General features: G+C 33.9%; 1 protein-coding gene and 1 pseudogene across 1 annotated transcript; both read right to left on the bottom strand.

The window, feature by feature from the left end:
• Positions 1–85,362: 85,362 nt before the first annotated feature.
• LOC149577507 (short-chain dehydrogenase TIC 32, chloroplastic-like) lies at positions 85,363–123,606 on the bottom strand. Its single transcript, XM_089796620.1, has 3 exons — positions 123,533–123,606; positions 85,580–85,920; positions 85,363–85,490 (listed from the first exon to the last, which is right to left on the bottom strand). The coding sequence occupies exons 1-3, from the start codon at positions 123,604–123,606 to the stop codon at positions 85,363–85,365; spliced, it is 543 nt and encodes a 180-aa protein (XP_089652746.1).
• Positions 123,607–139,171: 15,565 nt separating this feature from the next.
• Positions 139,172–143,266, bottom strand: LOC149577506 (AP-1 complex subunit mu-2-like; annotated as a pseudogene).
• Positions 143,267–144,179: the final 913 nt, after the last annotated feature.

Here is a 144,179-nt window from a genome sequence, read left to right as displayed (position 1 = left end):
ATCATAAATCATCAAATTAATAAGATATTTATCGTGTGCCGAGCTATGTTGTCTAAATTATCATAAACCCTAGTTATTTAAAATGACATCTAGTTCTTCTATTGATATTAGGAAGGAAGGAAAAGAGGTTTTAAATGCTCAATTAATAAGAAATGAGATCAAACCACCATCCTTCTGAGCTATTCTTGAGATAACATACAAGGGAGTTTTTTTGGTGCGTTATCTATGACACCACCACAAGTTTTGATGATATAGGATGTAAGATGTTGCTACATTTGTAAGGTTGGAAGTATTGGACACATGGAAATTCAAAGATTTGTATAGAAAACTATGTATTGATAGAGTTTTGAAGGAGGAAAAAAAAATTATAGAGAGAAAATGGCTAACCTATGCCTTAGATTTTCCAGATATATTCCAAATAGTGTGGATTAAGATAGTACTTAGCAGAATACATGATCACTCTATATGATTGGAAAATGGCCCTACCAAGATTAGAAAAAGGATCATTCAACAAGTAATAAGGTATCCAACCCTAGATAGACCCAAGACCATGCAAAGTGGTGCTAAGGAGGTAATTGGGAAGAATATAGGGGCTGTATGGAAAGAGGAATGACCATAGATACTATTGATGATCCCCTAATTGCAATTTTAGTGAGACTAGTTGCTCACAAGTTCTTTCGATCTAGCAAATTGAACATTGTATCTTGTATGGCAATATATTTGAGCTACAAGATAGTAAGAAGGACCACTCTTATGACCTTTCTGAGTTGCAACTTCAATAGCTATTAGAAAACTTGGTAGCCATAAAAAAGACAAAGAGTGCACAATGCAAATTTGGTTCATTACTTGTATGCATATTTTTCTATGTGTAGAACATGTTTCCTTCATTTGGAAAAGTTTCTTGGAAGACAAAAAGGTCTATTGTATTTCAAATTGGAGAATTCATAGAGAAACTTGGAGACAACTTTTAGTTAGTCACAACAAGTTACTTTGAAGACTTTAAGAAGTCTATGAAACAAAGATTGAGGATTCCAGTATCACTAGTGGAGAAGTATTTTAATGATGTTTTTTTTTAGTTGATGTTGATCACACATATGCATAAGAAGCCATTCCTAGGATCATATGGATCATGCCATTGCCTTATGAAATAAATTTTGATGAGGCATCTACAACCATCACAACTTTATTAGCAGAGGACATTGACAAGAGTGCCACATCTTTTGGCAATTATGATGAAGCCAAGTCAAGAATCACTATTGACTTGAAGACAACTTCTATGGTTATAAAGAAAAACAAGCTCATGAAGAAGCTAGACAAAAGATTTGGGGAAGGAGAAGAAGAAGATGATGATGAAAATGATGATGAGGATGCTGGAGAAAATCAACTAGCTCAAGCCCCACTTACAGTAACACAAGGTCAAGGAGAGGACCAAGAAGAAGAAGTAGAACATGATGAAGGTGTTGAGAAAGAAGAAGCCAATGAAGCACCTAAACCTATATAAAAGAAGAAGAGATAAGACAAGGAGCCAATGATTAGTAGAAAAAAGAAGGTTGTGAAGAAAACACAACAAAAGCCAATAGTACTTGTTACTAGGGCTAACACAATGGAAACTACAAATAAGACTCAAGAGGCTAACAAGCCCAAAGGCATAAGAACTATTGCTACTGTAGAGCCAAGTCAACAAGATAAACCAAAGAGAAGAAGATATGTAGCTCCAGTTGAGTTAGATGAGGAGAAGACCAAATCAAATGACAACAGTCAATTCCAAGTGGTAAGCCACAATCCCTCATCAGCCTTAGACAACTTGTGTGGCAAAATTAAAAATAATGTTGATTTATCAAGGCTCACACATGTTGAGTTTGATAAACTTGGAAAGGTAGAAATGAATAAGGTGGAAGAATTTGTATAGAAGATGATGTTCAAATTTAAGAACACTCCTATTGAGCTTTTCAACTCTTTATCCAAAAGTCTATATGATAGAGTTGAGAAAAGGTGGCAATATAGCTTAACAATTTAAAGAAATATAAGGGAGACCACTCTAGCTAAAGTAATGTCAGATTTGGATAAGTAATTAATGACTAAGGCCATAAATAAGTACAAGGGAAGATTTTATCCCAAATACAAGGCTTTCAACATTATATAGAATAATATTGAGGAGGTTTTCAAATGGAGAATCCAAATATGGAAAGTTATGTATGGGTTGGAAATAGAGAAGGCAACTGAAAAAACACCTACGGAGGTAGGTAAGGACAAAGATGATCAAAAGGTATATGTCAAGGATGGACATGAGGGAGGCATAGAAAAGGAAATAGATGAAATGGCTACAACTAAAGAAGAAGAGAAGCATCAAGATCAGAATGTACCTGAGGTACATATATCGAGTGCTAGTCCCCCTCATGTGGACCAAGAAAGTCAACAAGAAATAATAAAGATCAAGGATGTTTTTGATAACACAATGCAAAACATTAATCCTTTAATAGAGGATGATCTAAAAAAGATTCTATAGGATTCTACTTTAGCTACACAATTATGCACTAATCTTGTATTAGTCAACACAGTTGAGATTGACAAAGCATCAATAGGGGAGAAATAGAAAATTGACACATCTAGTGTAACCCCTACATCTACATAGATAAAAGGTACATAAGGAATATAGGGTGTCACCATTGGCACACATGTTTCAATGCCCATTGTGGTATATCAAGTGAATGACACTATGACATTAGATCTCAACACATTAGTGCCAAATGCTTCATTGCAAGTAGTTTTGACAGTTGAACAGGATTGGGCACAAGTCCATATAGGTCAAAAAGGTAGTCTTGTACCTATATCACAGGTACTAGGTGAAGAAAAAGAGAAGGAAGATAATAGGACAAAAGAGAAAAATTTGATTACAAAAATAGAGGAACAAATAAAAATTTAGACATTGGTTACCCAACCAGTCTCTACAACCCTTGTTCCTAATCAAACTCTTCATAGGCCAAGTGTAGATGATACGCCATAATAATCATCAAGACCTAGTCCTAATACATCTAAGGTTGGAGAAGGCACATATTATGTAGATGTTAGCCTAGATGAGGTGATTGAACTTCTAAAGTTTGATCTTACAAAAATCACCATAGAGGAAATGAGCATATTTCGAGATGCTCTAGAAAGGAAGAAGCACGAAGAGTTACTTAGAAGGGAGCATAAGAAAAGACATGTCCTACATGACATCAAAGACATATTTATTGATGTATTTAGGATCCCAAAACTTAATGAGGAAAAAACTATTATTGAGCAACTAGTGACTATTGTTGACAAGATAAGTGATGCAAACCTATATACAAATACCAAATTATTAGAATGGTCTAAGAAGAAATTCCAATCCAAGGTTAATGAAAATATTTCTAGTGACATTGTAGAAAGACAGGTTGAGCTTGCAACCAAAATGGAAGATGTGAAGAAGGTGTTAGAGAATATATTTTTGCTATACACAAAGATTTGTGATGTGACTTTGTTACACAAGAAGCACATATGGCTATTAACTAGCTACAGGGAGATCTAAAAACTACATGTAACATTCTTAAGCTATTTCTAGGTCAAAGCTAGACTCATTTTCAATGACCATTATCTACTCAAGGTTAGCTAGCCACATTACAAGCACATGATGCTAACATATGAGGTACCTTGATCAACATCCAATCCATGTTGACCCCATACATGGAAGTGTTACACAAGGAAATAGCCTTTGTAGAAAGTTTGATTAAGAAAGACTCTCAACTTTCTACTCATGAAGGCTCAGTAGACCTTGCTGCCAAGCTAGATGTTTGATTTCAATCTCTAGAGGTAGTGTGCAATAATTGGGATGCAACATTCAAGTTTATAATGGAGGTCCATAAATATTTTTGGATAAATACACTATTTGTGTACCACCCATGACATAAGTGTCAAAAAAAAGGGATATTGAAGTCTTATTGAAGAAAGGAGAATTATAGAAACAAAGAGAGTATCCAAAGGGGGACTCAATGTAGAAATAGAGGATGACAAAAATCCAAAATATCTACTCAATAGGAATATCAGATTCAGATATAGCATAGAACAATCAAATCAGGGGGATTTATGAAGTTTTGAGGTATGACTGATAAGTCATAAGTTTTACAAAATTTTGAAAATTTGAAAATTTGTATGCAAGTTGAGTACAGAATATAGATTATCTGTGTTTTTCTCATAAGTTAATGTTTTTGATAAGAAAAATAGGTTTTACAGGGATCCTAAAACCCAAAAGTTGTTATCTCATAAGTTAATGTTATATATGCAAGAAAAAGTGTTTTTTTCACTCATGTCAAAGGGGGAGATTTTCAATCTCATTTTGGTTTTGAAATATGAGTGACAATACACTTAACTCATTTCTTAACAATACTTATTGCATACCAAGAAATTAGTCTATGTCGAGCATAAGTTGTTAGATAATACATGTTGAGTGTAATATACAATATGTGTTGAGCACCAATATGTGTTGAGAAAATAGTTAGTGCCGAGTCACTCCAGTGAGGAGAAAGCTAATGCATGCCAAGTGATTTAGATGGCAAGTAAATAGTGGATGTCAAGTCATTTAGAGGCTAAGCTACAACATTAAAGATATAGTAGATGACAAGCATCAGAGGCTTCAAGTGTCGAGTAAATAGTTTTGGACATAGTTATTTGTATTGGCACAAACTCCTATGTAAACCATTTTTGGGTTGACTTGAGGATTTTTTTTACAATTCTAGATGATAAGGATGAAAGTATATTATGAACCCCTATGTAATACATGCAACCAATCAGATTAAGGGATGTTCTAAGTGGAGAAATGGGTGAGTCAAAGTCATTGATTCCTACCTAACCTTAGGTCACCTAAATCTTCTTAAGGAGGGAAAACCCTAACAGATTGTAAGTGTGAAGAGAGAGGTTTTCATGTGAAAACAGAGCATTCATGGTGACTAAGGAGATGTGAAAGGATTGTATTACAGAATCAATTAGAGAAAATAGAGGAAATTATAAAGAGAACATAAGTGATACATCTAATCAGGAGGATCAAGTATATGCCAGTAAAGAGAAGATCTGATATCTAGAAGACCAGTGCTAACTGAAGGATCAAGGCTAGGATATTCTAACAGGTAAATTAGTAAAATCTCTTAATAATGTAGCCCTAATAGATTTCAAGTTCTAGCAAACTTTTATGTAAATTTCTTAACTGGGTGCTTACTTTATTGTAAGTTCAAGTCCTTTAACCAGTCACACTTTTAGTGGGGTGTTGAAATCCTTTAATAGGGTGAGACCTAATAGTCTTTGTAAAACTTTAACAGGGTAGACCTTCTACAGGGTAGATCATAGTTTATGATCAAACTTATTGTAACCTTCATTGGATACACTTTACAACTATAGTAGTGAAGATTTGTGGGTCTCATCCCCAACCTAGTTTTACCTTCTCATTGGAGGGTTTCTGGGTAACCAAATATTTTGTTATATGTAATTTTCCTTCATGCTATGGATGAATATGTTTAGCTAGATATTGCAATTACATACAAATTTTGAGATGGATGTGTGGTGAATATATTTATGGTTAAAGTTTAGAAGGATTGGTTCACCCCCTACCCCCCTCCCCTCACCCCACTCAGAGTTTTCTTTCCCCATTATTATTTCCAACAATAGTATGACCTGTACAAAGATATAAGGTGCCTACTACAAGGGAACCTTTTGTAACCTTCTATTTTTTATCATTAAAAGTAACTATTGAACCCTCATCACTGAGTTGTCCTACTGAAGTTATATTTCTACACAACCTTGGAACATGTCATACCTCATGTAGTAGCAAATGATTCCCATTCTGCATCTTAATCTTAACTTTTCTCTTTCCAACAATTTGACAGGGTTCATTATTTCCCAAATGAACAAGCCCAATATCTCCTTAGACATAATCAATAAAATAACCTTTATGGGGTGTAGCATGAAATGAATCCCTAGAATCTAAAATCCAAGAATCATCAACACTTTCTAAAGAAAGAGGCAAAGAATCCTCTTCAGATTTGTTACTTATCACATTTGCCTCCTTGTTCATTAATGGTTTATTTCCTTCATTATTCTTTACAATCCAACAATATTTCTTCTTATGCCCCGGATTCTCACAATACTAGCAATCTCTTGGCTCTCTGGCTTGAGACCTCTCCCCCTTTGATTTTCCTCTTGATTTCTCATTATTTTTAGAATTATTTCCTCTCTCAGTCATTCCACCTCTACTTTGTACATTCAAAGAGCTTCCTGATGTGGATCCACCTAAGGTTTTTCTATGAGTTTCCTCACTCAAAATAACACCAATCACATCATCAAATTTTAGGGTATTAGATCCAAAAAATGAATTACTCACAGCTATTACCAAACCACTCCATCTTTTAGGAAAATAACACAAAATCAAGAGAGACCTAATTTCTTCATCAAAATTGAAATTCACAGAAGATAATGAACTAGTAATAATATTAAACTTGTTTAAATAATATACAACAATTCCACTTTCTATCATCTTCATATTAAATAAATGCTTCATGAGAAATACCTTGTTTGAAGTGGAGGGCTTTTCATTTAGTTTCTCTAGGGGTTGCATCAAATCTTCATCATCTTTTCTTTTGTAATGTTAAATGTCATTAATGGTGCCAAGCATAATAAAATACTTCCAAGTTCCCTTCAGTTTAAAATCTCCTAGTCCTCATCTATCATAGTTCCCTATTTCTTGGTGTTTCCTCCCAATGGCTTACATAAATCCTTCTGATAAAGATAGTCCTCCATTTGTATTTTTGATTAATGGAAGTTTTTCCCATTAAAATTCTCAACCTGCCATCTTACCCTCGTCTACCACCACTCCCACTCAACCATGAGATCTTCCTACAGATGATTGCTAAAAAAAAGATGACAGTCTAGCTAAAAAAAATGATGATAGTATGCCTCTAATACCACTTGTTAAGATTAACCTCAGAAAGAAAAAATAGTTACATGCAAATGTAACCAATATAAGAAAAAAAAATCACACAGAAGAGAACACAAGAAATAAAGATTTAATGTGGTTCACCCAATCCCTAAACTACATCCACCAACAATAAGTCCAATATTATCATTATCTAGTAATTAAAATCCACAATTCCTTACAACTCAATACCATCACAAGAAGATACAATACCACCATACATTATGAAAATCCCTAACCCTAAGCCATTTTATACAAGCTTTTGCCACTTACAAAATTAGGAATAGAATAAGTCGTCCAATAGAAAAATAGAAGTAGATGCCTTTTACAATAGTAGGGTCATTTTTGGATTTAGGGGTGTTGTTCCTTGATCTTGTCTTAGAGGCACTACCCCAAAACCCTTATAGAAATAATCTAGGGAGAAAATATGTCAAATAAATCTCTAAGACTAATTAGGCTCCACTTCAAAACAAACTATTTTTTTTGAGTTTCCATTCGACCGTTAGAAATTATTATTTTTCTCTTGTGATAATCGCAAATAAGTGAGCTCATTTTTTATTCAAGACATGGTTTTCTTCATTATTTACATTTCAAATGTCATGTGTCTCTCAATCTCCATAATTGGTATGACCTTTTGTTTGAAGAACGCTACTTTTGGAGGATTGTATCCTGGATAGGTTATAATGGGTGTTAGGATTGCAAAAACCTACTATACTAACACTAGATTCAATGGGTAGTACGAATTGGACATTATTAGTTTTCCATTTAGGTATGGTGGCATTAGCTAGGACCATCATAACCCCACCATTAAGATTGAAATGTTTGGTGAAGGTGACCACTTCTTCGAGGGCCTTTTCCAAGTATTAATATTTGTTGTAGGAAGTCTTCTAAGGAAGATGGTGGTGAGTTGATCCATATAATTTAAGTAGATTTGAATTACAACCTCCATTGGTATAATATAAAGAGTCTCCAATCTCTAGTATGTCATGTGAATATGATGGTTAAATTGGGAGATGGTTTCTATTGGGTCCCTTTTTATTGACAAGAATTGGTGATGCAAGAGTTGGGTTGCTAAATGTCTTGAATTGATCTAGGAATAAATTATCAAAAGTTTCCCAATTTTTAATGGATACTAATGATAAATCCATGTACCAATTGAATGCAACTTCCCCCAAAGTGTATGGGAAAAAATAGAGGAATACATCTTCATGTTGAGTTTTCTTTCTACTACATATTTCTTTAAAGACTTTGATGTGATTTTCTATTATTTGTGTCTCACCATAGATGAACATTGGGAAAACAAAATTGTAGATTCTTGGTAAGGTTGTGGAGTTTACCTTGCAAGTTGATAGGTGAATCATGTTTGTTTGCAAAGAAAGTTATGGGTGGAAGTGGTGGTAGCTAACTTTATTGTTTTAAGGTGCTTTGTGAGATTGTTGTGGTGAAAGTATTGGAAAATGAGGTGGAAGACAATGATGGAATTTATGGTAGTAACACGTGAAACTTTGGTATCCCTTTATTGTTGTGAGGCTTCTAGAAATGTTCAAGTTATAATAACTTATTCTTGTTGGGTAAGGACCTCAAATCTTACTGAAAGAGAGACATTAGGTCATGATCTTTCAATTTGCACACCACTAAGGTATCTCACTTTGGTATTTAGTGCACTATGATGTCTAGAGCACCTTATTGGTAGGTGCACCTTTGCACTAGTGCACCTTTGTGACCATGAAAATTCATAATTAGAAAATTTCAAATTCATGAGCTTTCAGACTTAGAAATTTGTAGATCGCCCTCCTTCTAGCATCACTTCTTTTGAATGGTCATATTAAATGATGCTAACAATAGAAATCATTACAATTTTTTCTCTTCAAAATTTGATCAAATTGGCCAACTTCAAGGATTTGGATGGTTTTAACCTGCTAGGTAGCTCAATTGATGATAAATGTGAATATTCATGAGGCCTTTGTTGGTACTTTAATCTATGAAACTTCTAAAAAAATGCAATCCACAAACCAATGCATTTTTGGTATTTTTAATTTTTTATGATGAATGCAAGTTCTAACAATGAAGCTACATGAATTCCTATTATAACCATGTATTAAAAAGAAAATAATAGAGTTATACTAACAAGAATTTAAAAGGAAACTTCTAAAAATGAAGTTCATAATGGACATAAGTCAAAGTAATTGATGCTTCTAAAAAACAAATCTTTGAAAGGATCAAGTAGAAACCAATGAAATTAGGAGTAGTGCAACCTCAACTCCACTGGTGCAAATGTCAAAGGGAACAATGGAAACCTTAGGATGTTTCACAACTCATCAAATCTTATAGCCAAGTGCACTTACACAAGACAGATTGCTATGCAAGAACTTGAAGGTGATCCTTTTTCCGATTAGTCACAATAGAAGAATTTGTTAGGAAATTATAAACATGAGAACTAATTGATCATGTAAGCATTAACATACAATAAATCCATTTCCTCCATTGCTATTTATGAACATAAAATTTGTATAAGAAATACACATTCCAATAAGAAATACTTCACACAGAATGAGAGTACCAATAGAATACTTTATTTCATAAAAAATGTCATCTTTGAATACATATTACATCTTTGTATTTATAGGAAACCCTATCATTAATGCAATTTTTGGATCTAGTGCTTTTCTTTCCAAAAATCAAGCTAAAATCACTAGTTTTAAGAAAATTATGTACAAACAGAATCCTAACTAGGTGCTAATTAGGTTTGCACTCTTTATTTTATTAATTACATGGAGCATGGACATTTACATGACTCAAAAATTTCTAAACAAGAAGATGATAAGAAGAGATAAGACTGTAGATGATTTGGTAGTCTTTGGTACTTCCCTAGATGCAAATTCAGGCTCCACTCTATGTCTCTATCAATTAAAATTCTACCAAAACCCATTTTCAATGCATGAAACACTTAAAAAATAGAACTGGTAACTAACTAGCAATACCACCACAACTGATCCAAAATTGTTAGCATGCATGCACACCTTTGCAAAATAGTGCACATTTGCACTAGTGCACCTACACACCTTCAAATGTCACATGACCAAAACTAAAAAAATATATCTAATTGTCAAATTTTCAACTTTGAACATATCAATTTTGTAACCATTCCACCAAAATGTTATCTAGATGTGTCACCTTGAACTTTTGAATTACAACAGTTGTTTCTAGAGTATCAAACAAGCCTAAAGATTCATACTTTCACCTCATGTCTTTGTGATACTTGCTAACCTCTTGCTTGATTCCTACAAAATATTCTAGTTTTAAATATAACTATATGAGTGCTCCTTCAATTTTTAAAATGTGCCTAACATCATCTTTTGAAGATGTAGTTTCAAAAAAAATCCAGACCTATTGTACTACTACTTCACTCTAACATAGTCAAGTTCTAGAGTCGTTTTCAAAATTCTCCAAATTAAGTACACTATAATACTTATCAGCATCCAAAATTTGATCAAGGGCATGTTGACTACCCCCACCCGCCCCCACCCCCCATTGTTTCCAATGTTGAGAAATCTCATGAAAAATCTAGGGTGGTAGCCATGTCTACATTCTTGACTTATTCATTTATTGTCATGCATGCATAAGAGGGATACATAAAATCTTGGTCAAGCATATTTTCCTTATATCCCTATGTCTTCAAATATTTTATATTGTATGACATATTCTTAAGAGAATTCAAGTCACAATCATGGGACTGCCTTTCATTGGCCTGTCACTCTAGTTTAACACTTAACCATTAGATAATTTGTGAGGGTTTGATACAATCTAGATAACCATTAGTGCAGCTTCATAGCTATTAATTCTAGCATCCAATCTAAGGTTATGAGGTTGTGAAGGGTTATAGGGCATCTACAATTATTTTCCTCTATTGTTGGATCTCAGTATATCCACATTTGGCATGTCCTTGCTTTTTGGAAATAAATTTTTTTAACCAAAGTGAAGATATGACCTTGTAACACCTATCGTTGTGGCCCCCCTCCTCCTTGGTTTTAAGAAATAAAGATCATATAAGTTCTAGATTGTCAATCAAAAGAGGATCAATACTTATTGCATCCCTACATTTTGAAAATTTTTGAAGTTTAATGAAAGCAAGGAAGAAATAAGCTACTACATGGACAAGGTGGGACTAGATTTAGTTTATGGGCCACAAAAGGGAATTGCTAGAGCAAGTGACAGATTGGCATGTTCTAGTTAGTTGAGGGTTTTGACTATACATGAGGTGGATGCTAAGTTGGAGTAGTTGGCTAGAGATTTTTTGGTAAATGTAGTTATAGTTAGGATTATTTTGGATCGTCAATCAAACAAGGATTGATGATCATTACTTTCCTAGATTCTGAAGATGCATAAAATTTAACTAAAGTAGGGAAGTGAGGTGATGAATCATGTCATGGTGGACAATGCACATTTGAGCTTCTTCATCCATCATCACAAGGGTCAGAAGGTAGTTTAATGTTAATCATTTCAAAGGAGTATCTTGTTGAATGAGGGAAGATAAATTGGATTGATGCACTCCGTTGAAATGAGCTTCATAGTTTTAAGTTGCTACAATGTGAAAGATTACCTAGTAGTCCATTTTAGTGTTCTTGCATCATCAAGCATAGTTAAGGCTTACTTGAGGTTTAAGCTACAAGGTTGTGAAATGCCTCATTTTCATTGTTACATGCAATTAATATCAACCCATTGTCAAGGCTGTGAGGTTGCATAAAAATAAAGAAAAGTGAAGAAAGAGGGCTATCACTTCATCACAAATGATCAAGGTTGACCCAGAGTTAATGATGCAAAATAATGATTATGAGGAAATAGTCAGAGTAATTGATTGTTAGAGATTCACGGGGTTAAAGTATTAGTGAAATATTTAGGCTATGAGGTTGTGATGGCATGAAACAATTTAGTTAAGCAGCTAGCGCATCATCATGTGGGTTCACCTGCAGTTAGGTTTTTTGGTTGCAAAGTTGTGAAGAGGGGTGACATTCATCCAAGATAGCAATCGCAATGTCACATGGTTAAGAAAGATGCTTGTCTAGTGGTTTAGATGGAATGACAAGGGTAATAATGGATGGCTTCACATCATCGCATGGTTAAAGGGTTGTTAACTCTAAATAGAAATGATGGTGCGAAGTGGTCAATTTTATGATGTCACAGGATCACAACAGTTAGAAGGATAAAGTGTTTTTTAGGCTGTGAAGTAATGATAAAGGTAGAATATGAAGCAATTGTAGTTTTTCAGAGCCAAGATGTTAATGAGGGGAATGAGTTAAGAAACTATGAGGGTTACAACATTGCAGGTCAACATAATAGAAGAGCAAGATGATTCAATGAAATAATGCCAAGTGGCAAGGTTGACTATTAAAATGATGACACAACTAACTTGGCATGGTCATGAACATGAAATTGAGTATCTCTTTAATGGTGAATAGCCCTTCTGATCACTTGCAACCACTCTTTAGTGTTCCCCATGCCTAGGAAATATAGTTTACATCCTTCTATCACCTAGTTATCCATCTACTCGTTCAAGGGAAATTATGACTATCATTTATGTCTATTCAAGGCTTGATTTGAACACAAGATCTAGTTTTCTACATGGATACATGCATCTAATCATGTTTCCTTTATGATTATTAGTTATTTCCCTTTTATAGTTTGAACTTAGTGGTTGAGTTTAGAGTTTCAATGAAAACATCAAAGTTATGCTTGAAGTCTATAAAAGGAAGTTGTAAATATGTTTTTAGGATTCTTCCCTTTTTTGTTATGTCTACTTGTAGTAACCTTATGCTCTACAACTTTATTCCTTCCTTTCCATTAATGAAATAGCTCTCTTCTTTACCTCTTATTGTCATTCATTATTTTTGCATGTATCTTGCCTTGTTTTGAATGTTTCTTTCTAGTTTTAAGGTTTGTATGTTTCACTCAAACTGTTGATGATTGTTGTATTGTGAAGATGTCTTTTCATTCAACACTTGATTAGTTCTAAAATTACATGCAAATTCTTTGAAATTAGATTAGAGTTAAGACTTATGTATTTGGGCCTTTCACTGATGTGTTGTGCATCCCTAAGAAAAGTTTTAACCATTTTAATTCGGTGCATCAACCCCCTTTCCCTTTGAGCAATTTAATTTCATGCACCCCTTCTCCCTTCTCTCTCAAAGTGGTATTTTAGGTGCATCTAGATTGTAAGGAATTTGGCTTTCTCTAGAAATTCAACCTCAAAGTGCAAGTCCCACACTTGGAGGTCATTTCCATGTTATAGGAGGTTTCCTTTAAGCCAAAACTTTAGGCAAGGATGTAAACTTTCTTGTCAACAATTTTTGGCAATGGGATAAATTCAAGTTCATAAGTCCCTTGGTTAGCTAGTTTGAAGATCCATTCACTGAGAAGTTGGGTATTTTTCTAAGTGTCATCAGCCTTTGGAGGCATTTATTAACACTATGGAGACTTTATGCATCTTTTGGTTTCAACAGACCAAGTGCTAGTATGATTTTTAATTTTTATGTTTCCTCAATATTTCTCTAAAGTGGTTTTCCTAAATTTTATCATGGACCCCCTTCATAGAGATGCATCCCATGTCCCTCCATATCATGAAGAGACCATTCCTCATCCCTCAAATCCCCTATATCAGCAATAGCCTGATTAATTACTGCTCAACTCAAAAAAAATTAAACTTTAGGATCATTGAATTAATGCGGGATCTAGGTTTGCAGAAGTTTTTTAACTATGTGGAAAATCCATACCCAAATATAGATTGTAAGATACCCAAATATTACTATATACCCAGATACCATGGTGCAAATAGTAGGAGGGAGAATTAAGACAGAAGAAGTTTCTACAAGGGCTTCCATTAGGAAAATTTTCCAACCTTTTAGAGAGCTTCTCTCCTATTCTACAGAATAACACACAAGATCCTCCAAGGAGGAAATTTTTTCACTTTTTGCATAGTGGCTCTCCCAAATCACAAGAGCCTATGACTCCTTAGCTTGATGTTGAGTTGCCACCAAAGGTGGAGGAGAAGGAGAAAAATAAAAATGAGGTTGTTCCTATTCATGAGGAATAAAGTTTGATTTTTGAGTCTAAGATGGAGCCTGAAGGCCTACTACAAAAGGAAGAAAAGCTAGACGATGTTCTATAGTAGGAGGTTCCCCATGATATGATAGCAGAAGAAGAATTTCCTTTTCTACCCCAAGTTCAAGAGGTATTAGTTGCTTCTTTAGAGGGAGAAACCTTGTTGTAGTAGATAGAAGAACAATGAGTATAGATTGAGGTAGAGCTCTCAAGGAAGTTTGAGACCGAGTGTGCAAGGAGACTAGAGGCCCAACAACAAGAGCAAGAATAAATTCTTGCAAGGGAGTTGGCTACACAAAAAGAAAGGTGTGAGAAATAACTACAAGTGATGAGACTATTGTTTGCTACAATAGAGACACCAAAGAAGGCACATCCATCTCTTTCTTGCACATCACAAGAGCTTGCACAATAATAGGAGGTGAAAACTATCATTTGTAAGGATTCACATGGGGTTTGAGGAGGAATATGTATTGCAATTGCAACATGAAGAAACACGCACACTACCAGCCATACCATCAAAGCTAGCCCATACTAGCCAAGAGGATTCAAAAGTTTTAGAGGAAAAAAAAGTGGCTAAGGATGATTCATTTGACCTTGTGCCAAAAAGAGGATGCCTTATTAGGAACCCAGCTCTGCAATAAATCAGCAAGTTGCCCGGGTCATGCTTACTCTAGAGCATGAGGAAGGTTTTCACAAAGAAGAGAAAGCATGTTTTGCTCAAATTGACAATGTCCTAGTGCTGGAAATATTTATTATTTTTGTCATTGGGGATAATATATTCCATTTAGTAGCATGTTTGTCATCCTTGTTTCCATTTTTAGATGTCCTCATGCATGGAACTAGAAATCAGCTAGTGAGGAAGGGCAACTACTTCAAAAAACTAGTCAATGGGGTTTGTGTAAATTCTCATCTTTATAAATTCATGTACATAGTAGATTATGTGTTTTCTTCTTCTCAAGAAATGCATAAGCACTAGCTATTTCTCTATGAAATAGCAGGTTTTGAATTTTTGCTAATTTTAGAGGTTGTAGTTTTCTAGTTATTTGTAAAGTAGGTCTAATTTTTTGTGACTCTATAGCCCAATGGACTACTTAACACCATTGTTCCATGTTTAGTAGGCAAGCATCCCCTCTGAGTCACCAAAAATTTCCCCTCCTTTTCCAGTGTTGACCAATCTCATGAAAAACCTAGGGTGGTATCCATGTCTACACTTTTGACTTATCCATTTATTGACATGGACACATAAGAAGGATAAATAAAATCTTGGTCAAACATAGTTTCCATATATCCCTAAGTCTTCAAATATTTTATATTTCATGACATGTCCTTAAGAGATTTCAAGTCAAAATCATATGACTTTCTTTTATTGCACTGTCACTCTAGTTTAACACTTAACCATTAGATTAGTTGCAAGGGCATGATACAGTCTAGATAATTGACAATATGACTTCATAGCTATTAACACTAGCATCCAATTTTAGGTTAAAAGGTTGCAAAGGGTTATAGGGCATCTACAGTCATTTTTCTCTACCATCAGATTTTAGTAGATATCCATCTAGTGTACCCCTACTTTTTGGAAATGCATAAAGTTTAACCAAAGCAAGGATACAACTTTGTAACACTTGTCCCTATGGGCCCTCCCTTCTTCTTGGTTTTAAGTAGTGATGATCTTGAAAGTTCCAAATCATCAATCAAAATAGGATTGACACTTTTTGCATCCCTTCATTTTGAAAGTGTTTGAAGTTTATTGAAAGCAATAAAGAAACAACCTATTGAGTGGACAAGGTTGGACTAGATCCAATTTGTTGGCCATAAAAGGGAACTATCAGATCAAGTGACATATTGGCATGTTTCAATTGGTTAAGGGTGATGACTATAAATGAGGTGGATGTTGAGTTAGAGTAGTGGTCTTGAGGTTTTTTTGTGAATGTGGTAATAGCTAGGATTATTCAAGATCATCGATCAAAAAAGGATCAACTATCATCACTTTTTAGGATTATGAAGATGCACAAAGATTAACCAAAGTGGGGAAGCAAGGTGATGATGCATGTCATGGTTAGCTAGAAACATTTGAGCCTCTTCATCACATCATCATAAGGGTGAGAAGGAAATTTAATGTTAATCATTTTAAAGGAGTATCTTATTGAATGATGGAAGATAAATTGGATCGATGCACTCCATTGAAATGAGCTTCAAAGTTTTAAGTTGCAACAATGCAAAATCTTACCTAGTAGTCCATTTTAGTGTTCTTGCATCATCATGCACAATTAAGGCTTACCTGAGGTTTAGGTTGCAAGGTTGTAAAATGCCTTGTTTGCACTGTTGCATGTAGTTAATGTCAACCCATTGTCAAGGTTGTGAGGCTACAAACAAACAAACAAAGGTCAAGCTAGAAGGTTGTTGCTTCATCATAGATGATCAAGGTTGACCTAGAGTTAATGTTGTAAAACAATGATAATGAGGAAATAGTTAGGTTATGTTTTTTTTTGTAGCTTCATGGGGTTAAAATATGAATTAAAGATTTAGGATGTGAGGTTGTGATGGCATGAAACAATTCAATTAAATGGCTAGTGCAACATCATATCGATTCACCTACAATCAGGATTTCTAGTTGTGAAATTAGAAAGAGACGTAGTAGTCATCCAAGGTAGTAGTCACAAAGTCATCTAGCTAAGAAAATTTTTTGTTTGATAGTTCTAATTTAATGACAAAGGTAACAATGGATGGCTTCACATCATCACATCGTTAAAGGGTTGTTAAGTCCAAACCATGGCGAAGGTGTGAAGTGGTCAATTTTATGATATCATAGGGTCACAACAGTCAAAAGGCTAAAGTGTTTTTAGGTTGTAAAGAAATGATAAAGGTAGGATATGAAGCTATCATAATTTCATAGAGCCAAGCAGTTAATGAGGGGAATTATTCGCAAAGCACAAGGTTCACAACGTCACAAGTCAACATAATAAAATAATATGATGATTTGGTGATATGCTTCAATGATATAAGGCCAAACAACAAGGTTGACTATTCAAATGATGACACAACTAACTTGGCATGATCGTAAACACATAATTGAGAAACTCTTTAATGGAGAACCTTCTTTTTCATCGCTTGTAACTATTCTTTAGTGTTCCCCATGCCTAGTAAATGTAGTTTTCATCCTTATGCCACCTGGTTATCCATCTACTAAATGAAGGAAAGTTATGGCTGCTATTTCTAACTCTTCAAGGCTTTATTTGCATGCAAGGTCTAATTTTTTGCATGGAGATGTGCATCTCACTAGATTTCCTTTTTGATTCTCAGTTATTTCCCTTCTCCAACTTGAACTCACTGGTTGAGTTTAGATTTTCAATGTAAACATCAGAGTTATGCCTAAACTCTATAAAAGGTAGTTCTAAATATGTATTGAGGGTTCTTTCCTATTCTGTTATGTCTACTTGTAGTAGCCTTATGCTCTACAATAGTATTCCTTTCTTTCCATTAATGAAATAGCTTTCTTCTTTACCTCTTCTTTCCATTGATTATTCATGCAAGTATCTTTCCTTGTTATGAAAGTTTCTTTCTATTTTTAATGTTTGTATGTTGTGTTCAAATTTTTTATGATTGTTGTATTGTGAAGATGTCTTCCTATTTAGCATTTGACTAGTTCTAGACTTGAATGTGAATTATTTGAAAGTAGACTAGAGTTTAGGCTCATGTATTTGGGCCTTTCACTAATGTGTTGTGTATCCCTAAGTATAGTTGTAACTATTCCAATTAAGTGCACCAACCTCCTTTCCCTTTCAGCAATATACTTTCATGCGTTCCTTCTCCCTTTTCTCTCAAAGCAGTAGTGTATGTGCATCCTCATTGTAAGAAAGTTAGCCATCTCTAGATATTCAACCTCAAAGCACAAGTCCCATGCTTGGAGGTTGTTTCCATGTTACACAAGGTTTCCTTTAGGTCAAAACTTTAGGTGAGGGTGCAAAATTTTGTGTCAACAGTTTTTGGCACTCTCGGTGTGATAGATTCAAATTCATAAGTCAACTGGCTAGTTTTAAGATCCATTCACTAAGAACTTGTGTGTTTTTCTCAGTATCATCAGCCTTTGGAGGCAATTATCTAACACCATGGTGACTCTATGCATCTTTTTGTTTCAATAGACCAAGTGTTGGTATGATTTTTATTTTTTATGTTTCCTTGGTATTTCTATGAAATTGTTTTCCTAAATGCTTTATCATGAATCCCTTTCATAGAGATGCCTCCCATCTCCCTCCACATCATGAAGAAACTATTCCTCAATAATATCATCCCCTATATCAGCCACAACCTGATTACTTAGTCCTCAACTCAAATCTTTTTGAGCTTTAGGATCATTTAAATAATGTGGGATCCAAGTTTTCTAAGTTTTCTAAGTTTTTTAACAATGTGGAAAATCCATACCTAGATATAGATTATGGGAACTTTTCTATGTTAAGCTCCTTGTGAATTCCTAGCTTAAGGAGTTGAATGATGACATGAAAATTTGGGAGAATGATCCTGGTGTTTGCACCATGGTATTTGAAGCATTTGATATTTTGAACAAGGCCCAAGGAGCTCTCCTCCATTTGTAGCACAAGTAGGAGGAAGAATTAAGACAAAAGAAGTTTATGCACAAGCCTCCAACAAGAAAATTTGTCCACTTTTTATAGAGAAACTCTTTATTCTATGTAATAACACATAAGATCCTCCAAGGACTCACATTTTGTAGAGCAGATCTCCCATATCATAAGAGCCTAAGGATCCTTAGCCTAATGTTGAGTTGCAACCAAGGTTGGAGGAGAAGGAGACAAATAACAATGAGGTTGTTCATGTTCTTGAGGAACAATGTTTGGCTTTTGAGTCTAAGATAGAGCCTAAAGGCCTACTACAAAAGGAAGAAAATCCATACATTGTGTTGCAGTAGGAGGTTCCCCATGATATGATAGAGGAAGAAGCATTTCCTTTTCTACCCCAAGTTCAAGAGGTATCAGCTACTTCTCATGAACCATTGTACACTTCAAAGGGAGAAACCTTGTTGCAATAGCTAGAAGCACACCAAGTAAAACTTGAGGTAGAGCTCTCAAGGAAGTTTGAGGCAAAGTGTGTAAGGAGGTTTGAGGCCCAGCAACAAGAGAATTAAGCAATTCTTGCAAGGGAGTTGGCTACAAAAAAAGAAAGGTGTGACAAAGAACTAAAAGTGATGGGATTGTTGCCTACTACAATAGAGACACCAAAGAAGGCACATCCATCTCTTTCTTCCACATCACAAGAGCCTACATAATAGCATTAAGTGTAGCCTCTTGTTTTCAAGGATTCACATGGGCTTGAGGAGGAATACATGTTGTAGCCACAACATGAAGAAACACACACACTACTAGCCATAATATCAGAGCTAGCCCTTTCTAGCCAAAAGGATTAAAAGGTTGTAGAGCACAACCAAGTGGCCAAGTATGATTCCTTTGACCCTATGCTAGCAAGAGGATGTTCTATCAAGCATCTAACTCTACAAAAAATCAACAAGTTTCCCTTAGTCATGCTCATTTCAGAGCATGAGGAAGATTTTCAAAAAGAAGAGCAATCATGTTTTGCTCAAATTGACAATGTCCCAATGCTGGGAAACTTCATTCTTTTCAGCACTAGGGAAAAGATATTCCATGTAGCAGCATGTTTGTCATTCTTGTTGCCATTTTTAGTTGTCCCCATGCATGGAACAAGAAATTAGATGGTGAGGAAGGGTAGCTAATTCAACAAACCATTCAATGTGTTTGTATAACTTATCATCTCTTTAAATTCATGTACATAATAGATTAGGTTATTTTTTCTTCTTAGGAAGTGCACCAACATAGGCTATTTCTATATGAAATAGTGGGTTTTGAATTTTTGCTAGTTAGAGAGGTTGTAGTTTTCTAGTTATTTGCAAAGCAAGTCTTATTTTTTCTAACTCTATAGCCCAATGGATTTCTTAAGACCATTAGTCCATGCTTAGAGTGAAACCATCCCCTTTGAGTCACCAGAAATGTTGGCCATTTTCATGCCCCTATTTTTTCCAATATTGACTAATCTCATGAAAGACTCAGGGTGGTAGCCATGTCTACTTTATTGAATTATTCATTTATTGTCATGCATGCATAAGAGGAATAAATAAAATCTTGGTCAAACATATTTACCTCATATCCCTAAGTCTTCAAATATTTTATATTTTATGACATATCCTTAAGAGATTTTAGGTCATGATCATGAGATTGCCTTTCATCACCATGTCAATCTAGTTTAACAATGAACCATCAAATGAGTTGTGAGGGTATGGCACAGTCTAGATAACCATCAATATGGCTTTGTAGTTATTAATGCTAGCATCTAGTATGAGGTTGTGGGGTTGCAAAGAGTTAGAGGGAATTTGTAGTGATTTTCCTCTATTTTTAAATTTTAATAGATACCCATCTGGTGTATCCCCTCTTTCTGGAAATCCACAAAATTTAACCAAAGTGACAATACAACCTTATGACACCTATCCCTATGCCCCCCCTCCTCCTTGCTTTTACATATTGAAGTATGTGTAATTTCCCTATTGTTGATCAAAAGAGGATCAACACTTATCACATTCCCTCATTTTGAAAGTGTCTAAAGTTTATTGAAAGCGGGGAAGCAAAAGTTTCCATATCGACAAGGTGGGATTGGACCTAGTTTGTCAGTTACAAAAGGGGATTGTTAGAGCAAGTGATAGATTGGCATGCTTCTATTGGTTGAGGGTTCTAACTATAAATGAGGTGGATGTTGAGTTGGAGTAGTAGTCCTCAATTTTTTTTGTGAATGCAGTAATAGCAACGATTATTTAGGATTGACAATCAAATGAGGATCAATGATCATCATTTCCCTAGATTCTAAAGATTTAAAAGGTTCAACCAAAGTGGGGAAGTGAGGTGATGATGCATGTCATAGTGGGCTAGGCACATTTTATCCTCTTCATCCCATTGTCCCAAGGGTCAGAAAGAAGTTTAATGTTAATCGTTTTGAAGGAGTGTCTTTTCAAATGAGGGTAGATAAATTGGATCGATGCACTTCATCAAAATGAGCTACAAAGTTTTAAATTATGATAGTGTTAAAGCTTACCTAGCAGTCTATTTGGGTGTTCTCACATCATCACACATAGTCAAGGCTTACCTAAGGTTTAGGCTATGAGGTTGTGAAATGCTTTGTTTGCATTGTTGCATGCTATTAATGTCAATCCATGGTCAAGGTTGTGAGGCTATGAACAAACAAAGAAAGGTCAAGCAAGAGGATTGTCACTTCATTGTAGATGATCAAGCTTGACCAAGAGTTAATGTTGTGAAAAAACAATAATTAGGAAAAAGTCAAGTTAGGTGATTGTCTACGAGGTTGTGATGCCATGAAATAGTTCATTTAATTAGCTAACAAAATATCATGTAGATTCACTTGTAGGTAGGATTTCTAGTTGCAAAGCTATGAAGAGAGGTAATAGTCATCCAAGGTAGCAGTCAAAATGTCACATGGTTAAGAAAGATGCTTTTCTAGCAATTTTGATGGAGCAACAAAGGTAACAATGGATGGCTTTACATCATTGTATGATTAAATGGTTGTTAAGTTCAAACCACAAAAATGGTGTAAAGTGGTCAATTTTATGATGTCATAGTGTCACAACAGTTAGAAGGCTAAAGTGTTTTTAGGCTATGAAGCAGTAATAAAGGCAAGATATGAAGCAGTCATGGTTTCATAGAGAAAATTAGTTAATGAGAGGAATGAGTTGCAAATTTGTGAGGGTTGTAACATTGCATGTCAACATAATATAAGAATGGGATGATTTGGTGATATACTTCAATGATATAAGGCCAAGTGGCAAGGTTGACTATTCAAATGATGACATAGTTGACTTGGCATGGTCATAAACAAGGAATTAAACAACCCATTAATGGTGAATAGGCATTTTGATTTCCTGCAACCACTCTTTGGTGTTTCCCATGCCTAGTAAATGCAGTTTTCATCCTTATGCCACTTGGTTATCCATCTACTCAATAAAGGGCATGTTGGACTAACCACCAACCTTCCCCTTTGAGATTCATGACATGGCTTAATTGAATCTTGTGTTCTATAATTTTATTGGTTGTATCGGGCATTAACATGTCAATCTTTTGGTGCAACGACATCTCTAGCTTGTAACAAGTGGTATCAGAGCTTGGTCACATGTTCAAATCTCCTTAGGTAACACTAATGGAGGAATTTTTGGACTAACTATCAGCCTTCCACTTTTGGATTCATGACATGGCTTAATTGCCTCATGTTTTTAATAATTCTAGTGGTTGTAAAGAGCATTACCAGGTCAATCTTTTGGTGCAATGGAAACTCGAGCTTGTAACAGGTAAGTTATCATCACTGTTTCTATCTCTTCAGGGCTCAATTTGCATGCAAGATCTTATTTTACGCATGGAGGCATGTAGCTAATCAAATTTCCTTTCTAATTCTTAGTTATTTCCCTTTTGAAACTTGAACTCAGTGGTTGAATTTAAAGTTTTAATGTAAACATCAAAGTTATGTCTGAACTCTATAAAAGGCAATTGCAAATATGTTTTGAGGTTTCTTCCTGTAGGACTAGAAAATGGGCTAATGTCTAACATATTATGATCAAATCACAAACTCTATAACAATACATTGATACCCACTAGTCTACCATAAAAGCCAAATAAACAAAGAAAGCAACAAGAAAGAAACACAATGTTAAAACTCCCTCTTTCATTTGTAGCTCCCATGTTCTTCTTTCTTCTCCATGTGATGTAACTCCAAATTTCCTATAATGCACACAATTATGAAGCAAAAGCCTATAATAGTGATGATGCTATGAGAATACTAGAAGATGTGATTTAAGTGTGAGAGCAAGAGTGAAAATCAAGAAGCTAGGTACTCAAGGACTAAAGAATTAGGACTAGAAATGAAAGGAAGAAGGCTCATTTTATAATCAACATAGAAGATGAGAGCATTGGAATTTTCACCTTGGATATGTGACTTGGCAAGAGATTCCTTTGAGAATCCATGATGCATATGACACAAGATTCCAACTGTAGGATTCTATGACTCTTGGAAGTCAAACATGGCTAAATATTGTTGAGAATCTATGTCTCGTCATATGACACCTCAAACCCACTTAAAGCCAAGAATCTATGACAAGGAACCCAAATATGTGCATGTGTAAGGAATAAAAATATATCTATTATGACATATCTTATCCAAGTGTTGATGGAGAATCCATGAGGTGTTATACCCAAGTGTCATGATGATGTCAATATTGTGTAGAATATTTGGATTAAAAATCCATTATTCCACACAAATAGAAATTAGTTAAAATGGAATTAATGGTGGAAAATGTGACTTAGGAAATTGTGAATTTCCATGGTTTGTGAATAATGAATCAATCAATTAATAAAATTGATTAATTGAGGAGGATAATTAGGAAGAATAATTAGTAAGAATGATATAGGATTAAATTATGGGTTATTTAATCCTATAGAAAAAATTAATAGATGATTGGCCAATTCAATTAAATAAGTGTGACATCCTTTGATGAAAATGTGATGATGATGATGTGGATTGACTAGGATGATGAAAAGTAGACCAAAGCCATGGTCAAATTTATTGATTTATTAACATGCCAAGGACACATGACATGAATTAAAAACATGTAACACATAACCAATATCATAAATGCTACAAGATCGAGATTGATTGGTATGGTTGATCATAATAACATTGATGGACACTATCAATATTATTAAAGTGGTTTGATTATGTCATGATCTGACACTGAGGGATACAAAAATGTCCATGATCAAATCATAAGAATGACGGTTTGACCTAGCACTGAGAGCCATGACAGTACTAAGGTCAAATTGATAAGATTGATAGATTGATAGGTTTCTAAGGAAATGAAAGCCACAAAAATACCTAGGATTGGACAAATGATGATAGATTTTGGGTTTTTGACATGTTCTAAGTTTATTAGGACTAATTTTGGGTGATTCTGAGTTGATTTGATATGATTTCAAGTCAATTTGAAATGGTTTGGAAATTACATGCAATTGATGTGAAAGAGGATACTAATATAATCAATTTGGCCAAAAGATTAGAGTTAGTGGAATGAGAAAATGGGAGAAATTAGCATGAAAGTGTGATGAAATCATAGATCAAACCATTTTTTAACATCTACGTTTTGCTCCTCTTTGATACAATGTGATTTAGAGTGTTGTGTCAAAGAACAATTGATGAGAAAGCCACAACATGCCCTAGTAGGGATGATATAAATGGTTTCCCACTCAATTAATTGACTAAGATAAAAATATGATAAGTCAATTTTTTGACAACAAGAAGACAAAACCATAGCAATTGACAGATCACAAATCGGAGCTAAAATATGAAAGTTATGAGGTCTAGAGTGCAGAACGGGGTCAATCAGGAGCCCAAGAGTAATTGCATGGTTACCACTCAAGAAAGTGAAAAAATTATAGCTCATTTTGTTTGAAATAAAAATAAAAATCCAATACAATTGACAAATTTTAAATCAGAGTTGAAACGCAAAATTTATGGGCTCTAGAGTGCAACATAGGGTCTACAGGAGCAGTTCTAGGCATCTTACTACCCCAAGTGCATTCAAAATGCACCCAAGTGCACCCAATGCATAGTTTTTAACCCCAAGTTCACTTTGATAGTATTGAGTGTGGCCATGGTGCACTTGAGAAGCCCAAGTGTGCTCAAAAAGTGCAGAATGTGCCCTAGAAGGCTCTGGGGGCCAAAATTAGCCTAACAGGGGTCAATCAAGAGCCCAAGAGTAATTTCATTGGTTAAGACTCAATATAGTGAAAAAATAGTGAACATGATATCTCATATTTTTCAAAATGGTGATAAAAATCCAAAACAACTGATAAATTGCAAATTGGAGTTGAAACACAAAAGTTATGGCCTCCAGAGTGCAACATAGGGGCTCCAAGATCAGTTCTGGGCATCCTACTACCCCAAGTCCGCCCAAAATGCACCCAAGTGTGCCCATTGCACACTTGGTAAGCCTAAGTGCACTATAAAAGTACCAAGTGTGCCATGGGCACACTTGGGAAGCCCAACTATGCTCTAAAAGTGCAGACTAAGCCCTAGAAGGCTCTAGAGGCCAAAATCAGCCTGATTGGACTCAAAATGACCTAAAACTTTGTGTGCATGCACAAAATGATGTAAATATTTTATAACATGAGTGAAATAAGTCATACATGGTTATATTTTGTCAAACAAGGTTTAGAATAATGTTGGACTAGGTGGGAAGCCACAGAAGGTTGACAAGATAGTGTAGGATGATGTAGGAATGCAAGATGAAGATGATTTGGTGCATTAGAATACATAATCATGGTGTGAGATGAAGAGCTAAATGATAGAAGACTAAGGAGACAAGATGAGGACAATTAGAATGAGGTGAAAACTTTTTCTTTTAGAAAGTGCACTATATATGTCAAATGGAGCTTTATTTTGATATGGCAAATGGAATGCAATGCATCATGGCATAAAGGGCCAGAGTGCTAATGTAGTCCTTTTTGCGTAAACAAGCACGATGCAAATAGAAAATGACCTTTTCCTTTCTAAGGAATATGTACATTCTCCAAACTCTCAAAGGTACATTTCAATAGACAAAAAATGAAAAGGATGACCATGAACCATCCCACCCACTCTCATAGTTCATTTTATATCATCAAGTGGCATAGGAACATGATCAAAGAAAAAAAAAGAAAAAATAAATCACTCACTAAAAAACGTGAGCCAACAATTATTCTTGTCCATTATTACTTGCCTTTTAGTGTTTTCAGTCTTTAGATAGTGTTTGATCATGTGATAGTTTTTTTTTGTTGATTCAATTGATAGGTTGATAGTGACAAGTTGGATTAATTGTTGGTTCATATTGCTTAGATAGGAGTGATTTTCATCGAAGTGTTGTGCTTTGAGTTTCAGTCTACAAATTGCAAGTGTTTATGCAAAAGGATTGATAATCCATAGTGACTATTTACAAGGTTTATTACACATTTTTGGTGGGTTTTATGATTTTTAGCATTTTTAGGGGTATTTGATGTTTTTGTGATACTTGTTTCTTTAGGAAATTTTATGATTTTTAGTGATTACTTCAAGATCTTATGTGGATTTTTGGGATTTTTTTTAGGATTGTATTTGAATTTTTAGGATTTTTTCAAGATTGTATTTGAATTTTTAGGATTTTTTTCAGGATTGTATTTGAATTTTTAGGATTTTTTAAGGATCATATAAGCATGCAAAAGTGTTAGCTCCAATTCGATATGCAATAATTCCAATGGATAAGAAGTGCATAGGGACATGCCCCCAATTCAAGTCCAAACTCATGCATTGTGTAGGTGATTTTCCCTTGGACAAGATGCAGACTATGTACAAAGGCAAGCAAAAAAGTATGTACAAATTGGTGATGTTATGGTAAGATAACAATGGACATTAACTAGTTCATGAACCATGCTAAGGGACTAGTGATGTCTTGAAATATTAAGGATATGATCAGGGAACAACAAAGGGGGAAAAATGAAATGGAATCCTGACAGATGGAGGAGCAACAACTACTTATACATGGCACTTGTTTACCAAGTTCTCACCATGGTACTTGCCTAAAGTGCCTGTTTTCCAAGTTTTCACTTTTGGACAAAAACTTTCTCTTGACTCAAATTGTCATGCCAAGATGCCTGTTTACTAGGTTTTCTTCAAGGTATCCATTTTTTCATGACTTTTTACACTTTCTTTTCTTTTCTTTTTTCATGACTTTTTTCCATTTTTTTGATATTTTTAAGGACTTTTAGATGGAATCACAATGTTGTTGATGAATGCTAAGAAGAAATATGTTGTTGGTGTTGTTAGCTAATAATCTTTGAATCCACAATTGACCATAACTACGTAGGATTCATTTCGAGTATGTAGCTAAAATCAAACCACTAGAAAGGCCTATACCATCATGTACTATATGTAAGATAGTGTTTGCATCTTGAAAATCAACATATCTAAGGATAAATGGGTCAAAGGATCTATTATGTGGGAAGTTATTTTTTTCTCTTTTTGCCTTGCAACTAGAAGGTGGAGTTGGCTCCCCAAAATATGCCAATGTATTCACTTTAGGAGAAATTTCTTCTTTATTATCACCAATTTTAATGCCTTCATAGATTTTGAAGTCTATTTCAAGAGCATCATCATTGTCAAAATGATCAAAAATTGGTGGTCCACATTGGTTCCAATCCAATAGTTCAGGACAACTTGAGAGGATGGCATCATCAGTGTTGAATGGACTTTGGTTGAAGGTAGATATATGGGTAATTGATTTAGTGGTATCATTGGGGTTATGCTCAGAAGTGAGAGGACTATTGGTTTCAGGTTGGGTATTCTCAAATGCCTTTTCATCATTCAAAACATCCATAGTCTTACACATAGGCATCATAGCAATCAAAGGACCTATTCATAATGGTTTAAATCCAAGCCCCAAACTAGGAGGTCATCATTTTGTAGTGATAGGTTCAATTATTCCTTGTTTCTGAGATCCAAGACCACTATGTCCATCATAGCCTTATTTCTGCATGATAATAAACATGTCCATACTTTCTAGGAGATATCAAAGTGGGTCTTTGTTCTTCTTTTTCTTTCTCAATACATATGAATGTATTCTTATTGGTAGAAGTGGCATTCTTTGTACTGATCTTAGAAGGTTGTGCTTGTAGTTTGTGTGATTTACCACAATATTAGGGAGAAACTAGTGACTCCCTAATGTGGAATACTTGAGACATAAAGTGCTCTCCACACCCATTGTCTTCAATCTTCATCTTTTCCTTGGCCTTACTATGGAGTGTATCTATGTCCACATATTTAGAGGAATATGTGGATTGTGCTTCATTTTTTGCTAGGATTTGTTATGTAGTAGCATCTCTTAGATTATCATAAAACAGGAAAGGGTCTAGATCGCCAGGGATGGTAACCTCCACATTGTTATAGGAAAAAATCATACATTGATGATATGTAGAGGGTACTAATTTCATAGCATGAAGCCAAGGGCATCCTAGTATCATGTTGCAATTCATTTCTATATCTAGAACATGGAATATTGTATTCTCACTAGTTGGACCAACTCTGACAGGTAACATGATGATGCCCTTGGAGAAGCATTCACCATCATCATAGGCCTTTATTATGATTCTATGAGACAGATCTACATTATTTTTAGAGTAACCCAGACCCTTGATAACTTTAAGGGTATAGATGTTCAGTCTTGCTCCACCATCTATCAAGACACGTTTGACTTTGGTTTTATGGATGAAGACTTCAAGGTCAAGGGGTTCATTGTGGGTGGGTCTATCTTTAGGAATATCTTGAGGGGAGAAGGTGATATGTTGCAATGTAGATAGGTTCCCAACCATGGCTTAGAACTAGGAAACATCAATGTTATCTAGGACTACTAACTCTTTAAGGGCTTGATTGAAGATCTTCTAATGTTGTAGAGACATACGAAGTAGGTCTAAGATGGATATTTTCATTGGGGTCTTGCTGAGTTGTGTAGTGATAGCACAATGAGGGTCTTTAATCTTTAAGGTGAATGTGGATATGTGGTAATTAGACTCATTGAAACAATAGATGTTGTAGTCATATCTAGTGTATGTGTAATTCACATTACCTTGTGAGTTAGAGTTTGAATTGAAGGGTTTCTCTTTGTCATGATTACCCAAAGGATCTTTAAAGATAGTGTGATCAAATTTGGATGCTAGTAGTGATGGATCGAGTATTATTACACCATCATCAATAAGGTCTTGTATTGCATGATTTGGTTGGAAATAGGATGAGGTCTTATGTCCTTTGGTGTGGTGGTAATCATAGAATTTTTGGTCATCCCACCAAGAAGCTTTAGTTAGTGGCTCGTCTTTGATTTGAGGTAACTATAGGAAGTTATTACTGAGTAATTGTAGAAGTGTAGTTTCAAGAGGTATTCCCAATGGTGTGAATTTTCTATCTTTTTTTCTAGAATGTCTTTGGGGTAAATCCTATGTGGAAGTCTCAGTCTTCTATTGTGGAGCTGATGTTTCATTGGGAGGTTGAAAATTCATAAGGTTCACACCTTTCAAAGTCAATTGAGGTTGTGCTATGCTAATTTTTTGTACATTAACAATACCATCATTAGTCATGTTCTTATTTTTGGAGAAAAAAATTGTCTTGTCATTAGATGAGTTGGTGTTTGTGTTTTCCTTGTTCGTCTTGAGGATTCCCTTACAGATAAGAGTTTCTTCAATACTAGCCCATTGTTTCATTAGTTTAGAAATGGTGCTTGGACTTTTGATTTTGAGTTCATACATTAAGTCAGGGACTAGGTTTTCAATGCACAAGTTAACTTGTTCTTCAAGAATGTCCAGTGAGCATTGATTGACTAAGCTTCTCCATCATAGTAAGAATGTGATAAATGGTTTTCCCACTTTCTATTTAGTTGAGCACAAATTGGAGAGTGTCACCTCATTTGTTATGTTAAAGACAAAATGGGAGATAAATTTGTCTACCATCTCTGACCAAGATTTGATAGTACTAGGAAGTTTGGAATACTATTCAAGTGCAGGCCCACCTGGAGAATGAGGGAACAATTTCATGAGGTAGGTGGGCTCATCACTAAGTTTGGTACTTGAGGCACAAAATTCTATGATGTGATTAATAGGGTTTCCTTTTCCTCAGTACTTTTCAAATCTTGGAGCCTCAAAGTGTTTTGGTAATGGAGACATATACAAAATTTTATTGAATGGATTAGATGTAAGTCCCTTTTTATATATAGAGCCTATTTCTTTTGGACTCCCAATGCCTCAAATTTTTTGGAAATTTGTTTGAATTTTTGTAATAGCTCTTCATTAGGGTTTTTTGTGATAGTATTTCCTTCAAGTATTTTGTGTCTATGAGTAGACCATTTGTTATGGCAAGAACTATGTCTACTCAGTTTTGACTTTTCTATATCTGATAAGTCTGGTGATGTGTAACTAGATGGTGGGGGTATGTTAGTACCTCGAAGAAAAAAGGGTCATTTTTGTGATACTTATTGGGGTACTTGTTGTGGTATTTGATGTTGACACTTATTGTGGTATCGACTATGATTGATGTACCATGTCTTGTTGTTGTGCCATTTGTTGTGGTTATTATTGGGATACCTCTATTGGTTGCACATGAGACCATGTATGTGATTTTTTTTGTAGAGGTATCTATTGGGGTTTTTGTGGCACATGTTTTTGTTGTAATAAGTGTTGTTGGTACACAATTTGTTGCTTGAGGTTTCATTCGTATTCCAAATTTTTTTTGAGTTTCTCTTTTTGTTTAGTAAACAAGGCTTGTTGTTGTTGGAATTTTTGTTGATACATTATGTGTAAGTCAAGTGGGTTTATGTTGGAGTGCATGTTAGGGATGTTGGATGCTTGCACCACTTGAGGTTTTTTTTTTTGTGCTTGATGTTGCTATTGATATGTCACATGTGTGTTAATTGGGTTTATACTTGGTTGAGAATTAAAAAAATTAAGTCCTTATACCACTCTAGGTTGATTTTGTCATTGGGATTGATTGTGTCCTTGAGAATTGATCATCATGTGTAGGTCGTTGTTTTGGCAACTTTGTGTGTTAGGGATTTCTCCTTGGGACATCATATTAACTTGATAATGAGATGTGTTCCTTTTGGGAATAGGTGTAATGTTAATAAGTCTTTTCCTTTGTATGTCCATAGTGATTGTTGCAATTGATGTTTTGTATGTTGTACTCATGAGAGGCTCCATAACGTTTGTCATCATATCATTTGGAAGAGTTAGGAGCAAAGGTGTGCTTTATTGGTTTTCGTCCAAAGGAGGTATGTTTGGCATCCCTAGTGTACAAGTCCCTTTAGGTGCATCTTTTCATTGCATCATGCAATTAAGATCAAGTCTTAATGTCCTCTTAGGATATTTAGGAAGAGTCACTTTTCCCTTCATTGGTGGTGGTTCATCAAACAAGGGATTAATGTTGATGTGCTCAAATGTACCTTGGAGGATTTTGATGGTTGATTCTTGATGAGACCTTATAGGTTCCATTATTGCATTTGAAAACTCTAAACATTGTTTTCCCTTGTCTAAGTCCAAATTGATTATGGGTTGTATGTTTTCAATTGTTGTGTTGGTTTGATTTTTGGACTTAGGCCCCTCCAAGTTTGGGTTGAATTTGACAATTTCTTAGGTTGCCAAAAGTTTGAAGTTTGTGTGAATTTTTTTGTCTTGACATACCCTAGACATTTCTTCATTAGTGATGCCATAATTAGTGTCAGAGTCATCACTTAGGTGTACAATACCTTGTTGTGTGTTTGATGTATTAGAGTTGAAGGTACTTGTGTTGGGTTTTCTGAATTCAAAGGAGTGTGTTTGTTCATCTTCAGGTGTGGTGGGTACACTTCCACCTCCAGGTGGTATCGGCATGAATATAGGTTCAAAGTTAGGACTCCATTGAACCATCCCATGCATAGGGGAAGTGTTTGAAGGAAACCTCATAATAGGTGTGTTGTTTAAGGTTTGTTGTGTCATCTCTTGATTATGGTGATCTTGCGAATACATGTTTAAGAGGTCCACAAGTAATGGTTGTCATACCTCAAACTGGTCTTTGTCAAATGTTGGTTGGGTTTTATTACTCTTTTTTTGTCTTAGACAAGGCTTTAGTTGTGTTGGTACCTTAGAAAAAAATGGTTGATAAATTTCTTCGGGTCTCTAAGTTGATTGTGTCCTAGTGAGTATTGGCATGAAACCTTAGGATGTAGATGCAATAAAGGAAAACCTAAATGGACTCCCTACCTCCCAAGTGTGCACCTAAACTACCAATTACACTTAGATAGTACAAAGTGAACCCTTGGTGCACTTGGGTTCCTAAAGGTAAGTAGTTGGTAAGTAGGAGGTATGCAATTGGTAAATAGAGATGTTAGGGTCCCTAAAATGAAAAATGTGAATGATTTGAGTGTTTTAGAGTGTTTTGCAAGGTCTAGGGATGCAATGCAAGGTGTGGAAGTGAAGATTAGGGTTTTGGAACATAAAATGATATCCCTAATTACCAAGTACACTCTAAAACTACCAACTACACACTAAAACTACCAACTGTGCACTTGAAGTGTGCAGTTGGTAAAGCAGGGGTGCAATTGGTAAAAATGGGGCAAACTTTGATAATTAGGATGTGGGTATGCATGATATGAGTGTTTTTTTGATTTTCAAGTGTTTAGGGATGTTATGTAGCCTAAGGAGATGCAAAATGAGCTAGTGTATTGACATGCAAGGTGCAAATTTCCTATGGATGCTATGCAAATGTAAATGCAAAATGACATTTTGAAGGTATGCAAAATGAAGATTAGGGTATGTAAAATGAAGGTTAGGGTATGAAAAATGAAGGTTAGAGTTGGACCTTGATTTGGTAATGATTCTAGAGGTTGATGTATGCAAGTTGGACTATGCAAGGGGTGGTGTTCTAGGGTTGATAATGACGTTTGGGATATGCAAAATGAGGATAAATGATCAAAAAGACAAGTGGGTTGATAGACTAGTTGATTGGGTTTGATAGTGAAACTGATGATAGGATTTTAATCAATGCAAGATGAGGGGAATATGCCACTAGGGTAAGTCAAAATGACATTTAGGGAAACTAGGAATATGACAAAGCAATGGCAAGGGTATATGCAAAGTTTTTGAACTTAGGTGGAATCTTTACAAGGTATTAACCTAATAGTTTAACATTATGACAATAGACTTTGGATCTTGACAAAAAAAAGACAAAAAGTGATAAGATCACAATGATAAAGTCAAATCTACCTTGACATAGATAGCATTTGACCAAAGAAAATGATAAAAGAAAATGATAAAATGACCATGGTCAAGATCCATTATCCATTGACACAATATAATATTGTAGGGTTCATACTTTTGTTCAGATTTTGGACTAAGTTCAAAGGTTTTGGGTTCAAAATGATGTTTTAGTCACTCAAAATGGTGGTTATTCTGATTAGGTATGCAATATGGACATGTAATAAGATGCAAAATGAGGTTTTGGATACAAGATGTCATTTTGGGTCACATGCAAGATGAGGTCCTATAGAGGCTTCTAAATGTAGTTTTAGGGTCCCAAAATGTAGTTTGGAGGCCCAAAAAGCTCATACAGGTGACCAAATGTGCTCTGATAGCACCAAGTGAGCTCCAATAGTACCAACTACATAGCTTGGGCATAGTTGGGAGACTGGGTTGAAGGGTTGCTAATTCTGAGTTATGTGGTTGCCAATTTGATATGCTAGAAAACTAGGATGCAAGGAACGATGTTATGACTAGATAGGAGATGCAAAATGGAGGTTATGACCTAAGGAATGATTTTTGAAGTGAAGACAATGAAGGTTAGGATATGTAGAATGGAAATCAGGGCATGCTGAGACAAGGAGGCCTCTCCAGGTACCTAAGGACACTGTTGAAGCCTTAAAATGTTGTATGGCAGCCCAAACTAGGTCCTTAGAACACCAAGTACACCTAGATAGTACCAACTAAACATATGGTGTAGTTGGGGCTAGTTTGGACACTGTTGGTAGTTTCAAGGTGCAGTTGGTAAACTAGGCTAAAACTAAGGCAATTTTAAGTGCTAGGGTTTCTAGATTGATGTCACAGTGAGCTCAACAATAGAGGAAAATTTTAAGACTAGAATGGAGGTTCAGGATGATGTTTAGGACACTTGGAATGATGGTTAAAGTGTGCAAGATGAAGGTTTGGTATGCAAATATGCAAGATGGAAGATGCAATGTGCAGATTTTGAGGTTGAAATGCAAAGACTAAGGGAGGAAAACTAAACCTTAATGAATGCAATGTTGCCTTACTTTTCACCCTATAACCATTTTGCAAAAGTGAAGAATGTTCTCTCTTAGTTAAGCCTAGGTATTTATGTGTCTAGTTTTAAGTTCCCTTAGGTGAAAAGAGTCTTCATTAGGTTTTCATCTTTCCCTTCCTCCACATTTCACAGTCGAGTGGTTTTCCTTTATGTTGTGAGTCTTATGGGTAGCTTAGCACCTAATCTGATGGAGATTTTTGAAACATGCTAAAATAATTCACAAACTAAGATTGTTTATGGCTTGTCATATTTTCAATGAAAAGAGGAAGTTTGCAAAAAATTGAGCATCACCTTCTCCTTAGCAAGTTTTCAACCCATGAAGGCAATTTATCGCAAAGGATAGCAAATGATGCTCATAGGCTTATGTAAGAAGATAATGAGATATCTTATGGAAGATCCCTATTTTTACTACAATATACCACCTTGGGAAATATTCATGATCCATCACAATGCCCAGAATCACCTTAAGCAGAAAACTCAAAACTGACTTCTCCTCAACGAGTTTTCAACCCATGAAATGTGTTTTCCACCAAAAGTAATTGTAAAGGAAAAGCAACAAAGAGGTGGGTCCCTCTTGACTTTCACAATCCTTTTAAACATCTCTAAACCCAAAGAAGATATTAACTCAAAAGAAAAAATTTAAAGGAAAGCTTGGGCCAAGAAATGAAAATTGTCTTCTCCTCAGTAGGTTTCCAACCCATGAGGACAATTTTTCACATTCGAAAGAAAATCAACTTTGTAAATGGATTGGACTCACAAATTATACACTAGACATCTTAAAATGATAATGGGGACAATCTAACTATTGCAAGAAAGGTGTACTAGGCAAAATTTGATTAGGAAAATTTTTCCTTATGCGGTACTTTGTTCATAATTTTTCTGAGACTTAATGGGAAAAAGGAAAGTAACTATGAAAGAATGGAAAGTTACCATTGGGCCAATGAAAATAGTGAAAAGACACCAAAATACCTGTTAGAGCTCCCACATTTACTATTTCAATAGATTCATCCTTTAATTCATTCGTGTTTCATAGATCGTGAAGATTAACAGATGGATTGAGACTCCTATATAGATAGAACATAAAAGTTATTCAAACTACCACTTTTTCTTTAACAGTAATTCTATTAAAATTGCACAACTTTGTCAAATAATTTGCATTTCCAAATTCAATACCCTGTTCTTCTCCTAGATTCAAAATTTCAATTCATTTCATTCTTAGATAGAATGGCAACCAGGTTTGTGGGTTTTGATGGGTTGAATGGAATCAAAGTCCATATTGAAAAATTTCATGGATACTTCACTCCATTTTTATGATATGCAATATTTCCAAAAGAGGCTGAAATTGGAGTCAATTCATCCCAACACTAAGAAGCTTTGAGGATGTGGACTAGTGGAATTGATTGGTTTCCCAATGATAGTTCAAGCTCCAGAATTGATTTATGAATGCATAAATCACTACAATCCAGATAACAGACAAATTGTGTTACTATATAATATAGTATTCATCTCCATTAATAGGAAAACCATGGTGAATTGTCTTTGAGTTCCAAAATGGGAGGAGTTTTTAGATTTGACAATAAGAGGAGCAGTCTCTAAGTTCTTTACAAAGAAGATGGTCTAGAGGAAGGATATTATGTAGTCCTGGTTTAAAAAGTTGCAGAGTGCCAAGAGTAAGGTCCCCAAAAATTTATTTGGTACTAATCTCAAACCTAAGATTGTAGATATTCTAGTTCTTCTACATAGATTGAAAGGTGAGGTAGAAGCTCTAAACTTCATTGAGCAATATTTCTTTCCGGTACAAGTTATTTGTTCAAATACACAATATATTGATTGGGCTCATGAGGTAAGTGAAAATATTTCCAATGCTCTCAATGTCACAAAGTTCTACAACACTTGCTATATGTCTTCCTTCCTAATTTTCATGCTAGAATCTCTATAGTTATGCCCGGGCCTCCCAAAAATAAATTTTTTTCCTAATGATGTGAAGTGTTATGAGTTTTATCCATGTTTGTAATTGAAAAATAGTTATGTAGAGTATGTCAACGTTGATGATGCATTCACTATGAGAATTTGTAGGAAGCTCTAGGGATGCCCAGAGAGGAGATTCAACTTGGAAGCAATGGTGACTATTACCCAGTTTGAGAGTTATTTTATCCAGTTCTCATCATTCTCGTATTTGCACCTTGTAACTTTCAATGGATTCCCCTTTAAGCTTCCTAGGTATCCAAGTGACAAGATCATGCTAATATAGATCATGAGGCAGGTGATCCAGGTGAACATGCTAAACGGGAACTTGAAAAAGAAAGGATATGAGTTCCCTATGAAAGTAGGAGCTTTCAATTGTGAGTCCTAATCTGATGCAAATAATATACTTAAAGTGTTCGAGATGAAGTACAAATTGGAGATGCATGAGGTCTTTAGACCTATGTTTGATCTAAATGGATATGCTAGGGAGATATTATAGATTGGAAGTGTAATCAAACACATTACCACTATTGAGGATTATTGGGTAGATTATAGAGATGAATTCAAAAGTTGAGATTGTGCTTTCGCCAAGGTCATAGTGGAACAAATAAAATCATACAATATAAATTTTTATGTTGAAGGATTGGAGGATGATGGGAAACATATGTATAGTAATACATATTTGACTAAGTTAAGAAACACCCCTATTAGTTTAGAGCCTTATAAGGATGTTGAGGAGGACTTAGATATCATGCTGGCTCGAATCATCAAGTGAACTAGGAAGTGGGTCAAATAGATAGTAAAAAAGAGTCAAATCAAGGACACAACCACTCAAGCTTCTCTAGCAACTCCAACTCCTTCTTCCTCTCATAGTGGTACACCAAGAGTAACACAAGCTATCACTCAAGGACCAGCTCAACCGATGGGTGGAGGTGACCAACATCCAAACAAGAACATTTTGTTGACCAAGACTTGTCAAGGTGCCCCCCCTCCAATGGTTGGTACTCAATTAGAGGCTGAGAAGAAGACAAAGGAGCCAAAAGATAGTGTTGTTACCCTGGTTCCCTCTCCTCATGTCATTCTAGTTTCCTCACTTCATCATAGCCCAGTTTCACAAGTGCTACACTTCTACAACCAAGTAGCTCCCTAGTGCAAATAGTGGATTTAGGAGATGGAAAGAGTAGTAGCAGTGAATCTACTAAATTTGATGAGGCAACTAAGAAAACCTTAGAGGTGGAGAAAGGCCAGAGTTCTTCCAAGCTCATTTCTCAGGCCCCAAAGAATCCTTCTCTTCAACTATGATGATAATTACTCCAATTAAGAAGAAGATGTTTAGCATAGACTCACTTGGAATGGCTTCTAAGGTGATAGGTACTAATTCCCTAATGGAGGATACTCTGGAAAGAAAGAGAAAAAGGAAAGATGAAAGTGCCCTCACCAAGGATACTATATCCCTTGCTATTCATTTTGGATCTACATTAACCAAAGTGAAGAAGCAGAAAACCTTGTCAATACTTGGGTAAGATCTAGAAATAGGGCATTTAACAATGGAGATAACCAAGCCTAACAAGGAAGGAAGAATTGAAGATATGACTACTGATGATTTCACTCTACACTCGATGGATCTTGGAGAGGCCAAACATGACACCAAGGTTGGCTTATGGAAGTTGACTAATGAAGTAATTGAATGACAATTGGAAAACCTCAAGTTGTCAAAAGTTAGGATAAAGGCTGAAATAGAAGAGCTAAATAGATTTATTAGACAATTGGTCACCCCATTGGAAACTATCTCTGGAGTGTCAGTAATAAAAAATCCTATTGCTACCAAAGTTCAAGCCCTTATCTCTCAACTTTAGGAAGATAGGCATTTTGGCCAAATTGTTAAAGATTAGACTGGGAAGCTCAAATCAAAGGGAGTCTCTATTATAGGGAAAATTGGTAATGTTATCTTAAGATTAGAAACAAAGAAGGATAACATCTTGGAAAATAGAATTGCTTTGGCTAGAGAGAGTGAAGAGTGATGATTGTATCTCTCTTTGAAAATGATTATTCAAATGAAGGCAAAGAAAGTTGTTGAGCAAAGATCTTGGAAAAGAGTGACGAACCTTTTCTCAAAGGGCTTTAGAGCATGCAGTTCAAATCAGAAATGATCTTGTTAGTAGAGAAAGGACTCAAGGAGATAGAGGGTAAAGTGAAGAATTTCCAAGACATAGGTTTTGAACTCATGAGGGGAATACATACATATTCATAGACTAGTGGCCAAGGGAAAGAACTCATTGGAATAACTGTCATGTAGGAGAATTTCTCCAAATTCATAGATAGTCTGATAGATATATCATCTAGCAATCAAAATAGAGTTTTAGAACTCTAGAAGCTTAGTAGATGTATACATGTGGCCATAGAGGAATTTCTAGATCAATTGAATGTTGTGAAGGAGTTGGCTAGGGAGCATTCTAAGTGGCTCTTGAGATACACTAACATACACATGCCTAGGCATGAAGAGATGATCCCAATCATAGTTGTTGCTAAGGACTATAGAACAAAAATGTAAAAGGGAAGGAAGGTAAAGTGATTCATATTCTACACCCTTTCATTTTCTTATGTAATCATTGTAATATGACAAACTAGTTTCTTGCCATTTTTCATTCTTTTGAGGAGATGAACAGATTGAACTTATATTGTAACATGGTTATCTCAAAATCCTATATGTATGAAATTGAAAGATTAATAAAAGGTAAAAAAAAATTGGGTGTGAAGTACTTGATGTTGCAGAGTTGATTGAATGGTATTTTGTATCAACTATTTTCTATTCCATTTCTATCAATTGTTAATTATATGATTTCTCTTTTATCTAAACTAAAGCAAGGGAAGAATGAAGTTTCATTCCCCTGTTTCATTTTAGTGAATGGATGTGATAAGTAGTATCATTGCAAGTTCAAAGAGGAAACTCTTAGATTTTTTTCCCTTTCAATTAACCATTCCTTCCCATTAGCTTAGATTCTAGCTGAATCAGTTTAGTAGTAGTTATTATCCTATTTTAAGTCATTAAGCTACGTGAGTCCATAAGATCTGTGGGCTTAGGAACTTAATTAATTCTTTAGAAATCATTTTTCACTTGAGTTAGATCCTATTTAGGCCTGACTCAATTTACCTCTTCTATTCTCGGGTCAAGAACACAACCCCATATTAGTTTTAGGAATAAAACATAATTCATTGCAAATCCACCATAGGGAGCTATACCTATTAATTCAGAGAAAAGCTAGTCTTTTCAAAAGTGGTTTTTCAACTGTTTGGAATCAAATATTATTCATAATTTGGGCTTTTAAGAGTCAGAATAGAAAAAGAACAAAAAATTTTACAAACAAATTTTTGGCGACTCTACTGGGGACATGAATAGTCACTTGACTAATAAGCCTATATCATGAGGGAAGATGGTACTACCTCATGAGAACATTTTTCTAGTGCTCCAAGCCAACCTTGGTTTCCAAGATGACCAAGAGGACATAATTTCATCTCTTAATACATTTTTTTGGAGAAATAGGTGGAACGCTAAACATTACAGGAACACTATCCAAGTATTGGAAGAGGAAGAATCAAGAGCCAAAGCTTTAGAATAGGCTATTTAGAGGAGAGACATCCAAAGGGAAGAAAGATAATTGAGATGTGAAACTAAAAGATAAAACTAACCTAGCACCCTAGAACAAACAAGGTTCCTCAGAAGTTCCAAAGAACAGGGTGGGCAAGACCCTATTTTTGATAAACTTGCAAAACTTGGTTTTCCCATCCTAGAAATTCCAAAATGGAAAGGTAAAAAGAAGAGTCAAAGTAGACCACCTTCCCCTATTAGGAATCAAAGAACTTCACATACTACTTGCCAATTATTGGCCCTACATAGAATCACTACTCCCCTAGTTGTCAATTTTGTACCATACTTTGCCTAAACAATTATGGCTAGTCCATGGGCTATGGTATTAGGACAATTAGCACTAACAAATTATCACCCACTCCCAACTAGTTCAAGGAAGAATTTCCCTAAAGTTTTAGGAGATGGGAAGGTTACCATAGATGAACATATTAAGGCCTTCTTTTCAACTACTCACATCTTAGGAGTTGCACATGAGGATGTTGCCGTAAGATTATTTGTGGAAACCTTGATAGAAAATGTAGTAGACTAGTTATATCATCTGGATGATGGCTTGATCACTAATTAGGATACAATGAGAATGACCTTTGAAACAAGATTTAAATTTGTAGAGGATGAACATGTCTTGTTAACATAGTTGACATCTATTAAAAAGCAACCCACTATGAGTATGAGGGATTTTTTTGCTACTTTCAATAAGATTACTAGTAGAACTCCAACTGCTAATAGGCCCACTACCACTAATCTGAAAACCTTCTTCATAAGTGTGATGCCCCCAGATATCAATTATGAATTGAGAAGGGAAAATCCCATAGATCTAGTAGATGCACAAAAGAAGGAAATTGAATTTGAAGATGATTTGATTTATGCAAGAAAATGGAAGTGAGAACTTCAAACTAAAGGAAGTTCCAGTAATACCACATCATCTGATGAAATGATCTAGAAACTATCAAATGAGTTGGTAGTTGTAAAAAGGAAATTATCTGGCTTCAATCATTCTTACTAGCAAAATTATCAAAATTTTCTAGGAAGGAACAATAATGAAAAATTCTCACAATCCGCAGGCTTACAACCTAGGTTGGCAATTGAAGTGGGACCAAAGAAAAGAAATATGTGTGTGTTTCATTTGAATCTAGATCATGATAGTGAGAGCTATCTAGAAATTGCTCATATGATGCATTTGTTATCCACCCATCAGTTGAATGTTGCAACTCCTTGTTCTAAGTCAAATTCATACTCAAATGGTGACTTTGGAAAATTATTTTTGGAGTATGAGTCAGATTTTGAACCAAAAGGTGAATGCTATGCAACTATAAATGGAATTTCATACATAGTTTTGACTCGAGGTCAAAGGAAAAAGAATCAATCTTCAAGTCATGCTCATAGGAATGATCTCAACCCTTTAGGGAATAATATTCATGTTGATCAAGGAGTATCCATGTCTCAAATAGGTAAGGATAAAATTCCATTTGATTTCATTCAATTCTGTGAAGAATCAAAAATCCAAATTTCCCCCATAGATTATTTGAAGTCTCATCCCTCTGAGTTGAAAAGAGTGGTAGATCATTGTAAAGGGAATAATTTAGATTTAAATCACAATGTGACTATTGAAGAAGGGAATGAAACCTTGATGTTTAACCTATTCGATCAATATGATTCTACTATTTTAGCAACCTCTCCCAAGAAAAAACCTAATCCGTTCTATATTTCAGTGTATATCAATGGATGCAAATTGAGCTATTGCATTATAGATTCAAGTGCATCAGATAATGTTATGCCTTATTCTATAGCTAAAGCCTTGGGTCTTAGTCTCACTAAAGTCCATGGAAGATGTTACTCCATGGATGCCAAAAAAGTTCCCTTGCTTGGATAAATTAAAGACACTCAAGTACCCTTGGCTTCACACCCTAAAAAGAAACTATTACTGACTATCCTAGTGGCAGATATTCTAGCGAGTTATGGGCTTCTTCTGAGTAGGAGTTTTTGCTGAGACTTAGGAGGAGAAATAAAAATAGACTAGCCTTTTGTAGTCATACCCATAGGAAATAAGAAAGTTAAACTGGAACCTAAAGAAAAAGAAAAATTCACTATGCTAAAGTCGGATGATATTAAAGCTTAGATTTTCTACTAGGAGCTAGAATTTGGTAATTACATGTTATTTATTGAAGAGACCCTAGGTGAAAAAGGAAATGAAAATTTAAAGAAAGGAATTCCCAATGAGGAATAATATTTAACAAGCATATGGACACTAAAATTTGATGGAAGTTGTTCCTCTTTAGGATCTAGCACAGGTGTAGTGTTAATACCCCCGGTGGGAGAACCTAAACCCATGGCCTTCAAATTGGAGTTTGGAAATACAAATAAAATTGTAGAGTATGAGGCCTTGCTACAAGGGATGATGACAATGAAAGAAAAAGGGGTAAATATTTTGAAAGCTCAAGGTGATGCATAGCTCATTGTGAGATAATTTAAAGGGCAATACTCTGTGAAGAATAACAAGTTGAAGAATTATAGAAACAGATTTTGGGATGAAATAGAAGGTCTTGATGCCTTTTCTATTGAATCAATACTAAGAGAGATGAACAAAAAAGCTAATTCCTTAGTGGTTTCTACTTCTCTTCTATTACCTCATCCAAAATTCAAAGACAAGAAGTACTAGATCAAAATTGTATATCAAGCCTCTATTCTAGATAATGTAGAATATTGGCAAGTTTTCAAAGATGACAAGAGCTTGCAACTATTATTAGAAAATAACAAGTCTACTTCCAGACATCAGTCTAATGAAGGTAATCATGAAGATTCTAATCACGAGCCAAAAGAAAATTAAACAGGTGAATTCCAGTTACGAGGTAATATTATTCCCCCATACTTTGTGTCTTTAGAAAAAATGTTTAATAGACATGAAACCTACATAAAGAAAAAGAGGGCAGAAAAGGGGCCTACTACCAATGAGTATGAAGGAATAAATATTGGTCATGTCCATAATCCTAAAATGATCAATATTGGTAAGTGTTGTTCACCAGAGGAAAAAGAAGTTGCTAAACAATTTTTTATACAATACTAGGATGTGTTCGCCTAGAGTTATGAAGACTTGAAAAGCTATAGAGATGGGAAAGTGAAACATCAAATTCCCCTAAAACCTAACATAGTTCCCTTTCAATCGAAATAGAGGAATTATAAACCTAAAGTAGTTGTTTCCATATTCTAGGAAGTAGATAAGATGTTGAAAGCAAGGATTATTTATCCTATTCATCATTCCACCTAGGTAGCTAATATAGTTCTAGTAAGGAAGAAGAATGGAAAATTAAGAATTTATGTTGATTTCCAAAATTTGAATCAAGCATATTTGAAAGACATTTTTTCTCTTCCCAATATGGATTACCTATTGCAAATGGTAGCTAGAGCTGAAATGATGTCCATGCTCAATAGTTTCTCAGGGTATAATCAAATAGAGGTAGAAGAGAAGGATCAACACAAAATAGTTTTCACTACTCCATGGGGTACGTTCACATATCACATAATGCCCTTTGGACTCATTAATGTTGGCACTACATATCAAAGGTGTATGAGTAAAATGTTTGCTGATTTAAAGGGCCATATCATAGTTATATATTTGGATGACCTCATTGTGTTTTCAAAGAAGAGAAAAGATCACATAGAAGATTTGAAGAAGGTATTGCAAAGGTGTCAAGAACATGGAATATCACTTAATCCAAAAAAATCCATTTTCTATGTGACAAAGGGAAAGCTCCTTGGTCCATAGTTTCTCAAGAGGGCATTAGAATTAATCTTGAATGAGTCAAAGCCATTCAAAGATTGAGTCAGCCATCAAATAAAATAGGAGTTAAATCATTCTTCAGGCAAGTGAATTTCCTCAGAAGGTTTGTACTAGATTTTGTGGAGAGCACTAAGTGTATTGTGGATATGATGAAAGGGAATTCAAATTTTAAATGGTATGAGGTAGGAAAATAGGCCTTTTAGAATATTAAAACTGCTATTGCTAATGCTCCAGTATTATGCCACCCAAATTATATGCGAGATTTCATCATTTACTATTATGCCTCTAAGCACACTTTATTGAAAATATTCGTGCAAGATAATGATGAATGGATACAAGCCCCAATAAATTTCATGAGCATACCCCTAAAAAATCATGAGTTAAAGTACTCACAAATTGAGAAACATGCTTTTGTAGTAGTCAAAACACTTAGGAATTTTTGGTTTTATATCTTGCATTCACATTCTGTGGTTTATGCCCCGAATGTGGCAGTGAAAAGTGTGTTAACATAGTAGGATGTAGGGTGTAATGTCAAAGGAATGTGGATAGAAAAGACACAAGAGTATGATATAGAAATTAAACCTACCAAGCTATTAAGGGGTAATGCCTTGTGCAAGATGATTGCGAAAAACAAGATTGTTGAAGAATCAGAAGAATTGGGAGAAAAACAACTAGTTTTGGTTGTAGGTTTGCATGAACCTTGGTTTGAGAATATTACTTATCTGCTAACATATGAAGAATTTCTAGAGGACCTAACTACAAGGAAAAGGAGAGATCTTAAATTGAAAGTAGTTAAGTATGTAATTTGGGATGGAAAATTATTTTAAAAAGCCATACATGGCACTTTCTTTAGATGTGAAGACAAACAATAGCAAGAAAAGATGTTGAAAACATTTTATGATGAAGCCTATGGAGGACATTTCTCATCCTCAGCCACAACTTTCAAAGTATTAAGATAGTGTTATTACTAGCCTAGAATGTTCAAGGATGCCTATTCTTGGGTAGAAAAATGTAAAATGTTTGTTGGGTTTCCTCAATTAGCCATGCTATTGTTAATGCATGTCATCATCGAGGGGCCTTTTCAACAATTGGGTCTTGATTTCATTGGTCCAACTAACCCAACATCTAGTGCTGGTAACTAGTACGTGATAACTGTGAATGATTATTTCACTAAGTGGGTGGAAACCAAAGCAACTAAGAAAACTACTTCCAAAGTAGTATGTGAATTCATTAAGGAAAACATATTGGTTAGGTTTGGTGTTCCCATCAAATTGGTGATGGACAACGCAACCTATTTCTCTTCAATTAATATTACCAATTTTTGTTTTGAGCATGGAATCATAGTCAGTCATTCGTTTGATTATTTCCCACAGGGGAATGGTCAAGCCAAGTCTAGTAACAAGAATTTGATGAATATTGTCAAGAAATTGGTGTCAGATAATTAAAATATTTGGCACAAGAAAATTCATGAGGCACTGTGGGTAGATAGGGTAACACCTAAGAGGGTAATTCATATATCTCCTTTTGAATTAGTCTATGGAATTGAGGCTAATCTTCCATTACTTTTGGAATTGGCTATGAATAAACATAGAATAGTAATTGAAGATGATATCTATAAAGATGGCTTAGAAAAGAGGATTTTGTACTTGACCAATCTTGAAGAAGAGAGAGAAGAGATCATGGATCACATTACACAACATCAAATGCAAGTGAAGAATATGCTTGATAGAAGGAAAGATCACAGAAATTCATAGTAATAGACAGTGTGTTATTGTTAGATAAGAGAAGAGCCCCAAAAGTTATGCATAAAAAGTTTGATACCTTGTGGAAAGGTCCATTCATAATTCATCAGGCATTTGAGAATGACTCTTTCAAATTGGCTTATCAAGATGGTGAAGTGCTACCTCTAACCCATAATGGTCAAGATCTAAAGTTTTATCAAATTTCAAACTAAGAATAGGTAACCCCAGTATTGTATTATAGTTAAGTTTAGTTCCTTTTCATGTTTTCCTAGTTAGTTTTCATTTTTGCCTTTGCTTCCTTATTTTTCCCTGCTTGTGTTTTGTTGTGTTAACACCTTTTATTTTTGCAAAACCAAAGATTTTGAGTTCCTTGCTTGGGTATAGTCTACCCAAGTCCCCAATTAGAGCCAGTTGTTGCCTCACTTTTCAACTTGTAACCATTTTGCAAAAGTGAAGAATTTTGTGTCTTAGTTAAGACTAGGTATGTTTGTTTCTAGTTTTAAGTTCCCTTAGGTGAAAAGAGTCTTCATCAGGTTTTCATCTTTCCCTTCCCCCACATTTCATAGTTAGGTAGTTTTCCTTTATTTTGTGTGTCTTATAGGTAGCTTAGCACCTAATCTAATGGATATTCTTGCAACATGCTAAAATTATTCACAAACTCAACTTTTTTGTGGCTTGACATATTTTCAATGAAAAGAGGAAGTTTGCAAAAAATTGAGCATCACCTTCTCTTTGGTAGGTTTTTAACCCATGAAGGTGATTTCTCGCAAAGGATAGCAAATGATGCTCACAGACTTATCTAAGAAGATAATGAGATATCTTATGGAAGATCCCTATTTTCACTGCAATATACCACCTTGGGAAATACTCATGATCTATCACAATGCTCAAAATCACCTTAAGTAGAAAAATCAAAACTAACTTCTCCTTGATGGGTTTTCAACAAATAAAGTTTGTTTTTCGCCAAAGGTAATTGTAAAGGAAAAGCAACAAAGAGGTGGGTCCCTCTTGACTTTTGCAGTCCTTTTAAACTTCTCTGAACCTAAAGAAGATATAAACTCAAAAGATAAAGTTTAAAGGAAAGCATGGGTGGATAAATGAAAATTGTCTTCTCCTCGATGGGAGAGGACGATTTTCTGCATTCAAAAGAAAATCAACTTTGTAAGTGGATTTGACTCAAAAATTATACACCAGACATCTTAAAATGATAATGGAGATAATCTAGCTATTGTGGGAAAGGTGTACTGGGTAGAATTTGATTAGGCAAATTTTTCCTTATGGGGTACTCTGTTCATAATTTTCTAAGACTTAATGGGAAATGGGAAAGTAAGTATGAAAGAAAGGAAAGTTATCGTTGGGCCAATAGAAATAGTGAAAAGACACTAAAAAACACATTAGAGCTCCCACATTTACTATTTCAATAGATTCATCCTTTAATTCATTCATGTGGCATGAATTGTAAAGATTAACTGATGGATTGAGACTCTTACATAGATAGAACATAACAATTATTCAAACTACCACTTTTTCTTGAACTGTTATTCTATTAAAATTGCACAAATTTTTCAAATAATTTGCATTTGCAAATTCAATACCCTGTTCTTCTCCTAGATTCAAAATTTCAATTTGTTTCATTCTTGAATAGAATGGCAACCAAGTTTGTAGGTTTTGATGGGCTGAGTGGAATCAAGTCCACATTTTAGAATTTCATGGATACTTCACTCCATTTTTATGATATGCAAGATTTCCAAAAGAGGTTGAAATCAAAGCCGATTCATCCCATACCTAAGAAGCTCCAAGGATATCGACTAGTGGAAGCAGTTGGTTCCCTAGTGGTAGTTCAAGCTCCAAAATTGATTTATGAATGCATAAATCACTACAATTTGGATACTAGAAAAATTAAATTACTAAATAATATAGTATTGATCTCCATTAATAGCCAAACCATGGTGAATTGTCTCTGAGTTCTAGAATGGGAGGAGTTTTTAGACTTGATAGTAGGAGGAGTAGTCTCTAAGTTCTTCGCAAAGATGTTTTGAGGGAAGGAGATTGTGTAGTCTTGGTTTCAAAAGCCACTGAGCACCAAGAGTAAGGTCCCCAAAACTTTATTTGGTACTAATCTCAAACCTGAGATTGTAGATATTCTAGTTCTTTTACACAGACTAAAAGGTGAGGTAGAAGCTCTAAACTTCATTGAGCAATATTTCTTTCTGGTACAAGTTATTTGTTTAGATACATAATATATTGATTGGGCTCATGAGGTAAGTAAAAATCTTTCCAATGCTCTTAGCACCGTGAAGTTCTACAACACTTTCTATATGTCTTCCTTCCTAATTTACATGCTAGCATCTCTACAGTTATGGCCTGGCCTCCCAAGAATAGAAAACTTTCTTGATGATGTGAAGTGTTATGAGTTTTATCCATGTTTTCAATTGCAAAATAGTTATGTGGAGTATGTCAAAGTTAAAGACCTATTCACAATGAGAATTTGTAGAGAGCTCCAGGGATGCCTAGAGAGGAGATTTATCCTAGAAGCAATGGTGGCTATTAGCCAGTTCAAAAGTTATTTTATCTGGTTCTCATCTTTCTCGTATTTGTGCCTTGCAAATTTCAACAGATTCCCCTTGAAGCTACCCAGGTATCCGAGTGACATAATCACGTTGATAGAGATTGTAAGGTAGGCAATCCAAGTGAACGTACTAAGCAAGAGCTTCAAAATGAAAGGATATGAGTTGCCTATGAAAGTAGGAGTTTTAGTTGTGAGTCTCGGCCTAATGCAAAGCATATGCTTAAAGTGTTCAAGATGAAGTACAAATTGGAGATGTATGAGGTCTTGAGACCTATGTTTGATCCAAATAGATATGCTAGGGAGCTATTATAGATTGGAAGTGTCATCAAACACATTACCACTATTGAGAATTATTAGGTAGATTTTAGATATGAATTTGAAAGTTGAGATCACACTTTTGCTAGGCTCACAGTGGAATGAATAAAAACATACAATATTAATCTTGATGTTGAGGATTGGAGGATGATGGGAAACATATGTATAGTAATACATATTTGACTAAGTTAAGAAACACCCCTATTAGTTTAGAGCCTTATGAGGATGCTAAGGAGTGCTTAGATATCATGATGGCCCAAATCATCAAAAGAACTGGGAATTGGGTCAAATGGACAACAAAAAAGAGTTGAAACAAGGGCACAATCACTCAAGCTTCTCCATCAACTCCAACTCCTTCTTCCTCTCATAGTGGTACACCAAGAGTAACACTAGCTATCAGTCAAGGACTAGCTCAACCGGTGGGTGGAGGCAACCAATCCCCATACAAGAACATTCTATTGACCAAGACTTGTCAAGATGACCCCCCTCTAGTGGTTGGTACTCAATCAAAGGCTGAGAAGAAGACAAAGGAGCCAAAAGATAGTGATGTTACCCTAGTTCCCTCTCCTCATATTTCCCCACTTCCTTCTCCTCATGTCACTCTAGTTTCCTCACCTCATCATAGCCTAGTTCCACAAGTAAGTGCTACACTTCTACAACCAAGTAGCTCCCCAATGTAGATAGTGGATTTAGGAGATGGAAAGAGTAGTAGTAGTGAATCTACTAAATCTAATGAGGCAACTAAGAAAACCTCAGATTTGGAGAAAGGCTAGAGCTCTTCCAAGCTCATTTCTCAAGCCCCAAATAATTCCTTCTCTTAAACTATGATGGCAATTACTCCAGTTAAGAAGATGTTTAGCATAGACTCACTTAGAATGGCTTGTAAGGTGATAGGTATTGATTCTTGGTTGGAGGATAATCTGGAGAGAAAGAGAAAAAGGAAAGATGAAAGTGCCCCCACCAAGGATACTATATCTCTTGTTTTTCATTTTGGATCTGCATTAACCAAAGTGAAGATGCAGAAAACCTTGTCAATACTTGGGCAAGATCCAGAAATAAAGCATTTAACAATGGAGATAGCCAAGCCCAACAAGGAAGGAAGAATTGAAGATATGACTACTGATGATTTCACTCTATACTCAATGGATATTGGAGAGGCTAGACATGACACCAAGGTTTACTTATGGAAGTTGACCAATGAAGTAATTGAAAGACAATTGGAAAACCTTAGGTTTTCAAAAGTTAAGATGAAGGCTGAAATAGAAGAGCTAAATAGATTTATTAGAAAATTGGTCACTCCATTGGCAACTATCTCTGGAGTGTCAATAACAAAAAATCCTACTGCTTCTGAAGTTCAAGCCCTTATCTCTCAACTTCAGGAAGATAGGCATTTTGGCCAAATTGATAAAGACTAGACTGGGAAGCTCAAATTAGAGGGAGTCTCTATTATAGGGAAAATTGGTAATGTTATCTTAAGATTAGAAACAAAGAAGGATAACATCTTGGCAAATAGTGATACTTTGGTTGGAGAGAGAGTGAAGAGTGATGATTGTATCTCTCTTTTGAAAATTATTATTCAAATGAAGGCAAAGGAAGTTGTTAAAGCAAAGATCTTGCCAAAGGGTGATGGACCTTTATTCGAATGGCTTTAGAGCATATAGTTCAAATTAGAAATGATCTTTGTTAGCAGAGAAATGACTTAAGGAGATAGAGGGTAAGGTGAAGAAAGTCCAAGATAGAGGTTTTGAACTCATGAGGGGACTGCATATAGATTCATAGACTAGCAGCCAAGGAAAAGAACTCATTGGAATAGCTGTCATGCAGGAGAATTTCTCCAAATTCATAGATAGTCTAATAGATATATCCTCTAGCAATCAAAATAGGGTTGCAAAACTCTAGAAGCTTAGCAGATGTATACATGTGGCCACAGAGGAATTGTTAGTTCAATTGAATTTTGTGGAGTTGGCTAGGGAGCATTCTATGTGGCTCTTGAGATACACTAACATACATGTGCCTAGGCATGAAGATCTGATCCCAATCATAGTTGTTGCTAAGGCTTATAGAACAAAAAAGGAAAAGGGAAAGAAGGTGAAGTGATTCATATTCTACCCCCTTTCATTTTCTTATCTAATAATTGTAATATGACAAATTGGTTTCTTTCCATTTGTCATTCTTTTGAGGAAATGAACCAATTGAACTTATATTGTAACGGTTATCTCAAAATCCTATATGAATGAAATTGAAAGATTAATAAAAGGTCGGCAAATTTTTGGTGTGAAGTACTTGATGTTTCAGAGTCAATTGAATGGTATTTTGTATCAACTATTTTCTATTCCATTTATGTTAATTGTTAGTTATATGATTTCTCTTTTATCTGAATTGAAGCAAGGAAAGAATGGAATTTCATTACCCTATTTTGAAGCAGTGAATGGATGTGATAAGTAGTGTCATTGCATGTTCAAAGAGGAATCTCTTTTTTCCTTTCAATTTACCATTCCTTCCATGTAGCTTAGATTCTAGCTAAATCAATTTACTAGTAGTTATTATCCTATTTTAAGCCATTAAGCTACGTGAGTCCATAAGATGTGTGCATTCAAGAACTTAATTAATTCTTTAGAAATCATTTTTTGCCTGAGTCAAATCCTATTTAGGCCTAACTTGGTTTACCTCTTCCATTCTTGGGTCAAGAACACACCCCCATATTAGTTTTAGGAATAAAACATAATTCATTCCAAATCCACCATAGGGAGTTGTACCTATTAATTCAGAGAAAAGCTCATCTTTTTAGAAGTGGCTTTTCAACTGTTTAGAATAAGATAGTGTTCATAATTTGGGCATTTAAGAGTCAAAATAAAAAAAACAACAAATTTGTTTACCAACATGCAATATGAATGGTAAGGGATACTAAGTGAGGACTAAAAGATGCAAGGTGAAGCCTATATGATGCATGTATGAGGCTCAAACTAAGGTAAATGCAAGTGGGTTCTATGCAAGCATGAAATCTATGTTATGCCAAGCACGTTTAGGATCACAAACGGCCATGTTTTCCAGGTGTTGAATGTATTAGACCAAAGTTTACAAAGTTTTGACAAATGGTTGAACATTTTAACAATGTGTAATGTTTTGACAAGGTTCAAATAGTATCCAAGGTGTAAATTTGAAAGTTGGCTTTTATCTTGATTAATGTTTTACACACACACAAGACACATTAAGACAAGAATAGATGTTGTTAAAAGTGAATAGTCACACCACAACCTAGGCTTTAGGATTGTATCCACTAAATTCCTACTTGAATCAAAGTTTAGCTACACTTATCAAGAGTGGACAACTTAGGACCTTGGCACCACATGCTCCCCTTACTATGCACTCACTTCTCGGGGCTACCAAGATCTTCTTCCCAAGGGGCATGACCTCCCAAGGGACTATTGTCTCTACTAAGGACCACAAGAATGTAAGATGTCTTCAAAGGAATGGGTGACCCCTTGAGCCAATGGATAGAAAGGATTTTTGCCACTAAAACAAGGTTTTTAGTAAGGGCATTTCATTCAGCAAGTGAATGATAAACTTCTACAAAAGGTCTCCTAGCCCCAAGAACCAGGGTTTGACACACTACAAGGGTACTAGAGGAGAGCTATCATATAGTAATACCATTGACATGAATTTCACCATAATTGAGTTTTATATAGTGGCTAGTATGTTGACCTGGCTTTGGCTCATTATTGCTCTGAAGTCATCCCCTGGCATACCCAATATCGGATATCTTGGTCCAAGGCAGGCTTCACTATAGAAGATACACAGATTTCTCTTACACCCAAGATCCATGAATGGTGAGGGGAGAGGATATGTCCATGGAACTCATAGGGATTTGAACACTATAGACATGCCAAATAGAAAAGAAAATTTTCATTTTAAGCACCAAACAAAGTGTTATTTACTCTAATAAATCCACACACATGATTTTGACAAACACATAAGGTCTTCACCAACATCCTAAAAACAAGCATTAGTAGTTTTTAAGGATCATGTATTCATCCAATGATCACCACATGCTGCAAATAGACCATTAGTAACACAAAAACATCTATCCTAGGTCCTAGAAGAAAACATAAACCCTAGATGCATATTCTAATTGAAACATGTGCTTTTTGTGAACCAAGAGCAGACTACACCCCAGGAGGCTAGAATGACCCAAAATGGCCCCAAGTGTGCTTAGATAGTGCCAGCTAAACCCATGGTGCACTTGGAGTCTAGAAGGGAAAATTTGGTAGTTTCTGGGTGCAGTTGGGAGGTCAGTGGCAAGTTGTGGGGGAATGGTGCCTAAACAAGACCCAGAAACTAAAAAATTTGAAACCTATACTCCCAAGTACACCTAGATAGTGAAAACTATACCCATGGTGTAGTTGGGGCCCAGAAGGGTGCAATTGCTAAGTTCTAAGTGTAGTTGGTAAGTTTGGAATAGTAGATGGGGGTTATGGTGTCTTCTAAGCCACTAAAACTACCTCTTAGTGGTTCCAAGTGCACCCTGATATAGAAGAGTGCACCCTAGGATAACAAGCTAATAGTATGCATAAAATAGAAGTATATAACCATGTTATTGGACCCCCTAATTAATCTAGGTGTGATAAAGAAGTGTAGATAGTTGTTATACCCTTCCAAGTGAGCTCCTTCCTTGCACCTATAAGCACAAAACAAGAAAACCCAAGTTAGTTAAGTGTGTTTCAAGTCGGGTTCACCAATTGTAGGACCAGAAAATGGGCTAATGTCTAACATACTATGAGTAAATCAAAAACTCAATAACAATACATTGACGCCCTCTAGTCTACCATGAAAGCCAAATAAACAAAGAAAGTAACACAATGTTAAAACTTCCTCTTTCATTTGTAGCTCCCATGTCCTTCTTTCTTCTCCATGTGATGTAGCTCCAAATTGCCTATAATGAACACAATTATGAAGCCAAAGCTTATGATAGTTATGATGCTATGAGAATACTTGAAGATTTTATTTAAGTGTGAGAGCATGAGTGAAAAACAAGCTAGGGACTAAAGGACTTAAGAAAGAATTAGGACCAGAAATGATAGGAAGAATGCTCATTTTATAATCAACACGAAAGATGAGAGCATTGGAATTGCAACCTTGGATATGCAACTTGACAAGAGATTCCTTTGAGAATCCATGATGCATATGACATAAGATGTCAAGTGTAGGATTCTATGACTCTTGGAAGACAAACATGGCTAAATATGGTTGAGAATCTATGATGCATCACATGACACCTCAAACCCACTTAAATCCAAGAATCTATGACAAGGAACCCAAATATGGCCATGTGTAAGGAATAAGAATATATCTATTATGACATATCTTAGCCAAGTGTTAATGGATAATCCATGAGGTGTTATATCCAAGTGTCATGATGATGTCAATACTGTGCAGAATATTTGGATTAAAAATCCATTATTCCACACAAATAGAAATTAGTAAAAATAGAATTAATGGTGGAAAATGTGACTTAGGAAATATTGAATTTCCATGGTTTGTGAATAATGAATCAATTAATTAAGGAGTATAATTAGGAAGAATAATTAGTAAGAATGACATAGGATTAAATTATGGGTTATTTAATCCTATAGAGAAAATTAATAGATGATTGGCCAATTTGATTAAATAAGTGCGATAGTATCCTTTGATGAAAATGTGATGATGATGATGATGTAGATTGACTAGGATGATGACAAGTAGACCAAATCCATGGTCAAATTGATTGATTTATTAACATGCCAAGCACACATGACATGAATTAAGAACATGTAACACTTAACCGATATCATAAATGCTATAGGATCGAGATTGATTGGTATGGTTGATCATAATAAAATCAATGGACACTATTAATGTGATTAAAATAGTTTGATTATTTCATGATATAACACTGAGGGATACAAAAATGTCCATGATTGAATGACAAGAATGATGGTTTGACCTAGCACCGAGAGCCATGACAGTACTAAGGTTAGATTGATAAGATTGATAGGTTTCCAAGGAAATAAAAGCCACAAAAATACCAAGATTTGGACAAATGATGATAGATTTGGGATTTTTGACATGTTCTAAGTTGATTAGGACTGATTTTGGGTGATTTTGAGTTGATTTGGGGTGATTCTGAGTTGATTTAGGGTGATTATGAGTTGATTTGAAATGACATGAAATTGATGTGAAAGAGGATAAAAATGATGGAATATGATCAATTTGGCCAAAAGATCAAAGTTAGTGGAATGAGAAAATGGGACAAATTAGTATGAAGGTGCAATGGAATTGTAGATGTGAACCATTTTTGAGCATCTACACTTCCTTGTTCTATTATGTCTACTTGGAGTAGCCTTATGCTCTACAACTGTATTCCTTACTTTCCATTAATGAAATAGATCTCTTCTTTACCTCATCTTGTCATTCATTATTTGTGCATGTATCTTGCCTTATTCTAAATGATTCTATCTAGTTTTAAGGTTTTTATGTTGCGTTCAAATTGTTGATGATTGATATATTGTGAAGATGCCTTTTTGTTCAGCACTTGATCAATTTTAAACCTACATCTAAATTTTTTGAAAGTAGATTAGAGTTAAGACTTGTGTATTTGGGCCTTTCACTAATGTGTTTTCTATCCCTGAGTAGAGTTGTAACCATTTCAATTAGGTACATCACCCCCTTTCCCTTTCAAAAATTTACTTTCATGCATTATGTCTCCCTTTTCTCTCAAAGTGGTAGTGTAGGTGCATCCAGATTGTATGGAAGTCATACTTCCCTGGAGAGTCGACCTCATAGAGAAAGTGCCACACTTGGAGGTCATTTCCATGTTACACGAGGTTTCCTTTAGGTCAAAACTTTAGGCAAGGGTGAAAACTTTCATGTCAACAATTTTTGGAACACCCGCTGGGACAAATTCAGATTCATATGTCCATTGGTTAGCCAGTTTGAAGATCCATTCACTAATAAGTTGGGTTTTTTTCTTAGTGCCATCAGTCTTTGGAGGTGTATATCTAACACCATGGTAGTTCTATGCATCTTTTTGTTTCAACAAACCAAGTGCTAGTATGATTTTTAGTTTTTATGCTTCCTCAGTATTTGTATGAAGTTGTTTTCCTAAATGCTTTATCATGGATTCCCCTTATAGAGATGCCTCCCATTTCCCTCCATATCATGAATAGACTATTCCTCAGCCCTCACATCCCCTATATCAGCCACAACTTTATTATTCAATCCTCAAATCGAATCTTTTTAAGCTTCAAGTTTGTTCAAATAATGTGGGATCTGGGTTTGCTAATTTTTTCAAGTTTTTTAACTATGTAGAAAATCCATACCTAGAAACAAATTATGGGAACTTTTCCTATGTTAAGCTCCTTATGACTTCCTGGCTTAAGGAGTTGAATGATGACATGAGAATATGGGATAGTTAACCTAGTGTTTGTACCATGGTCTCTAAGGTATTCAATATTTTGAACGAGGCCCAAGGAGTTCTACTCCATTTGTAGCACAAGAAGGAGGAATTAAAAAAGAAGAAGTTTATGTAGGGACCTCCAACAAGAAATTTTTCCCACTTTTTGTAGAGAAAATCTCCTGTTCTATATAGTAACACACAAGAGCCTCCAAGAATGAAATTCCTTCACTTTTTGCTGGGTGTCTCTCCCATATCACAAGAGCCTACAACTCCTCTAATGGACGTTGAGTTTCCACCAAGGGTGGAGGAAAAGGAGACAAATAACAATGAGATTGTTCCTATTCTTGAGGAACAAAGTTTGGATTTTGAGTCTAAGATGAAGCCTAGAGGCCTATTGCAAAAGGAAGAAAATTTAGACTGTGTTGGAATAGGATGTTCCTCATGAAATGATAGAGGAATAATCATTTCCCTTTTTTCCTCAAGTTCAAGAGGTATCAGTTGTTGCTCATGAATTGTTATACACTTTAGAGGGAGAAACCTTGTTGTAGTAACTAGAAGTACAACAAGTACAACTTGAGGCAGAGATCTCAAGGAAGTTTGAGGTAGAGTGTGTAAGGATGCTAGAGGCCCAACAAAAAGAGCATGAAGCAATTCTTGGAAGGGAGTCAGCTGCACAAAAAAAAGGTGTGATAAAGAACTACAAGTGATGAGACTATTGTCTGCTACAATAGAGACACCAAAGAAAACACATCTATCTCTTTCTCTCACATCATAGGAGCCTCTACAACAACAAGAGGTGCATCTTCTCATAGGAAAGGATTCACATGATATTCAGGAGGAATACATGTTGCAGCCGCAACATGAAGAAACATACACACTACTAGCAATGCCATCAGAGATAGCCCCTGCTAGCCAAGAGGATTCAAAGGTTGTAGAGGACCACCAAGTGACCAAGGATGATTACTTTGACCCTATGCTAGCAAGAGGATGTCCTATTAGTTACCTAGCTCTACAAAAAATTAACAAGTTTCCCTCAGTCATGCTCATTCTAGAGCATGAGTAAGGTTTTCACAAAGAAGAGAAAGCATTTTTTGCTCAAATTGACAATGTCCCAATGCCAAAAAACTTCAATTTTTTCAGCATTGTGGAAAAGATATTCAATGTAGCTGCATGCTTTTCATGCTTGCTACCATTTTTAGTTGTCCTCATGCATGGAACAAGAAATCATCTGGTGAGGAAGGGAAACTACTTCAACAAAGTAGTCAATGGATTTTTTTAACTTCTCATCTTAGTAAATTCATGACATAGTAGATTAGGTTGTTTTTGCTTCTCAAGAAGTGCACAAGCACAAGCTATTTCTCTATGAAATAGTGAGTTTCAAATTTTTTCTAGTTCTAAAGGTTGTATTTTTTTGGTTATTTGTAGAGAAGGTCTCATTTTTTGTTACTCTATAGCCCAATGGATTTCTTAAGGGCATTGGTCCATGCTTAGCAAGAAAGCATCCTGTTTGAGTTGCTAGAAATGTTGACCATTTTTTCTTTCCCCCCATTTTTCCAATGTTGACCAATCTCATGAAAGATCCAAGGTGGTAGCCATGTCTACATTCTTGACTTGTTCATTTATTGTCATGCTTGCATAAGAGGGATACAAAAAATCTTGGTCAAATGTTTTTTTCTTATATCCCTAAGTCTTCAAATCTTTTATATTGTATGTCATATCTTTAAGAGATTTCAAGTTGAGATCATGCAATTTCCTATCATCTCCATGTTGCTCCAATTTAACACTTAATCATTAGATAAGTTGTGAGGATGTGACATGGTTTGGATAACCATTAGTGTGACTTTATAGTTGTTAACGCTAGCATCTAGTCTCAATTTGTGAGGTTGTGAAGGGTTATAGGGAATTTTTAGTGATTTTCCTCCACCATTAGATTTTAGCAGATCAACATCTTGCATATCCCCACTTTCTAGAAATGTACAAAGTTAAACCAAAGTAGGCATATGACCTTGTGACAACTGTCCCTACAAGATCCTCCTCCTCTTGGTTTTAAGTAGTGAAGATCATGCAAGTTCTAGATCATCAATCAAAAGAGGATTGATGCTTATCACATCCATGAATTTTGAAAGTTTTTGAAGTTTAATGAAAGCAAGGAAGCAAAAAGCTACTACATGGACAAGGTGACACTAGATTCAATTTGTGGGCTGCAAAAGGGAACTGTCAGAGAAAGTGACAGATTGGAGTGTTTTTGTTGGTTGAGGGTGTTGACTATAAACAAGGTGGATGTTGAATTGGAGTAGTGGGCCCAAGGTTTTTTTTGTTGAATGCATTAATAGGTAGGATTATTTAGGATCATTGATCAAATGGGGATCGATGATCATTGTTTCCCCAAATTTTGAAGATGTACAAGGTTTAACCAAAGTAGGGAAGCAAGGTGATGATGCGTGTCATGGTGGGCCAAGAACATTTGAGCCTCTTCATCACATCATCACAATGGTTAGAAGGTAGTTTAATGTTAATCATTTTGAAGGAGTATCTTGTTGAATGATGGTAGATAAATTAGATCAATACACTCCATCAAAATGAGCATTAGAGTTTTAAGTTGTGACAATTTGAAAGTTTACCCAATAGTCTATTTTAGTATTCTTGCATCATCATGCACAGTTAAGGCTTACCTGAGGTTTAGACTATGAGGTTGCAAAATGCCTTGTTCAAACTCTCACATGTAGTTAATGTCAATCCATGGTCAAGGCTACAAGGCTATGAACAAATAAAGAAATCTCAAGCCAAAGGGTTCTCACTTCATTGTAGATGATCAAGGTTGACCCAGAGTTAATGTTGTAAAATAATGATAATGAGTAAATAGTTAGGTTAGGTGATTTTCATAGCTTTGCAGGGTTAAAGTATAAGTTAAAGATTCAGGCTACAAGGTTTTAATGACATAAAATAGTTTAGTTAAGAGTCTAGTGCAACATTGCATGGATTCACTTACAGTTAGGATTTCTAGTTGTGAATCTGCGAAGAGGGGTGGAAGTCATCCATTGTAGCATTCCCAATATTGCATGGTTAAGAAAGATGTTTTTCTAGTAGTTTCAATGGAGCATCAAAGGTAACAATGGATGGCTTCACATCATGGCACGATTAAAGGGTTGTTAAGTCCAAACCATAATGATGGTACAAAGTGGTCAATTTTATGATGTCATAGGGTCACAACAGTCAGAAGAATAAAGTGCTTTTAGGACGTGAAGTAGCAATAAATGAAGGATATGAAGCAGTCATGGTTTCTCAAAGCCAAGTAGTTAATGAGGGGAATGAGTTGTGAAGCCACGAGGGTCGCAACATCGCAAGTCAACATAATAGAAGAACAAGATGATTTGGCGATATGCTTCAATGATATAAAGCCAACTTGTAAGGTTGACTATTCAAATGATGACATAGCTAACTTCGCATGGCTATGAACATAGAATTGAGAAACTCTTTAATGGAAACATGCCTTTTGATCGATTGCAACCACTCTTTAGTGTTCCCCATGCCTGGTAAATGCACTTTTCATCCTTTTGTCACCTAGTTATCCATCTACTTAATCAAGGGTAGTTATGGATTGTGTTTCTATCTCTTCAAGGCTCAATTTGCATGAAAGATTTGATTTTATGCATGGAGACATGCATTTGATCAGATTTCCTATCTAATTCTCAGTTATTGCCCTTCTGCAACTTGAACTCAATGGTTGAGTTTAGAATTTCAATGTAAACATTAGAGTCATGCCTAAACTCTATAAAAGGTAGTTGTAAATATATTTTGAGGGTGCTTCCCTATTCTATTATGTCTACTCGCAGTAGCCTTATGCTCTAAAATTATATTCCTTCCTTTTCATTAATGGAATAGCTCTCTTCTTTACCTCTTCTTGTCATTCATTATCCATGCATGTATCTTGCCTTGTTTTGAATGTTTCTTTCCAGTTTTAAGATTTATATGTTGTGCTAAAACAATTGATGATTGTTGTATTGTGAAGATGTCTTTTCGTTTAGTACTTGATCAGTTCTAAACCTGCATGTGAATTCTTTGAAAGTAGATTAGAGTTAAGACTTGTGTATTTTGGCCTTTCACTGATGTGTTTTGTATCCCTAAGTAGATTTGTAACCATTTCAATTAGGTGCATTACCCCCCTTTCCCTTTGAACAATTTACTTCCATGCACACCTTCTCCCTTTTCTCTTAAAGTGGTAGTGTAGGTGTATTGTGATTGCAAGGAAGCTTAGCTTCTCTAGAGATTCAACCTCAAAGAGAAATTCCTACACTTGGAGGTCATTTCCATGTTACATGAGGTTTCCTTTAGGTTAAAACTTTAGGCAAGGGTGAAAACTTTCATGTCAAGAGGGCCCTTTTCTTCACATCTTGAATATAGTCATATAACATGATCACTACCCTTTTGCCTACCGCTATTTTCTCTATCTAATAATCTACATTGTCTAACTCTTCTACTGAATATATATCTAACAACATCATGTATATGTGGCCTTTAATTATCTATAATGCTTCTAGGTCTTTGGTCTAGGTGGCCACTTTTCATCAATTAACACAAAATCATGGTCTACTATAGTAAGAAACCTATCAACATTCTTCTATATACCTAGCAAGGAGTCCATATTAGATTTAATAATATGTAGATTTAATAATATGCACACCCCTATCTTTAAAATATTGACTCCACCTCTTATATGCATCCAAAAATGAGTCATCTTGTCCTCTAGCTAGAGTTCATTTGTCAAGGGAATATGATAGGGTAATCTCAAGATGGTCAGGGTCCAATGGACCAACTACCTCCTTCACATTCTCTCATAATAGATCATTCTTCTTTCTAAACTCCAAAATCTCTTCCTCAATCTCATCCAAGTGTCAAAACACTTGTTTAACTCTTGTGGTAGTCAAAACATTAGCCATGTCCTGAGTGGCATTTATAATTACTACTTCTTTCATCTTGTAGTCCTTGGGAGAAACATCCTTGACATCTATGTGGGGAGGAGGAATAGCTATATGTGTTATCAAATCATGGCTTTGATTCCTCATGATGAAGGCCAATTTCTTAAGATCACCCTAAATGGGTGTTGGTGTCTTCACTACCTTCATCAATGCCTCCAATTCTTTTGCCTTTGTATGTTCTACATATTATTTTTGTAAATTCAATACTTGTCACTTTAATCATGCTAGATTAGTCATCATGAGAGTGTTGGAAATATTCAAAAAGGCTAATTTATTAAAAGGGGATGGGTGAATCAGTAACTTTTAGAACTTTTATCATCAACTATCCAATTAATCCTCCATGTCAATTCTGATCTAACTACATGCATAAGAAACTAAAAACATGAAAGTATACATAACATTTTGACACAATATTTGGTAACCCAGAAACCTTCCAAATAGAAAGTAAAACTAGGTTGGGGATGATACCCACAAACTTTAGTACTATAGTATAAATTTGGTCGATTAAGGCTCACATTGATCACTTATGATGATCTGCCTTGTTAGGAGCAATAAAGACTACTATGTCCACCTTGTTAATGGATTTACAAACATACAATGAAGTATGTACTCGGTAAAGAGATTTGCATAAGGCTATTAGGTCTACCTTGTTAAAGAATTTTATTGATCCACCTATTAGGATGAAATAGTAACTGATCTCTGATCTGCAACTTTATTTGCTAAATGAGATTCCTTTATGTACAAATCACTTTGTTGTGATAGATATATCTCTGCTGCCCCTTTTACTGTTGTATCCTTTGTAATTTTCTCTTTCTTCTCTTCTCTGATTACCTTTAATTACATTGCATTTTTCACACACTTGGATATGATACAATAAATTAAATATATATACCAATACAATTACAATTACAAAGTTGGTCACAATGCCAAATTTACACAAATATTACAAAGTCAGCTCAAATGTAGACACTCAGGTTTAGAAAAATGACTTGGTGAGGTTCTAATACTCGGCATCCACTGTCAATGTTTGACATCATCATGCACTTATTATACATAGGAGTCCAATCCATATTGATCACTTCCAAGTAGTCTTGAACTTGGTTTGCACTAGTGAATCAATGAATATTGTGCAACTCGACATATAAACTAAATCACTTGATTCACACTTGGCTTGGTCAATGCTTCCATTATGAACTCAATATAAATTGAATTACTTGGTTAACATAGAGTAGCTTGGTTAGCACTAGACTCACATCATATCAATTGCAAACTTGTTAAGCACTGTACATCTCAATTTGCATTGGTAAACTTAGCATACACTGAGATGCTCAGTTTACACTGTTGATCTTCACACTAATTGAAACTACTTGGCATGTACTAAAATTTGTCCAAAGGACTCAGTAGCAATTGTAGAACTTGGTGATGAATAAAATGCATGGTTAACACTATTAACTATACAATAAGCTTGACAAATACTTACAATCTGAATAAGTGTATGTCACTAATAACAAACTTGACTGATATGTCAACAAGGAGACATATAGTGGTCTAATGATAAGGCCATTTTTTAAAGTAGTATTTTGCCCCTATCACTCCTTTGTGGGATCCTCTTAGTTCTTGATGGTTCAACTGACAAAGTGGTTGTTGTCATCCTTGGAGAAGAGGTCTCTAGTCCTTGTGTAGTTGGTATTTGGTCCCTCTCTCTAGTGATGTGTCCTTCCTTTGAAACCTCATTAGTGTGGCATTGTTGGAAGTCATCCCCACCAAATATTTGACTATTAGATCCAATGGTTAGTGGTGGTAATGTGGCGGTTTTATTCTCTAATGATGGAGGAGGAGGAGGAGGTGATGATATTTTTCCTAGTATTAGAGGTGGTATTCCCACTAGTACTCGTTATGGGAGTTGAGGCAATTGAGTCCAATCCTCATCCAATGAGCCTCTTATTAGAGTTTCCCTTATCACTTTCAAACTAAATGAGTTCCAATTTCTATCAAATAAAACTCTAAGAGGTCAAAGACATTAGATCCATCTCCTTCTATAGACTTTATCCATCCCTCTTGTTCCTAGTCCATAGATTTTTCAAGTTGGATTGGTTGTTCCAAAATGGAGAGAGGTACCTAGGTCACCCTTCTCCATCTTTCCTCTTATGTGGCCCTAGAAATCCAAGTTTTCCTATTGAGAAGGAGATATTCAATCTCTTCCCCTTGCTCCTCCTCTTCTCCTCAAGGTATCATCTCTAGGATTTGGGAATATGGAGTGTTCTTCTTCTTCTTTAGCTTACTCCTCTTCTCTCCTATCAGTTTCATTTTGGTCCTAGCTCTCTTAGGTACTGACGAAGAGGCCTCTATTTTTGTTGGGTTTTCTCTGGGTAGAACATGAGCTTCCTCTTCCTAGGTTTGTGCTTCTTCACTCTAACCTTCTTCTAGTTATGTTTACTCCTCTTACACAACTGTCTTCCTTTCTTCCCCTTGTCTTTATCATTATTGAAGTATGCTTCTTCTCACTCATGCCTATACATATTTTTTGGTTGTATTGGAGACTTCTCTTGGTAGGTTGAAACTATGATTTTAGTTCCTTTACCTTTCTTGGGCCTCATCATAGCTTGTAATTTGAGTGCATTAGGAGCCAAATCCAAGTGTAAAGGCTTCCTCACCCAATCTTGACATTCATTATGAACCTCTTAAAGATTTTGCACCTATTGTATAGTGGTTCAAGCACATTAGATCTATCTTTATTCAATATCTTCCAAGGAATATTTAGATTGAGGTCTTTTTATATGAGTTGTAGAGTTATCCTATAATAGTTCCTAATTCAAACATCGTAGTCATCTACATAGTTCATCTAGTGATCTTCAATAGTAGCATTATGTATGAACTACTTTCGTACTAGATGTTGGACCATCCTAATGTTTTCTAAGTAGGGTCACAACACTGAATAGTCATCTAAGGGATACTAATCCCATTCAATCTCATATGTGGCTATATCCCTCTTTTACTTGACCTCGGAAGCTCTAGTGGTGATAGGACACACCCATGTCTTTGTTACCATGAATGTCAATGATATTCCTATGGGGTAGTATTCTAGCATTGTTGGAGTAGTGGAGAGAAAATAAGCATGATTGTCTTTTGCATTCATGACTATGTTTGTGAGTGATGTCAACATACTAAGAAGATTGACAAAGTAGTAGATAGAGAATGAGGTCATATAGATCTACTATTGATGATAAGATTAAGTATAGTTGAGAATATGTTCTATAGTATGTCTTGATGATGTAGACAAGTGTACATATAGAAATTTGAATACATGTAAAAGTTATTTGTGGTTTACAAAAGATAGTGTACAAACTGAGTACCTAGGAAGTGGTTTCTAGTGTTCAGATTATATCTCCTAACAAGGATAGAATCTTGATGAGTGTAGTTAAATGATATCATAAGATAGCCTAATGATGATCTCAACAAGTACATGAAGTCCAAGGTTGTACATGTGAGAATTTTTGAAGATTGTGGGCCGACAATATTTTGAAATAATGAAAAGATGTATTGAATTGTATTATCTTATTGAAGTCCTATTATAATTGTAATTGGAAAATCCTCAAGGTCAACTCAATGAACTATTTTGAGGACATGGTATAAAGAAAGGTTATTTTCCTTGTGATTTGATGCATGAGATGTAAGTGAATTGTATTATATTTGGGAAGATTGGTAAATATGAGTAAGTAGTCAAAGGTATCATTATTATGTGAAGTTGGAGATCTAGTATTGAGATTTGAGAAGTATTTGGTGTGGTATTAGAATATTAAGAGGACAAATCCTAAGTTCAAGTTGCATTTCTATTATTCTAAAAGGAATAATATAAAGGCTAGTTGGACACTAAGTTTGGTGGTCTTTCCCTTGAAGCTATTTGGATAATGGGTCCATCTACCTTTTACAACTCCTAACAATGTTGGAATCTCCTCACAGGGATAAAAAGTCTCCTAATAGGGACTAATATGTATTGAATGTATTTCATTAGCTCCTAACAAGGTCCATCCTTTTACACAAAACTTTAATATTAGTACATCATTTTGTGAGTACCATCCCCATCGAGGTTTTCCCTATGATCAAGGTTTCCCTAGTTAACATATCTAGTGTTATTGTCTATGTGCTTTTTCTTATGGTTATTGCTATTGGTCACATGTTTAAGGTTTAATAATGTTGATAAAAGTTGTTTTAATGTGATAACTGATTCACCCCTCCCCTCTCATTTATCTTGGTGTACTTTACTTTCTAACACTCTTCTTATGCTTCTTTCTCATGCCATCATAGGTAGAGGCCAATTTCCTAGCTATCTCTAATAGCATAAACCTATCCAATGGATAGCAAGGAAGATTCTTTGGACATAGGAGGGTAACTATTATTGAGATATATGTAAATGTGTTGAACTAGATGAAGTAAGAAGCCACTTGTGCTACTTGGGAAATAACTTCCATAGATAATCTCTTTGCATAGTCCCCTTCAATGAACCAGATTATAGCCAAGACAAAACCATCATTCACCAATCATTCTTCTAGGATTTTGAATGGGAGCTTCTTCCCTACCAACTGGGGATACACTATGTAGGACCAAGTATTAGCATCTTGAATTCTTCCCTTCTTCACTAACCTTGGGTAATTTATCAGCCTGGCTACTAGAACTGAGGGTTAGACTTCACTAAAATGAGTTTTCTATCCAAGTTGTTGCTAATGATTTCTTCCCAATCAATTGACCATCCTCTCCTCTTTATGGTTTTTTTGAAATGAACCACCCATGTTTCTAGTTGAATGGCTATGAGAAACCCTATGAATCTATTAAAGAGGACTATGTTGTATCCAATGCCATCTATCATATACCCTTGAGCCATGTCAACCTTTCTATCTCTTCTATTAACATGTGATCAAAAAAGAAGGTACTTCTCTTGCACAATTTATTTCACTTCCTATTCTTGCTCGATGTACCACCTATCTACTATGTCATAGGTTATTTTCTTGAATTGATCTACATGCAATAAGTGAACAACCTTCTCAATTTTTTTGGGGTGTATGTCTTTGACCATCTCCCTTGTGATGTTTCTCACAACCTTCTCTTCTGGCACATAATGGTGAGCTAAGGTCATGAACAGTTCCAAGGATTGTATAGATAGTGGATGGGAAGCTACATTCACTAATCCTCTTAAGATTAATGATGAAATCATCTCTAATATCTCCATTAGTTTTTTACATAGCACCATGAATGTGTTCCAATCTATGTGTCCCATCTCTATATCCTGAACCTCTAAATGTTTTTCTATGAATCGTGATTTTTTTAGTGCACCTTGAAACTTCAATGTGACTAATTTTGGTGTGATCTTTACTACCATAGAGGAAAATGAAGATTATATTTTTACCTGCACAAGAGACACATGTCATTATATCAATGTTGGAAGAATGAAATCAAAAGTTACTAACTAGCACAACTGGACAAGAAAAAAATGATGAAAGCTAAAAAAATAACTAACTTGACACAAGGCCTAAAAAGTACACATGTGCACCTTGCACAAGTGTGAATGGTGCACACCATGACCCTATAGTGTCTTAAAGTGCACATATGTGTAGTAGTGCATGTGTGTAGGTGCACTTGCTATTTTTTTGGGGTGAATAAGGGGCTTAAGATATTTTAGGCATGGTATCACACCATGCACACCTTGTGTAGGTGTACATGTGTGCATGTGCACCCTAAATTTACCTTGGGGTCTTGGAAGAAGTGCACATTGACAAGTGCAAAGGTATGGCATAGGGAGATGCAAAATGTAGAATGAGCATAATGTGGGGGGGATCCCATATTTACAGGAGTGTTGCGCACCTCTGAGGGTGCACAAGTATGCATTTGTGCCCCTTGGGTGATTTATGTTGAGCACACTAAGTGTACCCCCTATAGCATGTGCACACCTATTTTTGACTTAGTAAAATTGGATTTCCTAGCTCTCCCACTTCATTCAATGTTGATCAAATGGGCATCCTAGACTGATCAAGACCCATAGGGGGACCCACCCATCAAGGGGCTCAACTAGAGGCCCCTTTCTGGAGAGTGGAATCCTTTGCCCTAAAAGAAAAAGGAGTCCCTAATTTTTGACTTGAAAATGGGGCATGTGTTGTAAAGCCACAAAAAATCATAATTTAAAAGCTTCTAATAGTGCATTACAAGGAACATGTCCAATCTTTTCATAATTCATAGGAAATCATTTGTTTTGTTGATCCATGTGAATTGATCAAATATAGGTTTGATGTGCAATAAATTATTTCCATTGATAAAAGCAAAGAAGTAATCTATTATTGTCTATCAGGGGCAGATACTGCCTTGTTTTTCAAAAGAAGAAGTGATAGCATTAAGCTTACCACCCATAATAGAGAGTTAATCAACTATATTTTGCATAAGTCTCATCAATTCAATCCAGAGCCTCTACTTCTCTATAGTAGATAAGGGATCATAAACATTGAGAATTATGAAGGATGACTCAAAGGGTTCCATTTATAGAAGTTTCCAATTATAACATTGAGCTTTGCATTTTTATCTTCCAACTCTTACACAAGGGAATAACTCGAGCTTCCTAGAGCTCTTGTTTTTTAAACTAGCCAAATGAATTTTCTAGTAAGGTGTCTAAAGAATTTTCTTTTTAAATGATTTTTTTCTTAAATAAATATAATTTTTCTAGTTATTCAAATTTATTTTAATCATTATAAAAAATTCAAAAAATGATATTTTAGAATATACAAAATATTATAGAAATGTAGAGTTTATATTTTAGGGTCTTCATATTTCTGGTTTCAAATCAATAATAAGCAACGTAATTATGTAATTTTTGTAATAATATAATTTTTTAATAATAATTTGAATTATTAAGAAAGAGCCTACAATGCAACAGTAACTTGTAAACCTCTCATGTGGGAGGTTTTGGGTTCAAGTCAACTTGAACTTCACACATTAAAAACATTAATTAAAAAATAATAACAATAACTAATTCAAGATTTCAAAAGTATATATAATTTGAAAATTACTTATATTTGTAATTATTAAAGAAGTACTATTTCATTTTTTGTCTTTATCTCATGTCTTCCAAAATGTTTCACATTTATAGAAACATTCATGTGCATATCCACTACAAACATACCACCTAAATTTGTTTATAATTTGTTTAATTGAAGTAAAGTTGGTTTTTTTATTGCATAGACTTTTTGGATTTAATGTTAGCTTACTTTTGAGTTGTAAAATATATTATAATTTGATAGATTTAAGGTAACTAAGAACAAAATCTTTCAATGTTCGAACTTGTTGAGCTGTCATTTTATGATTATATTGTTTGTCCTCTTAATTTTAAGATTCATATATAGCTTAGATTCATAAAATACTTAATTAAAATAAAATAGTATTATAATACAAATTGTACTTAAGATTTTTTAAATAAATAAAAATATTATCCAAATGATTATTTTTAGTGGTAGTGAGATCTTATGTTTTCATGGTGGTGGAATCTTATGTTTTTGGATGGTGGTGTTGGGGCAATTTTTTTTTGCATTGCAATGAGAGCTTTTGTTCTCTTCCTCATGCTAAATCTTTTTTCTAGCATTGAGTTATTCTTAGGGCTTCTACTCCTCCTCAGATATTTTTTTGTTGTGTTTGTTTCTATATAGGTTGATGATTCTAATGTGGGTAAGAAATTTTAGTCTATAAATTTTTTGCATCATTATGGAAAATAACTACTAATTGTAAGATTTACTTTAAGAGTTAGGGTTTTTTTTTTTGTATTTTGTTTTCAACCTTCTCTCTCGTATTTGTATGATTGAAATTTTGACATTATCTTATGACCAAAATTTGTCTCAAATATGGATTATGAAGAATGTCATTTTCATTGTATGAAGAGGACTAAATAGTGAGAGAGAAATATGAGGAGGAGGAGGAGGAGGGTAAGGAGAAGGAAAATAAGGAGAAGGAGAAGAAACAATGAGAGGTGAAAGAGAAGGAGAAGACAAAGAACGATGAAAAGGGTGACACAAAGTGGAAGAAGAAAAAGAATCCAAATAAGAAGGAGAGGAAGAGGAGAAGATGAAGAAAATGAATTTGAAACCTTAGACAAAGAAAAAGCAATATCAATAAGAACTTCTTCAGCAATATTCAAATAAGAAAAAAATAAATTTAAATAGTATGAAAAGATTTGGAAGTATTTGGAAAAAAATCAATTCCAAGAATAAAATTATCATTGTAAGTTAAACTTTAGGGTTTAGGATTACAATTGAATGCAGGAAACTTTTGTAATAGGGCTCAATTAGAATTCAATTTGAAGTTTCTTGGATATAACTTAGATTAAAGATAATGTTAGGGGTATGGTTCAATTAGTGTTAGAATAAATTATAAAATTATGGTTAAGAGTTATGGGTGTTATATTAAGCTTAAAATTTTCAAAAAAAATAGATTTTGTCTACAATCCTATCTATAGCTATAATTATCACCTTAAGAGACTTATGAGGAAAGTCTCAATTATTCAAGATATATTTACTATTGACATAACCATTGCACCTCTTTTTTTCAAAGTACTAGTGTTACAATTAAAATGTGGTCCCAACATTTTATGAGTAATTAAATATATTCTAACGAACTTTAGATTCTTAGGCTGATACTTAAATATTTACTTATCTCCTATTTATTCAATATTTATCTAGTTTTGGAAATGAATATGATTAGAAAAATTCACTTCCAATTGTTGTTATATGAAAGGGGACATTATTGTCCTTTTTTAGGATTATTTGTCCTCAAGAAATCACATGTTAGGATGTTGTAAAATTTGTTCTCCTTCATAGGCTTCATCCTCATCTAATAAATCTTTCATTTATAAGATATCCTCAAACCATCTTATTTCTCAAATTCCTCTGTCTAATTAGTAGTACCTTCATGCATTAATTATAACTTTCCTTCTTCATCTAACAATGGTAGCTCTAGAGAGGTGACAGTATGTTGATCCAATGCCTTCTTCAAGAAAAATGGAAAATGTTATGACTTTTACTTCTTTCAAGAAGCTACAACTTATATGCAACCTCATCAATCATCTTGGGAATTTTGTAAGGCCCATAAAAAAATTTCTTCAATTTTTTTGCACCACTACTCTTTAATGACAACTACATGCATATGTCTAGGAGAAAGAAAATCAAGTCCTAAACTTGAAATGCTCTCTCAATTCTTTGTTTGTTTTCATACTTTTTTGTTGATTCTATGGATGTTGGATGGTAATTTTTAGTGTCCTAAGAATATCCTAATATATCCAAATTGCATCCTTTGCATGAGATGCCTTATTATCATCAAATGCTAAATCCATTAATGATAATGAATCATATCCATAGAGTTCTCTAAAAGGTAATGTGTCAATGGACATGTGATATGTGGTATTGTAAAAATGCTCATCAAATTGAAGTCATGTAATCCAAGCTTGTTATTTTGTTAGAAATATAATTTCTATAATAGACATCAACTCACTTATTAACAATTCTAATTCATCCATCTGTTTAAGGGTGGTAGTTGGTGCTTGTTATAATTTATGTACTTTTCAATTGGAATAACTTCTACCAAAGTATACTAACAAATTTTATGTCTTGATTACTGACTATGGTCTTCCAAGCTTGTTTTGTTTGAAACATAATTTCTATAATAGACATCAACCCACTTATTAACAATTTGTATTCATCTATATGTTTAAAGGTGGTAGTTGGTACTTGTTATCAATTATGTACATGTCAGTCAGACTAACTTCTACCAAAATATAGTAAAAAAATTTATGTATCGATCACTAACTATGGTATTAGGAAGATAATTCAACCTAAATACTTCTCTTAAAAAAAATAATAAACCACTAGATGTGTTGAATAATCTATAGCAAAGATGAAGAAATATTTTTACTTTGTCAACCTATACACCACAAAGATATAATATTTCCCATAAAATTGTGGAAGACCCATGATAAAATTTGTTAATATCCTTTCTTACTATTTCTCAGGTGCCAAAAGTGGTTGTAGAAGGCCTACAGGGAAAGCATGTTCTAACTTTCTAAATTGGAAAGTCAAATACTCTCTATATTATTGTAGCACATAATTTTCACTCCTTTCTAGTTCGATCTCTCACAAATCTAGTGATAGGTTTTCAAGAAACCTAGGTGCCCTTCTAAAGCTACATTGTGTAGTGTTCTCAAAACCTTGGCCTTCAACTTGGAATTTGGTACAATATAGATTATCTTCTTGTAGTAAATTATACTATTCATTATTGAATATGCATTATCTTATGCTTTTCCATCAACCAAATCATAGCAATGTATTCATTAGATATTCTGACAATAATTAATATTTTGAATTGACTAAAATCTCAATGAGGGAGTGTGGTGCTAGTCTTATGGATAAAGAATAAAAAATATTATTCTTTCCCTTTATATACTCAACATTGAATTCATAAATCTAAATCTTGCATACACACTTATGTTACTACTCATTTAGGTCATTTTTCCTCCAGAAACTACTTCAGGCTATTGTGATACGTCCAAGCCACAAGGATCCCATTAGGTATTTTTCTAAAATTTTCTTATTTATACATAATTAATAGCATCCCCTTATCATGTGTGGAATATAATCTCTTTGAGTTTCTCAATTTTCCTCTTTCAAATGCAGTTGAACATTAATTCTACATCAACATTGCAACTATTGTAGTATCTCTCTTATTTTCATTTTTTATGTCATCTTGAGGGATGTTTCCTTGATGTTGATTCCTTATGAGTAATCTTGTTGGGACCCATGAGCTATCCATGCAATTGGGGTGATTTGACGTATGTTGTTATATTACCAATTTGGTTATGCTTTATGTCTCTCTTATGAGACTTACAATGTGTTTGATGGTTTCACTAAGGCATATGACAATGGATACCTAGATTTATATGGTATCATGATGGTATCCTTTAAGTACCCATGAGATATGAAAAATGTCTCCAATATGTGGTACATGTGACTACTACACCATATTCTAGTTCTTACAATAGTGTCAACTTATATGTTAGATTATGTTGTTAGTAGTATTTTTATCATATATATATGATGATGTCTTATGATATTATCTATTGTACCTTTAATTTGAGACTTCTTTTTTCTTTTTTCATGATGATAGTTATGTGGTTTTATGATTTTTTGTGTCATTTATGTTGTTTAATATTTTGGATATTTAATTCCCTTGATATATGCTTAGAATAATCAAGAAAATAGTTGTATTTAGGTGTAGATTATGAGTTATGTCTAAAGGATATTCATTTGGATTTGGAATTGTTGTTCCTTTATATTGTGGATATTTTTCATTCACTTTAAGTTAATGTGTGATCAAATAGACTTATAATATGTATTTAAATATTTTAATTCAATCAATATTATATGATTATATGGTGTGTATGAAGTATTACACCACTACTTTGCATTTTTGCTATTGGTATGAAGTGGGAATGGAGCTTTAGTCACTTTCTTGTGAGATATATATAGTTTATTTTTCTTCTTCAACTATGATTATGTGTTTTATATGCTTCATCTATTTATATATTGAACATTTGCACTTGATTTTTTCTTATTTATTGAATAAGTACTAGGTATGATCATCCCGAGTTGCAAAAATTGAGTGTGCAGTTATATCCTTGGCACTGGCACTAGGAGATAGTGACTTTGACATTTCATACTAAACCAATTTCATCCTTGTATGGGTGAGGTAGATACTTAATTATTTATATTTTACCATCCCTTGGGTACATGTTGGTAAATATAGATTTCATAGTAAATTATGTAATTAGATCAATGGGTGAGTCTATGCATTTAGGATTTCATAATTATTTCAATGTTTATTAAATGAAAATGTTGATTTAATTGTTGCATCATCTTAAAATGGAAGCAATCATCATTTAATACCTTTTATCTCCATCCCTTTAGTGACCTTATGGCATGTGGATGGATTTGTTCCTAATCAACTCTTTTTCCTATTCTGTCTCACATCTTCCATTTTTGCGAATTCATTATCTAAGACCTCAAGGTTAGCTCCTTACATGCCAACCCTAGTATAGGTTGACCCAGATTGACATATTCTAGACTAGGTCAACCTTTTCTTGGGGGATTTTGAATCTTGAGGCTAGTTTTGTCTCAAGGTTATGAATTAGAAAACTAGATGACTATGTCAGCTTGTTTTTTTTTTCTCTCAAAAATTGGTATAAAAGGAATCCTTGGTGCCTCATTTTCACATCAACTAGAAATAAATTAATCACAAGAAATTCTCGATAATTCAAGCAAGTAGATTTTCACCAAGCATTCAAGGCATCCAAATATTCAAGGATCCTTTGTGAGCTTTTCCTCTTCAAGATTGAACTTTTTTTTACCATAAAGGAAGGAGATCTACGTTGAGGAATTCATCATCTTCTTAATGTATATGCATTTACATCTATAGATTCTTGATGTGGTTTTGATGGATCCATTGCATTTTTGAAGATATCCTACATCCTTTATTTCAAATTCAATATTGGCAACACACAAGCATTGTAAATACTTATTGATAAAGGTTTCTTCAAGCAAGGTGAATACTTACATTTGTCTTTATTTCCTTACATGTTTTACATTTGAATTTCAAGGAAAATTCCTCAATCTAGGGCCAAATCAAGGCAATCCCTCATAAAACCAAAAAGAAACAAGTCTTATGGTGTGTAATAGCACAATAGTTGAATTATGACCATAGATTTGGAAACTACTAAAAACATTTCCAAAGAAGTTGGATCAACTTTGCCATTGTATATCAAAAACATGTCCATTTTCCCAAAAAGTATCTAGAAATTTTACCACCAAGTCAACATCTTCCTAGAGGTCTAAGAAAAATAAAATTTAATGGGTTTTCTATTGTGATCTCAAATCCACAATCAGAAGTTCTATCATAGGTTGAAACTTACAATCTTTAGAGAAAAAAGGTATAGTATCTTGCAGATTTCTAGGTGATTATTTTATCATTCATTTAACATTTAAGTCTAGACTTATTTCCATATCTTCATTGGGTTGATTGTATATATTTAGCACCTAGATCTATCTTACACTCCTCATCTAAACAATTATTTCAATCTCACATTCACTTTTATACAACTTTGATCAAATATACATTGCATGAAAGAAAAATTTCTTGCTTACTTTCTTGTTATAATTTGGGTTCAAAATAGACATCCCTTTATCCTTTTGCATTTTTCAAATAATTTATATAGTTAAATTCATTATCCCCCATTTCACTTCCTAAGAAAATAATTCTAATACAGCCAATATGTCTATATCTTCTATTACATCGTCTAATCATATCATTAGTAGCTTGGTTCAAACTATCACCACTTTGCAACAACAAGCGGTTCAATTCACTCAATATAAGTACATCATCCCTATATGTGACATTTCTTATTCTCTTTCCTTAGGAATTCTTCATTTTGTTATCTTGTAACATGTTGAGATACCTCCTCTTGATACTTATAATGGTAAGGACAAACCTCTAATTCATGTTAGGGCTTTCCAAACTATATGTAGTAATTTTGTTCATGACTATAGGCTTATAGATAATTTTTTGACATGTACTCTTAGGGTCAAATATTTTCAATAGTATTTCTCGTTACCCCTTTATTATATTCATTCTTTTAAAATACTTGCCTACACTTTCATTCAAAAATTTCAAAATATTGGTCCTCAAATTTCTTTGACTAATTTGGTCCGTTATAAAAAAAATGTTAAAGAAAAAATTAGTGAACTCATTGTTAGATTCAAACATTTGTATGCTCAAATATATTATCATTTTTCCAATCATGATATTCAATGCATTTTTATTTCTAATTTTCAAAATTATATTAGAGACACTATTCTCGTTACTGAATATACTTTCTTTTCATGTCTTTATGCAGTGCTTCACCATTATCAATTTCAAGTGAGCCATCTTGAGAGAACCACTCCAATATATTTTGTTATTATAATAAGAGTAGAACTATCACTCATCAAAACAAGTCTCTATGTGTACCATCTACATTAAAATCAATAAACACATTTGATGATCAAGTGACTACTATATCTAAATTTACAACCTTTTCTTATGATGATGAAATTTTTTATTAATTATATCTTTCATAAACTTCCTTCTATCTATCCTATTCAAAGTAGAAAACCAATGACTAAGTCATTTGATTAAAATGGTTTTTGTCAATACCGTCATCAACCTGGTCATGATACTCAAAAGTGTTGTTCTTTGAAGAATGATATTCAAGATCTTATTGATTCTAATACTTTATTTTTGATGCTAAGGTTAATATTACCATTATATTTGTAGCACCTCCTAATCAAAATTTGAAAATTTACACTAATCCTTTTCCTTAACATTCAATAAATGTCATTAATCAACCTTATTCTTATTTCACTAATATCAATTATGGTGATAAGGTAGAAGAAGCTAATTATGTTGAGTCTCAACCTCAAGCTTCATTTTTACCTTCACCTGAACCTAAAACTTCACTTCATATCCCCTATGATCATTATAGTATGTTTAAAGAATCTAATGTTTCTCTTTACATTAGTACTAGGTTTTCTCATACCCCTTCATATGATGTTTTGATTAATCCTTCTTCCTCTGTGAATGTTATCACTGAAGAGAATCTTTTTCATAAAGGGTTGTATAAGGAAATATATGACACATATGATATTTGTATTAAAACTTTTAATGGTTTTATTTATTTCTCTCAAGGTTTTATCAATCTTCATGTGACTCTTTCTGGTAAGGTTTTGCATACTACATTTGTTTACATTCCTACTTTCAATCAACTTTAAGTTAAGCTTGGTATTTTATGTTTCTTGTTTATGCAAGATGTAGGTTATCCTATTCATAAGTGTATCAAAATATCCCCATCATGGAGAATTTATCACCATTAATCATTCACTTTATAAACCCACACATCCTTGAGATTGTATTGAGATAAATTTATATTGGCCATCTCTCCTTCAAAAACCACCTACCCATCTCAATCATATTTATTTATCTTATAGAAATATAAGGCAGAAAATATTTTGGAGCTTGGCCTTCCTAAGGTTGATCCTCCTACAGTTATCTTGCCTACCTAACATAGGTATGGTAGTGAAAATAACCAAGGGAGCACTCACCAACCACCTTGCTAAAGTTACACATGGAAGCCAACACAAATATGGATATGTTGAGTTGTCATTTTGTACAATATTGAATGGAAGGGATCCTTTTGAACCCATCTCTTGAAAAGATGATTGAGGACCAACTCCAAGGTTTTGGGTGGGTTTTTCAAATGACTGGGTAACTCAATTGAAGATAAATGTGTATGTGCATGAGGAGGTCTTTGTTGGTTCAAACCAATCTTACAGAACCTGTTGATTTCTAAGAAATAACCACAAAAGAGATATTATTTTATATTTTATATTTTATAATGAATGCAATTTATCAATGCAACTATATGAATTCTCATTTTAACCAAGTGTTTGAAAAGTAAATGCGAAGAAAGAGTAACCAGATATTAAAGAAAATAACTGAAAGGGAAATTCCTAATGGACATAAGCCAAAGCAACAACACGTCTATGAATTAAATTATCAAAAGGATTAGACCAATGAAATTAGAAGTAGCTCTTCCTCAACTCTACTGATACAATCATAGATGGGAACTTCAATAATAATTGAAAAAATTCACATTTCATCAAATCACAAGGCCATGGAGAGTGCACTTACACAAGACAAGACACTATGTAAGAACAAAGATGATCCTTTCTCTAATTCGTCACAATAGCAAAATTTCTTAACCCAAGGAAAACTCTCTAACTAAAAGATCACACAATCATAGAAACACAATAAAACTACTAGCTCGATTATAATTCATGAGCATGCATTCACAAAAATAACACACTTTGAAAAGATTTACTATACTCAAAATGAGAGCACAAATAGTAAATATTATTGCATCAAAATAATGGCCTAGAGTATATATTATATCCATGTATTTATAAGAAATCATCTCCTGCATTTGTGTTAGGAGTGAGAGCTCTTCTAATGCAAACTCATGCTAAAAACTAATAAAACAAATCTAATTATATACAAATTGACTCTCTAAATGGTGCTAAGTAGGTCTCCACCCTTGTTTATAGCTATTAATGGGTGCATGAGCCTTTACATGACACAAAATGAATGAAATAATAAGAAGAAAAGAAGAAGGAAGATGTGAGATGATCTAGAAGTCTCTGGAAGCTCTAAAAATGAAAGCTTGGCCTTCTTTAGATGTTTCTAGGAGTTGAACTATCATCAAAATGTGTTTCCAGTGAATGGAATGCTCTCACATAGAAACTAGTAGTTAACTGTTAGCACACCACTTCTTCGAAATTGTCAGCACACCTTTGTAAAAAGAACACCTTGGTGACAGGTTCTAAAAAACCAAAAAATCTTCTAAGTGTCAACATTGAATTTCTAGCATCTCAATTTTCTTCTCCTCTATCACAAATCGATGTCTGGATGCTTATTCTTGAATATCTCTATCATCTCTACTACTTGACTTTCTTTCGTTAAATCTAAAGCATCATACTTATTCTTTACTATCTATCAGTAATTATTGATCTCTATTCTCAATCTTGCCAAATATTCAAGCTTGGTGTCCATTTCCAAAAATGCTTCTTCATTTTTGAATGCTTGTCTTATGTCATCTTCTAACAAACCTTCTTCAAATGTTCCTCTAAATTGTTGGACTACTGATTACACCACAAAAATCTTGATCTTAGGCTCATCCTCAAAAATCTCAAGGAAAGTGGCATTATAGTACTTTTTTGCTTCCAAAAATTGCTCTTGATCTTTGTCTTTTTATCTATTGGATTTCCTCATGCAATCCCTCCATTAATTTATTACTTGTGGATATCTTTGTTAATCTCAAATTTTTTTTGACAAGGCAGTGAAAAAACACTTAGTCATAATCTAGCAGAATTACAGTGCAAACTGAGTACATAGTGTATGCTGAGTGATTAGAGCAAGCTAAGCAATCAGTGTGAGTCGAGTGATCAAAGCATGTTGAGCATGAGTTATATGCAAATACATGCTAAGAAATATGGATATTTAGTGCTGAGTCACTCAAGTACCGAGCAGACTATACATGTTGAGTGATTCAAGTGCCAAGTAAATAGAGAGTGTCAAGCTATTCAGAAGTCGAGCTACAACATTAGGAGCACATTGAAGGTTAAGCATTAGAGTCTTTGGATGCTGAGTGAATAGTTTTTGGCATAGTTATTTGTAATGGCACAAACTTCTATGTAAACCATTTTTGGGTTAACATAGTCATATTTTACAATTATGAAAGATAAGTATGGAGGTATATTGTAAACCCTATGCAATACATGCAACCAATCATAAAAAGGGAAGCTTAAGGCAGCAATATGGATCAACCATAGCTATTGATTCTTACCTAATCCATTCCCACCAATGATTATTTAATGAGGAAAAACCTAAAGATTTTGTGTTTTTCTAAGGAGACAAATGCTAAGAGAAGAGAGAGCATTCATGGTGGTTGAGATGGCTATGACAAAGCTATACATTAAGAATCAATTTGAGAAGAATAGAGTATAGAAGTGGAAGGATAGAGGAGACATATCTGATCAGGAGGATTAAGGTTTAATTAGTAAAGAGAAGATTTGACATCAAGAAGAAAGCTTCTAACCAAAGGATCATGGTACTAAATCATTGTAACAAGTGATACAGAGAAAATCTCTTAACCGAGTAGTCCTAATAGGCTTTTGTAAATCTCTTAAACATGTTCTTTTTTTATTGTAAGTTTAAATCCACTAACAAGGTGAGACCTAACAACCTTTTTAACCCTTTAATAGGGTAGACCTTTCATAGGGTATATCATATATTACGATCAAACACATTGTAGCCATAATAGGTCACACTTTACAATTGTAGTAGTGAAGATTTATGGGTGTCATCCCCACCCCATTTTTACCTTCTCATTGGAGGGTTTCTAGGTAACCAATTAATTTTGCTATGTGTTATTTACTTTATGCTATAGATGTGATGCATGTTATGTTATTTCAATTTACATGTTGAGTTACGAGTTGGATGTTGGTTATATGTTTTAAGAGACAAAAGTTTGAAGTGTTGATTCACCCCCTCCCCCAAAACTTACTTTCCCATTGTTATTTCCAATAATATTTTCAATCCAATCATCAAGATTATCAAGCTCCTCTATAGCTTATACCTCTATTATCATATGGTACCTCTGACCCTTTATTGATCTAAGTGCTTGTAAATCTTTGGTCCAGGTATTTACTTCATCCATTAGCCTAAACTCCTAGTTCACAATAGAAACCAATTTTTCGGTATTTGACTGGATTTGGTGCAATAGGTTCAAATTAGCATGTATTATTCGTAATCCTTTTTCCTCAAAAGTGTCATGCCATTGTTGACATGCTTCCAAAAATGATTTTATCTATGGGCCCATCTATTTTCTGCACAATGTAGCTCCAAGAGTGACCTCTAGATTTTTCAGATTGATGGGTCCCACTACTTCAGTCAAGTAGCCTCTTAGTAGCTCGTTATGCTTCTACAGTGTTATCAACTTTGATTCATCTTGATCCATATGTCAAAACACCTCCTTCAAGATTGTAGTGATCAATACCTTGGTTGTATCCACCATGGGCTTTCCCAACATGACCTCCTTGATTTGGTAATCTTTTGAAGTGAGTTCTTCAGTGTCAACATGAGGAGGAAGAATGGAGATATGAGCAAGAATGTCTTGATCTTGATTCTTCATTATGAATACAAGTGTTCTAGAATCACCTTTAGGTGGCTTGGGCCTCTTTATTGCTTTGATCAATTCCTTCATTCCCTCCTCTTTTGTCATCTCTAATTGCTCTTCTATTGAAACATGAATTCCCTCTTCATCCATGATGGTGTGGTCCCCATTGGTGACATGTACTTGGCTGAAGAGGTTGGTCCTAAAGTAGGATCCTTTCCCTTATTACTCCTCTCTAGAGTCCTCTCATGTTGAGGAGGATCTTCAAAAGGAACTTATGTTCTTTGTTGGGATAAGGATATAGCCTCTATATCTAGGGGATTTGGTTGATTTTCTTCTATCTTCCCCTCTTCAGATACTTCATCGGCATAAATCTATTGGTATTATCTCTCATTAGTCTCTTGATTCTCTCATTCTACTCGAGCTACTAACCTTTTATCTAAAATGGTGGTTGTATCCTATGGTGGTGGTGATGGAATTCCCAGAGGTTCTTGAGGTAGAGGAGGCAATTGATTCTAATCCTCTCCTAATGACTTGCTTGTGGGAGTATCTCTTATTTGTTCACCTACCATCTCACTACCCACTGGCATAAAATCAAAATTTGGGAGGTTGAAGACATCTTTCCCTTCACCCTCCATCTCTACTATCCACTTCCATTGTTCATCTTCTAAAGTTTCTACTTGGATAGGCTCTCTTAGAGTGGATGGAGGTGTCTTTGTAGAGTTGCTTCTCTCTCTTCCTCTACACATTTTTCCAATCAAGTTCTCTAGATCAAGGGGACGAACTTGATTTGTTCCCCTTCTTCCTCATCCTCTTCTTTTGGGATGATCTCTAAAACCTATGGGGAGAAAGCATTCTTCTTTTTAAATCTTCTCCTCTGAGCACCCATTACAATTGTTTCTATTCTAATTCTCTTTGGATCTAAAAGGGAGGCTTCTTCCTTTAAATTTCTTAATGGTGGGACCCCTCATTGCTTGTGTTGTTCCTCCTCTTGTTGTTAAGGTTTTTCTTTATCATCTTGGGGCTCAGCTTGCTCTTGATCTGGTTGTGCTTGCTCTGGAGTTGTTTGGGTTATAGTTGCTTGTTTCCTTTCCCTAGGGGCTACCATTTCCTACTTCTTTCCCTTATCTACCTTAAATTATTCAATCTCTTGCTCATGTTGATGTACCATTTTTTGCCTTACTAGGGATTGAGTAGGGCAGATTCATACAGTAATCTTAGCACCTTTACCTTTCTGAAGCCTAGCTATGGCTTGTACAGGTGTGGCCCAAGGAGCCAGATCCATCCAAAATGACTTTTAGATCCATTCCCTTGTGAGCTCTAATATATGTCTAGCCTGGTGGTCTATTTCATTACTCTCCTCTCACCCTATTTCAGCATTCATGATAGGCCTGTCATATATTTTATCCATGTTATACAAAGGATCCATGACTTTTGTGGCATCTTTTTTCTACAGCCTTTAGAGGAATCTTCATTTTCAAAACATTTTTTTCTAGATATAGACTCATCCTACAATAATCCATTATGTGAACATCATATTAATCTATCCCATTCATCTAGCAATCTTCCAGAGCTTCTTCATGGACAAATTGTTTTCCCACAAGATGTTGGACCGTCCCAATGTTGTCAAAATATGGGAAAGGAGAGTCATACTCTTCCAAGGGATACTGATATTATTATCAATAAAGGTTATAAATATCTTTCTTTTTGTTTACCTCAAATGTGCGAATTTTAATTGGCCAAACCCATGTCTTCTTATCTTGTTTCATCACTCTATCATAAGCATAAGTGAGTTGGGCATCAAACATCTTGAGAAATTGATGAAATCTCCAAGACCTAACAATGATACTATTGGATTGGGATACACTAATACTAAGAAAGGAGAATCATCTAAAAGTGGTGAGAAAAGTAATAAAAAATGGTAAGAACTATGAACCTACTTGTCATAATAAAAATGTTTGCAGGAGCAAAACTGTCAACCAGAACCCCAAGTAGAATTATAGAGGATACTGCTACAACTATAATAAACAAGGACATCAAGAAAATGAATGCAAGACCAAGACCATGAGAACTCAAATATTTTAAGGATACAAGTACAATTGTCAAAATTATGGACACAAATCATATGAACAGAGATCTAGGGCCAAGTGGACACCAAACAAGAAGACAAAGGTACATCAAAATGAAAATTCCCATAATTGGGATTAAAACACAAGGTACAATTGTCACTATTGTCAAGAATATGGACATGTTCCTAAGAATTACATTAGAACACATTTCAAAGGCAACTAAAATAGATGGTTGAGTGAGACTACATGCTTTAGTTATCTCAAGATTGGTCATGTCAATAGAAAGTGTCCAACTAGGTCACTAGTGCTGAGTAATGAAACCAATAAAGGCAAAGAAAAGGTCAATATTGAGAAGGTAAAGGTGTAGATGAACAAGACATGGAAGAAGAAGGAAGAATGTAGTACATCAAGCTCAGATGAGGTCACTTCATCTAATGGATGAGGTGATCACATCACCCTCAACTAGGAAATAAAAGATATGTGTGGGACTAATATTTGAAAAGTTATATTATACATCATTTCCAAGAATCTAAGATCTAAAAAGATCATATATGCATGAATTAAGATGCAATGTAGTGATTAGAACCTTGAGGAAATCTATAGTTTTGTTATTTTCTATGTTGATGTCGAGCATAGAAGATTTCACTATTCTTGCCAAGCATGGAGAGTAATAGTAGTAACCGAGTTAAGGAGACATGGTAGTAAGCGTCAAGCTCATTATGTTGACTAAGTGTATTGAAAGTCCTATGATAGTCGAGCTTACAGTTGTGTAAGCACTAAGCATTTAATGTTGAATATGAAAGGTTATGTAGTCAATTTTTGACTCATTTTCACTTACCAATGTTTATGGAGCACACAAAGAGGATGAAGGAGAATTACAAAATAAGATTCTAGTGTTTGCAAATTGAATTCAACTGCTACTCAACATTGTTCATAAGATTTGAAAGGTATTTAGGTATTGTCAAATTATATTGTTTAATTTCTCACAAACCCTAGGTAATCAAAATGGAAACTAACTCTTTTGCAACTATTATAAAAGAGGGGGAAAAGGTTTTCAATTATCAATTGATAAGTAATGATGTTAGGCAACCCATATTTTGTGCTATTCCCAAAATTGCATACAAGAGAGATTTGGCTAGTGTGCTATCAATGATACCACCAAAGGTACTCATGGTCCAACATGTCAGATGTTGTTATACTAGAAAGATTAGAGAGGTAGGAGATATGAAAATAAGATATGCCTACAGTAAACTTTGTGATAATGGAGTCTTGAGGGAAGAAAATAAAATTGTTGAATGGAAAGGGTTAACATGTGCCCTAGATTTTCCTTAAATGTTCAAGACTGAAGGGATTTAAATTATTCTGAGCTGCATAAATGAAAATTATATTTTTTTGGAAGGTGGACCAATTAAGATCACAATGAGGATTATAAACTAAGTATTAGGGTACTCTACCCTTGATAGGCCTAAGAGTATGTGAAGTGATGCAAAGGAAACAATTGAAAAGAATACAGGTGTCATGTGGAATAAGAAAGGGATGTCTATTAATATTGTGTCAGATCCCCTAGTTTCCTTTGTAGTGAGAGTGATAGATCACAATTTCTTTTAGTCTAGTTGATTGGATAGTGTTTCATCCATTGCTATGGATTTGGGTTATAAGATAGTAAAGAGAGACCATCCCTATGACCTTTCTGAGTTACAACAATAGAAACTATCAAAAAACTTGGAGACCATTAGGAAAGCTAAAATTTCATCATGAAAATTTGGTTCTTTACTTTTTTGCATATTATTTTATATGAAAAACACATTTCTCACCTTTGGTCAAGTTGCTTGGAAAACCAACAATTCAATTGCACAATAGATTTCAAAATTTATTGAGCGGCTTGGAGATAACTTTAAGTCAATGATGACTAGTTCTTTTGAGGATTTTAAGAGATCCATGAAGTAGAGAGTGAGGATTAATGTATCCTTAGTGGAACAACATTATGATGATGTATTTTTCCTAGTGGATACAGACCACACATATGTGCAAGCAGTAATACCTAGGGTCAAATGGATGAAACTGTTAAGTTTCAGGATTTGCACCCTTTACTGAATGGGAAAATATTCAGTAACCCTTACTTAACATGGGATTCACTTCACTATGTGGGACTGGATAGTGAGATGAAACCTTCGGATTCTAGGCCGGCTCCTATTGAATCTCTCAGTGATAACCTCTTGAAACTTACAGAAAACTTGAGGGAAAAGGGGAAGAAGTTACTGAAAACCAAAAAAAACTAAACCTTAAGTTTTAAAATAAGGAAGTGATACACCAAAGAGGGGTATGGAAATGTAACCCACATGTAACAGAGAGGATAATATAGCTTTATGAAACACAAATGAAGCACAACTTCCTGTAAAGGCTTGCACAAATGGTTTATAATAAGGTTTTCCACTGGAACTACAAAAAGGGAGGCAAACTAATACCTTCCTTTGACTAATTTCACCCAAAACACATGTTATAACTTGCAAACAAACTTACTGTTCTACACAAAGGTGCTAAAATGAGACAGAAAACAAGGAATAATGAAACATTCACAAGTTAAACTATCCAATCATTTTGAAATGCACACATAAATTGTAGAAAGGAAAAGGGCTCACTGATAACTTCACCAAGCATAATCACACTACTGCAACCTGTATTACATCTCCAAAAATGAATTACATACTCTGTAAAATGAGGTCCAAGACTTAGAGAAAAAGTCACAAAACCTCTATCCACACAAATCAGAACCCCCAAAATGAGTTGAAAGACTCATACTTAACATCTTTTTTCAACTGCATTTTACCAAAAGCCATAAATGTTGGGTCGGATTCAACCCGAAAGGCCAACTTGAGTCTTTGACAAGACTTCAAAAAGGTGTACCAAATACCCCAAAAGGCATGGTCTGATAATATCACCAACTGCCCCTCATAAATGTGGCCCCAAAACCTCTGCCAGACTCAAAAAGTCCTCCAAAAGCAATAACTCCTCAACTGCAATATTCTAGGCACTTCTGATTTAACCCTTTGAATTGATACCATAACATATGTAATGATTCATTTATCCCTCCTTTATATTCATTTAATTCTTCCCTTGCATTTAAAATAGGAAATAATATTTAATGATTTATAATTGATCATTTAAATATTATTCCTCGAAGGATTTTAAAACTCACGTCTTTAACCTTATGAAAGGGATAAAATCCCATTTGTTGACTGTGGATCCCAAACTTTATAGAAAGCAAGAAAGGCATGGATGTTTTGAATACCCTAAAGAGTTTACCTTCATCATTTTACACATTCACATTTAGAATTCTCCGGAAGAATGAGGCATTTGCGAGGAGGTAATGAGGGTTTCAATTTGCGTTATGGAGAAAAATGATGACCGCCATGCTTGAGTTTTACTGTTATTTGAAGGTTGAAGTCACCATTGTTGAAAGACTTGTAGGTTGCTTCTCTTTAATGAGGCTGCCATTGATGTTGAGCTTGGACGGCTTTATATCTTAGTCGTAAGTCCTCTTTTACTCCTTTCGAATTTCTAAGCATTTTCCTTTTGTTTTAGACGCCATGTTGTTGGATGATTGCAGATTTTGCGGGTTTAATATGCTGGTTATCATCTCTAGTTTTGGATTCCATCAATGTTTCCCTAGATTATTGCATTTTTTTGCAAAAAATGAAACTCTTGTTGCTGCACACAGAAGGTTTTGCCATTGCTTGTTATTTGAAATTTGGTTTTATGGAAGATGCTGAACTCATTTTTTTTAACCTCAAACACCCAAATGGGGTCCTTGTGCATAGTTCATTTGTTGAAAGCTTCATGCGACTGATATATGTGCTGAGAAATCTTGAACTTGAGCTTGTTGTTTTTATTTTGAAATGAAATTAACAAATTTCTTGCATTTCATTGTTCCTGCTGGTTGAAAGAAATTATTTTGAGGTCATTGTATTTGTAGCAGTGCCCAACTCTACCTTCCTTTTGTCAGCTCTGTGAGTTGCAATTATTTTAAATGGTGATTTCGTTGTAGATCTTCTACTCTGTATACGTGCTACCCTCTATTCTGGAAGACGTCTTGGTGTATCTTCCTATTGTTGCATACTGGTCCTCTTTGGCTATGGCCTTAAGCTTTTCCAACAGAAGATTTGTCAATAAGAAGTGGCCTAAAATCATAATTTATAATCTAGAAGGATGGAAATTCACATCTAGGATGGCTCTGCAACTTCCTTTTTCACTTTCCTTCCACCACTACCTAAATGATTGGTTGCAAACTGAAGCTCTATATCATCCTCAAAAAGTTGGAAAAGGCAGGCCATGATTCCAGCATTATTTATTAGGATATTTAATGGTTGATTCAGTGACTTGAAGTATGCTGCAAATTTGTAAACAGACTTGAGGGAACTGACATCAAGCTCCATAACGTCCACTTTAGCTGTAGGGTTTTCCTTGAGAAGGGCTTCCTTTACCATGTTTTCATTCTGCACATTTCTAGTAGGCATGAATACTCGAGCTCCTCGTAATGCCAGAACACTCACAGTCTTTGTGGCAATGCCACTGGTTCCCCCAAGATCATCATAACAACATCTATTGAGTCTGCATGTGATAAAAGATGAAAGAATGAAACTGATCTCACATCGTCCTATCTCTTTTTGCTAAAATTTGCTTCTGTGTCAAAATAACTTATATCTTGACTGAGGATGCCCATTTGCATGTTGCGCATGTTCATGAATAACTTTATAATATAGATTTGTTAGTCTATTCATCTTCTCTATTTTCTGTATTGTGATCTGTTGCATATTTTATGAGGTTTGAGCATGGGCTCGTGACACTCACAAATGGTTTTATTTCTTTCAGCACTAAATGTTAACATCACTGCTTGTTTTCCTTCATGACGGAATGCATTGATAGATAGAAAATATAGTTGTAGAGGTAGGTAGTCATTGCTTAGATCCCTCGAGATCTAACATCAGTTTCCTTTTTTTTTTTTGTAGTTACTGGAGAGCATGGAGCTCGGAGCTGGACAAGTGTGGTAGGAAAAGAAACCAAACCAATCAAAGAAACAGATAATGACTAGTTATCTCTATTCCTATTTCTTTCATGCATATATTTATCTGTTAGTGTATTTCTTGATGAAAGAAAATAATCAGTTATCCTCACGGCTTGTGTGAGATTTTCTCCATTCAGCACATTAATTCATTTTATATTGTAAATAATGAAAATTGTATGTATCAATGATGATCTATACAATGAACATTTGTATCTCTTTTGCGCATGGTTTCATAAATGATTACAAAATGATAAAAATGAATAGAAATGAATACTTTCTTTTGCAATGTTTTCTGTGATGTTACTTCTTAGTAAAATTCAGCATGTGAAATTTTGGTAAAAGAAACACTTGCCATATGAGATCAATGTGGATTAAGCCTCTACAACAATAACATCTTTATTAGTAGAAGACATTGACAAGAGTCCAACCTCATTTTGGAAACTATAAGGAAGCCAAAACTAGGATAACAATTGACTTAAAGATAGCTACAATTATGAGAAAGAAGAATAAATTGGTTAAGAAGCTAAAAGAGAGATTTGGTGAAGGTGGAGAAGAGGAAGAAGAAGATATGATGAAGAGGAAGAACAAGGCCAAGCCCCATTAGAATTAACAACAGGCCTAGGTGAGTTCAAGGTGAACATGTAGAAGGTGTCAAGGGAGAAGAAGTCGAGGAAGAACCTAAAGATAAATCCAAGAAGAGGAAAGAAAAGGAGGAAACAATGGAAAAAATTTAGAAGCCTATGAAGAAGCCACAATAGAAGCTAGTTGTACTTATAACTAGGTCCAATACAAGGGGAACCACTATTAAGGCTACAAAATTGACAAAGCCTATAGGTAAGAGAGTAGGTTATTTAGGAGAGTCGAATGGGCCTACTAAGAAGACCTAAAAAATACTAAGAAAGAAGAGCACACCTTAGAATTATTTAGATGAGGATAAGACCAAGTCAGATGACTTGAGTCGATACAAGGTGGTAAGCCACAATCCCTCTTCAATATTGAAATTTGTGTTAAAATATTAGTACAAATGTAGATTTATCTAGGTTCACACACGTAGATTTTGATAAGTTGGGAAAATTTGATAAAAATAAAGTTGAGGAAGCCATATATGACATGATGGCTACATTCAAGACAACTTCTCTAGAAATTTCCAATGCTTTATCCAAAAGTCTATATTGTAGAGTTGAGAAGAAATGGCAATATAGCTTGCAAATTGAGAGACAAATAAGGGAAACAACACTAGCCCAAGTTATGCCAGAATTAGATAAAAGAAAGATTGCTAAAGCTATGGAAAATTATAAAAGTAAATTTTCCCCTAAATATAGAGCATTCCATATCTTGAAGAAGAATATTGAAGATGTGGTTAACAAAAGTATATCCATTTGGAAATCAATCTATTGGTTATCCAGTCTAGCAATCATAGTAAAAGGTGAGCAAGAAATGCAAGAACCTAAGAAGAATGTGGAAGGAGAGAAATAAAAGGATGAAAAGATAGTCAAGGAAGCTAATGTGGTATGTACTAAGGAAATAATAGAGGAGGCCACAACTGAAGATGAGCAATAGGAATTATAGGATGTACAAGTTTTGAGTACCAATCCTCCACATACAGACAAAGAGAGTCAATAGGACTCAGTTGTCATTATCAAGGGCTTTTTTAATAATTTAGCATAGAATGTGAATCCTTTGACTAAGGATGACCTAATGAAAATCCTATAGGACTCTACTAATGTAGTAATGTTATACACAAATCCTATATTGGTGAGAGTTGATGAATTTCAAAAGGTGAAACTTGTATCCACAGGGGAGAAACCAAAAGAAACATCAAATGTGTTGCACCATCTATAGAGGTGAGACAAAAGGAGTCATGGGATCTATCAACAAATCAAAGTATAAAATAGGAACAACAAAAGGTTACAAAACTATCACCATCTACAATACCCACACTTGTATTTTAGATGAAAGAGGTAAAAACACAACATGTAGATACATCAGTGCCAAACCTAAAAAGTTTAGGTTTATTAGTAGTGGTAACTATTGAAAAGGATGGAACTAAATTTCACATAGGTTAGGAAGAAATGCATGTACCAATACCACCACAACAGGGTGAAGTAAAAAAGGAAAATGTTAGAATTGAACAGTTGGATTTGACTACTAAGCCTAAGGAATAGATTTATATATAGACACTAGCCACAATGCCAGTTTGTACATCTCCTCTTAGTAGTCACTCTCTTCAATGACTAAGTACCCAGGAAACATCATTGGAAATATCAAGTCTGAGTACTAGCACACCCAAGAGTATTGAACTTACATCATTTGAGGATGTAAGTTTAGATAAAGTAATTGAACTCCCAATGTTTGATATAGATACAATCACTATTGTGGAAATGAGTATTCTATAGGAATCTCTTCAAAAGAAAAAGAGGCAAGAAATATTGAGGGAATACAAGAAAAATAAAGTCTTACATGACATTAAAGACATATTCTTTGATGCTCTCAACCTCCTAGAACTAAATGAAATTAAGCCTATCATAGAGAAACTTGTCACTACTATGGACAAGATAAAGGATGAAGTCCTAGATTCTAATGTAAAATTATTAGACTGGTCAGAAAGAAAGTTTCATACCAAAGTACTGGAAAAGATATCTAGTGCTATTGCACTTAGACAAGTTGATCTAGCTACCAAGATGGAAAGTGTGAAGATAGTGTTAGAGAATATCTTCTCTCTATACACTAAGTTATGCAATGTTGAATTATTCACACAAGAGACCCACATGGCTATTGACTAGTTGTAGGAAGATCTATAACTCACGGGTAGTACTATTAAGCTATCTTCCAGTCAAAGTCAGATACATTCTAGATGTTACTGACTACGTAGAGTAGGCATTCCAAGTTGCAAGCACAAGATTCTAATGTCGTACCTAATCTAATCAGCATACAATCAATGCTAACTCCTCACATGGAAGTTTTGCCTAAGGAACTAGCCTATTTAGAAACTTTGTTGAAGAAAGATTATCATCTTTCAACACATGATGGCTTAGTTGACCTTGCTACCCAGCAAGACATTCAGTTTCAATCTCTAGAGGTAGAATACAATATTGGGATGTAGCTTTGAAGATAATAATGGAGCTTCACAAGCCATTTTTGGACAAACACACAATTAGTATACAACCCAAATGACATAAGTGTCAAAAAGGGGGATAATGGAATTTTGAAGGAAAATGTTTGGCAAGGCAGATATCTACTCAGTAGGATTATTAGAGCATAAATAGAAATGAAGCATTGACTCAAGGGGAGTGATAAAGTATGGGAGAAACAAAAAATTTGCAAATTTTGAAGTTTTGAATATGAGCTGAGTAATGAAGAACATATTGTCTAACTTATGCATTGTGTATGGATCTATATGTCATGACAAAGTGTTTTTTCCACTCATGTCAAAGGGGGAGATTGTTCATCTCATATTGGTTTTGACAAGGCAATGACAAAACACTTAGTCATAATCTAGTAAAATAATAGTGCAAACCAAGTACATGGTGTATGCTAAGTGATCAAAGTGAGCCAACCAATCAGTGTTAGCTAAGTGATTAAAGCATGTCAAGCATGAGTTGTTAGCCAATACATGTCAAGCAATATGGATAGTTAGTCCCGAGTCACTCAAGTTCCTAATACACTATACATGTCGAGTGATTAAAGTGCCAAGTAAATAGAGAGAGTTTCAAGCTATTCATAATATGAGTTACAACATTAGGAGCATAGTGAAAGTTGAGCATCAGAATATTTGGATCACGAGCGAACCATTTTGGCATAGTGTTTGTAATGGAAAAAAATCCTATGTAAACCATTTTTGGGCTGACATAATCATATTTTACAATTATGAAAGGTAAGTATGGAGGTATATTGAAAATCCCTATGTAGTACATGCAACCAATTAGAAAAAGGGAAACTTAAGGTGGCAATATGGATCAACCACAGTCATTGATTCTTACCTAATCCATCCCCACCAGTACTTATTTAGCAAAGAAAACCCTAAAGAGTTTGTGTGTGTGAGAGGAAATGAATGCTAAGAGAAGAGAGAGCATTCATGATGGCTAAGATGGCTATGACAGAGCTATGACATTAAGAAGAAAGGTGCTAACTAAAGGATCATGGTGTTGAATCATTCTAATAGGTGATTTAGAGAAAATCTCTTAACCGAGTAATCCTAATAGGATTTCGTAAATCTCTTAACTGAGTGCTTGCTTTGTTGTAAGTTTAAATCCTTTAAAAAGGTGAGACCAAACATTTTTTGTAAGCCTTTAACAAGGTAGACCTTTCACAGGGTAGATCATAGATTATGATCAAACACATCATAGCCATAATAGGCCACACTTTACAACTACAGTACTGAATATTTATTGGTGTCATCCTCACCCTAGTTTTACTTTCTCATGGAGGGTTTCTGGGTAACCCTTTTACTATCTTATGTGTTATTTAATTTATGTTATGGATGTGATATATTTTATGTTATTTCAATTTACATATTAAGTTATGAGATGGATTTGGTCATATTTTTTAAGAGGCAAGAGTTTTAAGTGTTGATTCACAACTCCCCCCACCCACCACTCTTAGAACTTACTTTTCCATTGTTATTTCCAAGAATCTTTTCCATCCAATCATCAAGATTATCAAGCTCCTTTGTAGTGCATGCCTCCATTAGCATAAGGTACCTTTGACCCTTTATTGATTTGAGTACTTGTAAATCTTTGGCCCAAGTACTTACTTCATCCATCACCCCAAAATCTTTGTTCACAATAGAAACCAACTTGTCAGCATTCCACTAGATGTGGTTCAATAGGTTCAAATTAGCCTATATTATTTGTCCTTCCTTTTTCTCAAAAATGTCATGTCATTGCTGACATGCTTCCAAAAATGAGTCTGTATGTGGGTCCATCTATTTTATGCCCAATGCAACTCCAAGAGTGACCTTTGAATTTTATAGGTTGATGGGTCCCACTACTTCATTCAAGTAGTCTCTTAGTAGCTCATTATGCTTCCACAATGTTATCAACTCTAATTCATCTTGGTCCATATGTTTGAACACCTCCTTCAAGCTTGTAGTGGTTAGTACCTTGGTTGTATCCATCATGGGCTTTCCCAACATGACCTCCTTGATTTGGTAATCTTTTGAAGTCAACTATTTGGTGTTGTCATGAGGAGGAGGAATGATGATATGAGCAAGAAGCTCCTGATATTGATTCTTCATTATGAATGCAAGTGTTCTAGCATCACCTTTAGGTGGCTCAGGCCTCTTTATCACTTTGATCAATTCCTTTGTTCCCTCCTCTTCTATCAACTCCAACTACTTCTTCTATCAAAACATGACTTCACTCTTCATCCATGATGGTGTGGTCCCCATAGGTGACATGTACTTGGCTAAAGAGTTTTTTCCTAAAGAAAGCTTCTTTCCCTTATTACTCCTCTCTTGGGTCTTCTCATGCCAAGAAGGATCTTTGGAAGGATCTTACATTCTTTTTTGGGCTTAGGATCTAGCCTCTATATCTTAGGGATTTGGTTGAGTTTCTTTTATCTATCCCTCTTTAGATACTTCGTCAGCATGAAGATGTCGGTATTCTCTCTCCTTGATCTAGTGATTTTCTAATTCTACTTGTATCTATTGGTAGTGGGCCAACATCCCTCACAATATTTGTGACATGGCTTAACTGCCACTTATGGTTATATATGACTATTGGTTTTATTGGCCATTAATAGGTCAATTTTTTGGTGCATTAGTAACCCTATCATTTGTAAAAATTAGTATTAGAGATTGGTCATAGGTTCAAATATCACAAGCCATGGTGAGTGATAGTGGGAGGGGGATCATTGGTAGTAGGCCAACATCCCTTGTAGGATTCACAATATGGCTTAACTGACTCCTATGGTTCTATAAGACTATTGGTTGTATTAATCATTGATAGGTTGATCTTTTGGTGCAACAAAAACCCTATCCTTTCTAATAGTATTGCCAGAGGAGGTGGGGCTACTAACCCTTTATCTAGAATGGTAGTCATATCTTGTGGTGGTGGTCATGGAATGCCCAGAGGTTCTTGAGGTAGAGGAGGCAATTGATTCCAATCCTTTCCTAATGGCTCACTCAAGGGATTATCTCTTATCTTTTCACCCTCCATCTTAGTTTCCACTAGCATAAAATCAAATTTTGAGAGGTTAAAGACAATTGTCCCTTCACCCTCCATCTCTACTATCCTCTTCTCTTGTTCATATTCTAAAATTTCTACTTGGATAGGCTCTCTTAGAGTGGATAGAGGTGTCTATGTAGAGCTTCTTCTTCTCTCTTTCTTTATAGATTTGGCCAAGTGGGTTCTTTGATTCAAGGGGATGAACTATATTTGTTCCCCTTCTTTCTCATCCTCTACTTTTGGGATGGTCTTTAAAACCTATGCGAAGAAAGTATTCTTGTTTTTCAATATTCTCCTCCAAGCACCCACCAAAGTTGTTTCTATTCTTTCTCTCTTTGGAGTTGAAGGGAAGCCTTCTTCCTCTAAAGTTCTCAGTAGTGGGACCCCTCATTCCTCAAGTTATTCCTCCTCTTGTTGTTCTTGTTGTACTTACTCTAGAGGTTGTTCTTTCTCAACTTAGGGCTAAGTTTTCTCTTGATCTAGTTGTGCCTGCTCTAGAGCTATTTAGGCCTCAGCCAATTATTTCCTGTCTCCAGGGGCTACCTTTTTCCTCTTCTTTCCCTTATCTACCTTGAATTACTCAACCTTCCTCTCATGTTGATGTACCAGTTTTGGCCTTCCTAGGAATTGAGCAGGTAGCTTTTGTATAGTGAACTTAGCACTTTTACCTTTCTGAGGCCTTGTTGTGGCCTGTAGAGGTATGGCCTAGGGAACTAGATCCATCCAAAATGGCTTTCAAATACATTCCCTTGTTAGATTTACTATATTTCTAGCCTATTGATCTATGTCATTGCTCTCCTCTTGCCCTATTTTAGCATTTATGATAGGCCTATCATATATTTTATCCCTATTATACAATGGATCCATGAATTTTGGGGCATCCTTTTCTATAGCCTTTAGAGGAATCTCCATTTTTAGAACATTCATTGCTAGACATAGACTCATCCTACAATACTCCCTTATGCAAACATCATATTCATCTATGGCATTCATCTAGTGATCTTCCATAACTTCTTCATGGATAAACTATTTTCCCACCAGATGTTGGACCATCCCAATGTTGTCAAAACATGGGCAAGGAGAGTTATACTCTTCCAAGGAATACTAATTCCATTATGAATCAAAGGTAGAAATGTTTTTCTTTTGCTTTACCTTGAATGTGCCAATTGTGATTGGCCAAACCCATGTCTTCTTGAGTTGTTTCCTCACTCTGTCATAAGTAGAAGTGAGTTGGAAGGCTATCTCCAAGAGTATTAGCTAATCTAAAGGATATCTTGTGAGCTTTTTAGGGCACAGAAGAGTACCATCTACCTAAAGATGCACAAATGTCTTGAACTGAATGTAGTAGGCTCCTACTTTAGTGATTCTAGCTTTTGCCTCTACTAACATTCTTTTTGCATAATCTCCTTCAATGAATCTAATGATGGAAAAGATGAACCGATCATTAACCACTCTTCATTCCATACATTGTAGTGGGAGATTATTTTTCACTAGTTGTGGGTATACCACATAGGGCCAAGCATTTGCATCTTTCATTCTTTCCTTTGTATAAAACCCTAGATAGTGGTTTTGGCCACTAGGAGGTACACCATGTATGATGTTATGTAAAAATGAGGGTTTTTTTTAATAATGACTAGTTGTTCATCCAAATTATCACTTAAAATGGTGGCCCAATCAATGGGTTTCTTTGTGGTCCTTATAGTTTCAATAAAGTGAACTATCCATGCTAGTAAGTGATCCATTGTAGGAAGGCCCATTATTCTCTAAGGATGATAATAAAATATCTAATGTCATCTTTCATATAACCTTGTGTCCTATCCACCTTACCTAATCTTCGGTCCAAAGGTGTCCTATCAATCAAGAATGATGTTTTCACTAACTTCTTATCCTCTTTCTCATTCTCTCTATACCACTTGTCTGATCCATCATATGATATTTGAAGGTACTAGTCTACCCTTGGAAGGTGAAACACTTTCTCTATGTTTTGGGGTCAGAGGTCTAGGACTATCTCTCTAGTGACACTCTTCATGACCTTCTCCTTAGTCACATAATGTTCTACCAATGTCATTATTAGTTTAGAAGATTGAACTTATGTGGGTTGTGCTGTTGTGCTCACTATCCCACTCTAGATCAAGGAAAATATCATTGCTAACCTCTCCCTGGGTATGTTACAAGTGGTCAAAAATGCATTTCAAATGATGTGGCCTAGCTCAATGTCTCAGTCTCTACATGTCCATCTTGGAATCTTGACTTCTTGGGTGCTCCTTGGTACTTGAAACAAATAGGTTTTGGTGCTATTTTCTCAGCCATCAAAAATGATAATGATGCCATTTTATCTACACAAAAGGAGCAAACATTAGTTACCTTATGTTGAAAGACACAAAAATGGACTCTACAGGACTTAGATGGATGACAAAATGGGCTAAAAATAGTTAGAAAAGATAAAATGCAATTTATCCTCCCCCCCCCCTCGAATAGTATGTTTTTCCTTTTAGTGCACTTAGCACACCTTTATAGGTGTGATAGTGTTCTTAATTAGACTTTTGATATGGCTTAGTGTGTAGTTACACACTAGCACACATGTGCATCCTGCCAAGGTGTGCATGTGTACTTTGCATGCATGTGCAACATTCTTGTGTGGGGGGGTGAGGGATGGTGGGGGGGCACTTAGTCTTTAAAAATTTTGGTTGGAGGTGCACACATGCACACATCTTAGGGGTGTGCATGTGCACACCTCTCAGGAGGTCTTAGTCCCTTTTATTTTTAGGTTTCTTTTTGTTTTAGGTTTTTAAGTTTTTGGGAGGTGCATACATGCACACTTCCTAAGGGTGTGCATGTAGGCACCTCTTAGGTTTTCTACCTTGTCTGTTATGTGTGAAGGGGGGGCAAAGTAGTAGAGCAGTGGGGAGAAAGGAGGTGCAACATTGGGGAACAAGTGAGAGCGAAGTGAAAGATGAGAGGGGGGTTAGATTCTTATATAGGCCCTAGGGAGTGCCATGTGTGCACCTCTATAGGTTCTCACCTTCAAAGGTGTGAACTCTCCAAGGGTGCACACATGCGCATGTGTGCATCCCTAGAGTAGGGGTGCAATGTACATATGTACACTTAGCACACATGTGCATGTGCCCAAGTGTGCATGTGTGCACTTAAAGTACAAATAGAGTCCAAAACCTTATCTCTTCTCTCTCTAAGTACCTGACCCATCTTTATCAAAGATTGGGATTTTACCTAGACATAGGGTAGGGTAAAAAATGATTGGGGCTCTAGACTACAAGCCTTAGTAGGGAATCTAAAAAGTAAGGGGTCCCCATTTTGAACAAAATAATGGGGCATGCATTGTGAAACCACAACAAGATAGAATAATATCTTATAATGATTCCAATACAAATACAATGAGACAATTTCATTATAGTGTGTTAGGCATAAGGTATATTTGGTTGTATTTGTACAAAAATATTCAATCACCAAGCTTAAAAGCTTAGGATTATAGAGCCAAATACTTGTATCTTTCTTCTCACTATCCTAATACTACCTAACCTTACCCTAGATCTCAATTATATAGTCATCAAGACCAAAAGTTAGCTTGCTAGATATAATTATTACAAAAATATAGGTCCTACGCCAAAGGGGAAATCATAGACCACACAACTAAGAAAACTAACATCTACAGTCACCAACATAATTCCACACCTTATCCAAGAGGATGTCCCCAAGGCTGCATAAAGCCTTAAAAATATATGAACCTCACAAAATATATAAACCACACATTACTAAAAATGCCACAAAAGAACACTCCTTGAGAAAGGAAGGATAAATCTTTAAGGAGATGGAATAAATTTCTACAAACATAGGAGAATGATCCATGATAGGTCTCTATTAAGTAACTAATTGTATGGGAAGAAAGAACAAGAACAACAAGGGTTATCCACTGAACAACATAATGGATCATAAAATAGGAGATATCTTTGGTTGATGCAAGATTTACCAAGAACCAAATATGCTCCTGCATTAGACACCTAGGGTAAATATAGATCAATGTCCATATCAAGGAGCGTTGATATTCCAAGAAGAATAATAAAGATACAACTCAGCTTGAAATATCCATGAACTATCTTCAACTAGTTTATTCTTCCACTGAATTAGATACTCCTTGTATTAATTTCCTTTGGTCCTTTTGCTCGCTACAATATCCAAGATTCATTCAATTTCTTCTGTCTTCTTCTTAGGATAATCATCATTATCACCTGTCTCTTTATTAGATTCACAATGTTCATAGATGTATGAAATATTGAATATAGGTGATATATCCATGTCTTCAGGTAATTCTACTTCAAAAGAATTTCCTTTATCATATTTCCTCATTTTTATTTTTCCTATACATTTGTTGCCAAACTTTTAGTCTCCATTTTTCAAGCTTCTAGTTTGAATAATAATTCAAGGTAGCTAAGTTCATATCCAAACAAAGCTAGCCTTAGGGGGACTTCTTTTTCTCCTTCCTCTATAAACTTACCAATTTGGTATTAGGCAAGTAGTCTATGTCAGTCAAGCGAGGTGATTACAGGTTTGGAAAGGGAAATGCCATGTGTTTTCCTCGGTATGAAGAAGACTAGTTACTATAGTATGTGCTCTAAAAGCACCCACACCAAAATCAGCATCCATATGAAGGATATTTGACCAAAATGCATTTTCCAAGTGACATGTTTTGGAATGCTCCTTGAAGATGAAATTGATGCTCTTAGGAGCCAAAAGCCAATTTTCTTGAATGAAGGCATACCAGGAATTTCACCCTTTTAGGTCATCTCAAAAAATCTATGCCTTAGGTCCATAGGAGAGGTCTTCATCCCTATTTCTGATGAGTGCCTATTTTACTACTATTGCAAAGTTGTAAACCATCTATCATGTTCTTTATAGAAGAAGTCATAGATTTCCCCCAACATTAAAAGGATGTGTTTGATTGAAAATCTAGTAGAGAAATCATCTTAGTCACCCTCTCACTCATGAAGAAGCATAAATATATTGTTCACCATCTATTTTAGAAACTATCTTTCTCAAAGTGCCAATGTCACCACAGAGCCTCAATTTTAGTTAGGAAAAAGCATATTGTAACAAGTTGGTTCAGTTTTTGGATAGAGGAGATTGCCTCTCTAAATTCTTTACATAGATCTCGTAATTTTCATTTGATCAGATCAACCAATTTTATCAAAATGTATGCATTTTGAATAAGCACCTTCATTGCTCCATGAGCTCAGGCAGTGTACCTATAGATATATTTTTCCAAAACAAAATAATTAGGTCAGATGGTTAGTTCTCTATGCCCAATTTTTGTCTTTGGAGTTATTTGGTATATTATGACTATGTTGGGGAAATTATGGAGTTTTATTGACATAGCTAAAGGCCTTCTGAAATTAGTCATTTGGGCTATGCTACTTCCTTTATGGTAGAGCCATGAACCCCTTTTTGTCAAAATGGGTGAAATCAAATTAGTTCTTTTCCATTGATTTCACTTTGGCAAGAAATTTGGATGATATTATATGTGCTAGATCATTTTTGAAGAGCCATATGGATATGAAAGTCCAATTTCAGAAGTTTCCCCTCGATGTTATGCAATGTTCATTATGGAGTCATGCCTCCTATTTACCAAAATTAGAGTTTAAGGAAGTTCTACCATATATATATATATATATATATATATATATATATATATATATATATATATATATATACATATATATATATATACATATATATATATATATACATATATATATATATATACATATATATATATATACATATATATATATATATGTATATATACATATATATATATATATATATGTATATATATATATATATATATATATATATACATATGGAGATGAAAGTCCAATTTCAGAAGTTTCCCCTCGATGTTATGCAATGTTCATTATGGAGTCATGCCTCCTATTTACCAAAATTAGAGTTTAAGGAAGTTCTACCATATATATATATATACATATGTATATATACATATATATATATGTATATATATATATATACATATGTATATATACATATATATATATGTATATATATATATATACATATATATACATATATATACATATACATATATATATATACATAGATATATATACATATATACATATACATATATATATATACATACATATATATACATATACATATATATATATACATACATATATATATATATATATGTGTATATTATATATATATATATGTATGTATATATATATATGTATGTATATATATGTATGTATATATATATATATATGTATATGTATATATGTATATATATATATGTATACACACACACACATATATATATATATACATATACATATATGTGTGTGTGTATATACATATATATATATACATATACATATATATATATGTATATATGTATATATACATATATATGTATATATGTATATATACATATATATGTATATATGTATATATACATATATATGTATATATGTATATATACATATATATGTATATATGTATATATACATATATATGTATATATATATATATATGGATTTTTGGAATCCTAAAGGCACAAAGGTAAATCACATGCATATAGGAAATTCAACTAAGTGGAGCTAGTGAGAAAAGTAGTGAGAGTAGAAAACCATCTCTAATGCTCTGCTAGCATATAGTGTAAGTCATTTTTCCAAAATTAGAGATATGGATAATAATGAAGATATATATGTCAAAAAATAGAATTCTAGTGACTCTTAAAAGTATTGATATTATAAGTGGGTGATCCTTTAGAATACTCAATGAAGCTATTCGAGTCAACCACTTCTATTAAAGAAGGTTCCCTTTAGAAAGGTGTGGTTTTGACTAGGCACTCGACACATGAGACAAAATAGGGAAAAGGTAACAAAGTGAAGGGTTGCTTTGAAAATAGAATATTCATTGGAGATTCCTAGAATATGCTATGCTCAAAATAATTATAAAAGTGAAGATTTAGAAGGAAGCACTCAATTTTGAAAAAGAAGTAAGAGTGCTCTATACTCGACCAAAGGCAAATAAGATAAGTTTTGAAGGAATCAAAAAATCTCCAAATAGCTACACACCTAAAATAGTAAAGAAGTGAGTTGTGACAGGTGAGAGATTAGTCATTTCTTCAACCCATTAAAGGGGTAGTTGTTGTTCCTTGGGGCTTCTAGAGCTTATTAACCATAATGTAGTTAGTCATTGAAAAAGTGTCATTTATGTCATGCTCAACCCTATAAAGTAAAATTTATGAAGTTAAGTGGTATGAATCACTCTTAAAGATGCATTTAATCCAAGTAAGGCCATTTTCCCACCATATTAATGGAAAATATAAATGGTATCATCCTAATTGGCCTGATTTTCTCATCTTTCTATGTCCCACTCATGTAATGTGGGAGATTCAAAATTTAATGGTTATATTCGAATCAAATAAAAGATCTTATGGGCACTTTTTCCATGATATCTTGCAATGACACTATTATTTTTTATGTGTGAAGTTTTTCTAAGTATATGTGATTCATTCCCTTGAGGACTAAGATGTAAAGCTAATTACCTGGTCTACTGAGAAAATTAAAGGATTTAATAGACACTTCTTTATGTTTCTATGGTCTATCTAATCTACAAAGAAGACTGAATTCTTAGCCAATTCACCCAATCACAGATAGACTCAAGCAAAGTGGTCTAGTTGAAGCCATGGGATTCCCTATGGCTATTCAATCCCCTAAGCTGGTTCAAGTGTACATTTCCTGGTATAACCACATGATGAAGCAGATAAAGATGTTAGATGATTCTGTGTTGCTGACTTTTGATAGAAACTTGACACAAAGTGCTTTTGGGTTGCCAGACATAGCTGAATTATGTGATATCAATTTCAGATCATCTAGCTTCATTTACAATGAAAAGAGAACCTTGAGGTGAGATGATATTATGAGCACTTAGTTTTAACCACCAAGGAGTTCAAAAAGTAAGTTTCCTAAGACTCTATTTGGAACTAATCTAAAAATAGAAATTGTGGATATATAAGTATTCTTATTAAGATTAAAGGGATATGAGGAGATGTTTAATTTCATTGAGCATATTTTCTTTTTAGTCCATGTTGTATGTGCTAAAGGACAATATTTAGATTAGGCACAAATATTATATGATGAATCAACAAGTTGGATAAACTTCGCTAAGGGATTTAACTAGTTGTACATGTCATTCTATCTAATTTATTCCCTAGCAACACATCACTTATGGCCAGGCTCTAATGAATATTTTGATGAGTACACCAAAGTGTATGAGTTTTATCCTTGCCTTTAGTTAGAAAGAATCTATGAATAGTTTGTGAAGATAAATGATGTTTTCACTATGAGATTGTATAGGGAGCTTCAGGAGTACCCTAAAAGAAGATTCTCTCTAGAAGCCATTATAGTGGTCACTCAATTTGGTTGTTTCTTTATGCAGTTCCCCTCTTTTTCCTACATTTGAATTGGTGGTTTTGATGGTTTTCCTTGTAGGCTACCCAGGTATCTTCATGACATAGTTGTGCTAATTGAGCTTTGCAAGCAAGTGCTTAAAGTAAATACTATCTATGTTGCTAAAAAAAAGTTTGGAATCCCCTTTCCAATTGAGATAGAATCATATTCATGTATATCAAGATGTGATGTAAAGAACCTTTTTAAGGCCTTTGAGAGAAAATTAAAATTCAAAGATTATGAATTCATTATGTCTCAATTTGATCTTGTGAGATTTGTGAAGAATAATCTCCAGTTGGGTACAAGATTCGAGCATATTCTTGACCTTGAGGATTACTAGGTTGAGTCTTACATTGAATATCAAACTTGAGAAAGATATTGGTTGAGGCTCACTATGGACCAAACAAAGTTATATAATGTGAAAATTATTGTGGATGATATTGATGATGAAAAATCTAATATGACATCCACAACTTATGAAAAAGAGATAAAGGACAGGCTTATTCTATCCATCCCACCTAAGAAACTAGTAATTGATAAATTGGAGATCATAATGGAGGGAATTGTGAAAAGAACCAAAAAATGGGTAGAGTTAACTAGAGCAAGGAGGAAAAGGACTAGAACTGACAGTTCTTCCATGAGAGCATCCTCGGGCACTCTCTAATCCTCATCAGCTACCACCTCTACCACAACTACTTCTACTTCTACATATATGGGTCCTTCACAAGTAGTAGGTGGAGGAGGTAGAGATTAGCCACCTGAGAAGAATATCAAGGTCCCTCCAACTTGTGGAGTAGGTTCTTCGCTAGACACTAGAGAAGTTGAAGAAGCTAAAATAGAGAAAGAAAAAAAGAAAGGTAAAGAAGGGGAATAGGTTGTAATGCCAATCATTAAATTAGATGGAGAAAGAAAAAGAGAAAGGTAAAGAAGGGGAATAGGTTGTCATGCCAATCATTAATTTAGATGGAGAAGACAAAAAGATAGTTGAAAACCCTTTAGAAGGTGGACAAGGTGGTGATCAACAAACCTTGGACACTCCTCAGCAACAAGGAGACATAGATCAAGGTAAAATTCTTGAGCATTCTGCTACTAAAATGATTTCCTTTCCATTTTCTAGTAGGAAAAAGGAGACTCCTCCCATAGCTAGAAATTTATTTGATCTCTCAACTCTCAAGTTAGCATTCAATGTCCTTCAAGCCAATTCTTGGCTGGAAAAGACTATTGATAGGAAGAAAATGAGAATGAAGGAGATCATCCCACCAAAATATTTGACTTCACAAGTAACACAACCATTGCAAACAACATCTAAAGAAAAGAAGCATACAACTCTTCCTACTTTGGCTACAAATTTGGATATAGGGCACATGATGCTATATGTAGTTGAACCTCAGAAAGAAGGAAGAATTAGGAGCTTAGCTCCTAGTGATTTTTGAATAAAATCAATTGATATAGGTCTTCCAATACATGGCTCTATCGTCAATATATGGAAATCCACAAGTTACAAGATTCAAGACAGATTGGAGGAGTTTTAAGTAGGAAAGAAACATTGAAGGATTCCAATAGGGAATTATTTTCTTATATTCAAGCTATGTTTGGACCCTTGGATATAGTACTAGTGGAAAGTGCTATGCCAAGCATGTTTGATACAAGTGTAGACGTAAATAAGAAATTATTGATGAAATTCCAATAGGAGAGGCAATTTGGACAAGCTACTCAAGCTTGGATTGAAGATCTTAAGTCACAAGGTCCCCCTCTAATTGAGAACTGGGGCAATCTAATTTTGGATACACATTAATTAAGGGAGGTAGTGTCTTCACATCAAGTCTCAATGCTGACAGCGTTTGAGAAGCTTAAAGCTGACTTGAGACTAATTTGAGAAGTGATTGACATGAAAGTGGATGTTGCCTTCAGTCTTTGCATACTCAGGACTAGAAAATAGCCCTTGCTTCACTGGAAGCAATCAATTGAGTTCAAATATGAAAGCCTGGTTAAAGTTGAACAAAATTTGAAAAGGGTGTATGATGTTGTGAAGAAGATAACTAAGAAGGTATAAATGTATCTTAAATATTTGCACACTGAGTCACACATCAGTAAAAATAATCAATTTCTCGATATTGAAAGGATGAAGGTAAAGTTCCTTGAATTCATAGATGAGTCAACTAGTCACACAAATTTTCAAGATTCAAACATTTTGGAGTTGGTTCTTATTGATGGAACACTAAAAATGGTATCATCTAATAGAGGACCATGACTACTAGGTGGTGAGAGATGACAACAGCTACATCCCAAAGTTTTAAAGGAATAAGGATGATGTTGGACACATTGAGGGTACACAAGGTCATTGCAGAAAAGAAGAATTGAAGCATTGCAGTGTTTCTCATGATGATCTTCTAGTCCTAATTTTGTCATTTCTCTCTCTCTGCTTCCTCTATTTATTGTAGCTAAATATAGCAACTCTCCTCACATAAATGGTATTGTAACAAATGACTATTATTCAATCTTATTTTGAGATACTCCCATTCAAATGCTCTAAAATGTAATCATGCAATGTAACTGGCCAAATCTAAGAGGGCCTATATATGTAATATTCAAAGTTGAATAGAGGATCAAAAAACATTTGGGTGAATGAGTTTTGTAGTTCCATCTACCTAGTTTATCTGGTTGTTTGTCACTCACTTGCATTTAGATTAGTTTCTCCCTTGAAATTGTAGGAAAAATACATGTGAAGCTACTAATTTCTTACTAAATTCCATTTTAGATAAGTGTTCTCAGGTAAAGCAATTCCATTTTCCTTCCATGTGTATTTCAAATAAGGATGATGTTGGACACATTGAGGGCACACAAGGTCCTTGCAGCAAAGAAGAAGTGAAGCATTGTAGTGTTTCTCATTATGACCTTCTAGTCCTAATTTTTCTATATCTCTCTCTGCTTCCTTTTTTTATTATAGTTGAATATAGCAACTCTCCTCACATAAATGCATTTTGTGACAAATGACTTTTAGTCAATCCTATATTGAGATATTCCCATTCAAATGCTCTAAAATATAATCATGCAATGTAACTGGCCAAATCTAACAGGGCCTATATATGTAATTTTTAAAGTTGAATAGAGGATCAGAACATTTGGGTGAATGAGTTTTGTAGTTCCATCTACCTGGTTTATCAGGTTGTTTGTCACTCACTTGCATTTAGATTAGTTTCTCCCTTGAAATTTTAGGACAAATACATGTGAAGCTACTAATTTCTTACTAAATTCCATTTTAGATAAGAGTTCTCAGGTAAAGCATTTCCATTTGCCTTTCATATTTAACTCTACTCTTTTTCTTGGTTGAATTACATATTAAAGTAGTTTTTATGAAATTGAAGCACAAGTGTATGTGAACTTGTTATATATCTTTGTGGATTCAATTCTTGTAAAATGTTGACAGTTAAAGAAATTCCAATTTTACCTCATATGTATTTATGTTTCTTCTCCTTGGTTGTATTACATCCTCACATTCATTAGAAGTAGGGATAGTGGTTAAAGTAGCAATAGGAGTAGGCTTAGATTTAAAAGAGTTGAAATATAGCTTGTAGAAACCATTCCACTTGTTTTGTGGGTTGTCCAAATCATTAATCTACCTAGGTTATATGTGGTTACAAACATCCAATTTTTGGCCTATATTGCTCTCTGGATAAGGGCATTCCCCCTCCACCCCCCCAACCCTCCCCCCCCCCCCCCCCCCACCCCACCCAAAAATTTAAAAAAATAAAAATAAAATCAATCTACTAAAGATGGGGCCAAACACAAACCTTTGCAAGGAAAAGGGTTTTTTACCTTTCAATTTAGGGGTGAGTGACATCAAATTGCATTGACTCATTCTGTCATTAACATCCTTTTGTTCCTTAACAAATTGGGTAATTTTAGAGTCAAGACATAAGCCAAAATGAGAAGGGACAAGTTGTTAACCAACAACATCCCAACTAGAAACCTATTCTATTTCAAATGTACCATTACTTCATCTCCAACCTCAAAAATTTTATGTCTTCTCTTTTTATCTTCTCTACCTTTATATCCTTGATTACTATTATTTAGATTACTTTTCACTTCTTCATGCAAATTCTTTGTAAAGTTCACAAATTCTTCTACTTCAACACTATTCCTTACTTCAAATATCCAAGTTTCTCAACTCAGTAGTCCCTCTAGGGTGCATGTCATCCACTATCTCAAAAGGTGTCTTCTTAGTAGTTATGTTCATTGAAATTTTACATGCAAACTCTGCTTGTACCAAAACCAAGTCTCATTTAGTAGGTTTATCTCCAATCAAGCATCTCAACAACTTACCCAAACTTCAATTTTTCCATCTATTTATGCATGAAATATAGAACTAAACTTAAGATAAGTTTTCAACTTCTTCCAAAATGTCCTCCAAAAGTAACTAATAAATTTAGTATCTCTATTTGAAAATGATCTTTGGTAATTTATGCAATAAAACAATCTCTCTAAAAAATAGATCTACCATGTGTACTACATCTAATGTCTTCTTACAAGGTATGAAATGTGTCATTTTTAAAAATTTGTTTACTACTACAAAGATAGAACCATTAGCTCTTTGATTTCTAGGTCATCCAAGAACAAAATCTATATTGATGTCATCCCATGGTTTACTAGGAATAGGTAAAGGTGTATGCAAACCCACATTCTGACAAGTACCCTTAGCTACTTGAATTTTTTTGTAACTCTTCACCATCTTCTGAACATCTTCATACATATGTGGCAAAAAGTATCTTTCATAAATCATCTTCATTGTTCTATCAATTCCAAAATGTCCTACAAGACCACCACTATGTTTCTCCTTAATGATGTTATCTCTCATAGATCCTCTTGGTATACACAACTGAATTCCTTTGAACAACATATCTTCTTGAATAAAATAGTCAACCCATTTGCTTTTCTTATATGTTATGTGATTCTTACAAGCATTCCAAGGTTCTACAAAATTAGGATCAGCTTTATACAAGTTTTTTAAATCAGCAAATCCAAATAATTTAACCCTTGTCTTGGTCAACATACTTCTTCCACTCAAAGTATGTGCTTCCTTATTAGACTATCCACTTCTATGATTCATCACAAAAGAAAAGTTGTACGTGTACTCTACCCATTTCATGTGTCTCTTATTCAATATATTCTGACTACCTAAATATTGTAAATCTTTATGATCATAGTACAATACAAACTCCTTAGGCATAAAGTAATGTATCCACTTGAAATCTTTAAAAATTGCATAGAATTCTTGATCATAAACATAATATTTCCTCTTAGAATTAATTATTTCACTATAGAAAGCTATAGGCTTACCTTCTTGACTTAAAATATCTCATTTTCATTCCCACTAGAATTAAAATCAACTTGAAAAACTTTAGTAAAATTAGGTAAAACAAGTGTAGGTGATACTACTACCTTTTGTTTCTATGTTTCAAAAATCTTGTGTTCTCCATGTGTCCATTTGAATTCTTTTTTACTTCCTCTCATTTTTTCTATCATAACATTATATACCAAACTAAAATCTAGGATAAACTTCCTATATAAACTTTCTAACCCCTAAAATGATCTAACGTCTTCAACATTCTCTAGTGTAATCCAATCAAGTATAGCTTTTACCTTTTTAGAATCCATCTTAAGTCCATCAAAAAATATCACAAAACCAAGGTATACATTCTCCTTGTTCATGAAGGAACATTTCTTCAGATTTATCAAAAACTTTTCCTCTGACACCCTTGTAATAATTGTTTGATATGCATTAGGTGTTATTCTTTGGTTCTACTATATATATGTCATCAAGATACACTATAAAAAATTTACCCAAGAATTTGTCCAAAACCTTACTCATCAATCTCGTGAAATCTCTAGGTGCATTAGTTAAACTAGAATCAATAATCGACCACTCATACAAACCCTCATTAGTTTTAAAAGTAGCTTTCATTCATCTCCTTCTCCTATTCTAATATGATGATACCCACTTTTCAAATCAATTTTGGTAAAGTATTTCTCCCCACTCAAATGATCCATAATATCATCCATCCTAGGAAAAGAAAACCTATATGTTTATTTTTTATACCTCTAGAATCATTGCACATTCTCTACTCTCCATTTTTTTTAGGTGTCAATACTATAGGTATTGTACAAGGACTCAAACTTTCTCTGATCGAACATTTCCCAACATTTTTTTGTACTTTTCTATTCAATTTTTTATTTTCTATGGGTGTTAACCTATGGGGGCTTCATTAGGAAAAAAAGTGTTAGGTATCAAGTTCATGCAATGGTCCTAATACTTCTTATAGGGGATAAACCATTACATAAATTATCTAAAATAATGTATTGAATTTATTTTATCTAATCTCAGGTGCATGCTCAAGTTCATTTTTTTCTCAGTGTTCCTAGGGATCAAAGAAAAATTAACATTCTATTTCTTCATTTCCTTAATAAACTAAATCTCTTCCAACAATTAAACTTTAACTGTTGTGGAATGATTTTCTTCAAGTTTCTTTATCAAGGGTAATAAGACTTTCTTCTTCCCATTAGCCCAAATGGTATATTGATTCAACCTACCATCATACAAAGATTTTATATCATACATCCAAGGTATTCCCAAAGAACATGACAACAATCCATAGGCATAATATCACACAAGACTTCATCATAGTAATTCCCAATCTTCAATTTCACAGGGCATTATTCACTTACCAATAGCTTGTTCTCATATTTAATCCAATCAATGTTATAAGGATTTAGATGCTTTAATATTTGCAACTATAATTTAGAAACAAATTCTTCTGGTGCCATATTATTTGAACTTCCACTATCAATGATTAACTTGAAACACTTCCCTTGAATCTTACATCTAGTCTTGAAAAAAAAATTCCTTAAAATAGGTTCATCATGTTGAACTTTTCATTCCAAAAAGCTCTTATGATCATATGGTTTTCTCCATTTTTAGGTTCATTAGGTGGATCAATAGCTACTTCTTGAATTAGAGGATTTATGCTATTGCCTCTTATCTTTGGGCCAGAAAAGGCACGTTCAAAAACTATATATCCTTCTTCTCCACATGTAAAATAAGTTCTCTTAAACCAAGATCTATCTTCCCTTTTTCCATTACTTCTATTCCTAGAGTAACTAGTAAAGTTACCTCTAGTGTAGTTACCTCTTCATTTTCCAACATTATCTTATTTCCATCGTGATTTTCCCTTATCATGAGATGTACTACCAGATCTGCTATTTTCTCCATAAGAACTACCTCTACTTTGCACAAATCTTCCTCCTTTATCTATATTCTTGTTTCTTTTCCAACATCTCTTCAACTCTGAAGGAATACAAGTATACTTCTTCCACACTTTTCATCTTGACAAAAATGTTCTCATCTTTAATTGAATTTCTCAATCCATTAAGATTAGCAACATTTTCAACCTCATCATCAACATGTCTAGATTTGATGTCCAATTTTCAAAATTATTCATTGTATCTCTTTACAGTCATGTCTTTCTATCTCAAGTTTTATATTCTCCTTGACAAGTTAACTTGATAGAATAGGAATGAATTTATTTTTCAAATCACCAACCATCCTCACCCAAGTCTAGATCTTTTCCTTTCCTTTTCTTTGTGTATTATATTGTAAGTGTTCCCACCAAAGATAAGCATGCCCACTCAATTTAGTTGTTGTTATCCTCACTTTTTTGTCTTCAAGGGTACTTTCATAATTGAAGTACTTCTCCATTATAGAGATCCAATGTAAAAAAGCATGTGTATCAAGTTTTCTACAATAACTTGAATGATCAAAAGAAGGTAATGAATGTTCTCTATTCTAGGCTCTCAAGAGCCTCTCCTCATCTTGTTCCATTTAGGTTTTATAATTAGGCCAAATTAATTCTTCATCGCTAACATCATCAATAGGACTCATCTTCTCTAGGATGTCTCAATAATGTTAAGTATTGCTTCAATTTGTATCAACATCTCCATAATAGAATTATCTATATTTCCTCTACCTTGAATGATTTTGACAATATTTCTTGCAAGAATCGTAATCCTCTATAGGTTATAGGTTAGAAACTAAGTATGCTACCCTACAACCAATCCAATCAAGGTTCTCCATGATCCCAAGACTTTACAAGGAAGGAATACTCACTTTGATACCACTTGATGTAGGGATCATAGTGAAAATAACCAAGGGAACACTCACCATATACCTTGCTAGAGTTATACACAAAAGCCAACACAAATATGGATGAAACAAAAAATTATAGTGATTCTAATGTAGATATGATGAGAGGGTTCCATTATAATGTGTCAAGCATAAGGCTTACAAAGTTATAGCCATATACATCAAACTTCAATCAATCATTTAAGAGGATCAAGCTTACATATCCAAATAATTATATCTTTCTTCTTACTATACTAATACTACCTAACCTCATCCTAGATCACAATTAATAATCATCAAGACCAAGATTCATCCTGAAAGATACAATTATCAAAAAAATATAGGTCCTTCCTCAAAGGAAAAATCAAAGACTTTACAAATAAGAAAACTAACATCTATGGCTACCAAGATAGGTTCACACATGATCCAAGAGGATTTCCCAAAGGTTGTGGAAAGCCTTGACAACACACAAAACTCACAGAAGCCAAAAACCACACATTAATTAGAATATCAGGAAAGAAAATGTCTCAAGAAAGGAAGAAATATAACTCTTAAATGAAATGAAATTAAGTTATCTGAATATAGGAGAGTGATCCATGATTGGTCTTCTTTAAGTAACCAACTGCACAATAAAAAAAAACATGAACAACAATGTTTTTCCACTAAACAAAAAATTGGAACATCAAATAGGATATTTATTTTTATTGATACAAGATTGCCAAAGAACCCAATATTCTCTTGCATCACTACCCCACCTACTCTACCTACCATTCCCCACTCCATAGTCATTCCTGCTTCCAAACCTATTGTAATATATGAAATGTAGTGTAATGGAATACTTGTTAGACTTACAAGTCTCACTAGCATGAATTTTGTAAATTGGTGTTGTCATTGATTAGAAATCAGTCAAAGAAGATGTAGATATTAAAAGGTAACTCTACCAATGGTAGAAGAATGAACCATTATACATGTGTATGGTAATACAGTCTAAGCCACCACTAGTAATTAGGCATGAAGGTTAGTTGATCAGAAATCATCACCGATGAGTCAATATAGATGTGACAAGATGCAAGGTCAGATAGAGTTGATGTGATAGGAGTAAAGGTCAAAGTGACAAAAGATAGAAAAGATGGAGACCAGATATAGGATCACATTTAGACTCACAAGGCTACCAGTCTATACCTACAAGTAGGTGTCTTAGGTTTACTATGAATAACTCGAGAATGACTTTTAAATTCAAAATTAAGATGGATTATATTTGGCCAACTATGCCCTAAAAATGCATAGTGCATAAAGCCACTCAAACTTAATTTGTAAATTTTTTGAAGTTGTTGAGAAACAAAGTGTTGTTGTGGCAAAGAGACTATTGCTATTATTGTTTGAAGTGCAAGCTAGTGGATAACATAGTTAAAGAGGATAGTGTAACAATAGACTTGTTCCTGAGAATGAGATAAGGTGAGATTGAAGGGTTCATAAGACAAGTAGAGGATGGATGAATATCAATGTATCTCGAAGGATATGCAAAAAATTCTATATGGAAAGACAATGTCCTTTTATAATCACACACTTAGATTACTTTCTCACCATTACATCTATTTGTAGCTCTTAATAGGGAAATATTTAGTAGTAAGCTTTTCTGAATCCTCTAACTAGGTAGTTTTCATAGGATTTTGTAATCCTAACAATTTATATTCATTCCTAATAGGATGTGTTCCTGGAAGGAATAGTTGTAGCTCTTAATCGAGCAACCCTTTACATGAATTATATGGGCTAGTGGATATATTACTCCCATCATGGTATTAATCCTCTCATCGATGGTTTCTACACAAAAAATAATTATGTTATTTGATGTATGCATTGGTGTGTGTGAGTTTGTATGGTTTTACTTAACTTCTTTCATTATTGCATAATTGTTAAGACAAATAGTGTTAGGAATATACTTCGTGTTAGCATAGCTAACTGGTAGAAAAGTTAGTACTGATTCACCCCCCCTCCCCCCTCCCACCCCCTCAATACCATTTGGGATCAACAATACTAAGCATGTTAAAATTTCAACAAAATAAATAAAATATCGGTGTAGAAGCACATAGGGCTTAGAAGGCTAGAAAGGGGTAACTCAAATGAACTTGGCAAATGAATACTACAATGACCTAAAAGGTCTCAAAACATTATAACTTGGGCCATTAGTGTCTATGAAATATTATGGAGCCATAAAGAGTCAAAGTAATGCAAAGTTTCCATGATGAGGAAAATAGCCCCATAAGAGACATTATGTAATGGGATAAGGGATTGAAGGTCTTTAGGAGCTTAATGAGACTTATTTGGGTCATTAGCTAATATAATAGAGGGATATTATGTGTATGAAGTCATAAACCTAAGAAATTTTGCAAGTATAAGGAAGAATGATTGTAAGGACTAATTGAAGGGATAATGGGTACAATAATGGTTTTTATGAATAAACATTCTTGAAGAGTCTTAATAAGACCATAGTAAAATATTTAATGGGTTAAGAAAGTATAGTTGTTAACTTGAGAACATTTCAACATTCTTTGTAATTTCCTAAACATAAAGGCAACTGACTCCATGGTAGTTATGATTAATTTAGAATAGGGAGTTTGGTTAGTTAGTTTGTCTTTGGGATCCTTTTAGTCTATTTAACATGTAATGGTTGATTCATGGTGTGTGGTGGTTGATGTAAGAGACTAAGATTAATAAAAAGTAAAGTTGTTATGCACTTGTATGATATGGTGACAATATTCACATTATTTACAAATTTTTTCCTTAACTTAGAAGTTTATGATTTGAAGATTCATCATGTCATCATTTTGAAGCATTTATTCCTTTATTTTTTGGTCGTTGATGTATTGTATTTGATCAAGTATTTAAAGAGATATCATGTTTTGAAGTATAATTGTAAACCCTTAATTATGTTAACTCGAGAGCCTTTAAAATTTGATATATTGTATAGTTCATGTTGAATAAAACCTCTCATTTGGACAAAGATGAAGAGGATTTATTATGTTCATTATTCCAATAGTTTTTGTGCATTCAAGAAAAGGATTACACATGGGTTGGATGCAAGAAGGTGATTGTGATTAGTCACAGTGTAGAGTTTGATAGTGATAGTGGATTATCAAGGATTTGTCCATGAGTTGGTGGTTAAAAGATGGCTTTTAAGGCTATGTAAGGGATGTATGGAGGATAGTTTGGCATATGCAATTCCTTAAAGAAAACTAAGGGCCTAAGGATTGGGTTGGATCACAAAGATTGTAGAATTTGAGAAAATTATCATAGTGGGCACTAATGTGTAAAACATATCTTGTTTGTTTGGATATGTGATACTTAGTGAGTCAAGATGGGAAAGAGAGGGTGGATAGAGCATTATATTGATGTAAAAGTATCTTCTAGTTTAATGTTGGGTTAAATAAGCCACCATACATTTGATGATAATAGGTTAGTGATTTATCCTAATCTTGATAAGATAAAGAAGTTGTCAATTGGTTTCATGGGCAATTGGAAACATGAATGTTGATCAATTTTTCATAAATAGTTATATGGATGCTTATATGTAGGGGGGGTAGTGTTAGGCTTAACGAGATAGAAATAATAATTACATGAAAATATAACCACTATCATAAAATAATAAATCACATAGAAGAGAATGCAACACACAAAGATTTAGCATGGTTCACCCAATCCCCGGGCTACATCCACCAAACATAGAGTTGAATATTTTTATTATCCAATGATTACAACCTAATTAAAATTTACAATCCCTTACAACTCAATACTCTTGCAAGTAGCTAAAATCTCATCATCACATATTAAAATACCTAACTCAAATCCATTTTATATAATCTTTTGTCCACTTATAAAATTAGGGTTAGAATAATTACACATGTCGGCCCTAGAAAAATAGTTTTAAAATAGCCCCCCCAAAACCCATCAAGGATACATGGTGAGTATATAATAATTTCCTTATTAGTCACCACAAGCTAACAAATAGTGGATCAAAGAGGGAAGTAACCATTAATAGGTCTTAAGGAAAGGAGTGTGGGTTTGGGTCTAGAAATGGCCTTTTTGGTGAGATTATTTGAGTATTGTTACAAAAAAAATAAGGAACATTGAATTTCCCTATTGAATTTGATTAGGTCAACCAAGCCCCTTTGTATCAAGACTATACTTATAAAAAGACCTTTAAAATGAAGCTAAAAAAAAAAAGGAATACAAATCTCATTCCTTCAAGTAGTTCCAAGTGAAGAGGATATGTCCAAGATTGAGATATGTGTGCTTAGTGCTTCAAAGGATGGGATTGATTCAACAATGGAGGATCAATTCAATTGATGGAGTTGTAGATGAAAATGGGCATAATGATAATTTGGTAATCTATAGGCTCTCAAATTAGCAATATAACTTTACAATGGAAGATGGATGATTTGTGAAGGGTAGAGAGTCTAATTTATAGGAAAAGGGAGAATGGAATGGATAGTCAAGATAAAAACTTAAGAACTCCCTAAGATTGGTCAAGGTGTAAGGAAAGTGAATTACATTAATTGTGCTTTTTCAAATGCATAGCTTGTCACAAAGAGAATGCAAGAGAGGAGATTAGGGTTTTGGAGGGAATGCGACCATTTTGGGGTATGTAAAGGGGAAAAAGTTGTAAGAGATGGATGGATTGTGTAAGAGGGATGTACTACCATTTAAGGTTGACATTTAATGCATTTGGTTGGAGAGAATAAGGATGTGACAAGAGTTGACTTGAGCTTGGGTTAGGATTTCTCAATCCTCATATATACAATTGTGCAACTAATTAGGGTTTGATTAGGCTTGGATTAGAGGGTGATTAGGATGCAAGTGAGATTGTAGGAGAGTACAAGTGGTCACTTAATTAACTAGGTTTAATTAGTTAATTTTGTGGGCTTATTATGGGTGAATGGGTCAGGTTGGGTCTAAACCTAGAGGTTAGGATTGAGGTAAGGGGTATTCTCTAATCAAGCATGAATTTTTTGAAATTAAATAAAATGATCTTGTGTAATTATTAAATTTAATAAAGGAAGGGAGATTTAATTAATAATCAGACTATTTATTGTCATGTTGATTTATTAACTAGATTATAGTTAATTAATTAGATTTATTAACTAGGGGATGACATAAATTAATTTAATATTTAGTATTTAATTAATAATGCGTTATGAGAGAACTAAATTTAATTAAAAGTTTATATAATCATATCTAGGTGTCTACATTTTGAACCTCTTTGGTCCATAATGTTGAAACAATATTATTATGGAGATGTTTAAAATAAATAGATGACCTAGAAATAATTTTACAAGGAAACTAGGTTGTCCCAATCTTGAGGGAAATACAAGAGAATGGACTTGGAAATTCCCTATTGAGAAGGTGGAGGGGAGAGAAAATGAAACCTAATAGCATCTCAAAAAAAAAAAAAAAAAAACCAATGACAAAGAAAATCCAAAAAGGCTACAAGGACATTACAATTGCAATCAAGATATGAAAATAACTAACGAAGGAAGAACGGGATCACTAAAGGAAAACAAGAAACAAGGGCTCATAATGAGTCCTATATAAGGGCCTAGGAGGATAGAAATGAGTGCATCTATGTTCACATTTTCTATAGAGATCTTGTGATTCTAAACTTTGGAGAGGAATTGTGAGATGGATAAGGGAGAGCATCTAAGGTATCAAGTGAATGTGGTAAGGAGCATGCGGAGGGATCAAGAGGAATATAGGACACTATGATCAAGAAACCCACCTTATTCTTTATGCATTTTATTTTATTTATAACTATAGGATTAGGAATTATGATCCCACTGGATCAGGGTGGGTAGGATCACTATCACATCTAGTAGAATCATGATCACACAAAAAAATGTTAGTGATGGGTTAGGTCAAGGTTAAAAAATAGGATTTTAATTTGTGGAATTGTAATAAATCCAAAAAAAATGTGGGAACATGTTCCCACAAAGAATTTCTCGTAGGATCACATTCTTAGAGAAAAATGGTACTTTGGGTAGCTAACAAATGCATTCTTGCAAGGGTTGGGGGGTAGGTTTGGTTGGTCATGGGAATGTGTTCCCATGGATTATTAAGGGATGGGATTGGGGCCATGTTCTTGCACATGAAGGAATACATGAACAAGGTAGTACTACAAGATTTCCTTTACTGAAAGGAGGGATCACATAAATTTGGCTAAATTAGGGTTTAAATGGGACCAAAGGAAGATGTTAGTCCCAATTGTAGTGCCTCTCCCATTTGACTTCTATAATTCATCCTGATGGATGTAACCTTGTTGATCTCTCCTTGAGAAGAGATCATGATTAGAACCATGAGTGGTTTACACCCTTGAGTTGATTGGATTTATGTTACTGTATTAGTTGCTTTGATTATTCTTATGGCTGATTTATGAGATTATGATGTGTTAGATGATTTCACTGAGGTTTGTGCCAGTGATTACTAGGATTGATGTGCTATCATGATGTCGTTCTATGATTACTATGTAGAGATTTCACTATGTTCTATTACCTTGCTACACTAGACTAGGTTCCTATATCAGTGGTTTGTAGTGCCTACCCTAGTTTGCATTTCGCTATGATGGATTTTTTGTATTTTACTTTGTGAGCCCTTGGTGTATTTTCTATTAATTAAGTTTAATTAAATAATTTAATTAAATGGATAATTAATATGATATTTTATTAATTGGGAAATTAATTAAATAAAAGGATTAAATTTGGGAATGAAAGTTGTAAGTTTAAAGTTGGAACGTGATAATATTTATTTAACTTAATACTAATATATTTAGAGTTCATTTTTAATAAATGTTAAATAATATTATTATTTAAGTTGATAAATATTTTATTAATTAAGTTTCGAAAATAAAGTTTAAAGTGGAAAATAAATTGATTTATTAAAATTTTATGATCGCATGATATGAGATTTAAAAGGAGTCAAGTGAGTATCAAATAAAGTAATGTGCATTATTTTAATAATTATTCACCTAGAAGTATGCATACCTCCTTGATGCACGAGATGTCTATGACATGAGAGTTAGTGTACTAATTAAGCACATGGTGTCTACAACCTTATCATTCTTATCCATTTATCTAGAAGTTTGGATAAGGCTCGTGCTTAGTTGTCAACGTTTATCCTCTGGTTGCTTCTAGAGGATTCTAGGTGCTTCGTGAGAGGTTTTTATCTTTAAACATCCCTAATCACTTGGGGGGGGGGGGGGGTTGGTGGTTAGAGGGACTATGAATTAACACCTGTGTTCAACAATTTAGTGACAACCTTTGATGCATGGAATTGAGTGTTTGAGCTAATTAGAGCCTTCATTTCTTCATGACTATAGCCATGGTTTCCCATGGATGGAGTCAACCGAATTCTTTCATAGCACTAATTTGAAGAGCAATATTTAGGATTTGAACCATGATTGGGGAATAAGTTTACTGGAACACAACACTCCCTCTTTTGCTTGGACTTCTTGTTGAGGAATACGGAATATGATATAGGAGAATAGAATAGGGCAACGGATGGATATTTGGAAATGAGTATCTTCTACTAAGGCTCAGAATAACCATTTGCATACATATATCAGGTATGCTTTTTCCTGCTTAGCAATGCATTATGTAATTTTCTCATAGGGGACTGAGACTAAGTAGAGTTTTGGGGTTGGTATTCTTCCACTTTGCCTCGAGTTATGCTACCATTAGTTCAACCCAACAATGAGCTTTAGGAAACAATAAATTCTACTTATGATATTCAAAAAGCAAACTTCTCTTTTCATCTCATATAATTCTGAAATTACTTTATAGATTTAAAAGATCTTTCCATTGTGATGTGCCTTCTTTGTCTTGCCAAAACGTGATGATAGATAGGGCTGCATATGAAAATTATTAGCATGCAGAAACAAAGCAATAGGATGGATGGGCCATTCCCACCGATGAACAAGAAGCTTGATCATCCAAGATGCCCAAGACAATTAAATTTATATTTATTATCAATGGAAATGCCACATCGGGTGACCCAGCAAAATTTAGTCTTGTATTGAACTTTGTGACAAATTCCCTTTGAACCATGACGAAATGATTAACAAAGGAATCTGTAGATAGGCTCCAACTCCATGCTCCATGACACTCTGAGAGCTAGCTGTATCAAATAACACTATGCACCACCATCCCACATAATATATTTCTTAAGGTCTCGTTTGGTTGCTGGCATAGGAATAGAAAATTAGAATAGAAAAATGGAATGGGAATGGAAATGAGGAATGGGAATAGAAATAGGCAATTCCAATCATGTTTGGTGCACTTGGAATTCGACTGAGAATATGTTAATCTATTGTTTGGTTGTACAAAAATAAAATAGGAATAAGGTTAAGTTTTGTATTTTTAAAAACATTTTTTCTAAATTTTTTTTTAATTTATTATTTTTTTAGTTAATTCATTTTCATTTTTATTTTTTTAAACAAATAGATATAATTTTAAAAAATGTTATTAAAAAAAATTTAAAAAGTAAAAGTAAAAAAAAAAAAAAAAAATTTAAAAAAAATTCGAAAAAAAAAAAAATTTAAATAAAAAATTTAAATTAAAATGGAAAATCGGAATGGGAATGGAAATGGCCTATTCCAATAACAGATATTTTTTGGCATAAACATATGCTAATTTCAGGGACAAAATTGGAATATGTCTTCCTATTCCCAATTTCGATTGAGCTTACCAAACAGCGAATATAAAACATATTCTAATTTCGTTTTCCTATTCCACTCATATTCCAGCAACCAAACAGGGCCTAAATGATTGTCGTCCACCTTATCGTGACTCTTCCACGTGTGACCTATTCCTGTCATAATTGAACATTGTTTTATCAATGTCAGATTAACTTGAGGAAACACCTTTTTATTCATTAATCAACCGCATCTCACTGTTCCAATATTGTATCATGTGTATTGCTATTTGAGGGAGTTGTTGTCATTAGGGTGGACAGTCAGTTATTATTCACATTGTAACAACTCTTAAGGCTGGAATGGTTATTATCATTGTCCTCTTTCGATTTTTATTACCTTCATTCATCTTATGATTTTCTACCTTCAGCAACACTTGGACTGCTAAAGAGATCGTTTTGTATATACTGGTATGAATGTTTTCTCTTAGTCTAACTGGGTTTGAATTAGATTACCAAATTTGTGAGGTCTTATAGAATTCATGGCATAGGATTGACTTGAGATAAGGTCTTGCAAGTATCAGAGTGAGAAATGACCTTTTTACATGGGGGGGGAAATGAAATACATGTTATATGGAAAATGTATATGTATGAAGCTAAGGTACTATTGTGAAACAAAGCATATGATGATGGCATAATATGTGTAGATTTAGATCAAGTATAGTTGACTATTGGGTGAAGGATATTGCTAAGGGTGCACCATTTTTCAATATGTAATTCTATTAAGCCATTCTACGCAATTCTCACCATCACAATATTAGCGCAGTATTAATTAAAAGAAATATAAATTATGTATTAAGATGTTGATAAATTATAAACAACAATTGGGAAATCATTTTTGGTTCGCCTCATTGTGGAAAAAAATCATGCTTCAATAGGGTTTCTCAAGTTTCATCTACAAACTCCTGACTACCATACAATTCTTTCTTCAACTATTTTCCTTGTTGCAAAGATCCATCAAAAAAACATCTGCAACTCTTGAGCCTTCTTCATGTTGTTACAAGCATAGTCAATAGGCTCAATATGATCCCATATAGAAGGGAATGAATTATGAGACAATCCAATTGACGAACCATCTCCCTACTTGCTTGGACGATGGATTAGTCATGTAGGGTTGCGATTTTAATTGCACAGTCCTTTGTTATTTAAAGGCCAACAGGTTTATAACTACTACATGGCCATACTAATCCCTATCTGCAGTGACTAAGTTGCTATGCAAGTTTATATTATTTTATATATTGTAAATTTTAATAGTATATAGTTTAATAATAAGTTTATAAATGTATTTTTTTTATTTGATGCAAAGGGGCTAGGCATTGAATCTTAATGATGGACTGTTGCTAAGAGTTTAAAGCCTTATTCTATATGGTATCCTTGTATGTCTGCCAAGTCAGTTATGTGTTCCCTATCTTATTTGGATAATGAAGGTTGGCAACAATATTTAAATTTTTGTTAAAGTTGTTCCTTTGTTAATGTTATTTAGTTTTTAATACTAAGAGTTTTATTAATAGTTTTATTTGATAATATAGATATAAGGTTATTAGCATGTTATTTAATAAATATGATACTATTGTTTAATATGTGTCAATTCAGTTTTCTTTTAAAATTATTAAATGTTAATGAGTTGTTATTAATAATGATTTAAATTATTATTAAAGTGATTTATTAGATATTGATATGAATAATATATAAATTAATTAATTTAATTAAATAATAACAAGAAATTTTCAAATAAGTATTAAAGTTGTTTAAATTAAGTCATAGATTATTTGATTGAGAATTAGCAGGTATTATAGTATATTTCTACTCTTTGATTGTTTTGGAAATTGTCCTAAATAGAATAGGGGTAACTTGTGGACATTTTTGAAACAAAATGGGGTTTAATTATAAGGGCAAGCTATAAGATTACTTAATTGAAAAATATACTAAAACCAAAATAGAAACCCTTATCTTTAACTCAATCATGTGAAACAAAAGCTAAATCCTCATGTGTAACTTAACCATGTGATTTCATAAGCAATCCAAAACATGTGTTTGTACCTTGCTTCTCTGTGCTAACTACATTTTGGAGTCTTTCATTAGTATTATTTTGAGATATTTACCGATTGCTTGTTGAGAACCAGTAGATATTGTGAATTGTCATTTAATGCCTTTCAGTTTCTCATAAAGAACTATTGTGGATAGTGTGGATTATCTTTTCATGCTTTCCATTCGTTTGTTTATGACTAAGGTGATTTATATGATTCTTGATTTGCAATTTCATAAGCGTATGCTAGAGGTGTTGCAAGATATCTTTTATATTGTTTATGTAGTTGGATGTCATGATATGTCCTGTGATTCAAATTGAAAATTATATTTGTGAGGTTTACTCTGTGCAACATTTATGTGCACTTGAGTGGAAGTACCATCTTATTGTCAGGTTTCCTATTAAGGAACCGAGATTGATTATTATGTGTGTTTTGGTATGGGACACAACTATGCTTTAGGTTCTTAAGAGAGGTTGTCTAGGTACATGTCTTTGGGAGTGGCTTGCAATAGGGGTCTAGGGCCCAAAGTGGTCAGTACCAGGGTAACCTATTGCAAGTTATGTAATAAGTGATAATCTAGTAATTAATAATTTTGGGGAAACACACTAAAAAGATAAGTTAGAGATATTTGACCTGCCCATACCTTGAGTGCTTGTACAGACTAAGGATGGGAATGGGATGATTTCTTTGTCTTCATGAGAGGGCTTTCTGGTTCCACATGTGCCACGTTGAGTGTCTAGGGTTCAGAGTAACCAATCCAAGGTAACTCAAGCAGCCATGTGATGACACTCCCTAGAATGTAGCCTGAGTCTCCTCTGTAGAGTTGGTGTACCTCTAGTGGTGTACTTATTGTTGGATGTGCTTATTATGGTTATTTACTTTCATTGATGATGATTGGCAATTTTTGGATGATGTACTCTTGACATGTAGATTTTGACTTGAGCCTATCTCCTCCAACGCATTCTTTGTTGGCATTTACCTTTCTTATGTTCTTGGATCATTATGATGGATGTTATATCTTATGTTGGATGTTATTTGCTAAAATGATTCTTTATATTGATGATTAGCATTGATAGATGATGTTATCTACTCTGTAGGATCATCTTATCCTTTATTCTTGTATGCTAGATTTCTTTATGCGTATGATGTAGCATGTTAGATTTCTTTATGCATATGTTGTAGCATGTTTAGGAGTGACATCCTTATCATGATAGTACCAATGATCTCTTCGATGGCTTGGGATGTTATGCTCGGAGGGATGGCTAGGGCCCATGATGGTCTAATGATGCTATTGATGATTGGGAGGAACTGCACACTTAGATTAATTGTGTTTTATGATGGATCATTATCTTTTACAATGGATGGATGTATCATGTAAGTTATTATTTTCATTTACATTATTGTACTTGTATCATGAATTCAATGAGGATGATGCATCTTTATTTTGACATACGTATATTCTTTTAAGCCTTTCATACCCTGTGACATGTACAATGGATGATTGAGCATTCTAGGTCTCATTTGCCAAGAGGCATTCGGAACATATGTATATTATGGACTTTGGACTTTCCAATCATTCTTTCATGTTGATGTGGTAGTTATTGGACTTAGTATTAATTAAATTAAATGTGATTCAATGTCATGGGATCCTTAAAAAAAGTAACTTATTATGTATGCCTTGGTTGAATGTATGTTATTGCTTCCACTACTATGTGATGATGTGTATGATGTTATCTTTCATGTTAAAAAAAAAAAAAAAAAAACTTGGCAAACATAATGAAACTTTAGGTTAATTCTTTTGGATCCCTTGGCGGGGCATTACATGGTTAGTCATGTTTATGAATGTGTTCACTTATGTGTTCTAAGTGTCTTTTCATGTTGTTTAAACAACCATTATTAAATTCTTAAATAATTAGAAATGGATTTTCAATGCTGGATTCATTGGTTATGTGTTGTGGATATTTACGTTGTTATATTTTGATCCAAGAAATACTTGTTACTCATGTTATGTTTTATATTTGTGATGACCTAAGAATCAGATAATATACTTTGATTTCAATATCATAGATGTTAGACTTCTATGATGTTCAGTTGATCATATTCACATGTTGATGCCATTTTGAGATGACCATATGTTTTATGGTGATATATGGTTATTTTGTATTTGGACATATCTCTAATTTGTTTATATGTGGATTTAATGCTACGATGATTTACTTCATTCTTGCTTCATTATGTTATATGTGAACATGAGTGATGTAAATAGATTATTTTAGTATAATTGAATAAATGGTTAAATTAGGTGATTTAATGCATTTATTGCTTCAGCTAAGTTATTATATGCACTTGTACTTGATCATGTATTTTAGTGTGTAGGATTTATATCCCTAGCAGTGGCAAATAGACTTAGTGATTTAGTTGTTCATATCTACCAATTTCATCCTTGTATGGTTGACGTATCCTATTTGATTGTTTAAATTAGACCTTTGAGTGATTTGATAACTCTAGATTCATTTGCATTATGTGACTAGACCTGTAAGCATATCTGTACATTTAGAGGTTCGCATTGTCATGAAGGTTGTTAAGGAAACTCTATGATTTTGGGGTTTTAAGGCTTTATTTATTTTATTTTAACTTATGATAGCTTTGTTATAGATGAATTCCTATTAATAGAGATATTCTATTTTCATTTGGGTCGATTCAGGGTTAAACTAGGTTGGCTAGTTATTTTCCCTAATCCATTATTCACTCAAAAAGTGAATAAGTATCCAAAAAGGAATTTAATTCCTCACTTCTCACTTTTGAATTAGAAAGTTTGAGATTAAAACCCAAAATCATCTTCATGAGGAATTACCATTTTGTTAATTATGGGAGCTACAGTCATAGGATCGTCGCAAGATTGGTCTCGTTGGATCCAACTCGGGGAGACCTTGGATTGTCGTGATTTTCAGCTACTTGTGCAGATTTTTATTTTAAGGTTCAGATTTTCATTTTGTCCTTTTGGCTATGAGGTAGGGCTCTTCCATTTTATTGTTTCAGCTTCATTTCTACTTCTGTTTTGGTAGTCATTTGTTAGGAGGCTGAGAACTAGTGTTCCCCTCTATTTATGTTTGCTACCTCTACCTAGTAGGGAGGGTATGAGAATTTCCCTATTTTTTGGGATGAGGGTTTGAGGTTTTGCAATGTTATGTAGGCCAATTTTACATACGGACTCCAAACCTAGATTTTATTTGATATTTGTAGCTTTTGTGCCCTAAGACCAAATGGGTTTAATTTAAAAGTATTCCAATTTTTAGGGTGTTTACCTTGATTTGTGTCTCAACCAATTTTCTCAAGTTTTCTTGGCATAATGTTGTTCGTGGACCTAGATCATCCATGGTGAGCCCACAATAATGGGTTCCACTTTTGTGGGATGAAGGAAATTGAAAAAAATGGCAAATATTGCATATCATATTTAACATATGTTCACCCGAACATACTTATTATGTTCACATAAACATAATAAAAATATATGTTCAGGCGAACATATTTCATATATATGAGGTATGTTTGGGTGAATATACCTCATTAATATGTTCACTCGAACATAATTTATGGCGATTTCACTTTCAAAAGCCTCATTTTTCCATTTTACCATTCATTTTTATGACAAGTGAATTTGATTGGATGTTGGAGCAAACGTACTAGATTGGTAGGCCAGCCACGTCATTTTCCATTGTTCTCCTCCAGATTCTTGTTGTTGTGCTATTTTGGGTATGTTTATATGTTATTATTTGAATTTTTTTATGTTTTTTTATGTTTTCAAAGCATATTTTCATGTTAATTTAATATTTTGATTGTTTATTTATGTTACTTAATTATATTAATTTAACATTTATAATTATTTTTGTATATGTTAATTATATATTAGAAAAATATTAATATAGCATTAGAACATAAATTTAGAAAAAAAAATTTGTCAAAATAGATAAATATTAGAAAAACAATAGTTTAGAATATTAGAAAAACATTAAAAAATATTTTTAAAATATTAATCTAGAATACCAGAACATTAGAAAAAACATTACATTTAAATATTAAAAAAATCTTAGAAAACATATTTAAAAATATTAGTTTGGAAAATATTAGAAAAAACATTAGAAAAATATTTTTAAAATATTAAAAAACATTAGAAAATATTAGAAAATATTTTTAAAAATGTTAGTCTTGAAAATTAGAAAATATTAGAAAAAAATTTAAAAATATTTAAAAACAATAATTTAGAATTATTTGAAAAATATAATACTAAGTGAAATATTAAAAAAACAATAGTGTACTAGTAACATAGAATTTTAGAAAATAAAATTTAGAAAAATATTAGTTTTATTAGAAAAACATTAGTTTAATTAGAAACTTTTTTTTAGAAAAATATTAGTTTTATTAGTAAAGCATTAAAAAAAATTATATTTAAATATTAGAAAAACATTATAAAATATATTTAAAAATATTAGTTTGGAAAATATTAGAAAACAATGAGAAAATATTAGAAAAATATTAGAAAAAATATTAGAAAATATTTTTAAAAATAGTAGTCTTGAAAATTACAAAATATTAGAAAAAAATTATAAAAATATTTTAAAAAATAATAGTGTAGAATTATTAGAAAAACATTACTAAGTGAAATATTAAAAAAAAATTAATCTACAATATTAGAAAAATAAATTAGTATTACAACATTAGGAAATATTAGTATTTAACATTAAAGAAAATAAATTAGTACATATAACATTAGAAAATATTAGAAAAAACATTTTATATTAGAAAAACATTATAAAATATTTTTTAAAAAAAATTACAAAATATTAGAAAAAAATATTAAACTTGAAATATTAGAAAACATTAGAAAAAATAATTAAAAAAACAAATTAGTGTAGAAAATTAAAAAATATTAGAATGAGCTATCTCCATAGCCATAACACTAACTATAACCCTAAAAATAACACTAACCATAACCCTAACTCTAACCCTAATTTCTAACCCTAATGCAAACTCTAACTTTAACTTGGAAACTCTGTAACCCTAATCTAACCCTAGAGTTATGTAACTAAAACGAGCGAATGTAACCCTAGAACCATAACCCTAATGTAATCGTAACTAAAAATTGAAACCCTTAGATCTAACTCAAACCCTAATCTAACTGAAAATCCTAATCTAATCATAAGTCTAGAAATCAAACCGTAACCAAAACCTAGAATCTAACTCAAACCCTTTAATGTTTAAATGAAGGTTCCCTATATCTAAATCAAACCTTAGAATCTAACTCAAACCCTAATCTAAGGTAACCCTAGAAATCAAACCCTAACCAAACCTTAACTCAAACCGTAATCTAATCGTAACTGAAAACTGAAACCCTTTAATCTAATCCTAAATGAAAACTCAAACCCTAATCTAATTCAAACTCTAATCTAAATGAAATCCTAGAATCAAACCCTAATCTAACCATAACCCTATAAATCATTTAAATCCTAACCTAAATCTAAATCAAACCCTAATCACATGTATGTGTACCCTAATCTTTAACTCTTAAACCTTATTCTAGAAATCAAACCATTTAACCAAACCCTAATCTAATTTCTTAACTGAAAATTCAAACCCTAATTTCTATAAAGTTCAAGTGAACCAAGTAATCTTTAAATCAAACCCTGATCTAGAATTGTAGTTCCCTAGATCTAAATCAAACCCTAACCAAATGACCTATAATCTAACTCAAACGCTAATCTAAATCAAACCCTAACTCAAACCTTAAGTAATTTGTAGTATAATTGTAACCCTAACCAAACCCTTTAATCTAGAACTCAAACCCTAATCTTTAACTTGAAAATCCTAGCCCTATTAATCTCTAACAAAGATAACCCTAGAACCGTAACTGAAACCCTAATCTAACCTAGGATTAGAACTCAAATTGAAACACTAATCTAACTCAAACCCTAATGATAAAACCTTAATTTATTATATCTTAACTTCAAACTCAAACCCTAATCCAAGTTCTCAAACTAGATAGTGTAATCCTAACTAAAAACTCAAACCCTTAGATCTAGAAATGAAACCCTTTAATCTAACTCAAACTCTAATGTAAGATTTTAGGTAATTGAAAGCTCAAATCCTAATCTTTAACTCAAACTCTAATCTAATCCAAAACTAAAAACTCTTGAACCCTTTAATCTAAATTCAAAACCTTAATCATTACCCTAATCTAACTCAAGTGAACCCTTTAAGTCAAACAGGTAGGTAATCTTTAATTCCTAAAGTTCTGAAAACTCAAGTTCCCTAACTCTAACTCTCATGTACATATGATCATATAAATTTTATTGATGCATGTTACAGATTATCAAAACATTTGATGTATGTGATTACATATCTTTTAATTTAAATAAAAAAAATTGTGTACTAGACTTAGAGAGACATGTACATTATATACATTATATACAATTTACAATATATATTAGCTCCATCATTGTACAGATATGACTTCACATGATTGGCTTGCTCATCATCCTGAGGGCACTAATGAGGCTCCTTTTGTGACTGCTATTGTGGCTCCTATTGCGTTGGCTCCTATTGTAGCTCCTAATGCGGTTCCTACTATGGCTCCTTGTGTAATTTTTCATGTTGCTCATGGTGGGGCTCATGTTGTAGCTCATGGTGGGGCTCATTTTATGGCTTTTCGTAGGACACGTGGTGGGGCTCATGTTGCAACTCCTAGTGTGGCTCCTATTAGAGGTCTTGCATCTACAGCTCTTGCTGGAGGTCTTGTTGCGCCACCTGCACACATCGATATTAATGCATTATTTGCATTTTTAGAGCAAGAGGTTGCTAGATTAGAGAAATATATATTATCCTCTGATGATGGTCTATATAGAGACATATGTGCTACCATATGTGTGAGTTTACAAGATCCGACTGCTAGATTTAGAGCTCACCATTTATTTACCCCTGACATATTAGCTTCCCTATCTAGGTAGCTTAGGGCTAAGATTTAAGGAGATGCATCTTTTAATGATGTCAAGAGGGTGGCCCCCAAAGATTTCATCAAACAAGATCTCTTTCCATCATATGAGGGTACATAGGGTAGGGTGAGAGGCTATTGAGTCACACAATGTAGAGATCCTATTATTGCTAGCATGATCTATCCTAATTTTTTAGCTGCACATGGTCATTATCCTAATAACGACTAGATACCTCTTTATTTTTCATAGTATTTATAGGTTGAGTTCCTCATGGGGCTCAATGTCAACTACTTAGACATTCTAGATTATTATGGACAGGGGCGTGGTCGAATCGCAGATCATGACTAGTATCACAGTGCACAGCATATGCCACCTCTAGATGTGAGATAGTTTGTTGGATAGAGACTTCCTCCAGTGACTCTAGCACTAGCACTTATTGTAGATAGAGTTGTCATTGCTTCCTAGAGGGGATCAATTGACAATATTGGACATATTGCATCTACGGCTGCTAGTATCACATCTTATTCTCTTGGTTGTTATATTCATACTCGACGAATTCGTCCAAGTTGACCATCTTCAGAGGCATCTAGTAGCACTTCAGGCACCTCCTCCAATGAGCCATATAGAGTTGTTGGACTACTAGTACCAGGCAATGTTCATGCTCTTTTAGGACAACACAGGCATATGGATTTAGCACTGATACACAGGGGATGCCAGTTCACTTAGTGATTGATGCCATTAGACACCATCAGAGCCCTATAGTTCCATAGGCATAGACCAGACCAATGACAGTCGATACACTTGTACATAGCTCACAACTTTCTGCACTATGCTTATGACACTCTACAGATGAATCAAGCATAAGAGTTGGAGATGTTAGGATCACAATTGAGGACCTTGATGATTTTGGTGATCAATTATGAGGGCAATCTAAGATTGATACTAGTCTAAGCATGGGATCTTCATTGTACATGGACATGTTATTCTAACTCGGCACTGATTCTACACCATTACCCAGCCAGTTACACAGTCCACTTCACTCATCATTACTAGTAATAGGAGATTGTGGTGCTAAGGGTGGTTCAGTAGGTTTTAAATTTTTAGGAGATGATATTGGAGTATTAGGATGCACTAATGTTTCAGACAGTAGAGGTGCATTAATAGATCATACGATGGAGTCTGTTGATCATTCTCCACCTCTAGAGAACCAGGTGTGTGTGTGTGTGTGTGTGTGTGTGTGTGTGTGTGTGTGTGTGTGTGTGTGTAATTTATTTTTAAATTAAAAAATTTAGTTTAGATAGATATTTAATTTAAGAACTATAATAAATCATGCAGAAACAGGTCGTCAAGCACATGATTACATCTAGTTTTGGGTCAGGGCATGTATGTCAGAGAGATGATTCTATTAAGGCACCCAATAGTGCTCAGGTAGAAGTATAAATAGTTTGTAAAGTTATTTATGTTTCAAACTAGAGATATGCACTCATATTTAATTTGAATGTACACACATGTATATATATATGTTTAGATAGTTCTAATGTGTGTGTGTGTGTGTGTGTGTGTATATACACACATATTTGTAGGGCTCGACTGATGCGCCTTGGCCATAGGATGTACAAGAGACTCGATCAGAGGGTCATTATGTTCGTATGTGTCTTGAGGGGTCCCTCTAGTAGTAGTAGATTTATATATATTTCGATGCATTTATATTTTGGAGTCTTTGTATATATTCTAGAGACTTACATACACATACATGTATTTTAGTAACTCGATGACATATACATGTTTCACTATTTATTTGACTATTTATTACTTCAGTAGTTGGATGGTCACATGTATATATAACTTTTTATATTTTGCTACATACATGTTTATTTGATACTTATAGTTTGCATTTGTATGCATTTTAGTAGAGATATTAGATGTAGATGTTTATTCTTGAGATGTAAATGTATGTTTATTTTTTTGTATTATAGTAGAACATTCTTCATGAATTAGATTATAGATTTTAAACTTAAGATTTTATTTTGATCATTATAAAATAATCAAATTAACTTTTCTTTACCTACTTCAATAGTTAAATATTCAAAGAAGTTCCCAATTGATCTATGAACCTAATTTATAATTTTGAAAAATAATAATAATTTATAGGTGATTGAATTGAATTAATATAGGTTCTTAAAACTACTAAATTAACCCAAATGATTTAGATTACAAATTTAAAACATTATATTTATTTGTAATCATTATAAAATAAACAATTAGTAGGACTAAAGATACATATTTGGTAAATCAATTAGTAGGAATAAAGATACAAATTTGTTAAATCAATTAGTAGGAAGTTAGAAAGATACATATTTATTAAATTATCAATTAGTAGGGCTAAAGATAAATATTAGTTTTATGTGGATAAAAATATGCTAACTAGGTAAGCCAATACATTATTTTAAAAAACTTTTACAAAATATAATATTTAAAAACATATTAATAAACTAATTTAAACTAAGAGTATGACCCTACAATAAACTAACATTAATATATAGATTTTTAATAAACTAATGATAACTAAGAGTATTATCGTACAATTTTAAAAACACATTTAATTCAAGATGAAATTCAATAGTTTGAAAAGAAGTTGATAAAAGAATTTAGATAACATATTAAATTATCTTTGATACATATCTATCTAATGATTGTGTAAGTTCCAACTAACTTACATAGATCAAGCCTATTTAGATCAAGTTATTGTTAAATTCATCCATGGTAATTAATATTATTAATTTATATAGTTGTTAAATAAACTAATGATAACTAAGAGTATGATCTTACAATTAAAAAGACATTTAATTCAAGATGAAATTCAATAGTTTGAAAAGAAGTTGATATTTAAGAATTCTAACATATTAAATTATCTTTGATACATATCTATCTGATGATTGTGTAAGTTCCAACTAACTTGTATTGCCTATTTATATCAAGTTGTTATTATCAAATTCATCCATGGTAACTAATATTATTAATTTATATAGTTTTTTAATAAACTAATGATAACTAAGAGTATGATCGTACAATCAAAAACACATTTAATTCAAGATGAAATTCAATAGTTTGAAAAGAAGTTGATATTTAAGAATTCTAACATATTAGATTATCTTTGATACATATCTATCTAATGATTGTGTATGTTCCAACTAACTTGTAGTGCCTATTTATATCAAGTCGTTATTATTAAATTCATCCATGGTAATTAATATTATTAATTTATATAATTTTTAATAAACTAATGATAACTAAGAGTATGATTGTACAATTAAAAACACATTTAATTCAAGATGAAATTCAATAGTTTGAAAAGAAGTTGATATTTAAGAATTCTAACATATTAAATTATTTTTTGATACATATATATCTAATGATTGTGTAAGTTCCAACTAACTTGTATTGCCTATATATATCAAGTTGTTATTATTAAATTCATCCGCAGTAATTAATATTATTGAAATGTATACAGTTAAAAATGCATGTTAAAAAAATAATAAACTAAGAGTTATGACCCTATACAGTAAACTAACAACTTTAAATTAATTTAAATTATTATAAAATAAATCTCAAAGGTCAATTCAACCATGATGTACACTTATGACATGTAATATCTTCTAATGATCTTCACTATCTAGTCTCCACTTACAACGTACATGCTTAAATTTGACTAGATGTAGACAAAGCTTGGTAGCAATGACCAAGTAGTTGTATTGTAAAACCTTTTTGTCAGACTGACAATCAACAAAGTGTATTCCATGTTGGACTATTTTGTCTTGCTTCAAATATGTTCCCTCTATCATAATAGAACCTGCACCACAAATTTAAATATTTTAAAATTTGATAGATATAAAGTTACCTAGATATATATAAATTCATATATGTATTTGCACACATGTATGTATAATACCTATGGGGAATAACATTTCATCACTTTCTTCAAGATCATATAACTTTGTCCTCTTTTCCGTACATTGCAATAAATAATAACTGACACCTTCATGATTTTCAGGCCCAACAATCACTACAAAGACATCTCCTCCATAACAAGTATACATACATGTGTACAATATATATAAGACAGTTCAAATTGATAATTAAATAACAAGTTGAGATTAACTAACAAGTTGAAATTAATTTTGATGATACTTACCCACTTTTACCAATCCAGAGATATGATTATAATCATCAGAAATCAATGGAATATCATCAAAATTTTCATCATCTTTATCAAATGTATTAGTAACATCAAGTGGTACCAAAATCCATGCACCTGTATATCCACGTGTTTGATTGATGCATTCTTGATAGTCTTCATAAATGCAACTATCACTAAAACATGAGTATTCTCTTGTTTTCAATGTCTAATTGCAATTATCTATACTCATGACTGAATGTAAAGAACATGTCTTTTCTATCCTCTTGTAACCATGGATTTTTTTTTATTAACACCTAAAAGTTCATTAAATTGAAAATATGAAAAAATTAAATTTTAACTTCAACGAATGGAAAGATAAACTTAAAAACAAAATTTTATAACTTAATTGCATAAAATTTAAATAGATGTACACATCCATACCTGTTATCTCCCAAAAGAGTTATATGGTACCTGTCGACTTGTTGATGATGATGTACTGACTTTGTCTGATGCAAAATTTGTCTTACACCATTCAACAACATCATGTGAATCATTTATGTGAAATCTCTAATAATTCATTTGATACTTTTGCAAAGCACATTTGATGCAAGCTCTCACACCATCATGTTCACCTTTTTCATGGCCACTCTCGAAGAAATTCCATATGTGTTTTATATTCTCATTGTGATGATATCTACATAATGCATAAAATGGTCTAGATGATTTGAATTGTGCGACACATCCATCAGACCAAACATAATGTTTGTCAACATTTATGTCTCTTTCTTTCAAATAAGAAAAGAACATATTGAAGCAATGTTCTACATAGTGAATGTCATGTTCTTTATCATCATTTATATAAAAATGATATTCCTTTTTAATTACTCATTCTTGAACTGTACTCTGAACACCATCCAAATCTAACTGTGCATGTCTATAACAAACATGTACCATAATAGTGACCTACTTAGAAAGGAAATAATTTGATTGAATTTCTTTTTGATGAACAAAGGAACAGTTCTCTGTAAAATCAACAACTAATACAATCGTTCCAAGTGGGAAATTATCTCTCAAAGTTTGAAACTATTGTGCTTGCCACTTTGCAAAAAATGCATGACGAATATAAGGTTGAATCAAATTCTTAAATCTATCCATAAATGTTACAATAGGTAACTCCTCTTCAACATATTCTAACCTTTTTTGTCTCTTTCCCCAACTTTGTTTCATTCTTCACATACTTGTAACTTTTGTAATTCAATTTTTTTGTTACATCAATATTTTCAATTTCTAAAGGAAATAGAGCCAATTCACCACATGTTTTTTATAAGATAAAAAAAATTTAAAGGGACCCTGAAACCCAAAAGTAGCTACAAACCAAGGCTGATAATAAGCAACAAAGTCCAGCCAGATAAAATGAGTCTAAAGGTTGATAATAAGCACGAAGCCTAGCCAACAATAAAGACCAATAAAAATGCCAAAACAAACTATCTTTAACGAAACTAAGCAAAAGCCAAAAGTGAAATAGAAAAAACACAAAAGATAGAAACAAAGGACTACTCTTCATTCTTCTTCTCGAAATCTTGCATGGTCTGGGCAGCCTCATAAATCTGTTGGTGCTCCTCGGCCTTCTGCTCCTGGACTTTCTTTGTTTCCTTGTCCAAAATGGTAAAGGTGATGTCAGTAGCCATATCATCATTAGACATGGCTCTTTCTCTATCCTTTCCATCCTCACCTACCAATATGCCTCTGTCTTTGATCACATCGATTAAAGAAAGCATATTATCATTTATCGAATTGAGAAGAGAGATCATCTGACTAGCCAATTTGTGATTTTAGTTTTCAAGATTCCTAATTCTCCTCTCAACTAGATTGGCTCTATTACTCTGATCCTCCTGGTTTCATTTTCAGGCTTCGTATTGTTGCCCTCCAACTAACACACCTTCTCTCTAACCTCTTCTAGCTCATGGTATAGCCACTTGGTTGATCTAAAATTATCAATCATGTTGTTATGAGTGTTGTTTAGAAGATTCATACCTATCTCCCTTGCATTATCAGAGATGGCCACAATAGTTGGATCAATGAGCTCTTCAAGTTGGGGCTCTTTTTGATTCTCCACTAGAATCTGAGGATTCATAGCTTCTCTATAAATACCCAAAGTCACAGTCCTAACATTGAAGTTCCTCTAAGTTTTTCTCCTATTTTTGACAAGCACTTCCCCCTCTTTGGCACTAGCATTATCCTCTTCCTTCTCCTTGGAATGAGATTGAGGGTGGGGATGAATAGGGGAAAGGGGGAGAATCAACACATCTGGTTCCTAATTCAAAACCCTCTCTTTATCCACATTATCCCTCTTTCATTTTTTCCCGGCATGGTCCTCTTTAATCTCCCCTTCCATCCCCTTGTCTTCATCCTCAGAATCCATGTCCTCCTCATCCTCATTGTAATCCATATCCTCTTTACCAAAGGTTTAGTTGTGGTCCCTAGGGCTCTTTCTCCTAGGGGTTAAATTAGAGGACTACTTCTTAATATGACCCTTTATTTTCTTTCGAGAAGAAAAATTCCCCTCCTCTGAGCTTATGCTCTAAATTTCATCAGAGTTAGAAGAATAGTTGGAGCTACCATTGTCCTCATCCACATCTAGTGAAGGATTGTTTCTAATCATCTAAGCTTTGAAATACTCATGCATTAGTAGCAACAATCCCTCATGCAGAGCAGGGTTGATAATGGGTTTCTTCTTAAAGCTAGTGCCAATTCACCACATGTTTCACATAATCCTTTGATGCAATTTATTTGACCAACTAGGTCATCTATTTTATCACATAGAATGGATGATATAAACTCACTTCTCCTACTAGGAGGAACATCATGAAAACCATATGTGTCTTCTACAAACTTTCAAAATACCTGATAGTGGAGATCAAACTCAATATGATGATGACAACAACATTTTTCAAACACTTTTCTTGACATCACAAAGTATGGCTTCAATCTTTCAAACAATGTTTGCCCAACTTTTACATTAGGATGTTCACTACAAAATGACACATATAACTCATGCTATGTTTCTGTCCAACCAATGTTTTGTATGTTTATATTGACCATATGTAATCCTATGCCTAATAACATCTCTATTATTTAATGAAGGATGAGTGTTATCAATCCAAAATGATATAACTAAATTTTTTAATCCCTCTTCAATCCTATTAGAATGAGGTGCTCTACACATGATTTCCCAGTTGTTCTCCATAGTACTATCATCCAGAATTAATCTTCTCTTAACATATTCTCTCATTGTTTTCCTACTAAAACCCATTTTAGACAAAATTGAAGATATTTGTCTATTTTGAGTCATATTCTTATTTACAATAGAAATTAACATCACTTTTATTGCCATGGAATTATCTTTAGTTCAAGAGTGTTTTCCTATGTTTCTCAAACCTTGTTTAACATTTTCAATCACATCAATTTGCAAGTTAGAAAATCTTCTCTTCTTTGATGTTGTGTCTACACCTAACAATTTCGATGCCTCTTGCAACTTCTTTTGTGTAAGAAAAAGTGAAAGCAACCGAGCTTGTACAAGTGTTTCAGTGCTATCAAATTTAGTCAAAATTTCTCTTATGTTCTTATTCACTGACATTTTCTTAGACAAACTTAAGGGTTGAACAGTAGTTTCTGGTCTTCTCAATTTATCCACATCCATTCTAAGTAAATGATCTAAATTTTTATGAGAAATACCATTCTTTACAGATTGGAAAATTATATTTATGAGTTCATCCATACCATTTCCTACACCTAATCCCAACCCTTCTATGACTTATGTTACTGAAATTTCTACAGGGAGTGATCTTGAGCCTTCTTCAACATTCATTGTTTGAAATTTTGCAGGGAAAGATTATGAACCTTCTCTGACTTCCATTATTTGAACCTCTATAGGGAGTGATCTTGAACCTTCTTCAACATTCATTTTTTGAGATTTCTTAGGGAGTGTTCCTAACCTTTCTCCCATATGCACTTCTTCTACTTTTGTTGAGCCTTCTTCAACATTTCCTTCACCTTGTTGATTGTTTGCAATAAATTTATAAATAAATCAAATTAGATAAAATATAAGATTGAAACATAATCAAATTCAAGATCATAAAAAAAAAATTATATATATAATTACATACCTTGTTTAATTCAATAATAACATGCCACAGCATTCTGAAGATTTCTTTGTTCTGCTTCATCAGATCTCTTCCTTGCATTTTTTTTGCCTTCCTTTCTTGTTTCCCATTAAAAAATCATAAAAAATCAAATATTGACCCTTGCCTTGATAAGTTTCATGGATTAACTATATAAAAAAGTCGCAATAACAAAATGTACAACTTCACTATTCAAATATTGACCTGTTTGTAGGTGACGTCAACATTTTTTTATTTTTTGCATGTTCACGTAAACATGAATTATTTTGAATGTTTGAGAAAATATGTCAAATCAAGTTTCTGGTAGAGGGGAAGCTTAGGCCCGCATGTTCACCCAAACATAAGTTTGCACGAACATCTTTTACATGTTTGTGGAAACATCATGTTCACGCGAACATGCAAATTTATAGAATTTTCACCCTGTTTTCTAAAAAAAAATTTTGGCTCTTTGGACACCTAGAATTGAAAATGAATGATCTCTTACTATAAAATAAAAAATGCCAATTTGTGCTGCTCAGAGCAAGCTTTCCAACTATAATTGTAATCCTTATTATATTCATTAAGACTTTCAAATGTGAGTTTAACTCATTATAGGTTCATTAGCAATTGAACATCAATAGAATTCGACACTTCATGAAAATTAGTAAATTAAGTCAAAAAAATTGGAAAATATCTAGGAAATAGGTTACTGAGATAACTTTCCATTCAAAAAAAATTTAGATTTATGATAAATTGAGTTCAAGTTATTTGTGTCAAAACAAATGTATGTCTGAATTATGATTGGTGTCACTTCAAAACTTCATAAACTATACAATATTCAACCAAATCGAATCAAACCAAATACATCCTCTAGATATTGATGTTACAAATCCAACGCCAAAAGAATTACCTCATTATCTTTTCTGCGAAAAAAGTTATGTATGTCAAGCAGACTGTCACTCTTTAAAAATATTGAATTTTAATATGTACCACTTTTCAAAGGAGAAGAAAAAATTGATTTAACTATTTTTTTTTTTTTTAAATTAAAAAATATGATTACAAAGTAGGAACAAAGTACTAGAAATCAATAGTTTATGTCATCTTGAAATTATTCATATTTTTAGAGATATAGTCACTCGACTCTAAGGTTTGTTTCAAAAATATTGATTTTAGTGTCAAAATAGGGCAAAAAGTGGAACCCATTATTGTGGGATCACCCCCGTAGGATGTCAGTCAAACCACTATTGCACTTTTATGTTTAAATTGGAATATGTGTCACATCCATACTCCCAATTTTGTGTTCGGTTGAGTGATTTTATACCTAGAGTTATGGTTTCTTTTGGACCCTTGTTATTGTTTCGTGGACACTAGGATTCACATAGAACCCATATTTCTCGATTGAGGTTGGTTGAGTGTTGTAGCGCCCCACCAAGGGATCCAAAAGAACTAAATTAAAGTTTTACTAAGTTTTCCAAACTTTTTTTTTAAAGAATAACATGTACAACAATCATAAAGTAGCAGAAGAAATAACATACAATCATACATAAGAAAACATAACAAATTACATTCCTTAAGGTCCCAAGACATTGAGTCACATTTAAAATTAAATAATACTAATCTAATAAATAACACATTCACAAGAAAGAATAATTTCAATTTAAATCCATTTAAATAATATACATTTGTTCCAAATGCCACTTGGAAATAAATTCAAAATGCACAATCATCCATTGTACATGTCACAGGGTATGAAAGGCTGAAAGAATATACATTTATAAAATAGATTACATCATCCCTTTTGGATCCATGAAACAAAGTAAAATAAAATAAGTAAAATCATCCACCATATAAATATAACCATCCATCATAATACACAAAGATAGAATGAAAGGAAATGCAAAACAAGGAACTCCAACCACGACATCTACAAATAGATCTCAATGGTAAAATTAAAAAGAACTACCACTCGACCTCATGGTAATCGAAAAAGGTCCACTCCCACTGCACTAAGGAGATAGTCTCAAGTCCCAAACAGGATATCAATCCCAAAAACCAAAAGTAATATCTATGTCAAGGAAATCCCTAAAAGTAATCTAGCCACTAATACATTTGGCATCAATTTGCGATGGCTATGTCTCACAATTATGACATGTATGTGTCACCACTGTGACAGTAATAGACGTCGCTATTTTTTAGTTGCAAAATATGACGTTTATCCTATTCTATCGCAATTACAATGCATAGCCATTGCAATCCAACTGCTTTCTTGTGACACCAACCTCGTCACAATTTGTAAGGTATCCATCGCAATAGTAACACCTTCAAGGTTTTTGCGATGGCAATTGGGGTGACCACCTGCAGCAACTCCAACAGCAACCCCATCGCAATAATTCTTTTTTGTGTCACAATTATGATGGTGATGGTTGAATTGCGACAAAAGTGGGCGTCACCTTCATAGAAAGCCCATCGCAATTCATCTTTTTTGTGTCCCAATTGCGACGAGATGCGATGGAACACGATGTCATCACTACCGCTCTATCATCGCAATTGTGACGGCGGTAGAGTAAAACATAAAAAAAATTGTTCGCTTCCAGCTACGTCAAACAAAATCAAACCTCCTAAACCCTTTGTAACTTCATTTGGTCACATCTTATATTTGAGCAGGATGGTGTCTTATTAGTGCTCCCTCGATTATTTCATGAGATATTATTATCAGGCCATCCAATCGACTATAGGAAAAAGATGGTTCCTGAACAATCAAATTAGCAATATGGTCGATCTGCATTGCATTTGGACACTTGGTTTGAGGTTCATCTCATCGATTCCCATTCATCACAGGATCTTTATTTGATTAGACCTCGATAGAAAATATTGAGATTTCTTGAGCCCCAAGCCCAAATCATGTAGGCTTCAATCTCCACATATCATAAAGCTTGTATATAGAGTTGAGCATCTCATAGCTAGAAGCTTCACTTGCATCAGCTCTCGGATGGTGTGAGAATGGTCAGCTCTATATACAAGCTTTATGATATGTGGAGATTGAAGCCTGCATGATTTGGACTTGGGGCTCGAGAAATCTCAATGTTTTTTATCGAGGTCTAATCAGATATAGATCCTATGATGAATGGGAATCAATTAGATGAACCTCAAACCAAGTGTCCAAATGCAATGCAGATCAACCATATTGCTAATTCGATTGTTCAAGAATCATCTTTTTCCTATAGCCGATTGGACGGCTTGATAATAATATATCATGAAATAATGGAAGGAGCACCAATAAGACACCATCCTGCTCAAATATAAGATGTGACCAAATGAAGTTATGTAGGGTTTAAGAGGTTTGATTTTGTTTGATGTTGGAGGTAGTTGAGAATGATGTAGCTGGAAGCTTCACCTCCCTTGTCTCCTCCCTTTGCCTCACTCCTTCTCAGGCCTTAATATGCAATATACATTTTGTGCACTACAATATCATGTAGTGAAACTGATTATACAAATACAAATATAGTAGTGAAACCATGGAAGCAAAAGCTAGTAAAATTGGGAAGGTTCAATGAAAACAAATATTATGAAGAAAGATTGCAATGATGTGGCATTAGATTGAATACATTGATATACATAATTGGATCAAAAATATCTCTAGATATTAATGCCAATAAAGCAACATCATAATTTTCTAAGATGTGTGTATTGATCTCATCATTTTTTATTTAATTAACATTACTTGAATGATTTTAACAAGACACGGCTATTAGGCAGATAGTCAAATAACATCCTTCTATGTGATCCTTCATTTAGAAACTGAAAACAACTTAATAAGCCATCAAAATGATCAAATACCACATTCTCTCTTGTTTACAACATTTCTCAGTTATCACTAGTCTAGATCATTCTTAGTTCATATTCACCTGCCGTTGTAATGTACCTCACCCCTGGCAATGCTTGATATCCACTCTTTTCAATGATTTTTAGATACCTAACCTATAGTAAAGAATTGCAACAAAAGAAAGTTGTTATAAAGTAGCAGCCTAAATCTAAATGAAATAAATGTACATTCTCAACCATTTATTCAATGCATCAATTTACTTGTGGAGCTAAATATTTAAAAAGCATAATGATTTTCACTGAGGCCAATATAAATATAAGCAATGAGCTTATTCTCATCAGAAATATAGAAGTGAACACACAAAAGGGTCCAACACTATGATGACTCTTATGGAGTCAGTCCAAAATGACCTGAAACAACTCAAATTTTAGATAAGTTATAAATCATGGTAATGAGCTAATGATACTTGCAAAAGCAATAATCTACATTTGTAAACTAAAGTTAAGAAATGACCTGAATTCTTGATACAGTAAAATATGGTATCTCAAATTTGACACGAATAGGCACCTGCTTTTCTGGGGTTGCTTCTTCAGCAGTTATGCTAGAAAGGCTAAATTCAGCCCTCAATATGTATTCATGAATCAAAACCCGCATAATAAGTCAATCAGGAAACTAAAACATTGGTACTATTAACCATCTTTGAACAAGAAAACCAATGAAAGTTGCAAGATACCTTTCCACCAAGAAATAATTTTATTTTCCAAAGAAAAGCATCCCTCTCTGGGGAGTATGCAGAAGTACCCATTGATGTGCATACATGAGGTGTAGATGCATCAGCTAGTACTGGCAATTCAATTTCAACATTTGTTGTCATACTACAAAGTTAAAGAAAACCATGAGACAAATTAGCAAATACACAGAAATATCAGTCATACTTAAACCATTCCCTGAAGCTAACATGTTAGAAAGATCTATCTAAATAGCAGATAAATTAGATCTAAAATAGGCATACATAAGCCAGAGAGATAATTTGAAACCTACGATCTTTGTATTGGTTGCGTGCTCTCACCAAATATTCTACCTGGCTTCTTGAATGCTTTTCTACTTTAGCTTCAACCCATATCAATGGCTTTACCTACAAAGTAATAAAAACATATGATATGAAACCTACTTTAGAAGGATATCCTTCATAACAGAACTTCAAAGATTTGACAACAACTGCATTCTCTTGAATATATGAACAAACCTGTGTGCTAAGTCTATAGTTCATAAGATCAAAAGTCCCATCATGAGGTATGAAGGATATAGTTATATCATTTTCAAAATGAGCAAGACAAACACACCTGATAGAAGAAATAAAAATTAACATATGCCTTTTCAAGGGAAAAAAAAGACCAAGTACAACATCAAAGGAATTTGCAAGCACTTTAATATAAGATAAAATTGATAGTTTAAGGAATTGAATAAGAAAATGAGCTTGATTGCATACTGATGAAACTTGATGTCATCCAAATCAATTGCTTTACCCTTGGACGCTTTGCCTTGAGCTTCTAGTAGCACCCTATCATTGAGTCCAAGTTTGCATTCTGGCATTCCACTGAAAAAAAGTGAATCAAAATACACTTGTCATTAACAGCTAGCTATGTAACATTTCAGCAGTCATGCTAAAAGTACATTATAAATAAATAAAAATTAGAAACAGCCACATTTTGCACAAAACAAGCTAAATTAACCTTGAAACACAATCAATAATTCAATGTCAAATATTAAATCAAAAGTTATAAAGGTTTAATACTTATGGCATATGTATAAAACAAAGAAATCATTAGTGGTCAAACTACTTACAACACTCAATAATTATATAAAACATCTAAAGATATATACATATTAGTATTTTATTCTTTTTTTGTAATTTTTCATACTGTTTTATTTCCAAGATTGGCTGTGGGGATCCAACTTCAGCCTTGATATGGCAAGGGCGTGGGTGTCCTACCCAAATTATTCCAAATACATCTATTACAGACCCGGGGAAGGCCTACAAACTATACGAATTGGACCTGGTCTGGGTATGGGACCCAGTGCAGCATAATCTAAACTTCAACATTTGGTCATTATAATTTGACTTTTAATCTGTCACTCTAAACTCTCCAAGAAATTGGACTCTGTTCAATCATCCACCACAATTCATTATACTTCTATATTTGTTTTATTCTTGCTGAAGCATGTAATCTGTTGAAATGCAAGTATCTAGCAATGAAGTTGGTTGTCTCGTGACCAAAAAATTGTTATTTATTAAATCTTAACAATGAATATGAACATAATATTTGTACTTATAAAAGTTGGACAATTTGTAGATTCTTTGTCTGATGGTAATTCATAATTCTACCATGTAAAAATAAACGCAAGATGTTTATTATCTAAACTCTCATGTGCCAATCTTGTTCTCATAATATATGTCTATTCATTTAGCTGTGTATAAGCATACATGGGCCTTTCAGCTTAGAAAATGGGGTTTTTACTATTTCAAGGCGTTCCACAAGTAGGGTACATATTTAAGAAAATAGGTGTGCAGTAACATTATAATGTTCTCCATGAACCTAACTAGAGTTTACAGTGTTTCAACTTAGCAGAGATTATAGGAAATAGTTCCATGTTTCCTCTTTATAGTCTATTAGTTTTATATCTAAAAGAACTCAATAATAACATTATGCATGGGGTACGAAAAAACTACCTCAAGTACGCTCTCATCTTCGGCGCTCCAACCACATCAGATCGCACTATTTTCCCATTGCTACTCACAAGAATATTTACACTTTCTATTACATCCAAAAAGACCTTTAATAACAAATTAAAAGCACAAAATTAGTTAAATATCAATTTCCATATTCAAGAAAAGCACAAAGTTAAAGCCAAGAAACTGCATTTGTAACAGCCATTGGAGGTCGCTAAGTGACTTCCATCCTATAATCATCCATTTTGATGAATTCACTAAGAATATTTGCCTCTGTATATTGAGGGTACCCTAAATCCATTATTTCATCTAGTAGTTCATACTGCATAATGGGAAATAAAAGTGGTGAAATGATATACACATATTTTAAATTTTAAGTTCGTGATAAAATATTCTCAAATAGTTCATTACAAGGAATTTTGAACCCTCGACCCTTTGTGGCTTAGATTAAAAATAGATGTGTACACTCACAACAACAACAAAATTGACTCTCAAAGAATCTTCTTCTAGCTCTTCAAAATAGTGCTTGAATACCTACAGAAATAACACACATGACAATCCAAAACTGAACCTAAAGTTGACATGTGAATAATAGTAAGCTAGCTACATTAGAGTTTTGTCTTGATGCTGCCATAAGGTAGATATTGTTATGCTGAATGAACATGTAAGTCACCCCATTGTCATAGAGTACTGGATTTTGTAATGTGGGATCACCCTATCCATGTAATTCTATCAAAAAACTTTTCACAACACATATGTTGAAACCATCCTCACACATGGCCAATTCAGCCTTATAAGAGACAAGATATAAGAGAGGGCAGTACGTTTTAATGAATATATTCATATGAGACAATGTAATTTATGTGACATTGGCCACCTAAACATCTTTAACTTTTAAGTAATTTGCATACCTCTATGTAAATATTCCATATCTAAGAAGCTTCTTTGTACAACATTGCAATTTTTAACTTCATGATGCACATAGCACAGATGAGTCAATAGAAACTATAGTTTCTTGTGTTCTTTCCACATTTTTAAAAGAGTTCTTATCGATAGATCCATGTAAGAATTTTATTCCTCTAAAAATGGTTTTATTACCAATTTTAAAGAAATTGGACACAAACTAACTAAAGAATCTTCAAATCAAGGATTGGAAGTTACATTGATGCAGAGCCTTCTAATATCCCCTTAAGGAACCCTATTCAACTCGAGGATTCAACAACGTCTTGAAATCCACTCAAGGAACTAGAGTTCAACTCAAGGATCAAAAAGAAGTCCCTGACTTAGTGGATCTCTTCCACACACCATACCCATGAATTCACTTCCTACCTTGTTACCACAATCTCTTATTGTATCAATTTCCTTCTAGGTCACCTAGTGTACCTAGCACCTCCATCATACCAAAATCCAACTCCGGCATCTCTCACTAACCCTAACACCTTAGACCATCTTATCATGGCCTATCTACCATGCTTCAACTCTTCACCAACTTCCAACAACCCATCTTTCACCATTTCCTACTTTAGCCCTTCTAGACTTGTCTAGTAGCCCTGTCCTGCAGCAACTTCCATTTTTCTCTCTAACTCCCAAACAACCTAGTGACTTAGTCAGCTTTTCAAATACCCTTTATGTTTTTCTTCAAACCTTGAAAATATCAATTTCTCAACCTTTGACTGTTGCACCTTTCTATGGCTATCACTACAGTAATTAGGCCTAATTAGCCCTTGCCTAACAAAGCAACTATGCTTTGCACACACACCCAACTCTCCAAACCTTGAAATAGTCTTAAGGAATCTAATAAATGATAGGATTCCACAATTTTGTTGACCCTCCATGAATTTCTAGACACCTTTTCATCAAACCCTCTCTTTAAGGGTTTCTAGCCTAGGGCTTCCTAGAAAAGACCCTAAATCAACTCATGAAACCTTTCTATTGGCTCAAACACCTTTAAACATACTCCCTAAAATTTTTTCAACACATATTTATCCATTCCAACCTCCATTTGCTCATATTCACCATGTGGTAACTTGCAAATGCACCTTCACTGTTTGGTACAACAGTCACCCTGTTGTTCTTTTCTTTGTTCACTGTCACTTGCATCCTCCTTCATTAAAATAATTAAAATAATATATTCATACACTTGAGTTCCTCTCCCACAAGTTACATTCCATTCACAAAAAGTGGGAGAGGCTTGTCTCCATTAATGACTACAAAACTGTGACAATTAGTCACGTTCCCTGTGACAGCAGAGATTTCAAAGATAGGCTTTTTTTCAAAAATAAATTACAAAGTCCTTGCCAAGAATTAACAAATCATGACAATCTTTTCAAGGA

This window comes from Cupressus sempervirens, chromosome 1 (genome assembly GCF_028749045.1).
Source record: "Cupressus sempervirens isolate cs-2001-9-10 chromosome 1, ASM2874904v1, whole genome shotgun sequence".
NCBI lineage: Eukaryota > Viridiplantae > Streptophyta > Pinopsida > Cupressales > Cupressaceae > Cupressus > Cupressus sempervirens.
This window is presented reverse-complemented; position numbering and strand designations above follow the sequence as displayed.

Excerpts from the sequence above, each read along its gene's own strand:
- LOC149577507 (XM_089796620.1), bottom strand. The coding sequence starts at position 123,606 with ATGGTAAAATGGAAAAATGAGGCTTTTGAAAGTGAAATCGCCATAAAT. Across the intron at positions 85,921-123,532 it reads CGAGTGAACATATTAATGAG|ACTCAATAGATGTTGTTATG; the intron begins GTATATTCACCC and ends TATCACATGCAG. Across the intron at positions 85,491-85,579 it reads GTTTGCAACCAATCATTTAG|GCCACTTCTTATTGACAAAT; the intron begins GTAGTGGTGGAA and ends TTATGATTTTAG.